Source organism: Chiloscyllium punctatum, chromosome 37, assembly GCF_047496795.1.
Source record: "Chiloscyllium punctatum isolate Juve2018m chromosome 37, sChiPun1.3, whole genome shotgun sequence".
In the NCBI taxonomy this organism is placed as follows: domain Eukaryota; kingdom Metazoa; phylum Chordata; class Chondrichthyes; order Orectolobiformes; family Hemiscylliidae; genus Chiloscyllium; species Chiloscyllium punctatum.
The window spans coordinates 40,804,302-40,948,480 of record NC_092775.1 but is presented as its reverse complement, the minus strand read 5'-3'; the positions used below and the strand labels follow the sequence as shown (position 1 = coordinate 40,948,480).

At 41.3% G+C, this 144,179-nt stretch overlaps 1 protein-coding gene across 2 annotated transcripts; it reads left to right on the top strand.

Moving 5' to 3' along the window:
• Positions 1-26,334: 26,334 nt before the first annotated feature.
• ptgis (prostaglandin I2 (prostacyclin) synthase) lies at positions 26,335-127,899 on the top strand. Of its 2 annotated transcripts, XM_072556641.1 has the most exons (11): positions 26,335-26,535; positions 31,173-31,309; positions 55,976-56,099; positions 63,534-63,712; positions 69,531-69,674; positions 71,421-71,575; positions 71,703-71,884; positions 105,978-106,131; positions 113,912-114,093; positions 119,165-119,316; positions 125,386-127,899. In XM_072556641.1, exons 1-11 carry the CDS (start codon positions 26,521-26,523, stop codon positions 125,531-125,533), a joined length of 1,572 nt encoding a protein of 523 aa, XP_072412742.1. In that variant the 5' UTR covers positions 26,335-26,520; the 3' UTR covers positions 125,534-127,899. The 2 variants fall into 2 exon arrangements, with proteins under 2 accessions (XP_072412742.1, XP_072412743.1); XM_072556642.1 differs by lacking the exon at positions 31,173-31,309.
• Positions 127,900-144,179: the final 16,280 nt, after the last annotated feature.

Here is a 144,179-nt window from a genome sequence, read left to right as displayed (position 1 = left end):
ATTCCCTCCAGGTAGGCTATTTTAAAAGTTGGTTGGGGGGGAGCGGCAAAGACAAACTGCAGCAAGAGGAAATAGAAGAAAGGAAAAAGAGCTGGCGAGCAGAGGGATTCCAGCTGGTGTGTCTTACTCTGCTGCCATCTTAACCAGAGGGTCATTTGTGGTCAGCTTGTCTCTCCATTCGGCACAGGCTACCTGAGCAGAAGAAATGCCTTTCTTTTCCATCAGGTTGCATGGACTCCATTTTAAAATCCCACACAGCCTGAATTATTGTCATGATGTTGAAGGCGTCTGGTTCAATGAGACTCCAGAGGCCTAAATCCGAAATTGGCACTCCTGAATCAGGCATTGTCATTTTGCACATCAGTGGATCATGGGGTTAGAACTGGTCATAGTTATAACAAGAAGAAGAAAAAAGTTTCTGCATGGTCAGTATGAGGAGCTATGCACCAGATTAAGAAGCAGAAACCCAAGGGTAATAATATTTGTATTATTACCTGAGCCATGGGCAAATTGGCATGGAATGAAGCCCTTAAGTAAATATTAAGGGACTCAATTTATTTCTTGGTTATACCTTCTCATCATAAATTTAATTATCTCCACCATCCGCCCTGCTGGTCCATTTAATGGACACCACAGCCTCTCAGGCCATCTCAGTGGGGTTATGTAGAAATTATTCTCAACATTTTCTCCTCACACAGTGTATTGTTTGGATCCCATTTTGAAACCTATGTTCAGTTTTGGGTTGTGTGATGCATGACAAAGGCTTTTGGAAAGATTTAAATGCTCAACAAGATTGAATACCAACTCCAATAAGTTTAGTTTCTTAGGCACAGTTTAAAAGTAATATTTCTTCACTTTAGATCTACGTAATCATTTTGTGATTTGTAACCAGTATATACAATCGATAAATAATAACCTGATGCTTCAAGCAAGTGATTATTTTAAATTGAAAGGCTGTGGAAGTCCGTGCATGGAAATTAAGTTCTATAAAAAAGTTGGAAACTGATATAGAATACATGTGTGACCGATGTGGTCTGCCGAAATAGGTTTTGATAATCTGAGGAAGATGGAAGGGGATTTTTCCATGGCTTATTACATTTGTTTCTCTGAGGAGAGTACGTGCCTGGGTGCTGGTTGGGGAGGGGCAATATCTAATCATAATGTTTGAGGCATCGTTTCACACCTGTGTGAAACAGGTTAAATGGATTCATAATGTCTCAAATACTCTTAAGCCAATTATGCACATTCCATGTAATCGTCTGAGTTTAGTTTTGCAATATGCTGAACAGGTTAGTTATTTAACACCCATCGACTGTGCCAATGAATAAGATGTTTCTTGTCGTAGTCGTTGCTATACATCAAGTATATTTCACAATGTTTCATCTTGATTCAAGATATTTTTACTGTGACCAAGCAGGAATTCAATTATCTAAAATGTTAGCACCAGCCACCATCATGATTTACAGCTCTCTTCTTTTCTCACCTCAAGGCAAAATTCAAGGAAGTACTTTAGCAGAAAATATCAAATCTGTGTCAAATAAAGCTTATAAATCTTTCACATTAATGACAGATCAAAACAAAGTTTAGAAGGCTCAGGATGCTTTTAAGGTTCTAATTATTTGTTCAGTGCTGTCAGTGTTCCTGATACTGCCTCAACCTGTCACTGAATTGAAATCCTTTCACACGCCACATCCCATCCCTCAGTTTCCCCCTCTTCTTGGTGCAAATCTTTCATGGAACATGGTGAGATGGTGAAAAGTATCAGAGCTAAGTCCAATTCTGTTATTGCATAACACCTGTACACACTTACTTCATGCATGTGGTTACTGCAGCCAGGAGTCAGATACTAGACTATTACCTCTCTCTAATCTTGACATTCTAGGGTCAATTGGCTTAGCTTGATTTGCCATTTCACAGAGATAAATTAATTCTGCACAGACCCTGAATAAAAACTGTAGCTGAATCTGATGGGTATTTTTTTCCAATTACAGAAATTGCTGGAGAAACTCAGCAAGTCTGGTTTCATCTGTGGAGAGCAGACAGAACTAAAGTTTTGAATCCTGTGACCCTTCTTCAGCGCCAAAGACCTGCTAAGTTTCTCCAGCAATTTCTGTTTTTATCTCAGGTCTTCAGTGTCCATAGTTCTTTATTTTATTTTCATGTTTTTTCAATGTTTCATTTTCAAGTTTCATGCAGTGTTTCTCTCTTTGAGGCCTTGCAAGGTTTCTTATGCTATCATGGCTTCATTAAGTAAGTACCACGCCCCCATGGTGCCCCTCTTCTCTAAAGCTTACCATGGCCAAAAACCTCTGGTACTTCAGGGATACCCTGGAAAAGATTGACATTCCTGGCACCATAGTTAAATGGCCTCTGGGTGCACAACAAACACTGGCAGTCCAGAGCTGCTTTTTTACAGTTTGTGGTATTTGCCCTGCACATGATAGACAAGGGGAAATTGGTACCTTGCTCTGCAGACAGGAACCTGGAGATGTTGGTTAGATGGTGTAAAAAGGAAGTGTCCATTACCATCATTTTTAGCAGTGGAGGGCACAAAGCTAGACCCTGCCAGTCTGACTTGTGGTAGGCACTCTGGTCAGTGTGGTCTTAGCTGCCTGGAGGTGGGCCCAGCTGCATAGCAAGCAGCTTAATGACCTTCTCCACACTGCCAAGGCAAGTGCCACCATTTCTTCTCTGCTACCTCACACTTATTATATCTCTGCCACTGCATGAACCTTCCTGCAAGGCTAATGCTCTACTACACTCACTAGTTCATGTGACATCTTCCTTCATTTGCTCTCTCCTACTCCCAAATCCTCAACACAACTTATCTTTCCAGTCCTTGGCACGGCCTACTCACTCGTTCGAGGGAGCTCGCCACAATTTCCCCACCTGTACCAGTGCTAATAGCTGCCAACCACTTTCATCTCACTCAATCTCTCTCTTTCTCTCAGTACAGGAATAAAATGGCTTGGTAAGAGATTAGAAAGAGCTGATAAGGTTTTGGGTTACCTGACATTCAGCTCCCATGACCACCTAACCTTGGCCCTAAATTTATATCAGAGACTGACCTTGAAATACTATGCTGTGACCTCCTTAAGGGTGTCTCCCTTGATGTGATCAAGTACTACACACCTTGAATATGTAATCATGCCATTGGTTGAAACATATGCAGTGTGTCTGCTGCATCAGCTTGCTGGTACACAGAACAGGTGTAACACTGACATAACATGGTAGTATGGAGTAACATGTCCGCCTTCTGGGACTGACTATTGCTAACAACCATGACAAGGTGTCTTATCTAGTGTCTGAGATAAAGTATGTACTAGGTCAGGCCAATGATGCTGAGATCTTCCAAATAGGCACAGGTGAGTGAGCACCAGGAGAGTGAACATGAAGCGTTGAGATACAGCCTGGTCCAATACATGAACCAGGTACCTGTCCCTGTAGGAAAAGGGTCCTTGCAGCATGTGTTATGGCCCAGCTGATGTTATTCCTGGACAAGTTAGATTCCAGACTGAAATCTGGCTTGATAGATCATATCTTGTCTTTTTTTTTTGTTTAACCAGGTGGTTATTCATTAAAACAAGGGCAGACGATGCTGCATATCTTTTAAGAATAAAACAGAAATGAATTACACAAAAGAAATTAAGATAAGAAATTAAGACGTGAAATCATTTAAACATAACACAACTTTAAAGATTTCAAAACACGTTGTAAAATACAATATTTCATCTATCCCAACAACACTTTTTTAATTACTAGATCACAAGAGGGAATCTATTCTTTGTCACTACCATTGGATTTGACGTAACTGTGGCTTTCCATTTACGATCTTGAGAATTTAATAGCCTCTTCCACAAGTATTCATGCAACTGGACTTAGAATTGCTCAGCTTTTTTAAAAAAAAACTCTTCAGGGTTCTAAGCAAAATATTCTGGTCTGGAACTTTCAAACTAAACACCTTACGCTAACATTTCTGAACTATCTCATTCTTCAAGAGAAACTGTTTCATACATCTGACTTCAGCCGGGACCTTTATGAAATGAAACCAAAAGGCATCATGAAATGAAACCAAAACTATGGATGCTTTTCTAAAGCATAAACAATTGGAATCTTTTAACTGGAAGCAGCTTAATTCACTTCACTCTTTACTGTGTCTCATGTAATACAAACCCAATGTAAATAAAACCTCAGCACCTTCCAGGAAGTTCTTCTCTCATGATGAGTGCCAGGATCAAGGATCTAAAGAAGTTCTGTAGAACAGTCATATCAGACATGAAATGATAATTTTGTCTCTCTGTCTCCACTAATATTGCTACATCTACTTGATTTCACCATTTTCTGTTTTTATTTCAGATTTCCAACATCCTTAGGATTATATGTTTCTACAAGGTGCAAGGTGTGGACATATTTCACTACTTTATATGAATAAGCACTATTGGCTAGTTCTTCAAGAAGAATAGCAGCAGTAACTCGACCCAAAGAATGTCCAATACACGACCCTATAGGCAAAGGGTCCTTGCAGCATGAGTTATGACCCAACTGATGTTATTCCTGGACAAGTTAGATCCCAGACTGAAATCTGGCTTGATAGATCACATCTTGTCAAGCAGGGGCGAGCTGTGGACATCTTTTACAACAATAGCAAAATTGACAATGTTACTTGTGGCTTGGGTGTGGAATTGATTCTGCTACACTGATATGAGAGGAAAAGCTTATGACGAGTTGTCTGGTTTGGGTATTCATTTGATGGACTCATGAGGAGCCACCGGAGAAATGCAATGCTTCTAATAAGGAACCAGTGTGGTCAGGTTGGTGTTATATGTTCCACAGTTTGGGACTCATGACCATTTTCACACTTTGTGCAGCAGGGAGCTACATCATCCATGTCATGTGCAGATGTAACTGAGTACCGTTCACTGCCTTCAGGGATGTGTATAAACACGAGTCTCTGTTTTTGGATCAGTGATGAGATTTTGGTTCTTAATACTGCAGGTATCACATAATTACATCAATCTGTATGGTGGGTTGATATTAATTATATCAATTAGCTTTAATTATGGGGTCCCAAGTGATGGTTTTATCTATGTTTTAAAGAGACCTATGATAGTCTTTCTACAACAGAGTTACAACTGTTGCCAAAGCAGCAAATTAAGCAAAGCAATAAATTATATAATTAACATGTGATAAAAATTACTTCATGCCTCATCGACATTACAGGTACAATAATAAGCTTGTTACATTCATTCATGGCACATGGACATCACTGACTTGGTCAGCATGAGTGGCATGGTGACCCAGTGGTTAGCATTTAATGTCCATCCTTGATTACCCAGAAGCTGGTTAAGCACCAACCACATTGTTGTGAGTCACCAGACCAGGTAAGGATGGCAACTCCCCTTCCTTAAAGGTATTTATGAATCAGATGGAGATTTACATCAATCATGATTATACAATCACCATAGGCCAAACTTTATTGCAACATTTTTACAATCTGTCATGGCTGGATATAAACCCATGTCATTCGGGCCATCACCACTTCACATAACTTTTTAATACCATGGGTATGAACATATTATAGAGTCATTGAGTCATAGATTCATTGCAGCACAAAAACAGACCCTTCAGTCTAACTTGTCCATGCCAACCATATTTCCCAAATTGCACTTGTCCCATTTGCCTGCTTATGGCCCACATTCCTCTAAACCTTTCATGCCCCCATCCAAATGTCTTTTAAATGTTGTAATTGCACCTGCTTCTACAACAAAACAAAAGTATATACAACAAATGGTAAAATCTGAAATTAAATAAAATTCTTATGGAAAATTCATTCAGCTTATTGGCAGGAGAAAGCTTAATTGATGTTTGAGCACAGATCATTGATTAGATTTCAATAAAAGAAGGAAAGCACACTCCTATTTGAGTTGCAACACATGTGGAGGAGGAATGAATAACAGCTGGCCCTATCTGTTTACAAGTGTTGCTCCTGATGCCAATCAGCAAGCCCCAGGTAACAGCAGAGTGGTGATGCAATGCAATATGTGGGAGTAAGTGTCAAGCATGGTGCAGACCTACTTTGGCAATATTTCATTGTTTTGTTTGCTGCAAAAGGGTATTGCAATACCAGTCACTGAGAGTAAGATCACAATTTGTCACAATTTTGAAACTGGAAGAAATTGATGCAGTTAACTAAGAGATTTCATATGCTCCAGAAAGAATAGGAGGAGTGAGGGGCACCTTAGAGGTAGCTGATGTGGAGATGTGTGGGCTGGCAGGTAGATGGAACATACTCCCTGATTGTCAGCTATATTGCATAAAGACTAACTTTTGTCATATAGCAGCTGTAGTTTATCAATGAAGTATAACTATTTGAATCACGGAATGATAACACACATTCCATCTAGTGAACCCAAATTGTTTGTTTTGCCACATACTATTAAGAGTATTTCAACCTACCCCATTGCTCATGGTAATAAATTCTGCTAAAAATGTTGGAAAAGCTGTAACAGACATCCAACATGTGTATGGTTAAAATCACTCAAGTGAGAAAAAGTGATGCATTCAATAAGTCCAGTTGAATGTTGGAATCATGGAGCCAGAGAGAACGACAGCACAGAATAAGGTCCTTCGTCCCATCTCTATAGGAAAGATGTTGTGAAACTTGAAAAGGTTCAGAAAAGATTTACAAGGGTATTGCCAGGGTTGGAAGGTTTGAGCTATAGGGAGAGGCTGAATAGGCTGGGGCTATTTTCCCAGAGTGTCAGAGGCTGAGGGGTGACCTTATAGAGGTTTATAAAATCATGACGGGCATGGATAGGGCAAATAGATATGATCTTTTCCCTAGGGTAGGGGAGTCCAGAACTAGAGTGCAAAGATTTAGGGTGAGAGGGAAAAGATTTAAAAGGGACCTAAATGGCAACGTTTTCACAGAGGTTAGTACATGTATGGAATAAGCTGCCAGAGGAAGTGGTGGATACTGGTACAATTACAACATTTAAAGGGCACCTGATGGTTATATGAATAGGAAGGGTTTAGAGGGATATGGGTCACATGTTGGCTAATGGAACTAGATTAATTTAGGATATCCAGTCAGCATGGACGAGTTGGATCAAAGGGTCTGCACATCTCTAAGACTATGACTCTAAATTTGCACCAATCAAAAACAACCATGTAACTATTCTAAACCTATTTTCCAGCACCTTGGCCCATAGCCTTGTATGCCATGGCATTGTTAAGTGTACAACCAAATACTACTTAAATGTTATGAGAGACTCTGCCTCCACATACAAACAGGCATTTAGTTCCAGATACCTATCACTATCTGGGTGAAAAATGTTTTCTTCACATTCCTTGAGACGCTCTGCCCCTTACTTTAATTCTACGCTCTCAGTCATTGATCTCTCGACCAAGGGGAAAAACTGTTTCTGATCTAACTTGTCTGTAACCCTCATAGTTTAGTACATCTCCATTATGTCCCTTCAGTCTCCTCAGCTCAAAGGGCCAACAAACGTTGTCTGTCCATTTTCTTCTCATAATTATATTCATTGGAATTTAGAAGAATGAGGGGGAACCTTATAGAAACATATAAAATTATGGAGGGAATATATAAGATCACAGTAGAGAGGATGTTTCCACTGGCAGTTAAAACTAAGACAAGAGGACATCGCCTCAAAATTAGGGCAGTAGATTTAGGACTAAATTGAGAAGGAACTTCTTCACCCAGAGTGTTGTGAATCCGTGGAATTCCCTGCTAAGTGAGGTTTTCTCAGTAAATATTTTTAAAGCTCAGATAAATAATATTTTGAACATAAAAGGAATTAAGGATTATGGTGAAAGGGCGGGTAAGTGGAGCTGAGGCCATGAAAAGATCAGCTATGATCTTATTGAATAGCAGAGCATGCTGGAAGGCCAGACAAGGTAAAAACAATGACTGCAGATGCTGAAAACCAAATACTGGATTAGTGGTGCTGGAAGAGCACAGCAGTTCAGGCAGCATCCAACGAGCAGCGAAATCGACGTTTCGGGCAAAAGCCCTTCATCAGGAATAAAGGCAGTGAGCCTGAAGCATGGAGAGATAAGCTAGAGGAGGGTGGGGGTGGGGAGAGAGTAGCATAGAGTACAATGGGTGAGTGGGGGAGGAGATGAAGGTGATAGGTCAAGGAGGAGAGGGTGGAGTGGATAGGTGGAAAAGAAGATAGGCAGGTCGGACAAGTCAAGGAGACAGTTACTGAGCTGAAAGTTTGAAACTAGGATGAGGTGGGGGAAGACCCCTCCAACCGTAACAAGGACAGAACGCCCCTGGTGCTCACCTTCCACCCTACCAACCTTCGCATCAACCAAATCATCCGCCGACATTTCCGCCACATCCAAAAAGACCCCACCACCAGGGATATATTTCCCTCCCCACCCCTTTCCGCCTTCCGCAAAGACCGTTCCCTCCGTGACTACCTGGTCAGGTCCACACCCACCTACGACCCACCCTCCCATTCTGGCACTTTCCCCTGCCACCGCAGGAACTGTAAAACCTGTGCCCACACCTCCTCCCTCACCTCTATCCAAGGCCCTAAAGGAGCCTTCCACATCCATCAAAGTTTCACCTGCACATCCTCCAATATCATTTATTGTATCCGTTGCTCCCGATGTGGTCTCCTCTACATTGGGGAGACTGGGCGCCTCCTAGCAGAGCGCTTTAGGGAACATCTCCGAGACACCCGCACCAATCAACCAAACCGCCCCGTGGCCCAACATTTCAACTCCCCCTCCCACTTTGCCGAGGACATGGAGGTCCTGGGCATCCTTCACCGCCGCTCCCTCACCACCAGATGCCTGGAGGAAGAACGCCTCATCTTCCGCCTCGGAACACTTCAACCCCAGGGCATCAATGTGGACTTCAATAGCTTCCTCATTTCCCCTTCCCCCACCTCATCCTAGTTTCAAACTTCCAGCTCAGTAACTGTCTCCTTGACTTGTCCGGACTTGTCCGACCTGCCTATCTTCTTTTCCACCTATCCACTCCACCCTCTCCTCCTTGACCTATCACCTTCATCTCCTCCCCCACTCACCCATTGTACTCTATGCTACTCTCTCCCCAACCCCACCCTCCTCTAGCTTATCTCTCCATGCTTCAGGCTCACTGCCTTTATTCCTGATGAAGGGCTTTTGCCCGAAACGTCGATTTCGCTGCTCGTTGAATGCTGCCTGAACTGCTGTGCTCTTCCAGCACCACTAATCCAGTATTTGGTTTTCAGCATCTGCAGTCATTGTTTTTACCTTGTTGATTTTAACCCTACTGCGAATCCTCTTGCAAGGATGCCTGCCTTGAAGAAGTTTTCCTCCTCTCTCTACAAGATTTCTCAGGGAGTCCCTCTCCCACTGCAACTCCCAGGTCATTTCCTCTGCTCTGAAGCTCTTCAACCATGTTGTGAAACAAACTCGGTACCACAGCCACATTTGCTTCCTCAGTGCATGCCTCCGTAACCAACTCATCCCACACGGACTCCAGACCACCTTTAAACCAGCAGAGTTTGGACCCGAACAGGACAAACAGTACAGACTACAGATTCAAAAACACCAGCAACAGTTCTCCTTCAAAATCCTCCACTCCACGCTTGCAGCAATGCGCCGGCACCTAACCTCTCTACAGTCAGTCCTGCCTCAGCTGAGGGCCACACTCTCTCAGAATTGCATAGGACCCACTCTGTACTACATCCTCAGGAGAATTCATACTCTCAACAAACAGTATTTCAATTCCATCTCAAACATCAAAAACTGTAAGTACAACAAACTTTTATCCACCCACCTCCACAACCAGCGCTCCTCAAACATTCCAGAAAATTCCCCTGGCCTCGGAAATGCCATTAGCCATGCGGCTGATGCAGCTACCACCCCCACGCTGAGTGATGATGTCACTTCCGCCCACATCATGGCCGCTCCCACAGCCACTTCCGGCCCTCACATCATCGCTGATGCCACACGCTCAGTGACTTCCGCCACCCCTACTGCCATGATCACCACCACTTCCGCCTCCACCAGCGCCACTCACCTACATTCTGCTGACACGCCCCCCACAGACCCCACTGTCACTATCCCCAGACCCCAGAACCCCGAGGGCAACATTACCCCAGCTCATGCCTCCACCCCCATTCCCCCCACCATCACACCCACTCCAGGTACTGGCTCCGACCCCACTCCCAGCTCCATACCCACACCAGATCCCAGCTCCCGGCCCTGCCGAGTTTTCACCATCCCTCCAGACCTCCCACTCACTGAGGACGAACGATCAGTCCTCAGCAAAGGACTCCCCTTCATCCCCCTCCGTCCACGCATCAATGAATTTAATACACGCCGTGACATCGAACAATTCTTCCGTCGCCTCCGCCTCCAAGCTTACTTTCACAATCAGGACTCCCGCCCACCTTCCGAGGACCCCTTCACCCACCTCCAACACACTGCATCTGCCTGGACACCCTGCGCCGGCCTATTACCTGCCCTCGACCTCTTCATTTCCAACTGCCGCCAGGACATTAACCGCCTCAACCTGTCTACCTCCCTCCCCCACTCCAACCTCTCACCCTCACAACGCGCAGCCCTCCAATCCCTCTGCTCCAATCCCAACCTCACCATTAAGCCAGCGGATAAAGGGGGCGCAGTGGTAGTCTGGCACACTGAACTCTACACCGCTGAAGCCAAACGCCAACTCAAGGACACCTCTTCCTACTGCTCCCTCGACCATGACCCCACCCTCCATCACCAAACCATCATCTCCCAGACCATACAGAACCTCATCACCTCAGGAGATCTCCCACCCACAGCTTCCAACCTCATAGTCCGGGAACCCCGCACTGCCCGGTTCTACCTCCTTCCCAAGATCCACAAGCCTGACCACCCTGGCCGACCCATTGTCTCAGCATGCTCCTGCCCCACTGAACTCATATCTACCTTCCTTGACACTGTCCTATCCCCCCTAGTCCAGGAACTCCCCACATACATTCGAGGCACCACCCACGCCCTCCACCTCCTCCAAGACTTCCGTTTCCCTCGCCTCCAACGCCTTATCTTCACCATGGATATCCAATCCCTCTACACCTCCATTCGCCATGACCACGGCCTCCAAGCCCTCCGTTTTTTCCTCTCCAGACGTCCCCAACAGTACCCTTCCACTGACACTCTCATTCGTTTGGCCGAACTGGTCCTCACCCTTAACAATTTCTCCTTTGAATCCTCCCACTTCCTCCAGACCAAAGGCATAGCCATGGGCACACATATGGGCCCCAGCTATGCCTGTCTCTTTGTTGGCTATGTAGAACAGTTGATCTTCCGTAATTACACCGGCACCACTCCCCACCTCTTCCTCCGCTACATTGATGACTGCATTGGCGCCACCTCGTGCTCCCGCGAGGAGGTTGAGCAATTCATCAACTTCACCAACACATTCCACCCTGACCTTAAATTCACCTGGACTATCTCTGACACCTCGCTCCCCTTCCTGGACCTCTCCATCTCCATTAGTGACGACCGACTTGACACTGACATTTTTTACAAACCCACCGACTCCCACAGCTACCTGGATTACACCTCTTCCCACCCTATCTCTTGCAAAAATGCCATCCCGTATTCCCAATTTCTCTGCCTCCGCCGTATCTGCTCCCAGGAGGACCAGTTCCACCATAGGACACACCAGATGGCCTCCTCCTTTAGAGACCACAATTTCCCTTCCCACGTGGTTAAAGATGCCCTCCAACGCATCTCGTCCACATCCTGCACCTCCGCCCTCAGACCCCACCCCTCCAATCGTAACAAGGACAGAACACCCCTGGTGCTCACCTTCCACCCTACCAACCTTCGCATCAACCAAGTCATCCGCCGACATTTCCGCCACCTCCAAAAAGACCCCACCACCAGGGATATATTTCCCTCCCCACCCCTTTCCGCCTTCCGCAAAGACCGTTCCCTCCGTGACTACCTGGTCAGGTCCACACCCACCTACGACCCACCCTCCCATTCTGGCACTTTCTCCTGCCACCGCAGGAACTGTAAAACCTGTGCCCACACCTCCTCCCTCACCTCTATCCAAGGCCCTAAAGGAGCCTTCCACATCCATCAAAGTTTCACCTGCACATCCACCAATATCATTTATTGTATCCATTGCTCCTCATGTGGTCTCCTCTACACTGGGGAGACTGGGCGCCTCCTAGCAGAGCGCTTTAGGGAACATCTCCGAGACACCCGCACCAATCAACCAAACCGCCCTGTGGCCCAACATTTCAACTCTCCCTCCCACTCTGCCGAAGACATGGAGGTCCTGGGCCTCCTTCACCACCGCTCCCTCACCACCAGACGCCTGGAGGAAGAACGCCTCATCTTCCGCCTCGGAACACTTCAACCCCAGGGCATCAATGTGGACTTCAACAGCTTCCTCATTTCCCCTTCCCCACCTCATCCTAGTTTCAAACTTCCAGCTCAGTAACTGTCTCCTTGACTTGTCCGGACTTGTCCGACCTGCCTATCTTCTTTTCCACCTATCCACTCCTCCCTCTCCTCCTTGACCTATCACCTTCATCTCCTCCCCCACTCACCCATTGTACTCTATGCTACTCTCTCCCCACCCCCACCCTCCTCTAGCTTATCTCTCTTTGCTTCAGGCTCACTGCCTTTATTCCTGATGAAGGGCTTTTGCCCGAAACGTCGATTTCACTGCTCGTTGGATGCTGCCTGAACTGCTGTGCTCTTCCAGCACCGCTAATCCGGTGGAAGGCCAGACAGCCTACTCCTGCTCCTAGCTCGTATACTCTTATGTCCTTATAATTAAAACCCTCTGGCCCAGGCAACATCCTGGCAAATTCCTTCTTCACATTCTTCAGTCTCATCTCAGCTCTCCCATAACGTGGAATCCCGAAGTCCACACATTAGTCTAGCCTAACTAATGTTTTACACTGTTCTGGCATCACTTCCTTGGTCTTAAACTTTGTGCCTTAGCTAGTAAAGGCAAGTATTTCATATGCCTTTCACATCCTCAGTGCTTCTCATGGGTTTTTAGTAAGGGGAGGTCATGCCTGACAAACCTGTTGGAATTGTTTGAAGAGGTGACAAGTAGGTTAGACCAGGGAAACCCAGTGGATGTGGTCCATCTAGACTTCCAAAAGGCTTTTGATAAGGTGCCACATGGGAGGCTGCTGAGTAAGGTGAGGGCACATGGTGTTCGAGGTGAGCTTCTGGTATGGATTGAGGATTGGCTGTCTGACAGAAGGCAGAGAGTTGAGATAAAAGGTTCTTTTTCGGAATGGCAGCCGGTGACAAGTGATGTCCCACAGCGTTCAGTGTTGGGGCCGCAGCTGTTCACGTTATATATTAATGATCTGGATGAAGGGACTGGGGCATTCAAGTGAAGTTTGGTGGACAGGCAGGTAGTACTGAGGAAGTTGAGAGGCTGCAGAAGGATCTAGACAGTTTGGGAGAGTGGTCCAGGAAATGGCTGATGGAATTCAATGTGAGCAAATGCGAGGTCTTGCACTTTGGAAAAAAAAATACAAGAATGGACTACTTTCTAAACGGTGAGAAAATTCATAAAGCCAAAGTACAAAGGGATCTGGGAGTGCTAGTTGAGGATTCTCTAAAGGTAAACATGCAGGTTGAGTCCATGATTAAGAAAGCGAATGCAATGTTGTCATTTATCTCAAGAGGGTTGGAATATAAAAGCACCGATGTGGTACTGAGACTTTATAAAGCTCTGGTTAGGCCCCATTTGGAGTACTGTGTCCAGTTTTGGTCCCCACACCTCAGGAAGGACATACTGGCACTGGAGCGTGTCCAGAGGAGATTCACATGGATGATACCTGGAATGGTAGGTCTAACACACGAGGAACGGCTGAGGATCCTGGGATTGTATTCATTGGAGTTTCGAAGATTAAGGGGAGATCTAATAGAAACTTACAAGATAATACATGGCTTGAAAAGGGTGGACGCTAGGAAATTGTTCCTGTTAGGTGAGGAGACTAGGACTCGTGGACACAGCCTTAGAATTAAAGGGGGTAAATTCAGAACAGAAATGCGGAGAGATTTCTTCAGCCAGAGAGTGGTGGGCCTGTGGAATTCATTGCCGCAGAGTGCAGTGGAGGCCGGGACACTAAATGTCTTCAAGGCAGAGATTGATAAATACTTGATGTCACAAGGAATTAAGGACTACGGGGACAATGTGGGTAAGTGGAGTTGAAATGCCCATCAGCCATGATTGAATGGCGGAGTGGACTCGATGGGCCAAATGGCCTTGCTTCCGCTCCTATGTCTTATGGTCTTATGGTTTTTCATTCATCATATATTCCCTTGCCCTGTTTGTTCTGTCCAAGTGCATCACCTCACATTTATTCAAATTGAATTCCATTTGCCACTGATCAGCCTATCTGACCAGCCCTTGTATATCCTCTTGTAATCAAAGACAATACTCCTCACTAGTTACCGCCCTATCAATTTCTGTATCATCTGCAAACCTACTGATCAGCCCCTATACATTCAAGTCTAAGTCATTTATATATACTACAAACAACAAAGATCCCAGCATTGATCCTTGCAGAACACCACTGGACACAGGCCTCCAGTCACAAATACACCCCTCAACCATCACCCTCTTCTTCCTGCCACTCATTCAAATCTGGGTTCAATTTGCCAAATTTCTTTGGATCCCATGGGCACTTACTTTCGCTATCAGTTTCCCATGTAGAACCTTATCAGACATCTTGCCGAAATCCAAGTAGACTACATGGGTTATAGGAGGTCTGAATTTGTAAGATAATCTTTTATAGTATTTCCTCATAGGGCAAAGGAGAGCAGATATGATCCTGAATTCCCTCAAGGAAATGGAACTTCTCCAACATCCTCTATCCATTCTTGAAAAGAAAATCTCCATAGGAGGTGAGCAGCCCAGTCCCCCTAGAATTCAAACAATAGTTAGATTGGTCCTTTCAAAAAATGGAATTATCTATGAAATTCTGTTTAGGGTTCAGTCTGACTGCCTGCCTTGCACCCACCAAACCACAGGGAGTGTTGGGGTTGGCTTGCTTCCACTTAATTGGCATGCTAACCACCACTATAATGTTCAATTCAGATTGAGTCAAACATCTCACAACATCAAGTTATAGACCAACAGGTTTCTTTGAAACAGCAGGCTTTCAGAGCCCCCTGTTCCTTCCTCAGGCTGAGCATTTTAATGGGAACTGTTGCTTTATTGGCTTCCATCTGGCGAGGATGCCAGTAGCTTTGTGGTGAATTCCCCTGATGGCTGGATGAGTGCCAATTGGCAGTGAGGTAGACTGTCATCCATGACATGTCTCCAGAAAACTAGCTGTCTTGCTTTTGTATCAAACTTTGCAAACTGGTTTTAGTTTATCTACAGATTTGCAGCTCCAGATATCATGAGCTTATCCAGGAGCAGAGTTTAGTCAGATCTCAAAACCCTTTTAAGGACACTATATCAATTTCAATTCAAAGAAATGTTTTAAGACATAACTGTATTGTAAACTCTTACATTTGCAATATACTCTACCAGGTAGTGATCCATTGAAGTCAATAACTCTCTTCTTTGTACTCTTTACTGGCTTTTGTCAATGATAACAATATAATTTTAAATCTATGCTTTACGGCTCATTCATTGGAGTTCAGCAGGGTCCAGTTGCTTTTCCCCAGTAATTCTTCTATTTTGCATATTTGAACTTGCTCATAATTAATGAGCATAGTTTTAGTATAACAGATATAAAAATGCACATGTCAGTCACTTCAATTCCACTACTCTGAGGTGCAAGTTATAGTTCTGGCTTGCCAGCATTTATTGCCCATCCCTGGCTGCCCTTGAGAAGGTGGTGAGCTGTCTTCTTGAATTGCTGCAGTCCACCTGTCGGTTGACCCACAATGCCATTAAGGAGGGAGTTCCAGGAATTTGACTCAGGGAGAGTGAAGGAACAGCAATATATTTCAATTAGGATAGTGAGTGGCTTGGAGGGGGACTTGCAGATGATGGTATTCCCATGTGCTTGCTGCCCTTGTCCTTTTTAGATGAAAGTGGTTGTGGGTTTGGAAAGTGCTGTCTGAGGTTCTTTGGTGAATTTCTGCAGTGCACCTTGTAAAAGTACACACTACTGCTACTGAGCATCTGTGGTGGAGGGAGTGGATACTTGTGGAAGTAGTGCCAATCAAGCAGACAGCTTTGTCCTGGATGGGGACAAGTTTCTTGAGTGTTTTTGGAGCTGCATCCATCCAGGCAAGTGGGCAGTATTCCATAAATGCCTGACTTGTGCCTGGTAGATGATGGACAGACTTTTGGGAGTCAGGAGGTGAATTACTCGTTGCTGTATTCCTAGCCTTTGACATGCGCTTGTAGCCACTGTATTTATGTGGCCAGTGCACTTGAGTTTCTGGTCAATGGTGACCACCTGGATGTTGATTGTGGGGTATTCAGTGATGGTAACACCATCGAATGTAAGGGGGCAGGTGTTAGATTGTCTCATTGGTGATGGTTATAACCTGGTATTTGTGTGGTGTGCATATTACTTGCCACTAGTCAACCCAAGTCGACAGATCAGTTTACCTTAAGGCTGGGAGGCATTTAAAATGAAGTGAGTGACTAGATCACCACCTTCCTGCCTACCTCCCACCGTCTCTTATATTACCGGGAAAGTGGGTGCAGATATGTTGGAATGAAAAGGAAGGGGGTCAGCCACAACTTTGCTGACTCAGACTAAAATCATGAGGAAAGTTGTGGTGTATCCTTTTGGATATTCCTCTGTATATTGGAGACTTAACTTGTTACCTGCTCTTGTCATTCAGGATATGACCACTGTGGGCAGCCAAGGAAGTCTAAAATGCTCAAGGCGCTGACTGACTTTCAACAAGGTGCGGGGAATGTTAGCACCAGGAAAATGTCCCCCTTCCCCATTACCTGTAAGCTTCACCCTTTGTTTCAAACATGAACAAAGGAGCTAAATTCTAGATGTAAGGTGAGAGTGACTGCCCTCGATATTAAGGCTGCAAGTGGGACTTCAAGGAGCCCTGGCAAAAGTCACACACAGGAAGATGGTTGTGGTTTTTGGAAGTTAGTCATCTCAGAAGCAGGACATCTCTGCAGGAATTACACTAGGTAGTGTCCTAGGCCCAACCATCTTCAGCTGCTTCATCAGTGACCATCCCTCCATCATAAGGTCAGAAGTAGGATCTTCTTAGATGAAGACTGTGTGCAATTCTGGTCGCACTGTTATCGAAAGAATATTATTATACTGGAGAACGTTCAGAAAAGATTTACCAGGATGTTGCCAGGAATGGGGGATTGAGTTATAAAAATAGGTTGGATAGATTGCGACTTTTTTCACTGGAGCATCAGAGACTGTGGTGTAATCTTATTGAAAACATTTATAAAATCATGAGAGGCATGGATAGGGTAAATAGCCAAGGTCTTTTACCTAGGAGGGAGGAGTCCGAAACTAGAGACATAGGTTTAAGGTGTGAGAGGAAAGTGTTAAAAAGGACCTGAAGGGTATCTTTCTACCCCACAGATAGTGGTGCATATATGGAATGAGCTCTTCGGAGGATTGGTATGGACTCAATGGGCTGAATGGCTTGCTTCCACACTGCAGGGATTCTCTTAATGTTAATGTCTGTTAAAGTAAGAGGGGAAAGTTTGAAAAAGGACCTGAGGGTAACCTTTTCACACAGATGGTGGTGCGTGTATGGAATGAGCTGCCAGTGGAAGTGGTGGAGCCATTGTTAACAACCATTTGGATCACCAAGTCGAACACTGAACAGGGTGATCCAGGGCTGACTACTCTAATGCAAGGAATGTTGTAACACATTTTCCACCTTCCTCCATTCCCCACCCGAAGACTTTGGCCTTAGAAAGTATTACAATTTACAATTAAAATGTTGATTTCCAATTCTAATTCAGAACTCTTATCACAAGATCTCAAGATGTGCAGATCTGACTCATTGGAACAATATCTGCTTGTTACAAAATATATAAGATGTGTCAGTTACAAAGAACAGACCTTCAGCTGGTTATGCAGAGAGGACTTGTATGCCTTGCATGAGCTGCTAAGTTGACAACTAAATCTGTGATATGAGGCTTTGCTGTTTAAATTGGTCAAATTCCCACAATGAACTACATTAAAATGTTAGAATACTGGTGGGCCTGTGTGAAAGGAATATTTCACCATTTGATCTTTTTCTGTCTCAAGCAGCAGACTGTCAAATGACACCCAAAAAATAGAAATCAATCAGGTTTCCCACGGATGCCATCTCCAGCAGGTGAATTGGTCAGTGCCAGTGACACCTACACAAGGTAAGCTTCACAATAACATTAACGGAAAAGGCTAACTACTTTTCTTTAGTTCTTACTGAAGAAGCTGACAAGAAATATTTCATTAGAAGATAACCTTGAAAGGATATTAAGATAGTTAGCATAAATAAGGGACATCAAACATTTCTGTAAATGTTTTTTGGTTATTCATGGAATACAAGTGTCTCTGGCCGGGCCAACTTTTATTATATATATTGCATTGTACATATTTGTAAATATATAAATAAAAGAAGAAATCAGGAGAATGTTTGTGAAAAGCACAAAATTCAGGAAATTGGAAATGAGCAAAGGTACAAGTAGACAGGTTTCCTATATAGTAATTAATCGACAAGAAAACATTTGGCAATTTACTTTCAAAGTTTAAAACAGAATTCAAATGTGACGCTGGTGCTCACATTCCACAACTAGCTGACCATTTGGAATGGGTCAAAGCAGGAGAGACCCTGCCATCTAAAATTAAATTGCAAGGTCCAGGTTGCATTGGTCTCCAAGTAACAACTCAAACCATCATCACACTCAACAACAAGGGATGAGAGATCAACAAGACTCTACATTTTACAAAATAAAAGGACATCAGTACTGAGCAGAAATGCATGTGGACAATCGGTTCTTCTCTTGAAATGTGGCAAAATCCAACAATAGTTTCATGGGACAGAATTCCACCAAAACTTCCCACCAATCTTTAAAACGGTTTGTAAGTCTAAAGAATGAATACTATTTTACATTTCTTCATAATGATAAACAAATAACCTCAATATTCTGATGACTCAATATCATTAGAGCAATATAGACTGGAGTTGCCTGTCATGATTACTTGGAATCCCAAAAATAGCAGAGTCCATGGGAATTGTCCGGAAATTGAAAATTCCAATGGCCAAATCAAAACTAACATAATCTTAACAGTTACCCAGGGACAGTTAGAGGATTAAAACCCTACTGTAAATGGTGAGCAACTATGAAAGACTCCATGATGCACTACTGACTGCCTCTCCCCCAAAAACACATTCGTCTGAGTCCTAATGTCCCCAAAATCCCCACTGGACATGAACTCTACACACTCACTGAGGCTGCCTGCAGGAGCTGACCCCATTCCCCACTGGCCCAACCCAATCCAACCCTGCTGGAGCTGATAACCCACACTGACCCAACCCAACTACCCAACTTACCCTTTGCACTTATCCATTTACCTGGCACACTACACCCTCTCACCAAGCTCGCACATAACCCACCTCCCTTACCTCACACACTTACCTTTCCTCAATATCTGTCAAACTGTATTTGGAACTTCTAATTCCTGAAATACAGCAGCAAGTGTAAAAAGAAGTGTATCTTAGTTCTCAACATGACTCTTGCACAGATTGGAATTGTCCTTGGTTTTCTCTGATGGACATATTTGAGACAGGCCAGAGTCACTATCTTGATCAGAAAAATCACTTACAGGTAAATGATTACTGCTAATCAAATCTGTTCTGAAAATAATCAGAATGGCTTGATAATGTCCACATTTATGTCTGTACATTCCCAGGAGGGGATCATACCCACTCCTGGAGAAAGTTAAAAAGAAACTGTGTTTTATCACATGTCATGGAGCTGAGTCTAGTTCTGTACAGAACTGACAAATTAAATAATGCAGTCTGGGAGAAATCCACCCTATGTCCTCAGCGAATGACAGCTTGACAAACCTTGCAAAACGATGTATTCTTTATTAAGCTTGAAGCTAATCATGGGTTTTGGCAAATACCCTTGTCAAGAAGTCTAGGGTGTTAACTTTTTCCATCTTCTCTTTGGTATGCCATCAGCTCCAGAAATCTACCAGCAGGTCATATGAAATATTATTAAAGGAAATAAAGGAATAGTTTGTTTTATGTTTAACATACTTATATACGGTACTGCAAAACGGAAACACAGAATCTGTATTGTTCTGAGGAAGCAAGTCTCACCTTAAATGAAAATTTTGAATCCACCAAAATTAGAATTAAATGTTTGGGAAACATATTTTAACAAAAATGCAAAATAGTTGATCTACAACTAATGGCTAGAGATTCCCCAAAACCTTCAGCTGAATTGAAAATCCATTCAGAACTTTGGCACAATCACTAAGCCTTTGAGAAAACCTTTGAATGAGCAAGCAGTGGTTTGGGGTATGGAGCAAATCAGAGCCTTGCAGGAAATATCGTCTACCCAAATGCTAGGTCATTATAAACCCAGATTGTTGACAGTTGTGACTGCCAAAGCATCACCATAAGGCTTTAGAACCACATGTATACAAGCCCAGGATGATGGTTTGAGAAAGACAGTCTGCTTCACTTTCAGAGCATTAACTGAAATAAAACAACGAAAAGCAATTATATAGAATGAGGCATTGGCAGTAATATAGGCATGTGAGGGATTCTATGATTATTTTGTGGGATGGAAATTTCAAGTTGAGACAGAATAAACTATTGGTCAAAGTGTCTTTATGCATTTATTGCTATTGACTCTAATGAATTATTTGACATTATAGAAATGAGTATATACCAGTGAAAACTCTATCAGAGTGGACACATTATCTAACTCTGCAGTTAATTAAGTGGAGCTCAAGACTTAGTGCTTATTTATGAGGTGGGAGATTCTCCATCAGCCCTAACAAAAGCTTTGCCAGCTTATGAGAAAACATTACAAGAAATCAGGAAAGTAAAATTCAAAGTGTGAAACGTACCAAGATTAGAAAACTTTGCCAAGATATTTGGCCAGGTTTGGTCCAAATGATGACTCTTGTGGAAGAACTACAAACAAAGAAGATGTAACAAAAGTGAACAACTATCTCGTCTTTAACAATAGATTGGTAGTTTCCAAGACTATGAGGTAGAAATGTTTTTTGTAGAACTCATGGTGGTCGCTTAGGTTCAGTGAGCTGTACGGAGCTTGTAGGCACCAATGGTTTCCAGGAATTTCCAAAGAAATTGAAGACTCCACGTTGTCCTGTCATTTCTTTGTAATAAACAACAACAGGACATCTACTAATGCCTAGTTTTCCAAACAAGATATGATAAAAATTGGGACTGTATTTCTTTCATTTTAGAGGAAAAGCTTACTTAGTTACAATAGATTATTATTTCAGGTGGTTAGAAGCTACCAGACTACTTAATACAGTAATTGAAACAGTGATTAAAAGTATTGAACGATATCTTTTCAATCCATTGAATTGCAAATGAAATTTTCTCAGGCAATAGATTACAGTTTATGAATACTTCAAGAAATTTGCAAAAGACTACGGAATCAATCACGTAACTAGTTCTCTTCACCCTCAGACCAATGGTGATCCCGGGAGCATGATGAAAACTACTAAAATGCTAATGCCGAAGAATGTTGCAGGGGATATAGTCTTGTTGAATTATAGAGTGACATGCTTAAGTAACTTATTCTCAATGGCAGACAATTGTTGAAGGATGGAAACACAAATTCATGCTGAAATAGAACTGAAGGTGAACTTGCAGTTAGAATCAGGTGAATTCATAATGGGCAACAGAGATGGCAAACTGGTTGAACAAATACTTTGGATCTGTCTTCATTAAGGAGGACACAAATAACATTTGGAAATGCTCAGGGACAGAAGGTTGAGCATGAAGGAGGAACTGAAGGAAAACCTTATTAGTCAGGAAATGGTATTAGGGAAATTAGGATTAAAACCTGATAATGATACTGTGCATCCCAGAGTACATAAGGAAGTGGACCTAGAAGTAATGGATGTATTAGTGATCATTTGCCAATATTCTGTAGACTCTGGAAGAGTTCCAATGCACTGGAGGGTAGCTAATGTAAATTTTTAAAAAGAGGAAAAGAGAGAATTGGGGATTATAGGCTAGTTAGCTTGGCATTGGTGCTGGGGAAAATGCTGGAGTCAATCATTAAGAATGCAATAACTGAGCATTTAGAAAGTGGTGACAGAATTGGTTCCAGTCAGCATGGATTCACTAAAAGGAAATCATGCTTGATAAATCTTTTGGAATTTTTGATGATGTTGATGTTTGACAAGGTTCTACACAAGAGATTAAAGCTTATGTTATCAGAGGCAATGTGTTGACAAGAATAGAGACTTGGTTGGAAGACAGGAAGCAGAGAGTTGGAATAAATGTGTCCTTTTCAAAGTGGCAGGCAGTGATGACTGGAGTGCCACACAGTTCAGTGCTGGGGACCTCAGCTGTTCACAATAAACTTTCATGAGTTGGATGAAGGAATTGAATGCAATATTTCAAAATTTGCAGATGACGCTAAGCTAGGTGGCAGTATGTGCTGTGAGGAGGGATGCTAAGTGACTGCAGGGTGACTTGGACAGAATGGCGGAGTGTACAAATACTTGGCAAATGCAATATAATGTGGATAAATGTAAGGTTATCCACTTTGGTTGCAAAAACAGGAAGGCAGATTATTATCTGAATGGTGGCAGTTTAGGAAAAGGTGAGGTGCAACGAGACCTGGGTGTCATGGTAGAATAGTCGCTGAAGGTTGGCATGCAGGTGCAGCAGGTGATGAGTAAAGCTAATGGCATGTTGGCCTTCATTGCGAGAGGATTTGAGTATAGGCCACACCTTGAGTATTGTGTGCAGTTTTGGTCTCCTTGTCTGAGGAAGTACACTCTTGCTATTGAGGAAGGTTCACCACACTGGCAGGACTGACATATGAAGAAAGATTGGATGGACTGGGCTTGCACTCACTGGAGTTTAGATATGTAGAAACATATAAAATTCTGATAGGACTGGATGTGGGAAGAATGTTCCTGATGTTGGGGAAATACAGAACTAGGGATCATAGTCTAAGAATAAGGAGTAAGCCTCTCAGGACTGAGATAAGGAAGAATTTCTTTATTCAGACAATTATGAACCTCTGAAATTCTCTCCCACAAAAAGCTGTAGGAAACAGTTCATTAGATATATTCACGAGGGAGCTGGACATGGCTTTTGTGGTTAAAGGGATTAAAGACTGTGGAGAGAAAGTGGGAATCGGATACTGAAATTGTATGATCATATTGAATGGTGGTGCAGGCTCCAAAGGGTTGAATGGCCTACTCCTGTACCTATTTTCTATGTTTCAATGTTAACTACCTCATGTGAGTATAAACAAGTAAGCTATATGGAAAAGGATCAATGAAAAAAATGTAGAAGAAATGGTAAAAATCCAGGCATAAAGATATTATTAACATTAATATGAAGTCAAAAAAGTATGATCAGAGACTGAAAATTTGAAGGTATCTTTAAACAAACAGTACTACTTCAGATGACACGCAAACTCAGCCCTGTAATGGATGGTGTAGAGGGTAGCTATAAGCTCCAAAATGATGTAGATGGATTGGTGGATTTGGTAGAAAAGTAGAAGATGAAGTTTAAGTTTGATACATATGAGGTCAAACAATAACTGAGAATACACAATAAATGGGAATACACTTCAAGGAATAGGTGAAGTAAGAGACCTTGGCTTGCAAATGTATATATCCCTAAATGTAGATAAGGATGTAAAGATGGAATCCTTTCCTTCATTGGCGGTGGTATAGAATACAAAAATAAGGACATAATAATGAAACCATACCAGACACTGGTAAGGACACAGCTGCAACATTGTGTGCAGTTCTGGTCACCACATTATAGGGAGAATGTAATTGCTGTGGAGAGAGTGCAGAGGAGATTTACTAAAATGTTGCCAGGGCTGGAGAATTGTAGCTACAAGGAGAGATTGGAGAGGTCGAGTTGCTTTCCTTGGAACAGAGAAGACTGAGGGGTGACATGATTGAGGTATGCAAAATCACTAACCACACCATAAAGGTTTGACCTGTGAAGTTCAGACTTTGGCATGGATACGGTGGGAATGTAATTGATTTAAGAAAGGATATTATGGAGAGATTTGCTATTATACTTTGGGGCAGTAGTAGAATGATGAAACAGGGATGTGACAATGCTATGAGCAGTCACGTACTAGGGATTGAGAATGAGCAGTCTGTATCAGAGAGAGATGCATTTACTTTACAGAAATGTATTACATCGTGTAAATTGGAGTTTTGCAGAATTTTATTAAAGTCAGACTATAGGCGCTCTTAGGTAAACATATGTCACAGATGGCACATCAAGACACCCAAATAGAATATAATAGTGGATCTAAACCATATTTCAACCTTTGCTATCAATTGGTAGAAGATTTTACCAGCACGTACAAGTTTACTGAAACAACAATAACCCAGCATAACTTGGATTTAATTAATTTCCCATGTTGGTCTTCTTGCAGAGGCATAGTGAGAAACAAAACGAATCAACTATGGATTTCAGGAGCATTCATTACAACTGTCTAGCACTTTTCACACCTAATGACTTTCATTTATGGTTGCATATTATAATAGCAACATAGATAGCCATCATATTTTATTATTGGAAATTTAGTTCTCCTTTTTCATTTCTCATGGGTTTCAAAATGCACATATTACAAAATTATAAGTGAACAAAGCTCTCCCAAACCTGACACAATCTCTGCTTGTCGTAAATTCACTTTCCTGTGGAATTTGTGCAACGTTAAGTGCATGAAAAATCCACTTACTCAGCCTGGAACATAAACAATTAATGATGACAGCATGGAGGAACTAGATCATCGAGGACTGAGATTGAGCCAACATTAGCAGAGTTTTATCTGAACTTTTATGTTTTGTTGAAGTATTTTACAGAAGTCAGTTATTTCATGTTTAAATATTTGATTCCTACTGACCTATAGTCCTGAGTTGTTTACTGTGTGTGTTATTCTGTTATTATAATTTGTAATAACAATACCTGCCTCAGTGAGTAGTGTGTAACCTTTTTGCATGTTATCTAATGAAGTTGTAGCTTGTACTCCATATTTCAAAATGTGAAGTGTGTGAACTTTGTATCATTAGATAACATGCAAAAAGGTTACACACTGCTCACTGTTCCCCTGAAGTTTCAGATATCTGTCAGATTCAGAAGATCTCAAAGTGCGTGACTGGTGCTCTCACCTGAGTTGGCTGGGAGGCTCATTTCAGGGTTTAAGGGATCTCAATGTTATTCCTGCATACCATGTAACCACAAAATGTGCTAAGTATACACCACCCACTGGTGCTGGTCACTGAGCATCCTAACAAGTAATCCTGAAAGGAAACGTTCCTCCTCTCCAACAAAACCACTATGGCTTTCTGCCAATCTCTTGATATTCCATATCCTTAACTCTCATCCCTACTCCTGACAGCCTGAGTAATTGATAAGCTGCAGTGCGTCATTATTCTAGATTATGGCACTAGAGTCTCTGATGAAAGATAATCTGATCTTGCTGATTCGACTGGGCAACTTAAAGACTTCCACTGCCATCTCCTGCCTGATAGAATCAGGCACACAAGGGTCTCCCATATCTGTGTACAGGACAACTTCACATGCTACAAACTTAAACTGAATCTTGTGTAATTCTGTGCTCTTTATCTCATTCACTGATGTTAATAATTTGAATAACTACTAATCTTGCTCAGTTTATTATTAAGTAAATAATTCTGATCTAAGTCTAATTTTACTTCCTCCCATGAAATTAGCAAATCTCATATTGTCTGAGTATTAAACACATTTTGATACAGTCACCCAAGTTTAACTATTTACCTTTTATTTATAATTTAATTAGCTGAATAGAGGCAAATTTAAAAATGAAGTATGATGGTGATAACTTCACTAACGCTCTCAGAGCTGGAGAAATCTGAACAAGATTTTGTATATCAGGAGTTGCGAGATATTTAACTATAAAGTACTCTATAGTTCATCTCTGTACTGCCTCTTCAGGGAATATCCAAATAACAGATTAAGTTCTGGTGAGATTTTTGGTATTTTAAAAGTAACTTGAATCCTACAGCATGAGTACAGCATGTCCACTTGAAAAAAGGGGTGGGTCCCAAGCAATGGAAAGGTGCCACATTCTGAATTCAGCATCTGATTTATAAAGGCCGATGTGGTTTGTACTGTGTCACTTTGACAGACAAAACATCACAGGGCAGGTCAAACCTGTTGTGACTGCAATTATAGAATTAAGTTTGTTCTTACAGCTGAGATTCAAAAGATCTGACTCAAAGCGCATAGCATCACCAAGAGAAGAAGGAAAGAAGGAATGTTTTCTGGGATAAGCATGTATACTTTGTCCTTCTTTGCACTTTTTCTGATCATCATACTTTTTCTTAAATGGCGGAGGATCAGGTAAGATGAATAACCAAGTAAATGTCTTAGGATGAAATTAAATATATTTGAAAGCAGATGAATGTTTGTATTGGAACTTAAATTCTGGGGCTTATTATTCATCTTTTCTTATGTAATTTATTTGTAAGCAAACCCACCAGTCTCTTTGCATTTGGTTTTTTGAATTAAAGAAAGTCATTAAATAGTTACAATTGCTGTGAAAATTAGAGTGGAATATAAAGAACTGCAGTAATCAGTAAAAGATTAATGGTGTTGTTGCAGTTTTCCTGATAATCAGGTATACATATAAAAAGATATATGGCATGGAGTTATTACATGCCAATAGATTTATAGTTGTCTATTTATTTCAAGACTAAATCCCTCAACAATTTTTAGGACTCAAACTGGCAAAAAGTAGAGTGAAGAGAGATATTCCTGCTATGTTATAGTCACTTAGTTCTACTTGAAATAAGCATGATTTGATATGATAACTATCACAGACATCTCTGTCTGTATTTCTTTATGAAACAAAACAAATCCTCTTACATAACATATTACAGAGACAATTTCTTGACTCTCCTTTCTACTAACGTTCCTGAAGAAACTCCTACTCTTAGGCTTCCTTACTAATTTACTGATTTTTATCTTGAAGGTGCTGATAAACTCAGCAAATAATTTTAGGAATTTCACAATAATTAGTCATGTGGTGCTTTCAAATGCACACGGCTGGGATTGCATGATAGTGTCTGGAATATTACTACAGTTGTATTAGAGTCAATAAAGTCATAGGGCTTTACAACATCGAGACAGACTCTTTGGTTCAACTCGGCCGAGCTGACCAGATATCCTAAATTAATCAACTCCCATTTGCCAGCACTTGGCCCATATCCCTCTAAACCTTTCCTATTTATATACTCATCCAAATGCCTTTTAAATGTTGTAATTATATTAGCCTCCACCACTTCCCCTGGCAGCTCATTCCACACACCCAGCACCCTCTATGGGTGGAAAAGGTTGCTTCTTAGGTCCTTTTTAAATCTTTCCTCTCTCACTTTAAAACTATGTCCTCTAGTTCTGGACAACCCTACCGGGGAAAAGACCTTGGCTATTCACCCTATCATGATGTTATGAACCTCTATAAGGTGACCCCTTAGCCTCCGACTCTCCAGGGAAAACAGCCCCAGCCTATTCAGCTTCTCCCTCAAACCCTCCAACCCTGGCAACATTTTTGTATATCTTTTCTGAACCCTTTCTATTCTTTGGGCTTTTGTCAGAAAAGAGGCATGATGTACATATATAGTAAAAAGATGGACAGAATCTCCCCTGCTGAAATGCAGTATGGAAGGCAGTGGAAGGGGAAGATAACTGGAGTGAGTTCGTATCAAGGAGCCCTCCACTGCTGTCTTACCGCCGCAGAAATTATTTTCTAGGCAGGGAGTCACAAGCTCATCTATCCTCTGCCACAGCCAATTAAGAACCTATGGTCAATCCATGACCACTGAATGGCCTTGTCCCACTTGGGCCGCAAGTACCATTTCTCCAATTGAGACATGATGGAGTCAGCCTACCGGACCAGTATTATAGTCTGTCAATTTAGGAGAAGGGATTGGAGTACTGTAATATAAAACAATTTCTGCAAGACCAAGGGAGTGAATTGAGGGCGAGGAGATGGCCACAGAGAGTCAATGTTATAGGTGAGGTACTGACATGGATACAGGCTTGGCTAACTGGCAGAAGGCAGAGAGTGGTGTTAAAGAGGTCTTTTTCAGGATGGCAGCCAGGGAGTAGTGCAGTTCTTCAGGGGTCAGTGTTGGGACCACAACTATTCATGTCATTCATGAATGACCTGATTGAGGAACTGATGACATCATTGCTGATGAAAAAAGATACATGGAGTGCCAGGTAGTATTGAGGAAGTGGGAAGTCTGCAGAAGGACTTGGACAGCCTAGGAGAATGGACAAAGAAGTGGCGATGGAATACAATATTGGAAATTGAGGTTCTGTACTTTGGTAGGTAGAAAGAGGCATAGACCATTTTTTAAACGGGGAATGGCTTCAGAAATCTGATGCACAAAGACATAAGATTTCAAGTTCTTGCTCCTCTTAAGGTTAACATGCAGATTCAGTTGGCAGTTAGGAAGGCAAATGTAATGTTAGCATCAATTTCAAGAGGGCTAGAATATAACAGCAGGGACATACTAGGCTCTGGTCAGAATGCATTTGAAATATTATGAGCAGTATTGGGCCCTGTATCAAAGGGAGGGAGTGCCAGCCTTGGGGGGGATCCCGAGGAGGTTTCCATCAATGATCCCTGGGATGAAGGGCTGGTCATCGAGTAATTGAGGAATCTGGGTTTGTACTTGATGGAATTTAGAAGGATGAGATGGATCTGATTGAATATTACAGAGTACTGAGAAACCTGGATAGAGTGGATGTGAGGCGATGTTTTCACTAGTAGAAGAGACTAGGACCCAAGGGCACAGCCTCAGAGTGAAGAGATGACACTTGAGAGTGAGATGAGGACGAATTTCTTCAGCCAGAGGGTGGTGAATCTGTGTAACTCATTGCCACAGAAGGATGTGGAGGTCAAGTTATTGAGTGATTTTAAGACAGAGGTAGATAGGTTCTTGATTCCCAAGGGTTATGGGGAGAAGACAGGAAAATGGGTTAAGAAACATACTGGCCATAAGTGAATGGTGGAACAGACTTGGTGAGTCGAATGGCCTAATTCTGTATCTTATGGTCTATTTTACATTTTGTTTTGAGACTGGTAGAATGGGTAATCATCCTGTACTTAACATACACTATTTTTCCCTTTGGCAAATAGTGAGGAATATTGGGCGGCACGGTGGCACAGTGGTTAGCACTGCTGCCTCACAGCGCCAGAGACCCGGGTTCAGTTCCTGCCTCAGGCGACTCTCTGTGTGGAGTTTGCACATTCTCCCCGTATCTGCGTGGGTTTCCTCCGGGTGCTCCGGTTTCCTCCCACACTCCAAAAAGATGTGCAGGTCAGGTGAATTGGCCATACTAAATTGCCTGTAGTGTTAGGTAAGGGGTAGATGTAAGGGTATGGGTGGGTTGCGCTTCGGCGGGGCGGTGTGGACTTGTTGGGCCGAAGGGCCTGTTTCCACACTGTAAGTAATCTAATCTAATCTAATCTAAAAAAATTGCAAGTTGACCTGCAGGCTGATTTTCAATCTGCTTGACGATATCTAGAATGCATCTTCCATGGACAGGTCCTGGACTAGGTTTGGTGCCCAGAGCTTTTAGCTCAGAGGCAGGGGCTGTACCTGCAGAGCAGCAATGCCTCCACCCTACAATGGGAGTGGAGGTAGCTGAGATCAGCTGTCTCATAGCGAATGAACAGCTGCTCAAGATTTTTTTTTAAATCAAAGATTGACAAAAAAAGCCAGTATTCAAGCCATCTGTGGGTGAGGCTTTTGACCGGCACCAACTCATTTCTGTGCTTGGGTGTGTCTAAGTTTTGTTCAGAACTGCTGTGATTAGACATTGCTCTTATTTGTGTTGACATGATCTCTCGGTTTTCTCTCCTTTGCTCTTAGATGGGCAGTGGGTGAATGCACACAACCTTTGCTAGAATGAGACTGAAAGTGGAACTTTTGCCAGGCTCCACTTCAAATTTCTCGATTTTTAAAAAATGCAGTTCTTATACTACCGTAACACATCAAAGAGAAGCAGGTGAGGTGAAAACATTGTGACAGGTAGTCAGCATTACCAAGAGGAGTAGACAAGATAAGAATCATCATAGCGAAGCACAGATTGGCAACAGGCCCAAATGGGATTGGAGCTATAAGCAAAAATAATATATTTCCGTGTTTGTACTTAGGTAGCATCAATGTAAAATAAAAGGATCTATATTCTATTTAATTAAGGCATGCCTGGGGAGTTCAGGCCCATTATTTTCTCACCCTACACTATGTGGGATATTCTAGATGTTCTTGGATGGCCGTGTGAACATGAAGTGTCTCTGGGTAAAAACAAGGGTTGCAGATACCAGAGTCTAGATTAGAATGGTGCTGGAAAAACACAGCAGGTCAGGCAGCATTCGAGGAGCAGGGAAATCAACGTTTTGGGCAAAAGCCTGCACCTCAGATGCTGCCTGACCTGCTGTACTTTTCCAGCACCACTCTGATCTAGACACATGAAGTGTCTCTGGTTAGAGCAATGTGAACTCCAGATATTGGAGTTTGAACAAAGGCCAGGGACATGATTGTGCATTCAAAAACTGAGAGGTTTGTGGATAGCATGCTTCAGGATGTGCTCATCCCAGCTTAAGGTGCAGACAGAGATGGAATGAGTGGCTGACTGCCAAGGAAGGGGACCAGACAGGTAGTGAGGGAATTGCCCAAGTGCATCTCACTTTCAAACCATTAAAATCTTGGAAAGCAAGAGTCTTGTTGCCTTTATGAAGGGCAGCCAGAGCAAAGGCACTGGCATTCTGTGTAGTCCAGCTGCTCAGGAAGGAGTGTGGAAAGACTATAGTGTTTGGGGATTTGTTAGCGAGAAAAGTAGATAGATGCTTCTATAGCTGTGGACATGACTCCAGAATTGTATGTTGCCAGGGTCAAGCGTGTCAAGCAGTTCAGAAGAGAAGTCATATTGGACTCAAAATGTTAACTCTCTTCCTCACTCTACAGATTCTGCCAGACCTACTGAGTTTTTCCAGATTCTGTCACAGAACAGCAGGGACAGACAGAGGTCATGGTCCATGTTGGGTCCAATCACATAGCAAGAAAGAGAAATCAGGTGCTGCAAGCAGACTTCAGGGAATGAGGTAGGAAATTGAAAAGTAGGACTTCAAAGGTAGTAATCTCCTGATTACTTCACATGCCAGGCAGTAGTGAATATAAGAAAAGATGGATGGGGACGCTTAATGTGTAGCTGGAGAGATGGTGAAAGAGTGAGGACTCTAAATTCCTGAGACTTTGGGATCGTTTCTAGGGAAATGGGCCATTTACAAATTGGATGGGTTACATCTGAACTGGAATGGGAGCAACATCTATGTGGGAAGGTTTGATAATGCAAAACTCAGTGCTGGATGCCTTGCTGTCTCTGGTGAACAATAATAATTTGAACTTAAATGTAGGGTTATGGTCAAGACATTCATGAATGACATGGAAATTGGTAGGGTGAAAAATCATGGGGTAGATAACCATAAACTGCAGCAGGATATAAAAAGGGACAGGTGGATACTAGCAAAGACATTTCAGCCTAGAAAGTTGTGAACTAATACATTTTGGGAAAACAAGCAAAGCAATGGATTACAGTCTGAATGGTAGGTTTCTGGAAAGTGTAGGAGATCAGAGCAATCTTGGTGTGTTCATCCACAAATTCCTAAAGGTTGTAGGGCAAGAAAGTAATTGAAATTGACTTTAATTAGCCAAGATATAGAATACAAGAGCAAGGAGCTTATAAAGTACTCTTTAGGCCACAACTGGAATACTGCATTGCAGTTCTGGTCACCACATTCTAGGAAGGCTGTGATTGCACTGGAGAGCAGTGTTCCCTCTAAATTTCCTACTGGCTGCATCGGCCTCTAAGGTCTGTGCATGGCAGCGACTTCAGGAACCAGAAGCCAATGCCATAATTGGCGTGCTGGCACTGATGGAACATTGCTCAAGAGGATGCAATGGAGATTTACCAGAATGCTGCCCGAGCTGGAGAGTCTGGGCTATGAAGGAAGATTAGATAAGCTAGTGCAGTTTCCCTTGGAGCAGCGAAGATTAAGAGGATACCTGATAACAGTGTATACAATTATGAAAGGTATAGTAGAGGGGTCAATAACAAATGGGGCATAGATTCAAGGCTGAGAGAATTGAGGACTTTTATTTATCACTCGGAGGTTGGTGGAAAATTCACCTTGCTAAAAGAATGGGTGAAACAGAAACTCTCGAATAATGCTTCTGGCCCGGGCCCCCAGCCATGTTCCTAGACACCAGTGTGAGCATAGTAGGCCCCTGGAGGCCCACACCCTGGTAATTTAGTCTAATTGTACCATCTTGACCCAGAACCTGGCCAAACCAAATTTAGTAATTGGCATTCACTGCTCAGAGAGTTTGGCCAATTTATGATGGGAGAATTGAGGGATGATGCTCATTGCTATGGAGTTGCTGCTCTGAAATCAGTGAGCTTGACTTGCCAGGATTTGGAGCCAAGATGGCAGCTGGAAGTGCAAATATGTCTGGCCGCAGCAGGAAGTGCAGTGACTTTCAGGGCCCAAACTTGAAGACAGGTGGCAATGGTTCTGAGGAATGAAACAGAGGTGAACCTCCAAAGGCAGATTCATTAACATCAAAATGATAGCAGGGATACCCTGACCCCATCCATTAATCCCTCCACTGATTGTTAACAGAGGAAGATTGTTGTAAAAGAGACAATAATTACTCCCTGGCAGCCTAAACAATATACCAATGAAAACCTGAAGTAAATCCTACTGCTATAAAATATAACTGAGATAAACCATATCAGATAAATCAAGTCAGGTATGAATTTTTCGCATCTTCCATTTACTAGCTGTAAACCTTAGCAGTGGTAATAATCAATGATAAACCATGTCAACAATAAACCCTAACAGCTATCAGCAAAAAAAACAGTACCAACCATAATCTTACTGGATGCCCAGGAAACACTTTCGTCAATAGTGATTAATGATATTGTCATTAGGGTAAAGGCATGCCTTAAATAGGATAAGTTTATACAGGAATAATATAAAAGCATTGGATATTTGTTAAATGTTGAGACATATATTGTAACAATAGTAAGCAACTTCTAATGTATGGACTTGCATCATTAAACAGCATAATTGTTTGGAGTGGTTTGAATGTGAGGAACTGCAAAGTATTCTCAACTAACAGTCAGCAGTTCTGCACTACAAAATGAACAGTAGATCTCTGAATTTTGAATGGAAGTCTCACTCTGCTACTATCTTTGGATGTGCAGCCATCTTACTGGAAAACATTCTTTGTCATCCAAGGATGCCATTCAAATATGAATCAGAGGTTTATACCTGTTTCAGAAGGCTACCACCAGTTTCAACACTTTTAGTTTTGGATTCACCCTTTTTAAAACATACTTTCTGATCCTGGTTTGAGAGAGCAGCTTTAGGACAGTTGTTTAAACAGAATAATTATGTGCTCCTAGCCAGGAGATTTGAAATATATTGTGCATACTGTAGGTATTTTTCACAAGTATAGAGCATTTACATAAGTTTTTTGTTAAAATTCTAAAATATCTAAGTGAGACCAAACATGCATTACCAGACCAGCCAGAAACTGATTGCTGCCTCGTTGGAGATGCAGACCTCAGTAGGCTTTTTTTAAAAAGATTAATTTGTTTACAGGACATGGGCACCACTGGTTCAGCCACCATTTATTGTTCATCCTTAACTCCCCTTGAGTCACCCAAGTGGTGAGTCACTTCTTTGGAAGTCCTTTGAAGTCTAGGTTCACCCAAAGTGCTGCTCAGAATGGAGTCTAATTGAGATGAGGCCTGAAGCTTAATTGTGATCACTCCCAGATTGAACTGTTTCATTATGGTGAATGTTCCATTCACACAATTGATGCAATGGATTACACTCTCTGCAACTAGATCCTCAGTTTCCTAAGCTACAAGCCACAATCAGTAAAGATGGGAACAATATTTCATCCTCACTAACACTGGAGCCTCCCAGGGATGTGGACTCAGCCCCCTACTGTACTCACTGTTTTCCCATGACGGCGTCGCCAAATACCAGACTAATGCCATTTACAAGTTCGCTGATGACACCGCCATAGTCGGTCGAATCTCAGATGGCAACAAAACAGACTACAGACTGGAGGTGAAAGACCTGGAAATATGGTGCACTGAGAACAACCTAACTCTCAATGCTGGCAAAACCAAGGAGCTCATTATTGACTTTCGACGGGATGTTACTCATGCCACCTCTACACATTAACAGCACAGAGGTGGAACAAGTGGAGAGTGTTAAGATCTTGGGAGTGGTCATCCACAACAAGTTTTCTTGGACTTTTCATGTGGACGCACTGGTTACAAAGGCCCAACAAATTCTCTTCTTCCTCAGACAGCTGAGAAAGTTTGGCATGATGGCAAATATCCTTGCCAACTTTTATGGGTGCGCCATCAAGAGCATTCTGTCTGGATGCATCACTACCTGGTATGGCAACTGTACCATTCAAGATCAGAGACTTTTACAGAAAGTGATGAACTCGGCCGGGACAATCATAAAGACCAACTTCCCATCTATAGAATCCATCTACCAGGCCCGCTGTCAAGGAAAGGTCACCAGTATTCTCAAAGATCCATCCCACCCTGGCAATGTTTTTCTACAACCTCAACCAGCGGGGAGAAGGTACAGAAGCCTGAGCACACACACCAGCCGGTTTTGAAGCAGTTTCTACCCTATTGTTTTAGAATACTGAATGGACTCGCAAACTCTTAACATTCGCCTGTATCTGTGTTTTTGCTTTTGCCACTGTTTACCTATTATTTACTTATCTATGCTACTTAACTCTGTGATCTGCCTGTATTGCTCGCAAGACAAAGCTTTTCACTGTGTCTCAGTACACGTGACAATAAATTCAATTCAATTCAATCTCTCTGAAGTAATTCTGGATTTATGCCACTACTTTTCCAAATGGTACATGAAGTGGAAATACGTGAAAGAGATGCAGAATCAATACGATAGCTGCATCATGACAAATGAGAATGTGTTTTCTTTAAAACTGGTCATTAAATCTGGTTGACAGACCTTCCCGAGTTCATATCATATGCAAGAGGAGTGGTACTTTCATCCAAATGGAGCTGCATGATGTCACATCAGGATGAACATGCCTTTATAATTTTAACCATGAAAAGTACAAAGTAACATTTTATGAGGGAGAAATTTTACATTCTTAGTGTAAACATGCACATCCTTGATGGCTAAAAATTGGCTCAAAACAAAATGTCCATTGTTCAGTTTGGGTTAGTCAGGGTTACAATAGTATGAGTGTTACCAGAGTTCTACTCCTTTCAGTGATTACAATTCTAAACTCAATCTGTTATAAGTTTGGAGGAGAATTCTTAGGGTTGTAGCAACTGCCAAAGCTGTTAAATATTAACACCAGGTACCAAGCTATGTTTAAAATATCCCTGACAGTGGAGCCTTAACTGTGTAAATCAGGCTGGCTAGTGATTTGAACGAAGCAATTGAGGCAGCAATGAAATGAAACCACATAAACTGGGATAGCAAAGGGCAGAATTAATGTTTATGGGAATAGGCAATCAGCCAACGCAAACAAGAATGTAAAAACAGAAGAGAAACAAAGAGCCTGAGAAAAGAAATTCAGAAAAGCCTCTGGTTAAAAACGTACAAAGGTCAACTAAAATATGGGATTCTGAAGAATGGATGTGCAGTTCTGTGGCTGCCCGAAATGACTTTGTCTGCCCTATCCCCACACTGGTAAACATCAGAGAAAAGAACACCAAATTATACCCACCTTGCAGGGGAGATATCAGGATCAAGAGTGGATCTTCGAGTCTTCAGAGCAAGTGGAGATCATCGCTGGATCGTGATTGGACATTGGAGGATCGTTTGGTTGTGCTGACCTGCTCTTGGTGGATCTTTATGCTGGCTTCGGCCGAACGCCAATTCAGGGACCAGCCGCCCGCAGCCCAGGCCAGGGCATTCGCAACACAGTCTGAGTGATTGTGAAGAAAGTGGAGGATCATACACCTGCTGATCGGACAGTGATCGTCAAGAAGGTTCTGCTGGTGTGCTGTGGGTTTGATGCAGCGGACGTGTACTGCCTGCAGGATTTCCCTGGGGCAGGCTACTTCGACGTGACCTTCAGGAGTGTGAAGCAGTGCGAGCAGCTGCTGAAGGTGTTCAAGGAGAAGGAAGGGGAGCCGCTGTTCTCCATCTTGTCAGTGGTCCCATTCTGTGTGCTTCCTGCACAGAGGAGTCGGGTGGTTACAATTCCTATGTACAACCCCCACATCCCAGCAGCTGATGTCCTGACCTTCTTGAGAAGGTATGTCCAGGTTGAGGGAGAAAGCACCGATGTGGTCGACCCTTTCAGGAGCTGGACCAGCAAGCGGCAGGTCAGGATAACTCTCAGGGTCGATGCCAGTGGGAACATCCTCCACCCACCCTCCAGCTTTGCTATTGGAGGGAGCAGAGGGTACCTGATGTACACAGGGCAGCCGAAAGTGTGCCAAACCTGTGGGAGGTCAGGCCACATGGCGGTGGACTGTAAGGCCAGCAACTGTTGGAGCTGCAAGAAGGAGGGTCACCTGACCAAGGAATGCAAAGAGGCCAAGAACTGCAACCTGTGCGGAGTGGCAGGCCACGTGTATAAAGCATGCCCCAGACAAGGGGCCGCCACCTACGCACAGATGGCCGGAGGTGGCAATGCGAGCCAAGGACTGCAAAAGGCCAGCAAGATACCACAAACCAGCAGGGGAACGGTGTCTGGGGGCACCCGGGAGGATGGAACGGAGCAGACGGCAGCCAGCAGGGAGGTGCAGCAGCTAATCCAAGCTTCCACAGGACAGACGGAGGAGATGGAGGAGGAGCAAACCAAGGAGGCAGGGGACTGGATTCTTGTAAAAACCAGGAAGAGGAAACATGGCCAGGCCCCCAAAGCCACCCAGCAAAGGGGGAAATGACACCTGCATGAGAAGGATACAGGCAGCTCTTCAGATGGTGAGGACGGGCGTAAGGAGGGTCATCACCAGAGGAAGAGACAGAGTGCTGTGGGGAGAAAGGAGGGCAGCACCCCCCAGACAGGAAATGATGAACCCTCTGAGGGGGCTGGCAAAGACCACACCCCCACCTGGTGAGAACCAGGAGGTACCCACCACCCCACAGCTCCAGGTAACTGGGAGCAGCGATCCTTGGACAGCCCCACTGAAAGACAGAGAATGGGACTGTGCGAACCCTGGTCCCGACCTGAAGATGCCAGAGCGGGGAAATGCTTGCAGCGTGGAGCTGGACAGCTACCTCAGCGCTGCGAGTGTCCAGCAGTTTGCGTTCACCACAGGAATGCAGATAGCTACCGCAGAGAGGCAGGGCCAACAGCAAATGGACACTGGTAACCTGATAAACTGTTGAAATAGGGATAAAGATTGCCAGTATTAATGTGCGTAGCATTAAATCTGCTATGCAATGTGTCTCTACGTTGGCCTTCCTGGCCAACGTTAAATTCGATGTCCTGTTTCTGCAGGAGTGTGGGAGATGGTCGAACTCTTGGGCCCGTGGGCCGTCAGTTTGATCAGGGGGCAACGATCGCCGCGCCTCCGGCCTGAGTATCCTGTTGCGAGGAGGTAACTTCACCATCTCTGAGGTTAAGGAGGTGGTGGGCGGGCGCCTCCTTGTCGCTGATGTCATGTATAGAAACACTCCCGTGAGACTAATCAACGTGTACGCCCCAGTGGGTCAGAGTGAATGGTTGGCCGTCCTGCAGCAACTTCCACTGTTGCTGGCTATGTCCAGTCCGGTCATTCTGGCCGGAGACTTCAACTGTATCATTGATGCAGATGGACAATCCAGTGGGGGTGGGGGACAGTAAACTGGACGCCACGTCCAGAGCCCTGATGGAAACGGTCAAAGATGCCAAGCTGCACGACGTCTTCAGCACCCTTACAGATGGAGCGCAGCGTAGATACACCTGGTCACGGGCAGACGGGTCTATCCGCTCAAGGATAGATTACCTGTTTATGTCCCGAACGCTCTCGGTCAGATCCACCGACGTCAAGCTGGTGTTCTTTTCTGACCACTGCCTCCTGCTGGCCGACTGTCACCTACAGGACGAGCAGTGGGCTGGTAAGGGAACGTGAAAGCTGAACACCAAGCTGTTGACTCTGGGAAACATCGAGGAGCTCAAGAGGCACTATGCAGTTTGGAGAATCGTGAAGCCCCTGTTTGAGTCTCCAACGGACTGGTGGGAAACCGTAAAAGGGAACATCAAGAGGTTCTTCATCCTCAAAGGTGTTCAGGAGGTGAGAGAGAGGTGGGGAAAACTGTCCCAACTCCAGGAAAGTATGCAGAACCTGCTCCTGCTGCAGACGATGGGGGCCGATGTCACGGACGACCTCCAGGAGGTGAAGGGCCAGCAAGTCTCGCTCTTTGCCTCGGAGGCCTCCAAGATAAGCTTCCAGTCCAGAGTCCGCTCCATGGAGCAGGACGAGACATGCTCATGTTTCTTCTTCCAGAAGGTGCACAAAGAGAGCTCTGTGCTCAGCAGCCTGAAGGAAGAAGATGGCTCGGTAATGTCATCTCAGGCTGACATCATGAGGATCAGCAAATCCTTCTATGCCAGTCTGTATGACCTGAAGCCAACCGACAGCGCGGCCTCCCAGTCGTTCCTGTCCTCTATCACAGAGGTCTTAGACGACAGAACACAGGAGAGGCTGGACCAGCCGCTATCTCTAGACAAGCTGACCAAGGCCCTTGAGTCCTTTGAAAAGAATAAAACTCCCGGAAGCAACGGCTTACCGGTCGAGCTCTATTCTGCACTGTGGGACTTAATTGGCCAGGACCTGCTAGAGGTGTATGTCAGTATGCTTCGGGCAGGTACCATGAATAAATCCATGAGGAAAGACATCATCACCCTCATCTACAAGCAGAAGGGGGAGAGAGGCAATCAGAAACTGGAGACCAATCTCACTATTAAATGCAGATTACAAAATCTTGGCAAAGGTCATCGCCAACCGGGTTAGGTCTGCTCTTGGATCGGTGATCCAACCTGACCAAACCTGTGCTGTACCAGCAAGGAAGATCGCTGAGAGTCTTGCACTCCTCAGGGATATGATCGCCCACGTGCAGGACAGGGGGCTGGACATCTGCCTCATCAGCCTGGACCAGGAGAAAGCCTTTGATAGGATATCACACACATATATGAGATGTTCTCTCCAAAATGGGCTTTGGGGAGGGAATCGGAAATTGGATCAGACTGCTCTACACCAACATTGTCAATGCAGTCTCAATCAATGGGTGGAAATCAGATAGCTTCCCAGTCAGATCTGGAGTCAGGCAGGGCTGCCCTCTCTCTCCTACCTTGTTTGTGTGCTGCATTGAGCCATTTGCCGAGTCCATCAGGAAGGATGCAAACCTGAGAGGGGTGACTATTCCTGTCAGCGGGGCCCTGCAGGTTAAGGCAGGGATGATGTCGCTGTTTTCTGCTCTGATCCGCTGGCTGTGCACAGACTCTTGTGCATATGTGACCAGTTCGAATGGGCCTCGGGGTCCAAGGTCAACCGAGGCAAGAGCGAGTCCATGCTCTTCGGGAACTGATTCAACCAATCCTCTATCCCCTTCACTGACAGGATTGAAGGTGCTGGGTGTTTTGATTCGGAGGGGCTGGGGCGTGCCAAGTCTTAGGGGGAGCGTGTCAAGAAAGTGAGGCAGAAACTGGGCAGATGGAAGCTACGATCGCTCTCCATCGTGGGTAAAAACCTGGTCATCAGGTGTGAGGCACTGTCAGTGTTGTTATATGTGGCCTATTCCCAGGACCTGTGCCGTCACAGTCACCCAGGCCATCTTCCATTTTATATGGAGACCAAAGATGACCAGGGTCTGAAGGGACTCTATGTACAAAGCTCCGGGCAACAGGGGAAAAAACACATCCAATGCCACACTCAGCCTGATGGCCACCTTTGTGTGTGGCTGCATCAAGCTGTGCGTGGATCCCCGGTACGCAAACACAAAGTGTCACTACGTACTGAGGTTCTACCTGTCCCCGGTGTTGCAAAGGATGGGCCTGGCCTCGCTGCCGTGGAACGCTCCAAGTAGTTGGACCGTTCCGTATCACCTGTCCTTTGTAGAGAAATTTATGAAGAAAAACACCTTCGACCACAAGTCCATCAGGAAGTGGTCAGCATGTAGTGTCCTTGAGACCCTTCGGGAAAAGGAGAGGGAGGATCCTGTCAAGCAGTTCCCTGAACAGACTGTCAAAGCCATTTGGCAGAATGCCTCATTGCCAGAACTTTCTAACAAGCACCAAGACATGGCTTGGATGGTGGTGAGAAGGGCTCTGCCTGTGAGATCCTTTATGCCCGCCCAGACTCTCTACCACACCTCACGCTGCCCTCAACGCAGCTGTGGAGGGGACAAGACGGTCACACACCTCCTTCTGGAATGTGCCTACACAAAGGAAGTCTGGAGAGGAATGCAGTGGTGTTTGGTCCAAGCAGCGCCGTGACGCAGGACACCGTGCTCTACGGTCTGTCCCCCGGGACGCACACCAAGACGAACATCAACTGTGCCTAGAGGATTATCAACTCAAAGAAAGACACTCTTTGGTCTGTCCGAAACCTGTTGATCTTCCAGCTGAAGGAGCTGACCCCGACTCAGTGTTGTGGACTGGCACATTCCAAGGTCCAGGACTACGTGTTGAGGGACGTGCTGAAGCTGCTGCCAATGCGCGGCAGGGAAAGACCACCGTGTAACGTCTGCCTGTCAAAGAACAGGGGGCCCATGCAGTAAGTGGGCTCCGCTGACACCTCAGCTAAATATATGGGGGGTCAATGTACAGATTTGTATATATGAATGATTACTCAATCTCTGTATGCAAAGAAATGGAATGTTTATGTAAGTATGGCATGACCAATTGCACAGATCATCAAAATATGTTTATGAATAAAGTATATTTTTGAAATAAAGAAAAGAACACCCAATTACATCACAAGTAACCATTATCAGCATTAGGTTCTCATCCAAAATTTGGCCCAGTGTCAAAATTAAAACCTTGGAACTGAATTTCAGTCCAATGTTTCAAATTAAGGAACTCTTACATGTTGCATTTACCTGGAGAGAGAAAGCTTACAGATTGTTATCTCCAGTTGCTCAGATTCAGGTCCCCATTATTTTGTAAATAAAATGGTGGTTTTATTTCACCTGCCTTATGCTGAGAAATGACTTGGGCAGTATTGCAAGGCAATCTTTTTCTCCCAATAAGGAGAGGAAGCTTTGTATTCTGCGATGAGATTGAAGGAGTGAATTTCCCAACTTCACTGTACTGAGTTACTAAATTCCAAAGATCTTCTCCTGCAGAAGTCATTGGGTGAATAAAGCATCCATTTCTAACATGCCTCCAGAATATCTGATGTTATAGTTGTGATAAGCAGGGCATTTACTCACTAGTGTCTGGTGGAGACAATATTCTGTAATGATTGAGATGTGATTTATTGTGAATAGATTAGTTGTGTAAGTTATTGCTGATCTTGGTTTGATCACTAACAACTGGAATTTTGGGTTGATCCTGAGACAGTGTATCATTCATGGACTAAGTATCAACGTATTTGGAGCAGGAGGAGGAGCAGAGAGTGTTGCCCTAGGGCATAGGCTTCATTCAAGCTGATTCGGCCCTAAGGGTGCATACCTTCCAGATGCATTCTACAAAATGTTAGTCCCAGAATTTCTGTTTAAAGTTTTCATCCCTCCATTTTATCCTGGTTCAGATCTGATACCTACTGGTGCATCCATCACCTTTACTTTAAATGGGATAATGGTCTGTGTCAGTCAAAACTATTTTCTCTCTTCAAATGGTTTTCTAACTGATTCAACATTTACATCATAAATTAGTTTCTACATTGGTCTACTCTGAATCTGATTGTTTTTATTAGATAAAACCTGATAATAAAAATGATAAATGTTGGAAATACTCTGCAGACCAGGCAGGACTTATGCACAGAAAAGGAGATCATAACTTTAGAGTCATACAGGTTGACATCACAGAGAAAGGCACTTTCACATGTCATGTCTGCACTTATCACAAACAAACACCTAACTATTCTAATCCCATTTTCCAACACTTAGCCCATGGCTTTGAATGCCTTGGCTTTTCATTTGAAAGGGAGGTGTACATGTGCCAGATTCCTGCTAATGGCTCTCCAGCTTGTCAGCGTATTCTCACCTTCAGCCAGACAGCGTGTTCCTACCTTCAGCCGATTTTTAGGGAGGCAGCTGCTTGGGATGTGACAGCTACGTATCTGCCTTTGGGCTGAGAGAGCCAATTTATTACTTAAAGTGCCAATTGAGAACACTCTTCACTTGCCATGTGGACTGCCAGAAGGTGGATGGGCTGCTTGAATGTAGCTGGAGCCTGTAATTGGAATGGTGATGGACTCCAAATGGCTAGTCAGAAAGCACAGAAGCACAAACTGCAAAGCAATTCACAGGCTGTCCTGTGAATAGACCTCCCTTCTGCTAAGGCAGGCAGGCAGCTGTGGCCAGTATTTATTTTGTACAAATCTTAAGAACATACCTCTATCTTAAATTATCCTTGCAGTTTCCCACCTACAGGAGTAACACCCATCACTCCCATTGTGTCTGCTGGCTACCCAGACCCTTATACACTCCAATTAACCTGGGTACTGATCCCACTGACTGTTTCATTGCCAAGGATTCCCAGAGTTAGCTCCTTAATTGGCTTTCTCAGAAATCCCTTTCAGTGTCCTAATACACGCACTTTCAAGTTTTCTGATGTGGAATTTAGCCCAAAGTCAAACTCACGAACTGGATCTCAACTCAGCCAATGTTTTGCTTCAGTAATTGTACATCACAGTGTATTTCTTATTCAATACATCTACAATATTTTTGTGTTCAAATGATAATGCTTTCTGATTTTCAGATATTAAACACATTTCAGTACTTTAAAAAATATCAATCTCAACTCCTCCCTCAATGCTGGGAAACTCCTGATTTAAACACTAGTCTTTCTGAAAAGCTCCATTGGAAACTGTTGTGTTGAAGAAATCCTTCACTGCTTGTATTGCTGTCTTACCTTGATATTTCATGGTCACTAACAGGATTACATCTCCTTCTTTTGAACTAGTCAACCGCTTAACAAGAAAATGCATTATCCTCATCTCCAAATGCCCTTTTCTCACCTCAGCTATGTTACCACTTGCTGTGGATGTACACACCTCTCAGGTTGCAGAAGGATTCAATAGTGTACAGAACGTACCTCAATGTTGCATGAATTAAAAACATGTAACATATTGGGAACACTTCAGGACCCCAATAATGATCTTATGTGTTTATAGTCTGGAATCAATCAAATGCAATGACATGATTGATTCAAACTGTGCAATGTGAATAGGTTTAACGCATTCACTGAGTCGAGTGGTTGTTTTTGCTAATCTGCTAATGACACTGGCTGAAAAGTAATTTGTAAGTCCCTTGAATTTTCATCAAGAAAGACTTAATACGTTGAAGACTAAGTCATTAAAGGATGCTGAATTGTTGCCATTACTTCATTCATTTTCACTCGTCGACCTGGGCTGTATTTAGAACATAGATTAGATATTATGCCCAGTTTCAAATGAGGATTCAAAAAGTCTTCCCTTTGCTGATTTTAAGGTTTTTCACTTAGTTGCTTTACATTGAAATGATCAAAGATAAGAATTTCAGTTTCTATCCACGTTCTAAATATAAATAGAAAAAATAAATAATTATTAATGTCAAGAGCAGGAAATATTGTAATTACATTCAAACATTTATTGCAAATATATTGGCAACCATCTCAATTCTGTGTACACAAGGGGTGCCAGGTGCAGTTAAGTGAAAGAATGCAGCTGCTGCAGATTCTAATAAATAACCGAGATACTACAAGTTCAAATTTTAAGTTATCTTGACATTACACATGCTTTCACTGACTGACATTGATTGATTAGCGATTCAATTGAGAACCATTAGCACTAGAGTGGAAAGATTAAGAGATAAGCAAAAGTTGTTGAAAATGCCAGCATTTAATTGTAACAGAATATTGTAATTATTAAAATTGTATCAAAATATTAGAATTAGACAACAAATTACTCTTACTGTGCCTGAGAGTATTCAATCGCCAGAACATAATGCACAGCAAAATTAGTTGAGGCGTGAAATTGTAGTGCACGAGTAAGGGCCTGCCCAATTTCAGTGTTAATATAATGGTATTGGGATTCTACAGTTTTTTTTTCGCTTTACAGTATGTCTAAGTGTTCCAATGACTCCAGGCATAGAAAGGCAAAATCTACTTCATGTTTTTATCTCATGTAAATCTGGTATTTTCTTCTGAAGAGAGAGTCAAACCTTTTGGTTCTGTGCTTATCAGGACAAACTCATGAATGCCAAATTCCAAATGATCACAACAAATTATACTGTAGGAGAAAGAGGTTTAGAATGGTTGGAAAGTCAAGTCTGATTGGCCAAGGTATTGCCATGGAAAATACAATAACAATGAACTATAGCCTCCCAAGTTCTCGTATTTGTCCTGATGAGCACAAAATGAAATCTTTCAGCAGAATGCCTCACTTTTCAATGCTTTAGAGATGCTGGTGTTGAACTGGGGTGTACAAAGTTAAAAGTCACACAATACTAGGTTATAGTCCAACAGGTTTATTTGGAAGCACTAGCTTTCAGAGCGCTGCTCCTTTATCAGGTGATTGGGAAGAATAAAACTGTAAGACACAGAATTTATAGCAAAAGTTTACAGTATGATGCAACTGAAATTATATATTGAAAGAGACCTGGATTTTTGTTATGCCTCTCAACTTTTAGAATGACTATGTTGGTTTCAGTTCTTTCATATGTAAATCACAAAACTTTTTTTTAAAAGTTACATTCTCAAGTGAAGTTATAAAAAAAGTTTTACGATTTATGTATGAAAGAACTGAAAACAACATGGTCATTCTAAAAGTTGAGAGACACAACAAACAGTCCAGATCTTTTTCAATATATAATTTCAGTTACATCACACTGTAAACCTGTGCTATTTCTTCTGTGTCCTACAGTCGTATTCTCTACAATCACCTGATGTAGGAGCAGCACTTCGAAAGCTAGTGCTTCCAAATAAACCTGTTGGACTATAACCTGGTGTTGTGTGATTTTTCTCTTTTCAATATTCAGGTTCTGTACTACCAAGTTTCTCTTTTGTTTTATTTACATTTCGTTTTCTCAAATTGAGACAACATCCAAATTTAATAACTTGGTTCCATTTTTTATCATCAGTTTAATATTTTTTCAGGCTAAATTCTGCTTTGCTAGATTTTGGGTTTAGGTTGCAGTCCAAGGCTTAAGCACAAAATTTAAGGCTGACACTCCAGCGCAGGGAGTGCTACAAAGTGGGAGGTGCTGTCTTTTGATTGAGACTAAGGACATAACTGACTATTTTGAAGAAGAGCAGGGAAGTTAACCCTGGGGCCTTTGCCAACATTTAACAGCATTAAGACTTATTATCTGGTCACTACCACATAGCTGTTTGTGCAAATTTGTTAAATGCAGATTAGCTGCCACTCTTTTGGCATTACAACAGTGACAACAATTCAAAAAGTATTTCATGAGTTGTAAAGTACTTTGAGGTATCCCATCGTTGTGAAAGTTGTACACAATACAAGTTTTTTTGTTTGCTAGACATAAGCTTCCCCCTGAGGCCAGTTCACTTGTCGAGTTGGATTGTCACAGAACATCCACCTGTTGCTGTGATTCAGATCTATTTTCAGAAGTCGTGCACATTAGGAATTTTATACTGATCCTTAAATGGATTTCTGTCTCTGAGGGTGCTCACCACTATTAGCCGGAGTATGCCATGGTGCTGCAGCATTACCTTAGGCACCAACGATGACGAAGAGAACTTCTCAAAGATTAGAAAGACAACTCCACAAAGATTAGTGCAACCATTTTATTTAAGGCAACAAATGAACTGAAGTGTTTATATGTTATTGACATGTGCAGAAGAGAAAGTGATGACAATTTTTTGACAATTCCCTCACAAAAGAGAGGCTTGTAATCATAAAATGGCTTTTACCACATCAAGGATTTTCTATTTACACACGGGATCTGGGCATTACTGGTAAGACCAGCATTTCTATTCCCATTTCTAATTAACCTTGAATTGAATGGCTTGCTGGGCTATTTCAGAGGGCAGTTAAAAGTCAACCACATTGCTGTGGATCCAGAGTCATTTCTAGAACAAGATCAGGTAAGGATAGCAGACTTCTTTCCCAAAAGTACATTAGTGAACCACGTGGGTTTTACAACTATCAGCAATGGTTATGTGGTCATCATTAGACCAACTTTCAATTTCAATTTTTTTTATTGAATTCAAACTTCACTCTCTGCCATAGTGGGATTCAAAGCTACATTTCCAGAATATTAGTCTGTGCTTCTGGGTTACGAGTTCAGTGACATTATTATCACGTTAGCTCTTCGCCATTTTCTCTTAAGTATACTGTTACACTTTTGAAATCCAGCCACTGCTGTAGCATAGAAAATATGGCAGCCAATCTGCAAAAAAAAACCTCCAAATAGGCAAGTGGCAGCCAGAAATTTAGTTTTTTTATATATTGATATTGATTGGGGATAAATATTGACCAGGACATTAGGGATAATGTCTGTACTGTTCTTTAAAATAGTACTATGGATTTCATTTTTTTTGTCCATGTAAGAGAGAAATTGAGGCTTGGTTTAAACATTTCAACCAAAAACAGGCCCTCTCAAAATTAGATCACTTAGATTAATTAAGTAGTCAGTCAGTATATCTTGAAACAATATAGTGGCCTATTTACATGCAGCCTATTTTGTTCTGATAAACTGCAAGTATTACCAAAATATTAATGTGGTATTTCCTGTCTCTGACTTGAACTTGAAAGTATAATGGAATCTGATGATTCATTAAATAATAAACATTCATAAATTTTCATCTGTATACAATTCACTTATAACAAATGAGATTTATTAATGATGCAATTAAGGGAGGGCTGCAATTTCCCTGTCCATATTAAAAGTTTATTGTATCCCTCAGTACAATCAGGCCCCTAAAATTAACAGAAGGAAATTGATTTTACAATCCCACAATATGTCACCATAATGAATGAACATTTCTCTCCCATGTGTGGCATCATTTTAGACATTCATCATTTACTGAGTAAATTAATCATCAGAAAATTCAATTACAGAACACAGGTTTTAATGTATTCAGTCTTATCGCAGTCTGGGGAGAACTTTGGTTTAATATGTATATTTGGAAGGAAAGGTCTTTACCCACCAATTCAGAGAATTACAGTGGTGAGCACTGACAGATTACCCATCATTCCTACATCAATAAACAGTTCATTAAGTGAGATCAATCAATATGTCAGCCAACACCGTGCCCCAACACCCACTCCCTCCCCCCACCACCACCGACCCCCTGCAAATCAATACCTGCCTACTGAGGAGGAGGGGCAAGTCTTATTAATTTATTCGTTTAAAGGTTGAAGTCGATGATCAACCATGATTTAGAATGGTGGAGCATGCTCAAGGTGTTGGACAGGCAAAAGTGAGAACTGCAGATGCTGGAAACCAGAGTTTAGATTAGTTAAAGAATATTGTGGGGATCCCTCTTGTCATTGCAGTGGTAATGTCTCTACCCCTGAAACAGGAAGCCCAGAATCAAGACCCACGTACTCCAGAGGTGTATAATAACAGATTGATTAGGAAAATAAGTTAATTTATCAAAAATAAAGAATATTGCTATCCATTACCCTTCAGGAGAGGAAACCGAGATCAATAATGCCTCAATGAGGCTGTCTCAAAGGTCAACAGTGAGTACATTTGCAAGACTATCAATCTACAAGATAGTAAGAGAACTTTGGACGTCTCTTTCTTTTCTGTATTTTGGGCATAACTGCATAGCTGCGAAAATTTTGACTATGTTGGTCAGGGTCTTGAGGCCTGGTGTAAGATCCCAATGTCAAATTTGTAAGATAAAGCCTGTGCTGCACATGCTCCATTAAGTTTTATTTTTTCTCTGGTGGAGAGCTTCATTAACTTTACAGAAATACCATGCTATCTCATTGTGCTTGCTGTTATACTAACAAACCCCTTACCACTGACACATTCTCCCATGCACTTCCCCGTGTCACCCCCACTTCATTGGATCTACTATTGACACAGCTCAGCATTAAAATGAACAATTTTGGCATGTTCTGAACTGATGAGCTGGGTATCCCATTGAAGTCCACTACCTATGAATATTGTAGGAATTAAACTGAAGGCCCAAATTCAATTAAGCCTCAGTCAGGAATGAAATATGTTGTTTTCATTTACATTGTAATATTGTAAACATCTCCAGTGCAAATCAATCTACCTCCACCATCAAATCCCAACAGACTGGTACACAGACCACCAAAGAGCTGCTGAGGAGCAAGGGAGTTGCTGATCTTTAGAAAGGTTGAGGTACAACATTGCTAAGGTAGCAGCATGTGACAAATGGTGAATTAATCAAAACAACATTCCTGAAACTTTGCTAACGAAGGCAACTGAGCTATGCAAAAACAATGCATTTATGTAGTAGCTTCGATGTACAAGAGTACTGGAAGGCATACATAAAAAGCAAATGCTAAGAAATTATTCTGGCTGCTTCAGTGAGAAAAGAGTTTCCAATTGTATTCCAGCCATTTCTTTCCATTACACTTTCTCTTGAATCAGATGGCATTACTCTCAGTGGAAAAATTCTGCAAGCTTATCAGCTCAATTGAAAAGGCAAATTGGAACAAACTGAAATAATTCTTTCAAAAATAATGATATAATGCAATAAAATGATTGATCTGTGAACTTGAAATGTTTCCCATTCATTTACATTCAAACTGTCTTAGAACATTTACCTTAAATGGAATGATCATTTTTAAAGCAGCCAAGATGGTTTCATACTCTTAACTGTTTGAGAACTTAATTATTTTTAATGTCAAGGAGTGAAACAATTTGATTTTATACAGCACAAATAATGTAATAAAAATGGGTTTCATTATTTCTTTTCCAATATGCATTCAACTTATTTCCATGAAGACATGTTTGTGCTGTAGAAAATGTAAGTCTTAATTTCATGTCCTACAATATGATATAAAAGCAGAAATTCAGTAAGTACACAGTAAATCAATTGAAAGCAAGATACAGTGGATGCTGGAAATCTAAATTAAAAATATAAAATTCTGGAGGAGCTCAGCAAGCCTGGTAGCATCTGTGAAGAGAGAAATAGAGCTTCTTCAGAATGCATCCTGAGCTCGTGAAGAGTTCAATTGACCCCTAAATTACCATTCTCACACCACTGCACAGTTAGCATGAGTGGGCAGGAATCAGCAGGCTGAATTTGAAAGGTTTTCAGGAATGTGGGAAAGAAACAGAGTACAGTCTTGGAGGATGCCCTGTGCACATAGGGGACAATGAATCAGAAGGAAATATCTTACTTTCCTTCCTCCCCAAATTTACTTAAAACTGATCCTTTTACTCACTACAGTATAACCTCAACAGAGTCTGTTTAAGTAAACACAAGCTTGTTTTACGTTCACATGGAACATGAACCCCTGCTGAGCTCTCATTACCTGTTCTGTCTGAGTTACAAGTTTACATCACTTTTATATGGTTACTCAGCCCACTTTTGCTGGACATTCTCACCTCATACACTGCCTATCACCCACTGGACACATACTACCCACAGCCAAATCCGCAGATACATGTGCATGATCAAATCATGCTCTTCTAACAGCTGAGCACTGTGATTTCAAGCTGCAGTTTTGTAGTATTCATGGGTGGCATGGTGGCACAGTGGTTTAGCACTGCTGCCTCACAGCGCCAGAGACCCAGGTTCAATTCCTGCCTCAGGCAACTGTCTGTGTGGAGTTTGCACATTCTCCCTGTATCTGCATGTGTTTCCTCCGGGTGCTCCGGTTTCCTCCCGCAAACACAAAAATGTGCAGGTTAGGTGAATTGGCCATGCTAAATTGCCCGTAGTGTTAGGTGAAGGGGTAAATGTAGGGAAGTGGGTCTGGGTGGGTTGCTTTTCGGAGGGTCGGTGTGGACTTGTTGGGCCTAAGGGCCTGTTTCCACACTGTAAGTAATCTAATCTGAGATTGCTTCTGAAACTCTCATTCTAACTACAGCAGTGAAAATTTGACCTTTACCATTGATTCAGGCAATCAAGCAGTCGCATAATGTTTTCTTAACGTGAATGCACTAAAGCTATCTTTTAACCCTTATGTTCCCAACTAATGGTGTGGCAGGTCTGGCCTACTTCACTCACCATTTCCCCATGCCCTCCTTACACAGTGCCCCTTACTTATTGGGATCCAATGGGGCCTTCATCCTGGGACTGGTGGTAGTCATAGCAGTACACACTATTAAGCTCAAGCACTGCTGGAGCTGTCAGCCAATCAGAGTAGCTGACAGAGGATGGCTGTTCCTACCACTGAGGGACTGAATTCCCACTAGTCATTAATTTAGCCCCCAAGGCATGTTATTGCTGTGAACCAGGGTTGTTCTGAGCCTGTTGAGTGGCTGCTTACTCTCCATCTGGGGATATAAACCCCGCCTCCACCCCCCCGGCCCACCACCATCACCACCACCCTGCCCATTATCTCTCCTGCTACCCCCCCCCAGAACCTCACCTCTGTTTCAAGCTCTCTACTCTCGTTTCTCCAGTTATATCTCCCCTAAAGTCCCTTGTCTCTGTTGCCTTCTCAAACGCCATTTCCAATTTGTCACTGAAATATATAGTCTTTAAATTTTCTCTGTCATTTTCTCCTTTCAATGTGACTTCAATTTACACCTCAACACCACCCAGCAAGATGGCAGCAGAGCAGATGCTCTTCCCAGAGCTCCTCTGCTCCGCCTGTTCTTCCTGTTCTTTTTGTTTCTTTTTTTTAAGCAGTCTTGGAACAGTGTTCAGGGGACCGTGTCCCTGAAAGGGGAAATGGGTCCTGAAGATCCATGAAAAGGAAAGCGAGACCCAGAGCAGCTCAGTTTACCTTGGTGCAGCTGAGTACTGGTGCAGAGCAGACTGGAGACTATTATTTTTCCTTTTACTTCTCTTTTGCGTTCAAGATTTGTACCTAGGTACTTGTAGCTAAAATGGTGCCACTAGAGGCAGCCATTATAAAAATGTTTCACTGTACACTGGAGTACATGTGACAATAAATGATATTCTATTCTAACTCTCCAACCCCACGTATTGCCACAGGTGCCAAGGACGAACCAGCAGGAAGTCTACTGTAGGATGTATTTTTAATAATGTCTTAATTTCCAAAAAATGTTTCCTATAGTTCCCGCAAGGCATATTGTACATTTTTAGCTGTAAATGGCAGGAAATAGGGAAACCAAATCAAAAGTGGAGATAAAATGAAACAATTGCCTGAGTCATCTTCAGAACACTGATGTCAGTTCAACTGAAAAAAATAGCAAGATGGAAAATCCATGATGCAACTTCCTCCAATTTTGCCTTTCCCCTCACTGGTTTTCATTATTAAATGATACAATGAATGGATTGATAGCTGACTGGGGCTGTTATGAGAGTGTGGTCGTGGTATCTTTGATGGTTAGAAGTTTTCCCTTAAAGGGATAACTTTCTGTCCAAATATCATTGAGATGATTGATGAAACTCAGAAATCTACCAAATTGCAGTTCAATTTCATTTTTCCATTTTCACAAACCTGTTTGCTACTGGTCCAACCAACTCATTAGGGTTTCAATGGCCATACAATTCTGTTTCCATTCATGTTTTAATTTATTATAATGAGATGAAGAGCCATGGAATGGCTCTATTTTCAATCTCTCTGCTTGGTTAAAATAAAAACTTATGTTTCTTTGAGCACAAAGTTGTACTTCACTCTAATACAAATGCAGTTAGTCAAATACAAATGTCTATTGTATCAGAAATTGACCAATTGCAAAGTTTCAGGGAGTGTAGCTGAACAAAGAGACCTTGGAGTGCAGGTTCATCGCTCCTTGAAAGTGGAGTTGCAGGTAGGTAGGATAGTGAAGAAGGCATTTGGTATACTTTCTTTTATTGGTCAGAGTATTGAGTACAGGAGTTGGTAGGTCATGTTGCAGCTGGTCAGGACATTGGTCAGGCCACTGTCAGAATATTGCATGCAATTCTGGTCTCCTTCCTATCGGAAAGATGTTGTGAAACTTGAAAGGGTTCAGAAAAGATTTACAAGGATGTTGCCAAGGTTGGAAGATTTGAGCTATGGGAAGAGGCTTAACAGGCTGGGGCTGTTTTCCCTGGAGCGTCGGAGGTTGAGGGGTGACCTTATAGAAATTTGCAAAATCATGAGGGGCTTGGATAGGATAAATAGACAAAGTCTTTTCCCTGGGGTCGGGGAGTCCAGAACTAGAGGGCATAGGTTTAGGGTGAGAGGGAAAAGATATAAAAAGGACCTAAGGGGCAATGTTTTCATGCAAAGGGTGGTACGTGTATGGAATGAGCTGCCAGAGGAAGTGGTGGAGGCTGGTACAATTGCAACATTTAAAAGGCATTTGGATGGGTATATGAATAGGAAGGGTTTGAAGGGATGTGGGCCGGGTGTTGGAAGGTGGGACTAGATTGGGTTGGGATATCTGGTCTGCATGGATGGGTTGGACCAAAGGTTCTGGTTCCATGCTGTACATCTCGATGACTCTATGACTCTAAGTAAAATAAAGAATATTTTTATGAACAATTAATATTAAGAGAAATATTAAAGATTAAGCATACACACAAACAGGTGCAAAATTAAAAAGAAATAGTGTCCTGTATGTAAAAAAGGAACAGAGAAATTAAAGCCTTTGGAGTGTCATTAAGGTGTTAAATTTTTAACCTGAGATCGTAGTACTTAATTGGTGTCTTAAATCACTAGCAGTATCAAACATTTCTATTGCTCTTTTGAGTTCTTGATGTTTTTGTTTTGATCAGTTCTGTCACCAGGCATTTTCCCTTCATCAAAGGCCAAGAGTACACTCCATTAAGCTGTTTCTAGTTCTGCAGTTAAAAATCATGCTGCAAGAAGTAGTTACTTGAAATAGAGGTTGGTGTGTGTTTTTCTGAGTTCACTGTTTCCAAGCTGGATGATTCAACTTGATGTCTTTCATCTGCCACATGTGAAACTTATCTTAAGGTGTAAATCAAAATAAGAGATGAAGAGAGCCTGATTGGGTATATTAGTTCTGGGATCTTTTGATGAAAAGTCACTTTCAGTGCAGATAATTTTGTTTATTCCATGTTGATTTCATGAAGCTTGGCTTACCAGTGTGGTCACATGATCGCTGTGACCATTTTATACACACTAAAGTAAAGGAAAAATGTTTATGTAAGACCCAGGTATTAAAACCAGATGGTGGAATTTGAAAATTAGTACTCCATATTTTATTAGTATCATGACTGTATTCCTTGAAATTTTAAGTCACTCGCACATCAGATTGTTTTTCACTTCCAATGCACATTAATTAGAGTTTATTTGAAGTGGTTACAGTTAAATTTATTAATGGAGGAAGTACTAAAAGGCAGTGCACTTCAAGTTTAGTTGAAATTGAGAAATTAAAATTTCCTCTTACAACTGAAGTTCAAGGCTTTACTTTGTGGCCAACTGCTTAAATTTCAGCCTTATACTGAAGTGATCAAAACTAAGTATTTAATGTCTGTTTGATCATTGTGATGCACAGTATAATCATGACTTTAACTGATTTGTACTGAAACCTTTTTAAATGCAATTTTGTTAAAAAACAGAATTATTAAATGTCAGTTGTAATATTAATCACAGAATCAGGGTTTTAATGAGCTGAGGATCTTGTGGGTGCAGACGTAGAGTCTCTGCATCTGGGTTCAAGACCCATCTTCGTTAGAGGTGTGTTATAGCATGTGTGATCAGGTTGAATAAACTTATTTTCAAATAAATAATCAAATGTGATTAAGTCAGGTAAATTATTCCATATGATTCCAATATGTTTACCTGATACTTTATTGAGATCACAGTAGAAGAACTCTGACCCATCATACCCAGAATCTAATACAACTGTACCATACAATGGTTTCTTCAAAATTCCTATACCAATTGTAATTTGATCTCTACATTTCTACAAAGTGACATGTTACCAATAAAATGTATTACATAAAAAGGTCCACAACATGGCATTGAATATATCAACATGGTACGAAGTAGACAGACTTGTTACATCTCAGGCTATGCTATAGGGAGAGGCTGAATGAGTTGGGGTTAATTTCCCTGGAGCATCAGAGGTTGAGGGGTGATCTTATAGAGGTTTATAAAATCATGAGGGGCATAGATAGGGTAAATAGGCAGGATCTTTTCCCTGGGGTGAGGGAATCCAAAATTAGAGGGCATAGGTTTAGGGTGAGAGGGGAAAGGTTTAAAAAGAACCTAAGGGGCAACTTTCTTCACACAGAGGGTGGTGTGTGTTTGGAGCGAGCTGCCAGAGGAAGTGGTGGAGGTTGGTAGAAATTACAACATTTAAAAGACATTCGGATGGATATATGAATTGGAAGGATTTAGAGGAATATGAGCCAAATGCTGGCAAATGGGACTAGATTTATTTAGGATATCTGGTCGGCATGGACGAGTTGGACTGAAGGGTCTGTTTCCATGCTGTACATCTCTATGGCACTATGACTCTATGCTAATCATCCTGTTTCCATGATTATATGGTTTACTTGAGCTTTTCACTCACTTCATTACTATAAAAACACTGACCAGAACAACTTTTCCCTGGATCCTGAAGATGTGAATGAGTGACCTTTATGCATTACTTCAGATCCTAATCTTTGGTTTATGCTAGTCCCACAATACCTCCCTGTTCAACAAAGCTGAAAATTATTCTAACTTATTGTGTGTTGATCCCACAAAGAGCCCAAGCCATTGTGGTATATGAGTAATGTAAGCTCAAATTTCCACAAGTTGTATTCTATTGTTTTGATTATGTAATTAAATGTTTGTTTACTTTGTGAAACACTTCTCTTTGATGGTTGAATTAGGCTTTGAGTCAATGAAGTCTGTTTCAACTTTGCCCGTAACTATATTAGCGCCATTTAAGTATATGTGTTGCTCTTGTAACCCATGCGCAATCATTGACACTTTGCAAAGCTCATTCTGATATTTTCTTCCCACTGCATGTTTGGCCAACTTTTTCACTTTTAATCGACCTCCTCTTAATCCATTGTCCCTTTTTTTTGTTTTGGTATCATCTGTAAATTTGACTAGTCTATGACAGAATTCTAAGTTCAAGTTGTTGATGTAAATTCAAAATGACAACATGCTTTGTGGCATCTCACTCAGCACCTAGCCATCATGACTGTCTCCCTGCCCATTCAATGCACACAATTCCTAATTTTATTTCTACCCTTTTTAGTCAATCCAATATAAATACCCAAGATTAACCTCAGAGTTTCCACATTGTTAAGTTTAGATAATAGTGTTGCATGCTATCTGGAAATATAGGTTGGTTGAATTTAAGATAATCTGCTTGAGGTGTCTCATTTGACAAAGAATTCAAGAAGGTCATCAGGCAGAATGTTCCCTATTTGAATACAATGTTACTGAATATGTCTTAATTTAGGTTTTAACATACCTGTGTTATTGCTTTGTTTAAGGTCTGCATTGTTTTGTAACTGTATTGGTATTGGGGATTGTAGCAATAATAGTGAGTTTGCAATTAAAATTCTAATTGTTCTTTTAGGTTACCAAATGAGCCACCATTAGATAAAGGTTTTCTTCCATGGCTAGGTCATGCCTTTGCATTCAGCAAGGATTGTGCCAAATTTTTATTAAAAATGAAGAAAAAGTATGGAGACATCTTTACGGTAAGATCTCTTTAATTTTGAGAATAAACTACATTGGCAATGTTTCAAATATGTTTGCTTCCATTTAGTTTTGCTCTTGAAACAGCTTAAAGTCAATTTTATTTTTATCATCCTCAGCTGGAGGTGGTGGTATAGTGTATTTTCACTAAGTGGTAATTCAGGCTAATGCTCTATGAACAAAGGGTTTGGTTCCCACTATGGCAGGTGTTGAAATTTTAATTTAATTAATAAATCTAGAACTAAATAAATCAGAATTAACAGTGAGCATGAAATCAGTAGCATGACCACCAAGCTGTCCCACCCCCATCTTGAGGATATGCTCCCACATACTGTGTGGCACGACCATCATTTTGAATTAAAAATCATACAACACCAGGTTTTAAGTCCCACAGGTTTATTTGGAAGCACTGGCTTTCGGAGCGCTGATGAAGGAGCAGTGCTCCGAAAGCTAGTGCTTTGAAATAAACTTGTTGGATTATAACCTGGTGTTGTGTGATACTTAACTTTTGTCCACCCCAGTCCAACACCAGCTCTTCCACATCATCATTTTGAATGGGATAGATTTCAAACAGATCGAGCAATTGGAGCAGCAGAATTATACACAACCACGATCTTTCATGTCTCTCATAAGCTCCAGTCTACCATTACAACCAAGCCAGGGGAACAGTGAAGAATGCAGAAGGACATATCATGAGCAGCAGCAGGCATATTTAAAAATATGGTGTTGATCCTGGGAAGCCACAACCCAGGACCACCTGCCTGCCAAATAGTGAAAGCAACATGCAACAAACAAGACTAAGCAATCCCAAAACTAACAGATTGGATCAAAACTGTTCAGCTTTGCCACATCACTCATGTGTGGGGTTGGACAATTAAGCATTCAACAGGAGAAGCAGACTCCACAACTGTTCCTGTCCTCAAAGATGGGGAAGTCCTGTGCATTGGTGATAAACACAAGGCTGAAGTATTTGCATCCATCTTCAGATAGAAGTGCTGAGTGGATGATCCAATGTGACCACCTCCTAAGATCCCCAAAATCACAGATACCAGTCTTCAACCTATTCAATTCTACTGATATCAACAAATGGCTGAAGATACTATGTAAGGGCCCTGACAGCATTTCAAAAACAATACTGAAGAATTGTTCTCCAGAACTAGCCCTGCCCAAGCCAAGCTGTTCCAGTGCAGTTACAACTCTGGCATTTACCCATCAACGCAGAAAATTGCTTTGATAATTCTTGTCCATAAAATGTAGGGCAAATCCAATGCCCTTTCAGTATACTCTCGATCATCAAAGTGATGGAAGGTGTCAACATTGCTATCAGGAGGTACTTACTCATCAAGCTCCTTTTGGGTTCTGCCAGACCTACTCAACTCCAGACCACATTACAGCCTAGGTCCAAGCACGGGCAAACAGTTGAACACAAGAGGGAAAATGAGAATGACAGTCCTTGTGATCAAGATTCTGAAGCAGTCTGTGTCCAAATGTGACAAAACCTGTTCAGCCTTCAGGCATGGGCTGATATGTGGCAAATGGTATTAGCACCATGAATGACAAGATATGGTCATCTTCAAGAGAGAATCTGATTATCACCTTTTGATATTCAATAGCATTACCATAGCTGAATCCTCATAATCAATATCCTCAGAGCCACAATTAACTTGAAACTGGATTGCACCAAGCAAGTAACTCCTCAAAGCTTGCCAACAAGGTGCAAGTCAGGAGCTTGATGGAATACTCCCCACTTGTTTGGATGAATCTGGCTGTACATCTCCTGGAAGCCTGCTTGATTGGGACCCCATTGAATATCTTCAAAATTCACTCCCTCTATTGCCAACACATTTTAGCAGCAGTGTGTACCATCCATAAGAAGCACTGCAACATCTCACCAAGGTTTCTTAAACAGCATATTCCAAAGCTGTTTGCCACCCAGAAAGAAAGGACACCAAATGCATCACCTGCGATTTCCATCAAAGCAACATACCATCCAGACTTGGAAATATATCATCATTTCTTCACTGTTGCTGGAACTCACTCCTTAACAGCACTGTGGGTTCACCTACCCAACGTGAATTGCACTGGAAAACAGGTGACCACCACCTTCTCAAGGGCAACTAGGAATGGGCAATAAATACTGCCCTTGCCCGCATCTCAAATGAATTGTATTAAAATGACTGCTATGCTAATAGAAGATTAGATTTGTCATTCAATTCCATCTTTTCTTCTTCCACATCCTTCACCAACATAGCAGTGTTATGTCATAGTACAAAGAATAATTCTGATAAAAATGTAAGCAGAAATACTATAATCTGTACCGGTCCAAAATGAAAAATATCATTATTAAGTGATCTGTTTGTGATAGAGTGAATCCAATTTGCATTGATATGAAAGTAAAGTGATGCTTGAAATATAATGTGCTGCCCAGCAAGTAGATAAATTGAAAAAGAATTTCTGCTATCCATTATCACGGCACGGTGGCACAGTGGTTAGCACTGCTGCCTCACAGCGTCGGAGACCCGGGTTCAATTCCCGCCTCAGGCGACTGACTGTGTGGAGTTTGCACGTTCTCCCCGTGTCTGCATGGGTTTCCTCCGGGTGCTCCGGTTTCCGCCCACAGTCCAAAAAAAATGTGCAGGTTAGGTGAATTGGCCATGCTAAATTGCCCGTAGTGTTAGGTAAGGGGTAGATGTAGATGTAGGGGTATGGGTGGGTTACACTTCGGCGGGGTGGTGTGGACTTGTTGGGCCGAAGGGCCTGTTTCCATACTGTAAGTAATCTAAAAAACAGTTCTTAAGTGTTGCTATGTGAAATACTGTTAAAGTCCAGTTTTACAGTTCATGAAAATTCTCAGCGAAAGCTAACTTCTACTGCCATCTGGTGTTACTAAAAGTTAATTCAGTAAAGTAACAAGAGTGGAGGAAAAATGGTCGAAAATGATTGGTGAGGTGATTGGTCAAAATAATGTTAAATAGTTTAAATAAAATATTTATTTCAAGCTGTTTTTTCATTGCTACAGATAAGTAAGATTATGTTTTAACAATCTTTGTTTTTAATGTCAGCAATAAAGGTAAAGTCACTGTAGTCCGACCAAACCATAAGTTGCTCTCTCATTAGAGAGATGACTGGTAGTGGTTTAACCTGAGGGTTACCACACCTCACTTTAACTCATTTATGTTGAAGGAGTTAACAACAATGTCAACACCAACTGGAAAGTCTGTAAATGGTCTCAAAAGTAGTGTTTATTTTTATGTCAGAATGGTATAGTTTCTCGAACAGTTTCTCTCGTTGTTACACTTACTGCATATACATTTTATCAATCACCAGCTGTTTAAAGAAGTGCAGTACACTTGTTGTTCTCCTGCTTGAGTTGGCATATATTGGGAGACCATTTAAAGATCTACCTCAAAGTTAATTCATCATTTGGAGGTGCCGGTGTTGTACTGGGGGTATACAAAGTTTAAAAAAAAGTCACACAACAGGTTATAGTCCAACAGGTTTATTTGGAAGCACTAGCTTTCAGAGTGCTCATCAGGTGGTTGTGGAGTATACGATTGTAGGACACAGAATTTATAGCAAAGGTTTACAGTGTGGTGCAACTGAAATTATATATTGAGAAAGAACCTGGATTGTTTGTTAAGTCTCTCATCTTTTAGAAAGGGCATGTCGCTTTCAGTTCTTCAGAATGTAATTTTAAGAAAGTTCTGGGATTTACACATGAATGAACTGAATCCAACATGCCCATTCTAAAAGATGAAAGATTTAACAAACAATCCAGGTTTTTTTCAATCTATAATTTCAGTTACATCACAATGTAAACTTTTGCTATAAATTCTGTGTCCTACGATGTTATACTCCACAACCACCTGATCAAGGAGCAGCGGTTTGAAAGCTAGTGCTTCCAAATAAACCTGTTGGACTACAACCAGGTGTTGTGTGATTTTTAACAAAGTTAATTCAAGCAGATAAGATTCCCATCCGACTTTCAATGTGTTAGTTTTTAATCAACAACTCAATAATTGGATACTGTGAAAGTTTCCTTCCACAGCTGATGAAGCAAATGAATTGGCCCTCAAAACTGGCGCTTTGTTGAGCCATCCAGTTTTCTCTTCCTCATTGAAGTTGGGTGGATCCCTAGAATTTCCGGCTTAAGTCAGTATCAAGTTCCCTGAGAGAGGAGCTACTTTATGGCTATTAATGAGATGCTAGTTTGTTCAGTATTGACATTGCTTCCTGCCTCTGCTTCCAAAAACATAAGAAGACTCTGAATATCCACTAATATGGCAAAGGCTGTGCCTAGAGTGCCTAACATGTGACTTTTCCTCAAATGTCGCTGAAACAAACACATAGAACACTATAGTACTGTTCAAAGAAGCTTCACCTGAGATTTCATCTACAGCACATCATTAATAACCTCCAAGATGTATTCTTTTAATGCAAAAACTGTGAACTTCACATTCTGTTTTGCTGGAGCTCAATAACTACTGGTCATCTAGCTAAAAATAGCCAACAGCAGCTCACCTTGTGCAGTCTGTTCAATCGGACTCCAACTCCCCCAGGGGGTACATATTTGAATGGTGCTTAGAATAACTAATGGTGCATGCTTAAAAGTGCTAATTGGTCTGTTGTTGTTCTGACTGGTTGTCTAGATAAGGAAAAGAGGAGAAGGAAATCTACAGCAGAAGAATTTTAAGATTTCATAACATAGTTAACAGATAATTACTGAAAGGTGAAAAGGAAAAAGAAAACTGTAACAATGAACCCTCAGTAGACATGCTATCCACTTATCCATATCCAGTTTCTTCAATAACCTCCAAGCCTAGAATGCACAACACTTCCGTTGCTAAGAAGATTAAGACCTTGATTTTGTGAACGAGCCACTTGAGAGGCTGATTTCTCCCTCCTGTTAATGACTATTTTGAACTGGGGAAAAATAAGTAAAAGGACCAAATTGGCCTTAATGACCATAACATACTGTAAAACCCAACGACAGTGTGCAGGTGATATCCATTGTGGTGACTAGTGCACACAACAAGCAATTACATGCCATGCATCATGTTTTGTAAGGTTAAAATAAGACAATCCTGGATAAAGAAATACTTTCAACTGGAAAAATGAGTATAAAATGCAGTCTGCTACCTTGACATTTGACGGCATTTATTTACAAGTTATGGTTGATTATTCCAATCTTGCGTGGTCTGATGAGTTTCTGTAACTTTCTTTTGGATTAAGTGGTGGTGTGTAGGCAATTGCATTTATTGTCCTTGTCGCTTTTACCTACGAGTCATGAGCCACTCCAGGGCTGAATTTTACAGCAAGGTGTACAGTTCATGCAACATCCAGCTTCTATAAATGTCAGACCCAAGCCAATCAGTATTAAACCAGGCCACTCTGCAGTAGAAATACTCTCTGGACCTGCTCAGGAGTTAACAACGACACTTCCAGCCCTCAGTGGGAACAGGTTCTGCTGTTTCGCTGCCAGTATTCAGATTACCAGTAACTCACATTCCCAGCAGCAGTGGGGAAATAGGCCAGGGTATGTAGGAAAGCATACTTTGCATGCCTCCCAGCAGAAATATACCTGGCAAGAGGGGAAAGCATCTAACCCAGCCGTTTATCTTAGACTTGTAGCACTCATTTAAATATAAGTAGCTATTTCATTTTCTCTCATCTAATGTTTTCCTTCCCAGTAGACCATATTTCTCTTAGTTTGGCTTGTTAAGTGCAGCTAGAAAATAGACAATAATAATCAGTGAGCTATGTACATTTCATTGTAGCATTATATCAAAACTAGGCAAACTATAGCCTGAATTCTTTTTCTGATACAACAAATATATTATTCAGAAAATTAAGTAAAAAGACTGAGTATCATCAAAAAAATCAGAGGAAAGAAGACTTTTAAACTGGAATATTAATATGACAAATGTCTAACATTTTATTTGAAATGCGATGGCATTTGAATTGCAATAGTTTCAGTGATATATCTCTCTTTTCAGCAATATTACAATCATGGGCAAAGTAATCTCAGAAAAACACATCAAGGTTTCATATGCTGACATCACAAGGAATCATTTCTCTGCTTATGCAATTGAAAAAAAAATTGTGCCTTAACCAATGGTTTAAGCATGTCAAACATTTACAGTTATGAGGAAATGCATGCCCAGTGTAACTACACTGCCTAATTACTTTGATGATTGTCACACTTTTATGGATATAAACTTCAAATAAAGCTTGCCCAATAGGAACAGAGCAGTCATTGACATAAAACTACCCACCAAAGACATGTTGCCTAATCAATTGCCATTTACTACCATCTTAAATGCTCCCTTCTTTAAATTGCTGAGTCACCCATCTGATGCAGATACGAATCTCATTGTTATATAAAAATTGGGGCCCGATTATGTCATTGGGACCAACTGGGATTTTTTGACAAAGTAATTGGATCTAATGCCAAGTATGCAAATCAGTTCTCATTTCAAACTCATGCAATCTGTCCCAATGTTGTGTAAATAGAGTTTTTGTTTTTTTAATATATTATTCATTTGAATAACTGTTCTAGTAGCTTGGAAAAAAGCTGAAATAGTGCCATTGAGTCATACAGCATAGAGTTGGATGGATAACCCATAGGAGTTTGACTATTGCACAGTCTGATTAGCATAGAGTTCCAGTGTCACTATCTATATGATTGTGTCAGTGCGCTGTGGCAAGTTTACAAAGGCATTTTCCATTGAACATATGCACAGGACTTCATAGTGAGAAGGTGACTCAAAAGTAAAACAAAAACATAGCAACAGGAAGAGAAACTTTAAAAACAGAAACTTTTGTGGTTAAAGTTAATTATCATAATATAATGAATGGGAGGTTTTATGGTGCAGTGAGTATCCCTCCCTCTGACCCATAAGCTCACGGTTCATGATTCAAAACTTAATTGGCCAAACAGTTGATTATCAACCTATAACCTTTCAGTACACCTCTGGCAGGTGTAAGAACATGAGAGTCCCCTGATCAGCCATCCTTGATGTAGAATGATGCCCCTCAAGCTATCGGCTTTGGCAGCAGGCTCGCAATCTTTTCAGGACAAACTAGCTATGAAAATAGAAATAAGCACATCTTCCTCATCACTGGAGACAGAACAGCCTATAGGTCTCGAAGCCAATATAAATTATAAATAATTGTCACAGATCTATAATTATTTTAAATGTTTCGCAAACAGTTTCAAATACATCTTGTTTCCCTCAGAAACAAAAGTCTGCATAATGGAAAGCAAATTTTAGAAGCATCCAGATATTTAATCTTATCTTTGCATTTTCAAGCCAACTGAATTAACTGACCTGTTACCTTAACAAACCATCGATTTGCAAGTGTGAGTTTCATCATAGAAGGAATTCTACAACTTGCATTTGGTAATGTAGTGTTTTTAATTTTTTTTCACTTAGGTCCAAGTAGCAGGACGATATGTAACTGTTTTACTAGATCCTCATTCATTCAAACCAGTTGTGACAGAATCCAATACAAAGCTGAACTTCACAAAGTATTCAGCAATTCTAATGGACAGAATCTTTAACCTTCAGTTTCCTGACTATGATCACAACAAAGAAAAAGCTTTGCTGAAAACGTAAGTATCACAGAATATTCATTATAAACATTTAAAGAAATAAGTCAATGGCATAATAATTAGAACATTCTAATTTCAACTGAACCGTGTATCAGTCTTAAATGACTTTATTGTATGTGTTATGGACCAGGCCTGACCCCCTCAAAACATTTCAAGAAAGTGGCACAGACCCTACCTTTGTTTTAAGCAGGTGTGCAGTGGATATTCCAGGAGTGATGTAGCTGGTCAAACCAATTAGTTTTAAACAAAACAGAATTTATCTACAATATTACTGAATGAAATACAAACAAAAGAGAACAGAATACTGAATAACTTAACCTATCCAAAAACCCACCAGATCATCCCAACTTAATGATGCTGTTCCAAATACTTGCAACAATCCCCATACATTCCTTGGTACAAAAGGTAAAATCAAACAGAGGGTCTTACAGGAGCAAAGTCAGAGAGGATCAGCATGGACTTGCTTCCTTGGGTCCAGTAGCTTCAAAACTGCTGACTGCTTTCAGTAAATAGCCAGACCAGAGAAAAGCTGAGCTGGGAAAATGCGCCACTCCCCTTTCATTGTACAAGTGTTCTTTTTAAAACTGAAAGCTTTCTGCCTGAGGCAATATCTGTTAGCTTTAATCAAATTGGCCTTAAACCCCTTCAACTTAGACTTTTCAGAGTCTGTGTCTTTTACGACCTCTGGGGAAAAAAAAATACCAAGGATAACATAACCTTGTGAAAGGAGTAGCATCATCACACATGGAATTGAGTTCCATTTAATTCAACTGAGTGAAAAATACAAAGAGGTTTACTATATAAATGATTATGTATAATTACATAGGAACATGCAGCTCATTAATATGTAAATCAGATTTGTCACTGAGATTGCAGGGAGAGATTAAGCAGCACTTTTGCAGTTTAATATTTGTTGTAGTTTCTCTACATCATACATAAAACTATTTCTTGACACGCTTGTAAATTAACTTCACCGATTTCATGACATTGATAAGACCTTGACACAACCACAAACGTAATTGTCAATTGCCATCATTGCAGGCATTCAAACTTTTGCTGGCCATGAGAGAGTTGATCATTGTGTAAATTCTACACATAAAGAAAACGTGTTCATTGGTTATCTGCTCCTCAAACAACAGGAATAAAAGTTTCAAAGACTTTACTGTAGCATGGAGTCTTAATCAGCAGGAGCACAGATCAAAAAAAACTGAGAACAGAAATCAGCTTGCCTGACTGTCAACTCCTGCAGTTACCTGGTCATTGATTTAAATGAATGCCAAATACAATGCCTTGGAAAAGCTGTATCAGAGATGCGGGAGACATAATCCCGTATATTTTAAATAGTTTCAGTCACATTTATTAAACATTCTTATGTTCATTCCTAATAATATCATTTGAAGATTAGAACAGAAAAAAAACATGAAATTGAATAAAGATATCTCGTGGATATGTTTACTTGTGGTGTTCTTTCGAATTCTGTTAGATGAATGATTAAAACATAGAGCTAAAGATTATCTTTTCTAAAATGATGTGATTATAAGATATATAGATATGTCAGGAAGCTCAGTGACTAGGATTACACAATGCTGTTGGCACAAATCAATATTTCTTAAATAAGATGATTTTGTGCTGCCAAGGCCATTGATGCGTTTTGCTTCACTATCCCTTTTTAGTCAAATGATGGAGTAAGTGAGCTATGGATTCACATGCCTTGTTTCCTTTGTTAACCAATGGGCTATTATTTGATTTTGATGTGTCTCTCCAAAAGTTGTACCAAAATGTAACACTCATTTTTATTCTATCGGGCAACGGCTATGACAAATGAGGGGAACTTTAGATCGCCATAATATCTAGAGTCTGTAGAAGATAAATGACATTCTCTGTAATACTGATACAAAGCATGGAACTTATATGATGATATGGAAGTTCAGAAGATCAAAAATATTCATTTGAAGTTACTAGAAAATCAATTAGCATTGACAGCCAGCATGTTAAACTGCTACAGAATGCAAAACCTTGAGGTGGACATTCAGTAATGCTTATTCTATCACTGGAGAAATTCTAACAGTATGTCCCTCCCAGTTTGTGAGGTGATTGTTAACAAAAATAGGGAGAATCATAATAATGGACAGGAGCATAATTAAAGTCAGGGAAAATGTTGTGTGTCCCAACAGCTGCTTCAATGTATCAATTTCCAGATTTCTCAACGCATGTATATTCCCTCATCCACCAGGTTTGTACTGCTAATAATATTTAAATACAACAGATTTAAAGTTAACATGACCTGCATATTTGGTCTTCCTGAAATTTACCATTGGAATGAAGGTTGGAAAACTATACTCAAGTTCATGGGACTAAGTAAATGTTGGGCTCAGAGAAACCAACAAATACATATGCAGTATTCATGGCTTTTAGTTGGCTTCAACTGGGAAAGGATTCATTGTACAGCACCTGGTGAGCAACCTATTTGTGCACCTTTGGAGGTAATGAGAGTCAAAATCAGGATAGGTGGTGCCAAGGCTGCTTTATCAGGCAAAAAACATGATGACCATTGTCAGCAGCAACATCCAATCATGGAGAAACTTGTTGGTTCACAAAGAGTGGTCGGTGCAGTGATAGTAGAGTCAGATAAATTAGGGACATTTAAAAACTCTTGGATAGGCACATTGGTGATAGTAAAATGAAGGGTATGTCAGTTAGTTGGATCTTCGAGTAGGATAAAAGATCGACACAACATCAAGGCCAAAGGACCTGTACTGTGCTGGACTGTTTTATGTTCTATGTTCAGTAAACCGAGGAAAGAAAGAGCATAAAGGTTGAAATTACAGATGTTTCTCAAGTACTTGGGTGCTCAGGCAGAGGCTCAACTTTCATGACTCGATGGAGAAACATTGGGTCCAGAGATTGAGATTGTCGTGCCAGGTTGTTGCAAATATCTGCCGTCTGCTGAAGAAGTCTTGCCGTCTGCTGAAGATCTGGTCACACATGTTCAGTGGCTGTGAAAGGCACCACTGCCCTCAGGTTCTTTTGTTCTGGATCCTTCTGAGATACTACTGAAGAGATAGCTCTGCTTTTCCAGTCTAATTGAAGGGACATGTGTCAGTACCTGAAGTGTATAGACAATATCTTTGTAATTTACTTTATTGTGGATTGTAGACCAAAACATGGAAAGGATTGCTTTAGATCAAAGACATCGAAAGGAGCTGTTGCACTTTTGAAAACAGGTAACTGGAAATCAGTATGTGCTGTATTTACACTGTTGCATTGTTCAAGTAATGAGAGAAGATGTTTGAGATTTAACACCACTCTTAATTTGTGTTTAGAGCAAGGTTTGCCTATAGACAAACTATTGACTGTTTTTTCAACCATGACCAGTTGTGTGGGCCAGTCTCATTAGTATGAGAACAACTCTTAATTTCTTCTTGAACAGCTGAGCAACCTCAGTGTCAACAACCCAGAGACAAAAAGCTCACAAACTGCAGATAGATAGCACCCCTTTCTCTCTTTCTAAGGAAGAAAAAGAATTAAACAATAACTAGCTATTCTCTTCCACCATTTGTGATTAGCTGTTGCCTATAACTCGAGACTGAGTACTTTGAGTATTCAATGCTCTGTGCCTTCAGTAAAGAACAGGATTTCATTGAATACTGTAGATGGGTGCTATTGATCTCTGTCCCCTAATACCTTTTTAATTCCACCTATAACATCTGTATTTGTTTGTTCATCTGTGTCTGCCTACATACGAGTGTAGGAGTTTAGAAGAAGTTAGACTTTTAAGTTGGTAGAGTTATATTTTTTGTTGTTCTGTGATTAGAATTGATTTATCTGTGAGAAATAGTTTTGTTTTATGTACAAAAACCTACTCAGTTTCATCAGACAGGAAAATTAGAGACAAAAACAGAAATTGCTGGAAAAGCTCAGCAGGTCTGGCAGCATCTGTGAAGAGAAATCGCTTAATATTTCAGCTTGACATCTCAGAATTCAGGAAGGGTCACTCTACCCAAAACGTTAACTCTGATTTCTCTCCACAAATGCTTCCAGATCAGCTGAGTGTTTCTGTTTTTGTTTCTGATTTACAGCATCTGCACTTTTTTCTGCTTTTTAGAAGAAATTTGAAGACTTTGAGTAAGTTGATTACATCTATAATATTTGTGATGCCCCTGGGAGTAGTGAGGTTCAGGAATTAGCACACTTTCTCAAGTGGATCATGACAATAATTGTGTCAATTTTGCCTGTGACAATTGATTGGGTTTCTATCTCTGGCTTCCCATGGGGACAGTGTAGTTAAAAATCTTGAATATTGTCTCTGGATGATTATTGTGGTGAATGTTTCTTTGCAATGTATGGATATGTGATCTGTTTCTTAAAGGAATTTATTACATTACTGAGAAATTTAGCATAAAGGGAAAATGATCACTTCTACTCACATATTAGCTCCTCATAAGGCCACTTAAAAGTGATTATTAGCATGATCAGTAAATTCAGACCTATCAAAATCGTTCTGGGAGTCTGAAAATCACTTTGCATAGCATCTGACCAAAAATCTGGTCAATCTGATTGGCAAAACCTATTATAAAATGATTTGCAAACTGTTTACCACAGCTTCATTGTTGGTTAAGATCACATTGTCCTTGTTCTGTCAGTAGATGCCAATGGCACAAAAATGAAACCTAAGAATGTTCTGTGATCTAAACAATGTAGCTTTAGACCATTTGACAGCCTAGTTAATTTCAGATGGAGTGTAATAAGCTTTTGAGTTCAAATTGGAGCAAATATCGATTGCTTCCTAAAGACACAATTATTCAATTAATGTTCTTTATTATATCCTATGAGAAAATATTAAGGTATAAAATAACAAATAAATCTAAGTAAAACTCATATAATTAAAAGTGCTTACCTTTGCTTACTATTGATTTTCAGATTTAATTTTCACAGATGTTTGAAGTGCATTCTGATTATCAGTACCACTAAAATGTTTACAGTATCTGTAGCTATTTTTAGCTTACTTTGAGGTTTGTGCACATTTCATTCTGTCGATTATTTAGCAGCACACAAATTTAGCCAATGCTTGTAAAAGGTAGTGCTGCTTCTCAAAGCTAGTTTTTAGACAAATTCTCACTCTCTATCTATGGAGGCAGAGGTATTCTGGAAGTTTGGCAAGGTTGCAAATTTTGTTCTTTACATGCTGAAAACAATTGTTTTCATCTCCTTTATATAGTGCTAAGATATCCAAAAAATGCCAAAATATCCACGGAGGTAAACAGGGATTTTTCATGTAAAGAATGGCAAACTAAGTTCTGAAGCAGTTTTGATTTTGCTCCAATTTTGACCATATGTAGTATACATTGGATATTAAGGAGATGTTCATATTAAATCAAATAAGATTAGTTCTCCAGAAGATATATCTCTCTCTTTGTTCTGGAGCTACTCAGTATGAAACAAAACCAGAGGGCTTACAGGTTTAGTATATAGTATCTTACAATAATAATTATGTATTGGCATTACAGTCACCAAGTTTTAATCAGCCAAAATATTGTTTTGTAAAGATTGAGAAGGATGATAGTTAGAAGATAAATAACAGAGGATCCAAAGTTTATTATTTAAATTCCTCTTGCATATTGGACGCCTTCTATCAATTTTTCCAATAAACTTTAAACAAAAAAAGTGTTCATTTATAGCATTTAATATGTATTAAATTCATAGAAATGTGTAGTTGATTTATTTATTTAGTGAGTTAATGCTTGTTCTGGAAACTGGAAATTATGTGTATAACCTGCATTTTATGTACACCAATGCCGATTATTTTTATTTATCTTAGGCAGTTACAAGGCAAAAGTCTTTCATCATTGACACAGGCATTTCTGTCTAATCTGAAAACAGTTTTACTGATTGATGAAAATGGAACAAAGAATGTCTGGAAGAAAGAAGGATTATTCAACTTCTGTTATGATGTTATGTTCAGGTAGTTGCTAAAATGAGATTTCTGTGCTTTGTAGATTTTAATCTAATATCTGTTGTATGAGTTTACTGTGTAAACTATTTTTCATGTTAAAATTATTTCTAGAAGAGTATATGCATGAACAAATTAGACTAGTCCTTTCTTCAAAAAAGTTTTTTTTTGACATAAGGCCTCGAGTAGGATACGTTTTACTGTTCAGCTGTAAATATCACTGTGCTCATATTGTGGCATTCAGAAACAAAAGAGAATATAAGATTATGTTGTAAAAATGTCAGTCAAATATACCAGCTAATGAGATATGGAGTATTATAGAATAAAATATATCTAATTAGAATCTTGAATCAAAGCAATTTTAAATGAATTAAGACAGGCACATTGAAGGATTATTGGTTCAAAACAACGGATAGTTATATCATAGACTCCAGGAGCATCCTAAAATTAATCTAGATCTACACTGAAATAATTAATAATGGATTTGCATTTAAAAGATACTACACAACCTTGGAACATCACAAGCACTGAATAACCAATTCAGTACTTCAAAATTTACAACACAGGGCCAGCTTAGTACCACAATAACCACTTGTGAGGGTATAGAAACACATCGTATCCAATTTAATATAAGGAGCATCACAGGCAATCTATAAGGAAAAGTTAATTAAAAATCATATTTCAGCATACACTGACATCATACTTAGTTGAGATGTTGCACTGTAGCTGCAGTTTTCTGGTTTCTGTGTTGGAGTCGAACAACGTTGGGGTCGAACAGGGCTCCCAACCCCAAACTATGTTGGAACTGAACTGAGTTCTGAAGAAGGGTCACTGGACTCAAATGTTAACTCTGCTTTTTCTTCTCATATGTTGCCAGCTCAGCCAGGTTTTTCCAGCATTTCTATTTGTGCTGTCGGTATCATTGTTTCTCAAATGACAGGCAAAATAGCTTTCCCCATAGATACCAAGGCAAATTTGGCTTCACCTTAGATATAAATTGCAATAGCAAAAGGCTGTCACAAATGTCAACTCAGATGCCTAATAACTCCTCTTTCTTCCTTCCCCAAATGATGCAGAATTAATGAGGTTCCCACTGCAGGTCCCTGTTGTAAATTATAAATGCTGAACTGAAAATAACTCTGCCAATACTGTTTTCAAATATCTAAAAGAAAATTGGATAATGATAAACCTTGTCCTAAAAACCATTACTAAACTGATAATGTCACATTGTAGTATTTGAAAAATCACAGATCTCCAATTAAATGTTGATTCCCTCGTTCCATTGAATGATGCTCTCCAAAAGACCTTTAATATAAATGAGGTTAAGACAGTGAAAATCATGGAAAACTGTGTTTGAGCTTATACACATATTATTAACAATGAGTTTAAAATTGCAATAATGTTTTTGCTCCTTTTCAGCGTCAGTTTAGATTTATATTACCCCTCGCCTATGGCACATGACGGACTGTGTTTCTAAACAATTTCCAAGTACCTGTGCTGTTAATGTCACTGATCAGAAAATAGGTCCTTTCATTATAGCTTGTGAAGATTATGAATTGCTTTCATGAATAACAAGAAATAAGTTATCTATTGTATATACATATGAGCAAAGTCATTTAAAATGAAATGCCCCTGATGAATTCTGAAGCAGATTTTAAATCATTTTGGAAAAATTGTTTATTTTCTATAATTCTATCAACAATCAGTCCCTGAAATTTCAACTACCAGATGTAATGTTGATTCCCATTGTTTAATTAGGGCAGGATATCTTACACTGTATGGAAATGAGGCTGCACAAACTAATCAGCAAGCATCGAGAGTTAAGGATAGAATTCATTCAGCTCAAGTCTACAAGATATATAAGAAACTAGACCAACTCTTGATAAAATTAGCTCGCTCCATGTTATCTGCTGGTGAGTGACCATTAACAAATCATCTATGTTGCTTCTAGTGTTTACTCTTTTATCTGTTTCATATTTTGAAAACACCTTTGGCAAATAAGCAGGTTGGCAAATAAATTACATATTTTAATTTTGATAGATGAAAAGAAGGAAGCTGCCTCAGTAAAGAAATACCTATGGCGGTTGTTGTCAGTGGAGAATCTAAAGACAAAAGTGAATAGAAGCAATTGGCTTGAAAGCTACTGTAATCATCTTCAGGAACTGGGCATACATCATGATATGCAGGAACGAGCAATGGTACTACAGCTCTGGGCAACACAGGTAGGGAAATGCTGTGACCTGCTAAAGGAAACTCCTTTCATTGCAGTAAATTTACACTTAGATTTGTGCAGTGTAATGTCTGCCCAGAATATTTCCATCTAGTTCATATACAGTAATAATATTTTAAAATGTTTGTAATCTGAATGCAAAACATTCTATGTCAGTGAATATGTCAACAGGTAAATTAATTGATAAACTATTGCTCTAGTATCCATGTGGCACTCATGAACATATTAAATTGTTTTTGTTGGGTTCTGTTGCCTGTATATTATCTGTTAAATACACAGACATTAAAACTTTCATGTGTTTTATTATTAAAACATGAGAAGAATGACATACAATTTTAATGAGCTATCAATTAATAACCATCGAATGCTCACAAAGCTCAATTTCAGCATTTTATCAACTATGTTTTTTTTAGATTAGATTACCTACAGTGTGGAAAACAGGCCCTTCAGCCCAACCAGTCCACATCAACCCTCAACAAAGTAACCCACCCAGACCCATTTCTATCTGACTAATGCACCTAACACTATGGGCAATTTAGCACGGCCAATTCACCTGACCTGCACATCTTTGGACTGTGGGAGGAAACCCACACAGACACGGGGAGAATGTGCAAACTCCACACAGACAGTCGTCTGAGGCTGAAATTGAACCTGGGGCCTTGGTGCTATGAAGCAGCAGTGCTAACCACTGAGCCACCATGTTGCCATTTTATCAAAACACAACTTTAATATTATTAGAAGGTTATCTTACAAGCAGTATATGAATGCTACATAAGTTTCCATTTTATTTTCTGAAATGCCATTTGGAAAGGTATTTACGTTTTACTCTAAATAAGCTAACACCAATCTGGAAAATGCACAGGGAGGAATGTTGTTGGAGTGCAGCTAAACATTTGTAATGTTTGGAAAGTATATTCCTTGATACCTAACATGTTTTACAACATTAAAACAAATCAAATATTAGTGAGTAGAAGTCAAGTATTTCATTCATATGAAAAGTTCTCACAAAAACTGAACAACAGTTGAATTAGCTGAGCAGCATAATATGGCAGATTAATACAATCTGTTTTCAGTAGCATATTTCCTTGACATATTCTCAATATCGAAAGATAAATTAGTACCATTGTATATTGCTTGTTGGAAAGGAATGATTGTGGAATAAAACTGGCTTAGTTTCTCTCTCATCTCTTCAATCAAACTTTTATGAGAATCCAGTGACTGTATTTGAACCATTCTTTCTATGAAGGCTATATGAAGATTCGTGATTGCATTTTATGGAAGTACAAAGTTTCTGGATGGTCTATCCCAGCTCAATGATCCAATTGTTGCCGATCTAGCAAATACTGAAACCTTGCATATTGCATGAGCAGTTACTATTATTGGTTTTATATTAAGAGTGCAGCAGTGGGACAGTCTGAGATGTCTAAAAAGGAATCATATTCCAAGAAATGATCTTCATGCTAAACTCAACAGTTTTCTGATATATAGCCACAATAAAACAATGTCATCACTGGTGGAGTATCCCACTGGCTGTCTTTCCTGGCAACATAAAAACACCATGTGAGATATTATGAGCAGTTCCTTGGCAGCATGTACTGCTTAGGATAGCACAGTTCAGACAGGAGCCAATGCTATTTTAACCATTGATTCATGATATTGTATCCTGTTACATTGTACTGTACTGTTACCCTGCTAGATTGTAAAATGATTCCAAACCATTTTTATCTTTAAAGATTTCCTTTTTATCCCTCTACTATTTCCTGACTATATTGCACGCAAATAATAGAAGAAAATAAGATACCTCGGTCAAAGATAATAAACCTATAGATGTGTTCATTAAAATAGTCTGGTGACAATTAGCTGAAATTTTACAGATAAATATTATTTTAAATTTTAAAACCGTTTTGCATAGTAGTATTATGCAATTGAAATTTTGCTTCCCATGTTTTCACTATGCTTCTTGGAAGATTTTGCCTTTTGGCTCTCACTGAAATGAAATTATTCGAACCTTGGAACAGATGCACAGTGCAATAAGACAGAATGCCAAAATGTTGTAGATTATGACAATTTCCCTGTGATTCCCCCTGCAGGTAGGCCTCTCAAAAAATGAATTGAGATACCAACAATCAGTCGAATGTGATTACCTAGGAGTGAAGAAAAGTCAAAGCGACCCTCAATAAAAATGTTAGCCTTTAGCTCAAGTGGGTGGAATAAAAAGCAGATGGACAATTCCCACTACAGAGGAACCTCGATTATCTGACATTCGATTATCCGAACTTCATTTTATCCGGACAAGATCGCAAGGCCCCAATGTTTGGCTAAACTGTGTTACCTGGCATTTGATTATCTAAACAAAATACTCCCTGCCTGAGGTGGTTTGGATAATCAAGGTTCCTCTGTATTGCTAAGAACCTTGGCTTGGAAAAATAGGCTTCAAGGCAAGGGCGTAATTGATATGTGGAGCTTGTTCAAGGAGCAACTATTGATTGTCCTTGATAAGTATGTACCTGTCAGGCAGGGAGGAAAGGGTCGTGTGAGGGAGCTGTGGTTTAATAAGGAATTGGAATCCCTTGTTAAATGGAAGAGGGCGGCCTATGTAAAGATGAGGCGTGAAGGTTCAATTGGGGCAATTGAGAGTTATAAGGAGCCAGGAAGGATCTGAAGAGAGAGCTAAGAGCAGCAAGGAGGGGACATGAAAAGTCCTTAGTTGGTAGGATTAGGGAAAACCCAAAGGCTTTCTATAGGTATGTCAGGAATAAAAGAATGACTAGGGTAGGAATGGGTCCAGTCAAGGATAGTAGTGGGAAGTTGCGTGTGGAGGCTGAAGAGATTGGGGAGACACTGAATGAATACTTTTCATCAATATTCACTCAGGAACAGGATATTGTTGCCGATGTGAATACTGAGTCACAATTAAGTAGAATGGATGGCTTTGAGGTATGTAGGGAAGAGGTGTTGGAAATTCTGGAAAGGGTGAAAATAGATAAGTCCCCTGGGCCTGATGGAATTTATCCTAGGATTCTCTGGGAAGCAAGGGAGGAGGTTGCAGAGCCATTGGCCTTGATTTTTATGTCCTCATTGTCTACAGGAATAGTGCCAGAAGACTGGAGGCTAGCAAATGTGATTCCCTTGTTCAAGAAGGGGAGTAGGGATAACCCTAGTAACTATAGGCCGGTGAGTCTCACTTCTGTTGTGGGCAAAGTCTTAGAGAGAATTGTAAGGGATAGGATTTATGAACATCTGGATAGGAATAATGTGATCAAGGATAGTCAGCATGGTTTTGTGAAGGGCAGATCGTGCCTCACCAACCTTATTGAATTCTTTGAGAAGGTGACTAAGGAGGTGGACGAGGGTAAAGCGGTAGATGTGGTGTATATGGATTTTAGTAAGGCATTTGATAAGGTTCCCCATGGTAGGCGACTGCAAAAAATACGGAGGTATGGTATTGAGGGTGAGTTGGAGATTTGGATTAGGAATTGGCTGGCTGGAAGAAGACAGAGGGTAGTAGTTAATGGTAAAGGTTCATCTTGGAGTGCAGTTACTAGCGGTGTTCCGCAAGGATTTGTTTTGGGACCATTGCTGTTTGTCATTTTTATAAATGACCTGGAGGAGGGGCTAGGATAGGTGAGCAAGTTTGCGGATGATACGAAAGTCGGTGGAGTTGTTGACAGTGAGGAAGGATGTGTCAGGTTACAGTGGGATATAGATAAGCTGCAGAGCTGGGCAGAAAGGTGGCAAATGGAGTTCAATGTGGGTAAGTGTGAGGTGATTCACTTTGGTATGAGTAACAAAAAGATGGGGTACTGGGCTAATGGTTGGATACTTGGTAGTGTGGATGAGCAGAGGGATCTTGGTGTCCATGTACACAGATCTCTGAAAGTTGCCACCCAGGTAAATAGTGCGGTGAAGAAGGCATGTGGTGTACTGACTTTTATTGGTAGAGGAATTGAGCTCCGGAGTCCTGAGGTCATGTTGCAGTTGTATAAGACTCTAGTGCGGCCGCATCTGGAGTATTGTGTGCAGTTTTGGTCGCCATACTATAGGAAGGATGTGGAGGCACTGGAACGGGTGCAGAGGAGGTTTACCAGGATGTTGCCTGGTATGGTAGGAAGATCGTATGAGGAAAGGCTGAGGCACTTGGGGCTGTTTTCATTGGAGAAAAGAAGGTTTAGGGGTGACTTGATAGAGGTGTACAAGATGATTAGGGGTTTAGAAAGGGTTGACCATGAGAACCTTTTTCCACGTATGGAGTCAGCTATTATGAGGGGGCATAGCTTTAAATTAAGGGGTGGTAGGTATAGGACAGATGTTAGGGGTAGGTTCTTTACTCAGCGAGTCGTGAGTTCATGGAATGCCCTGCCAGTAGCAGTGGTGGACTCTCCCTCTTTATGGGCATTTAAACGGGCATTGGATTGTCATATGGAGGATAGTGGGCTAGTGTAGGTTAGGTGGGCTTGGATCGGCGCAACATCGAGGGCCAAAGGGCCCTGTACTGCGCTGTATTTTTCTATGTTCTATGTTCTATGTAACCCTGCTGGGCCCAGCTGCACAGTGACTCAGTGGTTAGCACTGCTGCTTCAAAGCGCTAGGAACCTGAGTTCAGTTCCAATCTTGGGTGACTGTCTGCATGGAGTTTACACATTCTCCTCATGTCTGTGTGGATTTCCTCTGAGTGCTCTGGCTTCCTCCTGAAGTCCAAAGATATGCAGGCTTGATGGATTAACCATGGTAAATAAAGGGTTATGGGGATAGGGTAAGGGGCTGTGTCTGGGTGGGATGCTCTTCAGATGATCAGTGCAGACTCAATAGGCCAAGTCGTCTCTTTCTGCATTGTAGAGATTCTATGATTATAGTTGAATTGAATTTATTGTCATGTTTACTGAGGTCCAGTGAAAAGCTTTGTCTTGTGAGCACTTGTCTTGCAATACAGGCAGATTACATAGTTAAATAATATAGATAAGTAAATAATAGGTAAACAGCAGCAAAAACAAAAACATGGATATAGGCGAATGTTAAGAGTTTGTGAGTCCTTTCAATATTCTAACAACAGTAGGGTAGAAACTGTTGTTTCGAAAATGGCTGGTGTGTTTGTTCAGGCTTCTGTACCTTCCCTCCGATGGTAGAGGTTGTAGAAAAAGATTGCCAGGATGGGATGGATCTTTGAGAATTCTGGTGGCCTTTCCTTGACAGCGGGCTGCCAGAATTCTACAGATGGATTCTACAGATGGAAGGTTGGCCTTTGTGATTGTCCAGGCTGAGTTCACCACTCTCTGTAACAGTCTCCGATCTTGAATGGTACAGTTGCCATACCAGGTAGTTATACATTCAGATAGAATGCTCTCGATGGTGCAATTATAAAAGTTGGCAAGGGTATTCACTGTCATGCCAAACTTTCTCAGCTGCCTGAGGAAGAAGCGACCATGTTGGACCTTTGTAATATGTGCATTCACATGAAGAGTCCAAGAAAGTTTGTTGTGGATGATCACTCCCAGGAGGTACACACTCTCCACTTGTTCCACCTCTGTGCTGCTAATGTACAGGGGGGCATGAGTAACATCCCGCTGAGAGTCAATAATGAGTTCCTTGGTTTTGCTGGCATTGAGAGCTAGGTTGTTCTCAGTGCACCATTTTTCCAGTCTTCCACCTCCCGTCTGTAGACTGTTTCATCGCCATCTAAGATTCGACCGACTATGGTGCTGTCATCACGAACTTGTAAATTGCATTAGTTTAGCACTTGGCGACGCAGTTACGGGTATACAGTGAGTACACTGGGGGCTCCAGTGTGAAGTGTTGTGAGGATGAAATATTGTCCACAATCCTCACTGATTGTGGCCTGTGGGTCAGGAAATTGAGGATCCAGTTGCAGAGAGTGGGGCTTAGTCCGAGATCACTAAGTTTAGTAATCAGTCTCAAGAGGATAATAGTGTTAAAAGCTGAACTGTAGTTAATGAATAGGATTCTTACATAGCTGTTCTTGGTGTCAAGATGTTCTAGGGAGGAGTGAAGGGCAAATGATATGGCATCTGACGTGGATCTGTTAGTTCGATAGGCAAAATGGAGTGGGTCTCTTTCCTCAGCACTTGCCTACGGACACATCTCTTTCCTCAGCACCTGCCTACGGAACTGACTGACCTCGCATGGACTCCGGACTACATTCAAACCAACACAATTTGGACCCAACCACGACAACCTGTATCTGCAACAAATCCAAAGCCTCCAACAACAGACCTCCCTCCGGATCCTCCGCGCCACGCTTCAAGCCATGCGGTGCCACCTACACTCCCTGCAGTCAGCCCTGCCCCAGCTCAGGACAACACTCTCCCAGACCTGCAAAGGACCTTTGTTGTTCTTCATCCTCAGAAGGATTCATACACTGAACAAAAGTTTTTTCCTAGCCATATCGAACATCAAAGAAAGTAAATACAAAAAACGTTCATGTACTCACTCCCACACTCCAGATTCCTCAACCATTCCAGAACCTTCTCGCGACCTCCGGAACTGTTCAGGCGCTATTGCCCATGCAGCCACTGCAGCCACCACCGCCGCGCAGAACAGTGACGTCACTTCTGCCCCCACCGCCGCATGGACAATAGCCACCACTGACCATGCAGCCGTCGCGATCACCGCCCAGACAACTGCCTCCACAATTGCCAGGAAGACCATCACCAACAGATACATGGCCACCGCGGGATCCACAGGCACCGGAACAGCACCGTTTCTGCCCGGCGTGCCACTTCTGCCCCTGAAGTGGCCGTCGCGCAGCCACTTCTGCCCCCAGTGCTGTCACTCACCTGCTCAAGGACCACATCGCCCCCATGTCGATCTCCGCCCCCACGACCGACTCCGCCCCCACTCCCAGCTCCAGCCCCACACCAGGTCCTAGCTCCCAGCCCTGCCGTATTTTCACTATCCCTCCAGACCTCCCCCTTTCTGAGGATGAACAATCAGTCCTCAGCAGAGACCTCACCTTCATCCCTCTACGCTCCCGGATCAATGAGTTCGACACGTGGTGAGACATCGAACAATTCTTCCGCCCGTGCTGGCCTCTTACCTGCCCTCGATCTCTTCATATCCAACTGCTGCCACGACATTGACCGCCTGAACCTGTCCACCCCTCTCACCCACTCCAACCTCTCACCCTCACAGCCCTCCACTCCCTCCGCTCCAACCCCAACCTCACCATCAAACCGGCAGACAAGGGAGGCGCAGTGGTAGTTTGGCGCACCGAACTTTACACCGCTGAAGCTAGACGCCAACTCGTGGACACCTCCTCCTACTGCCCCCTTGACCATGACCCCACCTCACACCACCAAACCATCATCTCTCAGACCATCCATAACCTCATCACCTCAGGAGATCTCCCATCCACTGCTTCCAACCTCATAGTCCCACAACCCCACACTGCCCGTTTCTACCTCCTACCCAAAATCCACAAACCCAACTGCTCCGGCCAACCCAATGTCTCATCCTGCTCCTGCCCCACTGAACTCATCTCTGCATACCTTGACACTGTCCTGTCCCCCTTAGTCCAAGAACTCCCCACCTACTTTCGGGACACCATCCATGCCCTCCACCTCCTTCACGATTTTCGCTTTCCCGGCCCCCAATGCCTTATCTTCACCATGGACATCCAGTCCCTATACACCTCCATCCCCCATCACGAAGGCCTCCAAGCCCTCCGCTTCTTCCTCTTCCGCCGACCCAACCAGTACCCTTCCACTGACACCCTCCTTTGACTGACTGAACTGGTCCTCACTCTTAACAACTTCTCCTTCCAATCCTCCACTTCCTCCAAACCAAAGGAATGGCCATGGGCACGCACATGGGCCCCAGCTATGCCTGTCTCTTCATCGGATATGTGGAACAGTCCATCTTCCGCAGCTACACTGGCACCACCCCCCACCTTTTCCTCCGCTACATCGATGATTGTATTGGCGCTACCTCGTGCTCCCACGAGGAGGTTGAACAGTTCATCCACTTTACTAACACCTTCCACCCCGACCTCAAATTTACCTGGACCATCTCAGACTCTTCTCTCCCCTTTCTAGACCTCTCGATTTCTATCTCAGGCGACCGACTCAACACAGACATTTACTACAAACCGACCGACTCCCACAGCTACCTAGATTACACCTCCTCCTACCCTGCCCCCTGTAAAAAAGCCATCCCATATTCCCAATTCCTGCCCCTCTGCCGCATCTGCTCCCAGGAGGACCAATTCCACTACCGAACAACTCAAATGGCCTCCTTCTTCAAAGATCACAATTTCCCCTCCGACGTGTTCGACGACGCTCTCCACCGCATCTCCTCCACTTCCCGCACCTCTGTCCTTAAACCCACCCCTCCAATCGCCACCAGGACAGAACCCCACTGGTCCTCACCTTCTACCCCACCAACCTCCGGATACACCGTATCATCCTCCGTCATTTCCGCCACCTCCAGACAGACCCCACCACCATGGATATATTTCCCTCTCCACCCCTATCAGCATTCAGGAGAGACCACTCCTTCCGCGACTCCCTCGTCAGGTCCACACCCCCCACCAACCCAACCTCTACTCCTGGCACCTTCCCCTGCAACCACAAGAAGCGCAAAGCGTGCGCCTACACCTCCCCCCTCGTCTCCCTCCAAGGCCCCAATGGATCCTTCTATATCCGTCACAAATTCACCTGCACCTCCACACACATCATTTACATTATCCACTGCACCCGATGTGGCCTCCTCTATATTGGGGAGACAGGCCGCCTACTTGCGGAACGTTTCAGGGAGCACCTCTGGGACACCCGCACCAACCAACCCAACCGCCCCGTGGCTGAACGCTTTAGCTCCCCGTCCCACTCCGCCAATGGCATGCAGGTCCTTGGCCTCTTCCGTCGCCAGATCCTGACCACATGATGCCTGGAGGAAGAGCGCCTCATCTTCCACCTAGGAACCCTCCAACCACACGGGATGCATGTAGATTTCTCCAGTTTCCTCATTTCCACTCCCCCCCCACACTTATCTCAGTCCCAACCCTCGGATTCAGCACCGCCCTCTTGACCTGCAATCTTCTTCCTGACCTCTCCGGCCTATCACCCTCACCCTCACCTCCTTTCACCTATCGTATTCCCAGCGCCCCTCTCCCAGATTCCCTACCCCCTACCTTTTATCTCAGCCCGCTTGGCACACCAGCCTCATTCCTGAAGAAGGGCTTATGCCCGAAACGTCGATTCTCCTGCTTCTCGGATGCTGCCTTACCTGCTGTGTTTTTCCAGCACCACATTTTTCAACTGTGGGCCAGGAATAGTGGGGAGTTTGATTAATGCTATGAACAGCCTTTCAAAGCACTTCATAATCACCGAAGTTAGGGCCACTAGGCAGTATGAGCCTTCTTAGACACAGGGATGATGTTGGCCCTCTTGAAACAGGCAGGGACAGTGGCCTGCTGCAGGAAGAGGTTGAAGAAGACCTCTGCCAGTTGATCTGCACGTGCTCTGAGTGCATGGCCTGGTACTCTGTCCGGTCCCATCACTTTCCTTAGAATCACATGAAGAAAAAATTATCTGACCTCTGATGCAGTGACTGTTGCAATAGGTTCGTCAGAATTTGTTGGCATAGCTGTTAACTCTCCACCGAAATTTTGCTCAAAGCGAGCATAGACAGCGTTGAGACGATCTGGGAGGGATGTGTCATCGTCTGCTATCTTGCACTGTCTCTTTTTAGAAACTATGATGTCAATCAGTCCTTGCCATAGTCGCCAGGTATCTGTCTTGGATCGGTATTAGTCCTTGGCTGTCTTAATGGCTCTGAGAAGGTCATACTTGGATTCCTTTTATTTGAGTGGGTTTCCTGATGTGAAGGCCTCACACCTGGTTTTTAGCAGGTTCTGTATGTCGTGATTCATCCAGGGTTTCCTGCTGGGGAACACCCAGACTGACTTTCTCGGTATGCAGTCCTTCACACACTTGCAGATAAAGTCGGTGATGGTGGTGGTGTACTCGTCCAAGGTACCTGCGGTCTGTTTGAACACGACCCAATCAGCCGATTCCAGACAGCACCAGAGTTGATCCTCTGCTTCCTCCGACCAGCACTGGTCCTGTATCCATGAGGAGGTCTCTTGCTTGAGTTTTTTTCCTGTACGCTAGGAAAAGAAACACGGCATTGTGATTGGAGTTGCCAAAATGAGGGTGGGGGCTGGAGCAGTAGGCATCTTTCACAGTGGTGTAGCAGTGGTCTAAAATGTCAGGCCCCTGGATAGTATCCCAGCTGTAGTAAATAAGTCATGTAGTTCAGAACTAACCACATTGATCAATTGGAAACGTAGGTTATTTACTGATGCTGTTTAATAGATAGAAGAAATACCATGAGTGGGTTTGGTGATGGGTTTGGTGTACAAGAACACTACTGGGGATATTAAAAAATAATTATCCTCATCTGTAACCAGGTTTCCCCTGTGCAGCAACAACTCTTGCATCTATACATTAATATGGAAAATTCCTTGCGGAATCAAATTCAGCCAATGACTGCCCGATCAGTTTCCCTTCAATGCACAGCAAATGCTGAAAGGTGTCATTTATGGTGCTTGTTGGTGTTCATATGTAACTTGTCAGAACCTAATACCTCCAGACCCCATTACAGCCTGGGTCCCAATATGGACAGAAGAGATTAATTCCAGACGTGAAATGACAGTGACTACCTTGGCAGCAAGGCATCATTTGATTCTGTGTAGCATCAAGGAGCCTCAGAAAAATAGAAGTCAGTGGAAATTAGGGAAAACTCTTCACTGGTCTGAGCCATACTTATCACAAAGGAAGATGGTTGTAGTGTTACAGGCCAATCATCGCAGCTGCCACATATCAATACTAGTGATCCTAGTGTCCTAGGCTCAGGAATATTCAACTCCTTCATCAGCCGCCTTCCTTCCATCATAAGGTCAGAAGTGGGGATGTTCACTGATGATTGCACAGTGTTCCTTTATATTCCCAACTCCTCAAGTACTGAAGCTATGTACACCTGTAGCAAAATCTGTAAAACATTCAGGCTGGGACTGATATGTAGAAATAACATTTCCACCTCACAAGTACTGGGCCATGTCCATATCCGATGGGAAAACCTAATCACCTCCCCAGGATTTCCAATGGAGGTACTTCATTTTGCCACTTCATTGCTTATATTCATGCTCATTTTTTCTCCCAAGAGGAACAGTGCAATGGAATACTCTCCACCTGCCTGATGAGTGCACCTCAAACACCATCCAATTAGCTCTCTGCCATTGAGGGCAAATACCCCACTTGATTGGCACCTGATCAATTATCTTAACCATTCGCCCTCTCTGGCACCAGGACATAATGGCAGCAGTTTACCATTTACAAGGTACCCTGAAACAATTCACGAAGCCTCCTTAGATGATAGCTGCCAAAACCATGACCTCTATCGGCCAGAAGAAGGGTAGCAGACACATGGGAGCAGTAGCACCTGACTTAAGGGTTATTCCTTCACTGTCGCTCAGTCAAAAACATTCCTTTCCTAACAACACAATCGGTGTACCTTCAACAGAGGGACTGCAGCAGTTCAAGAACTTGACTACCACCTTCCCATTGGACAGACAACAAATGCTGTTCTTTCCATCAACACTGACATCTAATTAAAATAAAAATTCTTGCCCAAAATCCCGAAGAACTTGCACATGGAATTCAATGGTTTTGGTTGCAAAGAATCTATTGATCTTGTAGCAGGTGGAGTTCAGTGTCACTAAAATCAATATAAAATAAATTATGATGATAGTGTGCATAGGAAGTTTATATTCACTTGAGTAGAGAAGAATCTGATTGAGGTGCTTCTGGTAAGGGTGCAATTTTCCCCTCCCTGTTTGGGCATGAGCAATGGCAAGAAAGGTGGGAGAATGCAGACAGCATAATAAAAGCAGAATGCCGACATTGAGAAAAGGTTTTGTGATTTTTGCCTCAAGCCTTAAATGACTTTAGAAGGTTGCCTTTGAGCCGCAACTACCTCATGCCGATGTATCAGCAACTCATTTAAGCCCCAACTCACTTTATTTGTATGCCACTTCCAATTTTCCTTTCTTTCCCTGATAATCTCGACACTGCAAATTTCCAACATGTAAATCAGAGCAAGGTACTTGGTAATTGCATTTACTAAATGCTTGACCTGGCCATCACTCAACTATTTCTTAACAACAGTGTCCTTACATGCTTAGTGGTCACCACCTGCTTTACCCTTCATTCACTCAAGTAAGCATTGGCAAATGATCAACCTCACGACATCACCATGTCTGGTCTCAAATCAACTTACACACCACTTCAACCCTTCAACACTTTACTTTGGAGCTCAGGAACACCTATGAAAGGCATGATTCTGCTGAGTCACTTTGCACACAGGGATTCACAGGATGCACCTTATGGCTTTTTGCTTGCTTTCTTAGTCCTCACTCACTCTGCATTGAGTTTGAAGCCTGCAGTCTCTATCTATTTCGCAATGTTTTCTTGGCGGATATTCATTGACATCCGCACTGACTTTCAGATTATTAGCCTTTATGGCTTTCACTACTTTTTATCACAGAGGGAAAGGCACTGAACAGTGAAGGGATGGACATGTCACTGTACTGCACCCTGGTCACATCACAATGGCAGAATGCACCAGCAAACGCACTGCATGGACTTTAAGCAAGGGACATGTGCCAAAGGGGAACAGACCTTAGTGAGGTAAAGGAGAACTATGGTATTTTAAAGGATAACATGACAGCCAGAGGCCTGTCCAATTCCAGTTCAAGATTTTACAAATAGTCAGTCAGGAGTTCAGTCCTACCAGAGTCTAGGGATACATTTCCTTGCAATCCAGGGTTTGGGCCACAGTTAGTTCTGGGATTATGGGTAGCTCGGTCTGAGAGCTGTGGAGACAAGAGTGCAGTTGTGGTACATTTCTTCCTGCAATGAGACAAAGGGGGGGACTGAGTATAATGAAAGTGGATGAAAGAGTAGGTGGGAGATGAAGGATGAGCAGTATAAATCATAAGATTTCCCCATTGACTGAACTGGAAGTGCAGAGGACAGGGAGGGTTAGATGTTTGGGAGAATGAGGTAGGTGAGAACTATTGAGTGGCTATAACACGTGCAGTAATGTGATTCAGTTTGGATCCATGCAGTCTTAGTCTGGTGATGTGGCCTCCTTTGGCCGTCTGCAGGAAAAAAGACAACCCTCCTCTCCATCACTTTGTTACCAAGACCTCCAGGTCCCTGTCCATGTAGTGAGAATGCTCAAGCAGCAAATGCGAGGGGTTATGCTTGATGTGCAGCATTCGAAGTCGTGTGTACCTGGTCTTTAAATATGACATCAATGGCATGAACTCCAAAAGGTCTCAGCAGTGATGAGCACTTCCAGCTGCACAATTCCCCAAGAAGCAGGCCTAAGACCCCAGTTGCATACTTAATCAAGCAAAAGATGGAAGATTGCAATAAAGGAAATGTTGCTCCAAACCATGGCCATGACTTTCACTCAACAGAACATTTAAACTGAAAATGGGAAAATTCCTCCCTTTTGATATGATATGTGGAGGGAAATTATTTGTCCAATGGTGGAGTCCAGAATAAGAGAGATAATTTACACCCTTCAGGGTTGATGTTAGGAAAAATTTCTTCACACAAAGATTTTGAGACTTCTTCCTCAAAATCCTGTTGACATTAATTGAAAAATATGAAAAAATTGAATTCCCTTGAATTCCAAGCAGCAGTGCATTTTCAAATTACATTCAACAATTGTAGTAATCTTTTTTGGGCTGAGGAACTCTGGGAACTCTACATACAGTAATCAGTTTAGCAGTTCTCCTTCAATCAATAACAGCAAATATTAAAATCCGAACTAATCATTCAGCTCTGTTGTTTGGGGGATCTTCTGAAAAGGCTTCTAGAATAAGAGTCATTCCACTTCAAAATAACTCATTTTGTAAAGGTTTTTTGGAACATTTCTGAGGATCTGCAAGTGGTTATCTTATTGCAAGTCATTCTTGGCTCTTCACTCATGCTGTGATAAGTGCTATTATTCTCCCTTGAGTGGTATCTTATTAAAAAGTTATTTTTGTCGTGATCTGATCACTCAGGAGAAAAAATAGCAGTCTCTGATTCATCCTGTGCTTATTTAATGTATGAAAATTAGAGGACTTGCTTTTATATTGTCAGTACTATTTCATAACCACTCATTGAAGTTTTAAAATCTTGGAATAGATATATGTGTCCTTGACCATAGTGTTGCAATTTCAGAAGGTAAAACACTCAGTTAGTATTATGTATTGTACATGACAGTTTGTCTGTTATTATTAGCATTATGCATTCACATTTCCTCTGGGTGTAAGTTTTTTTGTGGTTTAAGTTGTAATTTCTATTTTAATGCATGAAGGTTAAAATTATAAAAGCCAAGGACAGAATTCATTGACTTTTTTTAGATACCGATTATATATATATTCTCTAGTATCTGCAGCAAATATATCCCTTTATAGATTGTGAGTATCCCACTATAGCGAAAAATAGAATGAAAACCAGACAACACAATAAAGACGAAATTGTCCTTTGTGCGCAGTTACATCTATAACAATACATTGTAGAATGCACCATGGGTTACAGTACTGCTGTATTGTTGCAAGTGGGTAAAGATGTTTATTCGGGATAGGAGCTTTTTTTTCATTTGTGTCACTGGAAGATTCCTGACATAAATTATTTCTGCTGATTCTCGCAAGCAGCTGTATCTAAAGAATGCAGTGAATGCTTGTGTATATAGAGCAATTTCAATATAATGTCACCTATTAATGTATGTTCCTGGAGTCTCATAACCTTCTGATATAAGTTAATTCAGTCATATCACCTAAAAGGTGTCGCTGTGACTCTGTGGTCACACTTTTACCTATGAGTTGTAAAGTTACAGGTTCAGCACAAGCAAACATGCCCCTGGAATTCTCCTAGCTTTAGGGAAGATTCCAATAGGCTGGAAAATAGGAGTGTAGCTATTCAAAAAGGGAAGGAGACAGATAGCAGGAAATGGCAAACCAGTTGACTTAACATCTGAAAAAGCAAAAATGTTAGAAGCTATTTCTAAAGACACTTAGAAAAATTCAAGGCACTCAAGCAAAATCAATATGGCTTTGTGAAAGGAAAATTGTGTTTAACCAATTTATTGGAGTTCCTTTATGTATTAACATGCTGTAGATAAGAGGGAAACATTGAATATATTGCCCTCACAATTTGAGATTACAAAGATGCTACATCAAAGGCTATTGTAGAAAATAAGAGCTCATGATCTAGATGGTAATGTATTAGTATGGATAAAGGTCTGGCTAAGCAAAAGGAGACAGAAAGAAGATATAAATGGGTCATTTTCTGGTTTGCAAGTTGTAATGACTGATATGCCATACAGATCAGCACAGAATCTTAAATTTATACCATTTAAATAAAAGAGTAAAATGAAAGGACCAAAGCTAGGGTTGCTAAATTTGCTGATTCACAAAAATATGAAGGAAATAAAGTTCTAAAGAGGCCATAAGGAAGGTACAAAGGAATGTAGATAGATTTAGTAAGTGGGCAACAATCTGACAAATGGGGTATTGAGGAACAATGTGAAATTGTCCATTTTGACAGGAAGAAAGTAAGAAGAGCATATTATCTAAATAGTGAATGCTTGCAGAGTACTGAGATGCAGTGGGATCTGGTTTCTTGGTGCATGAATCATAACGGTTCTTATGCAAGTATTGCAAGCAATTAAGAAAACAAAAAGAATATTATTGTTTATTGCAATTGTAATTGAATACAAAAATAAGGATGTTTCAATTATTTACAGAATTAATGAGACCACATCTGGATTACTCTCCTTATTTAAGGAAGGCTGTTAGTACATCAGAAATAGTTTAGAGAAAGTTTACTACACTAATACCTCTACCAAACAAATTCTCTTGTGAGGAAACACTGGACAGACTAGGCTTGTATTCACCAGAGTTTCGAAGAGTAAAGATGCAGCTTTACTGAACTATGTATGATCCTGATGGGTGTTGACAGAATGCACGTGGAAAGATGGTTCTTCATGTAGGAGAAGCCAGAACTGGAGGTCATTGTTTAAAAATAAAGTGTCATCCATTTAAAGCAGAAATCAGGAGACTTCTTTACTCACAAAGGGTCTTAAGTCTTTGAAACCTTTTCCACAAAGATCATGGAAGTAGAATTCTTAAATATTTTAATGGCAGGGATAGATTGATTTTTGATGATCAAGGGTGAGAAAGCTTATCAAATCAGCCATGTTCTTATTGAATGGGACAGTTGGCTTGAAGGGCCAAATGGCGTACTTCTGCTCCTGATGCATATCTATGTGATGCAGAGGAAGTCCCTTATTATTATGTGTTCTGTCCCTCAGATGAAATATTACTTGGAATTTCCGTCACAATTCAGGATTGCATGTAAATTAACTCAAGACATCATTGGAGGCAAGAGTAGGACAGTTTTATAAATAACATTCAGCCCTTAAATAACTTCATTAAATAGATTCATAGAGTCATCCAACCCATCCATGCAGACCAGATATCCTAACCCAATCTAGTCCCACCTGCCAGCACCCAGCCCATATCCCTCCAAACCCTTCCAATTCATATACCCATCCAAATGCCTCTGAAATGTTGCAATTGTACCAGTCTCCACCACATCCTCTGGCAGCTCATCCATACACGTATCACCTTCTGTGTGAAAATGTTGCCCCTTAGGTCTCTTTTATATCTTCCCCTCTCACCCTAAACCTATGCCCTCTAGTTCTGGACTCCCCCACCCCAGAGAAAAGACTTATTTACCCTATTTACCTATCCATGCCCCTCATAATTTTGTAAACCTCGATAAGGTCACCCCTCAGCCTCCGACACTCCAGGTAAAACAGTCCCAGCCTGTTCAGCCTCTCCCAATAGCTCAAATCCTCCAACCCTGGCAACATCCTTGTAAATCTTTTCTGAACCCTTTCAAGTTTCACAACATCTTTCCGATAGGTAGGAGACCAGAATTGCATGCAATATTCCAACAATGGCCAAACCAATGTCCTGTACAGCCACAACATGACCTCCCAACTCCTGTACTCAATACTCTGACCAATAAAGGAAAGCATTCCAAACACCTTCTTCACTATCCTATCTACCTGCGACTCCACTTTCAAGGAGCTATGAACCTGCACTCCAAGGCCTCTGTGTTGATCAACACTCCCTAGGACCTTACCATTAAGTGTATAAGTCCTGCTAAGATTTGCTTTCCCAAAATGCAGCACCTCGCATTTATCTGAATTAAATTCCATCTGCCATTTCTCAGCCCATTGGCCCATCTGGTCAAGATCTTGTTGTAATTTGAGGTAACCCTGTTCGCTGTCCACTACACCTCCAATTTTGGTGTCATCTACAAACTTACTAACTACACTTCTTATGCTCGCATCCAAGTCATTTACGTAAATGACAAAAATTAGAGGACACAGCACCGATCCTTGTGGCACTCCAATGGTCACAAGCCTCCAGTCTGAAAAACAACCCTCCACCACCACCCTCTGTCTTCTACCTTTGAGCCAGTTCTGTATCCAAATGGTTTGTTCTCCCTGTATTCCGTGAGATCTAACCTTGCTAATCTGTCTCCCATGGGGAACCTTACTGAAGTCCATATAGATCACATCTACTGCTCTGCCCTCATCAAACCTCTTTGTTACTTCTTCAAAAAACTCAATCAAGTTTGTGAGGCATGATTTTCCATACATAAAGCCATGTTGACTATCCCAAATCAGTCCTTGCCTTTCCAAATACATGTAAATCCTGTCCCTCAGGATTCCCTCCAACAGCTTTTCCATCACCGTCGTCAGGCTCACTGGTCTATAGTTCCCTGACTTGTTCTTACCACCCTTCTTAAATAGTGGCATCACGTTAGCCAACCTCCAGTCTTCCAACACCTCACCCGTGACTATCGATGATACAAATATCTCAGCAAGAGGCCCAGCAATCAGTTCTCTAGCTTTCCACAGAGTTCTAGGGTACACCTGATCAGGTCCTGGGGATTTATCCACCTTTATCCATATCAAGACATCCAGCACTTCCTCCTCTGTAATATGGACATTTTGCAAGATGTCACCATCTATTTCCCTACAGTCTATGTCTTCCATATCAGTAAATACTGATGCAAAATACTCATTTAGTATTTTCCTCCATTTTCTGCAGCTCCACACAAAGGCCACCTTGCTGATCTTTGAGGGGCCCTATTCTCTCCCTAGTTATCCTTTTGTCCTTTATGTATTTGTGAAAACTATTTGGATTCTCCTTAACTCTATTTGCCAAAGCTATCTCATGTCCCCTTTTTGCCCTCCTGATTTCCCTCTTAAGTATACTCCTACTTCCTTTATACTCTTCTAAGGATTCACTCGATCTATCCTCTCTATACCTGACATATGCTTCCTTCTTTTTCTTAACCAAACCCTCAATTTCTTTAGTCATCCAGCATTCCCTATACTTACCAGCCTTTCTTTTCACCCTGACAGGAATATACTTTCCCTGGATTCTTGTTAACTCATTTCTGAAGGCTTCCCATTTTCCCAATCCCTTTACCTGTAAACATCTGCCCCAAATCATCTTTTGAAAGTTCTTTCCTAATACCATCAAAATTGGCCTTTCTCCAATTTAGAACTTCAACTTTTAGATCTGGTCTATCCTTTTCCATTGTTATTTTAAATCTAATAGAATTATGATCACTGGCCCCAAAGTGCTCCCCCACTGACACCTCAGTCACCTGCCCTGCCTTATTTCCCAAGAGTAGGTCAAGTTTTGCACTTTTTCTCGTAGGTACATCCACATACTGAATCAGAAAATTGTCTTGTACACACTTAACAAATTCCTCTCCATCTAAACCTTTAACACTATGGCAGTCCCAGTCGATGTTTGGAAAGTTAAAATCCCCTACCATAGCTACCAAAGAAAGCTGAGGTCTCCTTACAAGTTTGTTTCTCAATTTCCATCTGACTATTAGGGTGTTTATAATACAATCCAATAAGGTTATCATCCCTTTCTTATTTCTCAGTTCCACCCAAATAACTTCCCTGGATGAATTTCCAGGAATATCCTCCCTCAGCACATTATCAAAAATGCCACTCCCCCTCCTCTCTTGTCTCCCTTTCTATCCTTCCTCTAGCATTTGTATCCTGGGACATTATGCTGCCAGTCCTGCCCACCCCGAGTCATGTTTCTGTAATTGGTACAATATCCCAGTACCATACTCGTAACCATGCCCTGAGTTCACATGCCTTCCTTGTTGGTCCCCTTGCATTGAAATAAATGCAGTTTAATTTATTAGTCCTACCTTGTCCCTGCCTGCCCTGACTGTTTGACTCACTTCTATCCTCAATGTTACAAGTCTCAGATTGATCTTTATCCTCACTAGCTCACTGGGTCCCAACTCCCCCCCACCCCCCACCTTACTAGTTTAAATCCTTCCAAGCAGCTCTCACAAATTTCCCTGCCAATATATTAGTCCCCTTCCAATTTAGGTGTAATCTGTCCTTCTTGTACAAACCCAAAAGAGATTCCAATGATCCAAAAATATGAATCTTTCTCCCATACACCAGCTCCTCAGCCATGCATTCACCTGCTCTATCCTCCTCTTCCTGCCCTCACTAGCTCGTAGCACCGGGAGTAACCCAGATATTACTAGTCTCAAGGACCTCCTTTTTAAATTTCTGCCTAACTCTCTGTAATCTCCCTTCAGAATCTCAACCTTTTCCCTTCCTATGTTGTTGTTTCCAATGTGGACAATGACCTCTTGCTGGGCCCTCTCCCCCATGAGAACATTCTGCACCCTCTCTGAGACATCCTTGATCCTGACACCAGGGAAGCACCATGCCATTCTACTTTTTTGCTGCTGGCCACAGAAACGTCTGTCTGTACCTTGGACTGGAGAATCCCCTAACACAATTGATCTCTTGGACCCCGATGTGCCCCTCTTTGCATTAGAGCCAGACTCCATACCAGAAACTTGGCTGTTTGCACTACATTTCCCTGAGAATCCATCACCCCCTACATTTTCCCAAACAACACACCTGTTTGAAATCGGTATATCCACAAAAGACTCCTGCACTAGCTGCCTACCTCTCTTACCTTTCCTGGAGTTAACCCATCTGAGTGACTGTCTTTGATATGAAGAAGTAATTGACTGAGTGTGGTATCAAGTGGACTTAACAAAGTTGAAGTCATTGGGAATCAGGATAAGATTCTCCAGTGGCTGGAATCGTGTATAATCCAAAGGTAGATGGTTGCGATTGTTAGACAGTCTGAGGATATCATTGCAGAGTTCCCAGGGGAACATCCCAGACCCAACCATTTTTAGTTGTTTCAGCACTGAGCATTCTTCATAAGATCAGAAATGGAGATTTTTATTGTTCAATGAACAATGTTCAGTATCATTCATGACTCCTCAGACATGGGGCCAGTCCTGGCAAGTATCATTCATGCCTCATAAGAACATAGGAGTGAGCAATCATTTTCAAGTAAAAAATTTCCTCTGGACTTTCACTGGCATCAGTGTTTCACAATCCTCCATCACCAACATCCTGGGGCTCACCATAAATTTATGTATATGTAATACCATCTATATGTATGTGGAGATGACCATCTATATATGTAGCACAATAAAAACTTAAGAGCATTTAATGCCTTCTGCCATTCTAAACCACGGCTGATCATCTACATCAACACCATATTCCACTTGTACGGTCATAGCTCTGTGGAATCATGTTCAAATAATGGTTGGAATCAGTGAGTGGCGAAAATAACCTCTTTTATTCAGCGATCACAGCACAGGTCCAAAGTGACAATAGAATCCCCAAATACAGGGAAACCTTGATCATCCAAACGACATGGGCAGGGAGTAGTTTGTCAGATCATTGAATACTGGACAACACACTTTAGCCACACATTGGGACCTTGCGACCTTGTTCGGATAACCCGAAATTTGGATAATCAACATTCGGATAATCAAAGTTCCTCTGTACAAGTGCCCCTTTATTCACAGTTCTCATATATATTAACATTCCATTACTATGGTGTTACATTCTTTTATCTACAGTATACAAAGGTTTGAAAGACTTCTGTCCTGGGAGACAGGAGATGGGTTAAAACGAGCGAAATGCTGGCTGCTACTTCTGATGGGATTAAGAGTGTCTGTCTGGTCTGTTTGCATAAGTAGGAGGTGTTTGTCTTTTAAGTTAGAAAATGTTAGTGAAAATGCTAGGCCTATAAGCTCTAAATAAGTTAGAAATTAACCTGTACTTAATATAACAATAAAGGATATTGAACTGATTACTGCAGCTGAATTGTGAAATTTATTTACTATTTGCTGGTATGAGTTTTACTTATTTGTGCAATTTCGTAGAAGTGCTGTTTTGTCAGTTAGTTTCTTAAAGGGATAATGGCCCAGCTAAAAGGTATTGAACAGGTACTTACTAATTGGATAATCTGTTCAGATCCAAGAAATGGTTGGTAAGGGCTGATTAATATTGTAATGTTTCATGGAGACTTAATGGGGATGGTATTGTCGTGTGTGTTACATTTATTCAGAGGTGGTTAGGCCTAAACATTGCTTGTAGCAAAGGCTGAAAATGCAGTAATGGGTTTGAAAGGGTTGTTCTGATTAGAAAGAGGTGCTTTAATTAGAAAAGGTTGTTTGAATTTGGTCTATCTTATGGTAGTAAAATAGACTACAAAACCACAGTATTATGAATGAATGACAAAATCCGTGTTATAGTAAATAATGTGTTGGTAAAGGGTTATGAATGATTAAACAGGAATCCAATATAAATGAATATAGTGAGCTGTTGAATGAGTTAGTAAAGATAATCTAAAACACAATATCTCACACTCTTGATGTCATTAGTAATTAGAAATCTGCAGTCTGTGTTTTGATTGAGCTTCAACAGCTCTTTGGCATTTTTGAGCAGGTTGGGAATTGTGTGGTGAGTTATAAATCTCCTAATTCATGAACGCCTGTGTTCTCCTGACAAGGCATAAATCAGGAGTGTGATTGGCCTAGTTGAGTGCAGCTCCAACAATGTTTAAGAAGTGTGATAGCAGATTGGAATAAAAGTAGACCCCTTGATTGGCACTATATCCACCACCTTAAAGATTCACTTCCTCCATTGCTGGTCCACAGAGACATTTACCACATGTAAAATACATTGCAGCATCTCATCAAGTCTCTATCTATCGTGCTTGCAACACCCAGTACCTCTATGCAGAGAAAAATCAAGGCAGCAGACGCAAAGGAACATCCCCACTTGCAAGCTCCCCTCCAAGTTGCACACCATGCTGACTGGAACTATCTCAATAGTTCCTTCATTCTCCCTAGAACTCTTTCCCTGTGTGTACCTACACCACATCGACTATAGCAGTTCAACAAAGCATCACCTTCTCAGGGGCTGTTAGAGATGGGCAATAAATGCTGGCAATACCAGCAAGGTTCACATACCATAAGTAGGTCATTAATTAAGACTAGAATAACTGGTCATTTAAATCAAGGCTATTGACCAAACCTGTCTCTTCATTATGTCAGCTACAAATATTGGATCAGAATCCCAAAGTACTTTGAAATATTTTGCAGTTTTAATTAAAAAATATGTTGTTTTTGGAAGAGAACTGCTCCAGTAAAAAAAACCTGCAGCTTTAAATTCAGTAACTGCTGGCTTGTGTGAAGCTCATAGAATGTCACACATGTAAATTGCCAGGGAAACTTCAAACAGGGAAAGACTTAGCAAGAAGAGATAATGAGGAAGCATGACTATTTTTCTTTCCTCGGCAGAAAACCACCTCTGTCAGATATGTTTCCTTGCCTCAAGGGAAACAATTTAAAAGGCGTTAAAAAGCCAGTTTAAGGTCCAGTAGACTGAATGCTGTCATACGTACTTGTTACGGTTGCTGTTAAGGTCACAATCAATGATGACTTATCCCCTAGTTATCCCTATGTTGTCAGTAAAAACTCTTTGTGTGTTGTAAACCTGCTAAAAAAAAAATCAGGACAAAGGAACTTTGATTCCTGATGAAGGGCTTATGCCTGAAACTTGGACTCTCCTGCTCCTCAGATGTTGCCTGACTGGCTGTGCTTTTCCAGCACCACACTCTTCGACAAAGGAACTGCACTCAGACCGTAAAACCAAGAATCTCAAAAAGTAACTGTCAACTACCTCTATCAATATAACTATTAACTTGCACTACAATGGATGCAAAAATTAGATTAGATTCCCTACAGTGTGGAAACAGGCCCACATCGACCCTCTGAAGAGTAACCCACCCAAACCCCTTTTCCCTCTGACTAATGCACCTAATTGACAATTTGAGCATGACCAATTCACCTAACTTGCACATCTTTGGACTGTGGGAGGAAACCCACACAGACATAAGGAGAACATGCAAATTCCACACAGACAGTCACCCAAGGTTAGAATCAAACCCAGGACCCTGGTGTTGTGAGGCAACAGTGCTAACCACTGAGCCACTGTGTCACCCTATAGAGTTAAATTCTCTTTTTTTTTCAAACTTCTTTTCCTGAACTCACTTCTTATTTCCAATCTGTGCATGTGTGTTGTGTTACTAATTCTTTAACATTCAGTAATTAATAAAGTCACTCTTTGTTAATTCAAGAGACCTGGTTAGATTGTTTCCTTTAAAAGTTGAAGTTCATTTGAGTCTGGGAGAAAGTTATCCCAAAGGAATGGATCCTTTTCTAATTAACCTTGTCGCAGACAACCAAGATGGTGGGTGAATAAAGAAGGGGAGTCAGTTCATCTCTCCTCAGCCAGAGGCTTCACAACTTGGAGTACCCTATCTGCAATAATGAAAAATTGTGTAATCTCACCCAGAATCTGATTATAACACGAATTATTGACTAGATTGTGAATGTTTTTAGTTAGATGCCTTATAGTGGTTAGCACTGCTGCCTCACAGTGCCAGAGTCCCAGGTTCGATTCCAGCCTCAGGCAACTGTCTGTGTGGAGTTTGCACATTCTCCCCGTGTCTGCGTGGGTTTTCTCCGGGTGCTCTGGTTTCCTCCTACAGTCCAAAGATGTGCAAGTCAGGTGAATTGATCATGCTAAATTGCCCCATAATGTTAGGTGCATTAGTCAGAGGGAAATGCGTCTAGGTGGGTTACTCTTTGGAGGGTTGGTGTGGACTGGTCAGGCCGAAGGGCCTGTTTCCACTCTGTAGGGAATCTAATCTAATCTAATCTAATCATATGAATATAAATTCTTTCTGTCAGAGCACAACTGGAATTTCTGCATGTGTTTCCCAATACCACCAATCTTGACAAACAGAACAGCATCAGAAACCTCTTGTGGTTTGTTTTTAAGCATCTCCACCGATCTCCTGCTAAAGTTACAATGAGAGATTCTGAGAAGCCATGAATATTCTTGACATCTGTTTTTCTGGAAAATCCGTATTGTTCTCTCACTTCTGAGAAGTTTTATGATGTTTAAATAGTAAGCATGCTGACGTTGATAGAGTATTTATATTGAGAACTTGAGTTAACACATAAGAAATGGGGAACAGGAATAAAATAGACAGAATTATTTGCATTTCATGGAAACAACATACAGGGAGTCCCCAATTTACAAACATTCAACTTACAAAATTGCTTATTATAAAGGCAATCTTGACAAGGGTGAAATTTTAAAGTGCCAACAAACACATCCTTGTACTTACAAATGGCTATTTTCTATTGCCTTGTATTGTGTTCCAACTTGTGTACAAATGGACTTTTGAACTGGCTCAAGAGCAGAATTGTTTGCAAGCCAGGGACTCCAGTAAGTGACTAAATGCAGCTGTTTAGTTAGACTCCTTGTGGCTTTCACAATTGTTCATCAATGTTCCGTGGTAGATTAGAAGAATGCATGGAAACTTTCCTATGTCCTATTTGCACAGGAAAAAAAACACCTTGGGTTTTACTAATGTAAAGATTATTATTCTGTGATAATTTGAGCTCCTAAATTATATTATTGCCTGTATAGCAAATATATAGAAACAATCCATAACATGTGGCAGGATAGAAAATGTGCAAGGATGCTGTAATTGATTCTTTGGAACGTGCTTAACTAATAATTGAGGTCCTGAGAGTGAGACTCCTTTCAGAATTCCTCAGGCTGAAATATAATTTGCTCTTACCATTGACAAACCATAAGGAAAAAACTTGAGCACTCTTGATCAGTAAGTTTTAAGCTTTAGCAATTTCAGATACATCTAATTGAATTGTGTATTGCTAGTCTCAAGGAAAGATAATTACAGGAAAATAGATTTGATGTTTTAATGAAACTTTCAATATATTGCCATTTCATTGTAAATATAGAACTGAATAAATGTATAGTCAAAAAGAAGAATAGTCTGGTTTGCTGGAAATCAAGAACAGTTACAGGGTTACTGTCATGGAAATTAAATCAACTCGACTCGACTGTTAGCAAGAGCAAAGAAAAGAGCTTTTATTCAGATTCAGCAGAAGCAACCCAATACATTCAGCCAGATGCCTCATGTAAGGGGTACTTGAGCTTAATTCAGATACTTTTGTTATACCATTCTTATCACACTCTCAAGGGCAAAGACTGGGAAAACTCAAGTTGTTATTTTCTCTTCACCTGGTCATGGGCATAACTGTTCTTATGCTTTCGCTGAATTCGACTGTCACAAGGTCAAGTTGAATTCAAACAAAGCCAAACTGTCTCCTGTCTGCAGAAATCAGCAAAGTATTGTTTGCAAAGCTCAGCACAGCGTTAAATTTAGAAAGGCATTCATTTTCAGATTTCACAGTAAATGTTAAATTTGTTAATTTTCCATTACATTTTCCCCCTTTTTTTCATTGTATGACAACAAGGACAACTACAGCAACAAAAAAATACAGAGCCAGAATAGCTATACATCAGAAAATGCTTAGGGAACACCAGGCCTTTCCTAAGATGCTACCTACCTATAATACAGCTTTGTTGTGGTATCGTCACTTGCTCTGGTGTGCCCTGTACACAGCCCATGTTCACACGTCACACTCGTTAACGTCATGATAGGGAGGGGTCCACACAATTGGATCTTCCTGCCTCGGGGCCACTGATAATTTTACCATTTGGTATCCTACTGTCCTCATTAGCAAGCAGCGTAGGCAGGTACACAAGCAGGGTCCTATACAAAGCACTATGTGTAAGACCAGTCCTGCAAATTGTAGGACGTGTAGGATCCAATACCCCCATCCTCCACAAAGGGAGGTGAGCCATTGGAATCAGGAGTCATCTGCTGGGGAAGGTGGTCATATCGCTGTCTTCATATAATTTATTCCACGAGTGATATTCTGGAACTCATCAGGAGTATTAAAACAGCATGAGGTACCTAACATTTTACAGACGCCCCTTCTCTCGGCTGTCAGTATGTCTAGCACTGATCGATTTTGTATCACTGCTTCCCTAACTGCCGTTAACTCAGTGTTAATGAGTGCTAGGCCTTCCTCCATCTCATTTGCTAACAGTAATACACTATATGCAAGACCATTAATCTTGTATATCGCCACCGTTTTCCCTGCTCCCAAGAAAATGGACCACCCAATGTTCACTCAGAAAAGATCTACAAGGATGTTGCCAGGGTTGGAGGATTTGACTATAAGGAGAGTTTGAATAGCCTGGGTCTGTTTTCCCTGGAGCATCGGAGGCTGAGGGGTGACCTTACAGAGGTTTATAAAATCAGGAGGGGCATGGAGAGGATAAATAGACAAAGTCTTTTCCTTGATTAGACTGGCGCTGGAAAAGCACAGCAGTTCAGGCAGCATCCGAGGAGCAGGAAAATCGACGTTTCGGGCAAAAGCCCTTCATCAGGAAACGTTGATTTTAGAACATAGAACATAGAACATAGAAGAATACAGTGCAGTACAGGCCCTTTGGCCCTCGATGTTGCACCGATCCAAGCCCACCTAACCTACACTAGCCCACTATCCTCCATATGCCTATCCAATGCCCGCTTAAATACCCATACCGAGGGAGAGTCCACCACTGCTACTGGCATTCCATGAACTCACAACTCGCTGAGTAAAGAACCTACCGCTAACATCTGTCCCATACCTACCACCCCTTAATTTAGAGCTTGCCCCCTCATAATAGCTGACTCCATACGTGGAAAAAGGTTCTCATGGCCAACCCTATCTAAACCCCTAATCATCTTGTACACCTCTATCAGGTCACCCCTAAACCTTCTTTTCTCCAATGAAAACAACCCCAAGTGCCTCAGCCTTTCCTCATACGATCTTCCTACCATACCAGGCAACATCCTGGTAAACCTCCTCTGCACCCGTTCCAGTGCCTCCACATCCTTCCTATAGTATGGCGACCAAAACTGCACACAATACTCCAGATGCGGCCGTACCAGAGTCGTATACAACTGCAACATGACCTCAGTACTCCGGAACTCAATTCCTCTACCAATAAAGCCCAGTACGCCACATGCCTTCTTCACCGCACTATTTACCTGGGTGGCAACTTTCAGAGATCTGTGTACATGGACACCAAGATGCCTCTGCTCATCCACACTACCAAGTATCTGATTATTAGCCCAGTACCCCATCTTTTTGTTACTCATACCAAAGTGAATCACCTCACACTTAGCTACATTGAACTCCATTTGCCACCTTTCTGCCCAGCTCTGCAGCTTAACTATATCCGCTGTAACCTGACACATCCTTCCTCACTGTCAACAATTCCTCCGACTTTTGTATCATCTGCAAACTTGCTCACCCAACCTTCTAACCCCTCCTCCAGGTCATTTTTAAAAATGACAAACAGCAATGGTCACAAAACAGATCCTTGCGGAACACCGCTAGTAACTGCACTCCAAGATGAACCTTTACCATCAACTACTACCCTCTGTCTTCTTCCAGCCAGCCAATTCCTAATCCAAACCTCAAACTCACCCTCAATGCCATACCTCCGTATTTTTTGCAATAGCCTACCATGGGGTACCTTATCAAACACCTTACTAAAATCCATATACACCACATCAACCGCTTTACCCTCGTCCACCTCCTTGATCACCTTCTCAAAGAATTTAATAAGGTTTGTGAGGCATGACCTGCCCTTCACAAAACCATGCTGACTATCCTTGATCACATTATTCCTATCCAGATGTTCATAAATCCTATCCCTTACAATTCTCTCTAAGACTTTGCCCACAACAGAAGTGAGTCTCACCTGCCTATAGTTACTAGGGTTATCCCTCCTCCCCTTCTTGAACAAGGGAACCACATTTGCTAGCCTCCAGTCTTCTGGCACTATTCCTGTAGACAACGAGGACATAAAAATCAAGGCCAATGGCTCTGCAATCTCCTCCCTTGCTTCCCAGAGAATCCTAGGATAAATGCCATCAGGCCCAGGGGACTTATCTTTTTTCACCCTTTCCAGAATTTCCAACACCTCTTCCCTACATACCTCAAAGCCATCCATTCTACTTAATTGTGACTCAGTATTCACATCAGCAACAATGTCCTGTTCCTGAGTGAATACTGACGAAAAGTATTCATTCAGTGTCTCCCCAATCTCTTCAGCCTCCACACGCAACTTCCCACTACTATCCTTAACTGGACCTATTCCTACCCTAGTCATTCTTTTATTCCTGACATACCTATAGAAAGCCTTAGGATTTTCCCTAATCCTACCAACTAAGGACTTTTCATGTCCCCTCCTTGCTGCTTTTCGCTCTCTCTTCAGGTCCTTCCTGGCTAACTTATAACTCTCAATCGCCCCAATTGAACCTTCACACCTCATCTTTACATAGGCTGCCCTCCTCCATTTAACAAGGGATTCCAATTCCTTATTAAACCATGGCACCCTCACGTGACCCTTTTCTCCCTGCCTGACAGGTACATACTTATCAAGGAAGCTCAATAGTTGCTCCTTGAAAAAGGTCCACATATCAATTACGCCCTTCCCTTGAAGCCTACTTTTCCAAGCCATGCATCCTAAGTCATGCCTCACCGCATCATAATTTCTCTGCCCCCACCAAAACTCTTACCCTGCAGTGCACACTTATCCCTCTCCATCACTAAAGTAAAAGTCCACGAATTGTGGTCACTGTCCCCAAAGTGCTCACCTACCTCTAATTCTAACACCTAGCCTGGTTCGTTACCCAGAACCAAATCCAGTATGGCCTCACCTCTTGTTGGCCCATCTACATATTGTGTCAGGAAACCTTCCTGCACACATTGGACAAACACCGACCCATCTAACGAACTTGAGCTATAGCTTTCCCAATCACAGATATAGATTTTCCTGCTCCTCGAATGCTGCTGTGCTTTTCCAACATCTCTCTAATCTAGAATCTGTTTTCCAGCATCTGCAGTCCTTGTTTTTACCTAAAGTCTTTTCCCTGGGGTCAGGGAGTCCAGAACTAGAGGGCATAGGTTTAGGTTGAGTGGGGAAAGATATAAAAGAGACCTAAGGGCAACCTTTTCACTCAGAGACTGGTACGCGTATGGAATGAGCTGCCAGAGGAAGTGGTGGAGGCTGATACAATTGCAATATTTAAAAGGCATCTGGATGTATATATGAGTAGGAAGGATTTGGAGGGATATGGGCCAGGTGCTGGCAAGTGGGACTAGATTGGGTTGGGATATCTGGTCAGCATGGTTGAGTTAACTGAAGGGTTTGTTTCTGTGCTGTACATCTCTATGACTCCATGACTCTATGAGTTTGTGAATAAATGAAACATGAATAATATGATTTAACTTACACTGCAATTTGAAAGGGAGAAGATTGAAGTTTACAACTGAATAAAGGCAAGTATAGAGGCATGAGTGAGGAACTGAGAAGAATAATCTGGGAAAGGAGCCTAGCAGGAAAGACAATGGAACAACAATGGCAGGAGTTTCTGGGAATAATTCAGGAGGTACAGAAGAGATTTATCCTGAGGAAAAAGAAACATAGTACAAGGAGGATATGGCAACCTTGGCAGACTAGCAAAGTTAGGGATAGCACGAAAGCATAAGAAAAAGCATATAATGTAGCAAAGGGCAGTTAGAAACCAGAGGATTGAGAAGTGTACAAGGACTAACAGAGGGCAATAAAAAAAAGAAATAAAGAGGGAGAAGATTAAATATGAGGGTAAACTAGCCAGTAATATAAAGGAAGACTGTAAGAGTTTCTTTAGATATACTGGAGAGAAGCAAAAGTGGATATTGGGCCGCTGAAAAATGACACTGGAGAGATAGTAGTGGGGAACAAGGAAATGGCTGAGGAACTGAATAATTACTTTGCATCAGTCTTCGCAGTGGAATTCATGAGTAATAGCCCAAGCATTCAAGAGAGATAGGGGGCAGAGCTGAGTATGGTGACCATCACCAAGGAGAAGGTGCTAGGAAAACTGAATGGCCTGAAGATGGATAATTCATCTGCATCAGATGGACCACACCCCCAGAGTTCTAAAGGAGATAGCTGAAGAGATAATTGAGGCACTAGTGGTGATCTTTCAAGAATCGCTAGAGTCAGGGAGGGTCGCAGAGGACTGGAAAATTGCTAACATGACACCCCTGTTTTAAAAGGAGGTCAGGCAGAAGATGGAAAATTACAGGCTGATTAACCTAACCTCAGTCATGGGTAAGATATTGGAATCCATTGTGGAGGATAAGATTTCTGAATACTTGGAAGTGTATGGTAAAATAGGAGAAAGTCAGCATGAGTCTATCAAGGGGAGGTCATGCCTGGCAAATCTTTTAGAATTCTTTGAGGAAGTAACGAGCAGGTTAGACCAAGGAGAGTCAATGGATGTTAACTACCTGCACTTTAAGAAGGCTTTTGACAAGGTATTGCACTGGAGGCTACGGAGTAGGATAAGCATCCATGGTGCTTGAGGCAAGGTGCTAGCATGGATAGAAACTTGGCTGCCTGGAAGAAAGCAGAGAGTGGGAAAAAAAGGGTCTTTCTCAGGATACAGCCAGTGACAAGTGATGTTCGGCAAGGCTCAGTGTTGGGACCACAACCTTTTACTTTATACATTAACGATCTAGATGGAGGAACTGGGCAGCATGGTGGCTCAGTGGTTAGCACTGCTGCCTCACAGCGCCAGGGACCTGGATTCAATTCCTGCCTCAGGTAACTGCCTGTGCAGAGTTTGCACATTCTCCGCGTGTCTGCGTGGATTTCCTCCAGGTGCTCAGGTTTCCTCCCACAGTCCAAAGATGTGCAGATAAGGTGAATTGGCCGTGCTAAATTCCCGTAGTGTTAGGGGTGCATTTGTCAGGGGTAAATGGGCCGAAGGGCTTGTTTCCACACTATGGGGAATCTGATCTAAACTGAGGACATTCTGGCAAAGTTTGCAGATGATACTAAGATACGCAGAGGGACAAGTAGTATTGAGGAGGCAGGGATACTGCAGAAGGATTTACAGGTGAGGTGAGTAAGCAAAGAAGTGGCAGATGGAGTACAACGTGGGAAAGTGCGAGGTCATGCACTTTGGTAGGAAGAATAGATGCATAGATTATTTTCTAAATGGGGAGAAAATTCAGAAATCTGAAATGCAAAGAGACTTGGGAGTTCTTGAGCAGGACTCTTTCAAGGTAAATTTGCAGGTTGAGTCAGTAGTCAGGAAGGCAAATGCAATGATAACATTTATTTTGAGAGGACTTGAATATAAAAGCAGGGACATACCTCTGAGACTCTGGTCCGACCAGATTTGGAGTATTGTGGGCAGTTTTGGGCCTCATATCCCGGGAAGAATGTATTGGCCCTGGAGGGTGTTCTGCGGAGGTTCACGGAAATGGTCCCAGGAATGAAAAGCTTAACATATGAGGAAGGTTTGATGATGCTGGGTTTATACTGGATGGAGTTTAGACGGATGAGGGAGAATCTAATTGATACTTACAGAATACTGAATGGCCCAGACAGAGCAGATATTGGGTAATGCTTCCATTTTCAGGACGAGGACCTGAGGACACAGCCTCAGAGTAAAGAGAAGTGCTTTTAGACCGGAGATAAGGAGAAATATCTTCAGCCAGAGAGTGGTGAATCTATGGAATTCTTTATCACAGAAAGCTGTGGAGACCAGATCGTTGAGTGTATTTAAGACTGAGATAGATAAGTTGTTGATTGTCCAAGGTTATGTGGAGAAACCTGGAGAATGATGTTGAGAAACTTATCAGCCATGATTGAATGGTGGAGCAGACTCGATAGGCTGAATGGCCTGATTTCTGTTCCTATGTCTTCTGATATGATGAAGTGAATGCAAATGCTGACATAACCAAATATGGCTGGACCTAAGATGTATTATGACAAATGCTTGCAGTGATGTTTTGAGGCTGAGGTGGAAGACCTCTAACAACCTCATTATCTTTCTTTGTGCGAAGTGGAAAGTTTTCATTGCTTTTGATTGACCTAAATTTTTCTTCAGGTTCTTTATACCATATTCAATCAAAAGTTTAACCCATGCTAGGCTTGCAATGTATATGAACCAATATAAAACAATGAAGTTTGATCCTAAGCAGCAGATCCGTAAAGGAAATGTTAGAAATGCTTAGAACAGCAGGATAATAGTTAAGGGGAAGAACAGATAAGAAGCTGAAAGTAAGAAGTTTAATATGCCATAGTGGCACAAAGAAAATTAATATATCAAATCATATCAAAGCCAGTGGGAGGATCAAAAGTACAAAAATAAATAAAAGTTGTGAGTACTAATGGAAGCTTAGCATCCTTACTAACAAAGTAACTATATGAACGGCATTGGGACTTACAACTTACACAGAAACACAAACCATAAAAGTTATTTGAAGTACTTGGACACCACACCTTAGGAACGACATATTGGCCTTACAGAGAGCACAACATAGGTTTACCAGAATGATACTTGATCTTCAGGGGTTTAAGTTATAAAGAGAAAGATTATATAAATTAGGCTCAATCACTTCAGAATTTATAAGGTAAAGGGGTGATCTGATTGATGTCTTCAAGATGTTGATGGGAAAAGACAGGGTAGCTAAGCTATTTCCACTGGCTGGAGGTTCCAGAACTGGGAGGTATAGTCTAAAAGAATTAGGGCCAGGTTGTTGAGGAGAGATGTTTGTAAGCAATTCTAAACACAAAAGGTGGTAAAGGTTTGGAATCTCCCACAAATGGCAGTTGATCCTGGATCAATTATTAATTTTAAATCTGAGAGTTTTTTTTGTTAAGCAAAAGTATTAGGGGGTAAGAGTCAAAGGCAAGTATGTATAATTAGGCCACATGATCTCCTTTAATGTCAAAAAAGGCTGTTTCTGTTCCTATGTTCTTATCACCAACTTCGGACACTATTTAAAAAAAAGTAAATTTGGCTGTTTTGTCAAGATGGACTGTTTCATTACCTACTTTTCAAATTAAAAAAAAACCCTGTAAACTGCATAAAAATTAAATCACAGGGATATACCTTATATACTCGAGTAATAGTCATTTTTTTGACAACCTTTAAAGGTTAAGTTTATGGTGTCCACTATTACATGGATACTACTTTTGAAGGGCTGAAATTCATGCCCGTCAAAATTCATACTCTACCATTAGCAGAAACTCAATTGATCTCTAAATGAATAAAGAAAAATAAATGAATTATGGTAATTCTGAAAACCTGGAGTGGAACACAACAGCTAGCGGACTGAAAGCGCAGCGGAACAACCGACATTCTGGAAAGCTGGAGCAGGATGTGAAGGCCAGCACATTGACTCAAAAACGGTGATCTGTTATCTGTGAAAAACTAGGGTAGACTTTTACACAAGATACATGGAAAACTCCAGGTTATTTGGCCAAAAATAGGGGTCGAATTTTACATGAGATCGACTGTCACTTGAGTGTATATGGTAGAAACGATGATGATAATATCCATTAGATTCTATGAATGATCCTTCAGTCAGAAAATGCATAGAATCTCCATCATTGTTTTGCATTGAATCCTTGACAGTTTTTTTCCAGAGGATCTGTCAACAAAGATTTCTACAAACTTCACTGTGCATATCTGTTTATCACCATTGGCAACCGACAATAAAACCTTTCCTGTCAAAAGATGTAACAACAAACTTCTTTTGATTTATTTTTAGGGTAATGTTGGGCCTGCAGCATTTTGGCTGTTATTGTTCCTGCTGAAACATCCTGAAGCTATGTCTGCAGTCCAAGAAGAAGTCAAGAAGATCTACTTCAATTGTGTCATGTCTACTATTAGTCAGGAAGTTCTTGATAATACTCCAATTTTTGGTAAATTGTTTACTTAAAAATATGGCTTGATATATTTCATAATTATAAAAAGTGAATAACCAATTATTGCTACAGTATTTGAAAATAATGTGATTAGCTCCTAACAAAATTGCAATTCTCGGATCCAATCATGTCAATTTTTATTTGAATATCTTGAATCTCTGATTTGGAATTAGCAGAATTTCGGTTTTGTTGTAGATTTATTTCCTGACATTATACGTATTTTTCCTGCATAAGTATATTGACTTTTCCATATTCCCTTATTGGAATATATTTTTATCAGTGTGCAATGTTAAGGATCTAGCAAGTCAACATCAGCTGTTACTGTTAGAACTGAAAATGTGTTACTGGAAAAGCGCAGCAGATCAGGCAGCATCCAAGGAGCAGGAGAATCGACGTTTCGGGCATGAGCCCTTCTTCAGGAATGAGGAAAGTGTGCCAAGCAGGCTAAGATAAAAGGTAGGGAGGAGGGACTTGGGGGAGGGGTGTTGGAAATGCGATAGGTGGAAGGAGGTTAAGGTGAGGGTGATAAGGTGAGGGTGATAGGCCGGAGTGGGGGTGGGGGTGGGGGTGGAGAGGTCAGGAAGAATATTGCAGGTTAGGAAGGTGGTGCTGAGTTCGAGGGTTGGGACTAAGACAAGGTGGGGGGAGGGGAAATGAGGAAACTGGAGAAATCTGAGTTCATCCCTTGTGGTTGGAGGGTTCCAAGGCGGAAGATGAGGCGCTCTTCCTCCAGCCGTCGTGTTGCTATGGTCTGGCGATGGAGGAGTCCAAGCACCTGCATGTCCTTGGTGGAGTGGGAGGGAGAGTTGAAGTGTTGAGCCACGGGGTGGTTGGTCCGGGTGTCCCAGAGGTGTTCTCTGAAACGTTCCGCAAGTAGGCGGCCTGTCTCCCCAATATAGAGGAGGCCACATCGGGTTCAGCGGATGCAGTAAGTTTTGCATTTCTTGCGATTGCAGGAGTGGAGGTTGGGTTGGTGGGGGGCCATGCCTGAAACATCGATTCTCCTGCTCCTTGGATGCTGCCTGACCTGCTGCGCTTTTCCAGCAACACATTTTCAGCTCTGATCTCCAGCATCTGCAGTCCTCACTTTCTCCCAGAAGATTTTAACCTACTGCGAATCCTCTTACAAGGATGCCTTCCTTGAAGAAGCTCTCTTCCTCCATCTACAAGGATTTCAGTGAGTCCCTCTCTCACTGCGCACCCCAGGTCATCTCCTGTGCCCTGAAGCTCTTCAGCCATGTTCTCAAACAGACTCGCTACCACAGCCACATCTCCTTCCTCAGCACCTATCTACGGAACTGACGAACCCTGCACGGACTCTGGACTACGTTCAGACCAACAAAATTTGGACCGAACCAGGACAACCAGTACCTACAACAAATCCAAAGCCTCCAGCAACAGACCTCCCTCCGGATCCTCCGCTCCACGCTTGCAGCCATGCACCGCTACCTACATTCCCTACAGTCAGCCCTACCCCAGCTCAGGACAACACTCTCACAGACTTGTAAAGGACCTCAATATTCTTCATCCTCAGAAGAATCCATACACTAAACAAGCCGTTCTTCCTAGCCATATCGGAAATTAAAGACAGTACCAAAACTTTCATGTACTTACCCCCACACTCTGGGTTCCTCAACTGTTCCAGAATCTTCCATCGGCCTCTGAAATCACTCGGGCACCATTAAGCACGCGGCTGCTGCAGCACCCACGGCAGCAACCACTGCCGACAACCATGACGTCACTTCCGCTCCCACCGACCATGCAGCCTCCACGATCGCCGCCCAGACAACCACCTCCACAATCACCAGGAAGACCATCGCCGACAGATTTGCGGCCTCCGCGGGGTCCACGGCTATAGGGAACAACATCATTTCTGCCATTGCCATTGCCACAGCCACTTCCTCCCCCAGTGACATCACTCACCTGCACAACGACCATGCCGCATGCGTCTCCGCCCCCTCGGTGATCTCCGTCACCATGCCTAACCCCACCCCCACACCGATCTCCATCCGCACACCTAACCCCGCCCCAACGCTGATCTCCATTCACACGTCTAACCCCGCCCCCACTCCCAGCTCCAGTCCCACACCAGGTCCTAGCTCCCAGCCCTGCCGTATTTTCACCATCCCTCCAGAACTACCCCTCCCTGAGGATGACAGATCAGTCCTCAGCAGAGGCCTCACCTTCAATCCCCTATGCTCTCGGATTAACGAGTTCAACACGCGGCGAGACATCGAACAATTCTTCCACTGCCTTCGCCTCCGCGCCTACTTCTTCAACCAGGATTCTTGCCCACCCTCTGACGACCCCTTCTCCCACCTCCAACACACCCCATCCACCTGGACACCCCGTGCTGGCCTCTTACCCGCCCTCGATCTCTTCATAACCAACTACCGCCACAACATTAACCGCCTCAACCTCTCCACCCCTCCCACCCACTCCAACCTCTCACCCTCGGAACGTGCAGCCCTCCACTCCCTCCGCTCCAACTCCAACCTTACCATCAAACCGACAGACAAGGGAGGCGCAGTGGTAGTTTGGCGCACCGATCTTTACATCGCTGAGGCTAAACGCCAGCTCGGGGACACCTTCTCCTACTGCCCCCTTGACCATGACCCCACCTCACACCACCAAACCATCATCTCCCAGACCATCCATAACCTCATCACCTCAGGGATCTCCCATTCACTGCCTCCAACCTCATTGTCCCACAACCCCGCACCACCCGTTTCTACCTCCTGCCCAAAATCCACAAACCTGACTGCCCCGGCCGACCCATTGTCTCAGCCTGCTCCTGCCCCACCGAACTCATCTCTGCATACCTCGGCACGGTCCTGTCCCCCTTAGTCCAAGAACTCCCCACCTATGTTCGGGACACCACCCACACCCTCCAACTCCTCCATGATTTTTGCTGCCCCGGTCCCCAACGCCTTATCTTCACCATGGACATCCAGTCCCTGTACACCTCCATCCACCATCATGAAGGACTCAAAGTCCTTTGCTTCTTCCTTTTCCACCGTACCAACCGGTACCCTTCCACTGACACCCTCCTTCGACTGACTGAATTGGTCCTCCTCACTGTGAACAACTTCTCTTTCCAATCGTCCCACTTCCTCCAAACCAAAGGAGTAGCCATGGGCACCCACATGGGCCCCAGCTAAGCCTGCCTCTTCGTCGGATATGTGGAACAGTCCATCTTCCGCAGCTACACTGGCACAATCCCCTACTTTTTCCTCCGCTACATCGATGACTGTATCGGTGCTGCCTCGTGCTCCCACGAGGAGGTTGAACAGTTCATCCACTTTACTAACACCTTCCACCCCGACCTCAAATTTACCTGGACCGACTCAGACTCCTCCTTCCCCTTCCTAGACCTCTCCATTTCTATCTCGGGCGACCGACTCAACACAGACATTTACTACAAACTGACCGACTCCCACAGCTACCTAGATACATCTCCTCCCACCCTGCCCCCTGTAAAAACGTCATCCCATATTTCCAATTCCTTCCTCTCCGCTGCATCTGCTCCCAGGAGGACCAGTTCCAATACCAAACAACCCAGATGGCCTCCTTCTTCAAAGACCGCAATTTCCCCCCAGACATGATCGATGATGCCCTCCACTGCATCCCCTCCACTTCCCGCTCCTCCGCCCTTGAGCCCTGCCCCTCCAATCGCCACCAGGACAGATCCCCACTGGTCCTCACCTACCAACCCACCAACCTCCATTTCCGCCACCTCCAAACGGACCCCACCACCAGGGATATATTTCCCTCCCCTCCCCTATCAGTGTTCCGAAAAGACCACTCCCTCCGTGACTCCCTCGTCAAGTCCACACCCTCCACCAACCCAACCTCCACTCCTGGCACCTTCCCCTGCAACCGTAAGAAATGCAAAACTTGCGCCCACACCTCCCCCCTTACTTCCCTCCAAGGCCCCAAGGGATCCTTCCATATCTGCCACAAACTCACCTGCACCTCCACACTCATCATTTACTGCATCCGCTGCACCCGATGTGGCCTCCTCTATATTGGGGAGACAGGCTGCCTATTTGCGGAACGTTTCAGAGAACACCTCTGGGACACCCGGACCAACGAACCCAACCACCCCATAGCTCAACACTTCAACTCCCCCTCCCACTCCACCAAGGACATGCAGGTGCTTGGACTCCTCCATCGCCAGACCATAGCAACACGACAGCTGGAGGAAGAGCGCCTCATCTTCCGCCTAGGATCCCTCCAACCACAAGGGATGAACTCAGATTTCTCCAGTTTCCTCATTTCCCCTCCCCCCACCTTGTCTTAGTCCCAACCCTCGAACTCAGCACCACCTTCCTTACCTGCAATCTTCTTCCTGACCTCTCCGCCCCCACCCCCTCCCCCACACCGGCCTATCACCCTCACCTTATCACCCTCACCTTAACCTCCTTCCACCTATCGCATTTCCAACGCCCCTCCCCCAAGTCCCTCCTTCCTACCTTTTATCTTAGCCTGCTTGGCACACTTTCCTCATTCCTGAAGAAGGGCTCACGCCCGAAACATTGATTCTCCTGCTCCTTGGATGCTGCCTGATCTGCTGCGCTTTTCCAGCAACACATTTTCAGCTCTAATCCTCAGCATCTGCAGTCCTCACTTTCTCCCTGTTACTGTTAGAAGCATTGGTACAAGTATTGTACATAGATCAACATAAAAGTGATTATTGTGTAAATAATGTCTGGCTAATAGTAATTAATTTTGATTATGTTGAGCTCCTCATTTAAAATCAATACACTCGAATTATATTGGGACCTGAGGACTGGGTGACTGAATGACCTCATTCACAATCCTTTCACTGTATCATTTGGTTTTGAAGCTTGTCATGATTGTTGGATGGAATAATTCTCTTTGTTTTAATTGAAAGGATCCTACTTAAACAGTTTAAGTGTATGAGCAACAAATGGCAGATGGATATAAAATGTTGAAATGTGAGGTGGTTTACAACTTAGTGAACAACTTTGGCAGTAAGAACAGAAAATCCAAATGTTCAAAACGTTTTCAAAAAAGGCTTGAACCTATGCCTTTTTTGCTCATTTATGCAAGGAAAGAAGGAAGTTAGAATTCAGGCACAGCAAGCAATTAGGAAGATAAATTACATGTAGGTCATTTTTGCAAGGAGATTGGAACGTAAAAATTCCAAAAGAATGCCTCAATTTTACATGGATTTCCATAAGACCACATCTGGAGTATTGTTGGTAGTTTTGGTTTCCCCAATCCAAGGAAGGATAAAGTTGCTTTGAAGACAGTGCAACTGAGGTTCACTTGGATGTCCCTGATATGAGAAGTTGTTCTATGATGATGGGCTGAGTGAAGTGCATCTGTATTCTCTGGACATCAGAAGAATAAGCATGATCTAACTAAAATATATAAGACTTTGAAAAGACTTGACAGGCAAAAACTAAAAGGTTGTTTCCCCTTGTTGGGAAATCTAGAACACAGAAGCACAGTTCTCAGGATAAGTTGTCAGTCATTTATAACTGAGATTAAGAGAAATCACATGATTCAGAGTGTTATGAATTGTTCTATTCTCAACCCCAGAAGATTTTGAATGCTTGATCACTGATTATATTAAAGACTGGGACAGATCTTTGGTCAGTCAGAGAATTAAAGGAATGTGCGGAGCAGACAGTTAAGTAGACTTTAAGCATGATCACATTGAATTGGGGAGCAGGCTCAAGGATCCATATATTCTACTCTTCCTGCTATTAAGCTGTCTTAAATTTACATTGAATATGTTCCAGCAGTCACTAGTCAACTACTTTCTGAGATCAACATAATTAATACAACGTGGAAAGTAAAGTTAGACAATTTTAAGGAGTCAGTAAAAGAGGAAAAAGTGTGGTAAAGACGGAGTAAGACAAAAGCCAGATAGCTAACATGAAAGGGAATCCAAATCTTTGTGAAGTTATACAAATGGTAAAAGAGAAATAAGAAGAGGGTGAATTAGAGAGATGCACATGGAGACAGAGCACTCGGCTAAGGTATTGAATGAATACTTTGACCAAAGGAAAAAGGTGCTACCAAAATCATAGTGAGTTGATTTATTGGGCAAGTTAATCATTAAGAAGTAGGATTTATGCGAAAGGTTGACTATACTTACGGTTGATAAGTCACCAAGACAGGATGGGTTGCATCTGAAGATGTGGAAGGAAGTGAGGTTCAGAAATAATATTCATAATCTTCCTTAAATTAATGGGTTGTGCAAAAAAAGGAGTAAATAGAAACCTAGAAGCTACAGGACCATCAATCTAACTTTGATGATGGATAGCTTCAGATAAAATTGTCCAGGACAAAATTAATAGTCATTTAGAGTCATGAAGATGTACAGCACAGAAACAGATCCTTCAGAGCAACCCATCTATGTTGACCAGGTTTCTAAATTAATTTCGTCCCATTTGCCAGCATTTGGCCCATATCTCTCTAAACCCTTCCTATTCATATACCCATCCAGATGCCTTTTAAATGTTAAAAATCACACAACACCAGGTTATAGTCTAACAGGTTTATTTGGAAGTGTTAACTTTCAGAGCTAATGCTTCCAAATAAACCTGTTGGGTTAAAATCTGATGTTGTGTGATTTTTAAACTTTGTCCACCCCAGTCCAACGCCAACACCTCCAAATCATGACTTTTAAATGTTGCAATTGTACTATTTCCTCTGGCAGCTCATTCCACACATACACCGACCTCTGCATGCGAGAGTTGCCTCTTAGGTCCTTTTTAATCTTTCCCCTCTAATCTTAAACCTATGCCTCTAATTTTGGACTCCCCCAGCAAAGGAGAAAGATCATGTCTACTTACCGTATCTATGCCTGTCATGATTTTATAACATCCATCAGGTCACCCCTCAGCCTCTGATGCTCCAAGGAAAATAGTCCCAGCCTATTCAGCTTTCTCTATAACTCTGACCATCCAACCCTGGCAATCTCCTTGTAAATCTTTTCTGAACTCTTTCACAACATGCTTCCTGAAGCAGGGAGACCAGGACTGCATGCAGCATCCCAAAAGTGGATTAACCAATGTCCTGTATAGCCACAACATGATCTCCCAACTCCTATACTCAATGAACTTTCCAAAAAAGGAAAGCCTACCAAATACCTTCTTCACTATCCTGTTTACCTGGGATTCCACTTTCAAGGAACTATGAACCTGCACTCCAAGGTCACTTCACTGTCTCCAAGAAAATAGGGAATGTCAGGATCACAGGCAGGACTTAGGATTTAGAACTTCCTCCAATATTTAAACCAGAAGGGCTCTGTATTGTGGCAAGAAATGGAGCTACAGAGTATAAAGCAAGGAAGCTACGATTAAAGTACATTCATCAACACTGGAATATTTAGCACAGCTCTTTGCATCACAACTGAGCAAGTTGCAAAAGTATTAGAGAGAGTCGAGAAAACATTTACAAGAGTACTCCCAGGGACAAGGAAATTCACTAGATGGGGGGAGGGTGGGGTCAGAGATTCTGGGATTGTTCTTTTAGAGGAGAGAAAGCTGAAAAAAGATTTAATAGAGATGTTCAAAACATTGAGAAGATTATGTAGATAGCAAATAACGGTCTAAATTTGTGAAATAATTGATATTTCATGATAGTGTAAAAATGACAAAAATGACACCCTTCTGTTTTACCAGCATCAAAATTATTTTCCACTGAAAAAATTTAACAGAAAAGTATGGGCAATCTAAATGGATTAATTAATTTAATTTCTGAAAATATGGTGACATTCCTTCTCTTTTCTTAACAGATAGTGTTTTAAATGAGACTCTGCGGCTGACCGCAGCACCATTTATTACTCGAGAAATTCTCCAGAATATGTCACTGCAGCTTGCAGATGGCAGAAAGTATCACCTCCGCAAGGGAGACAGACTCGTTCTCTTTCCTTATTTAAGTCCCCAGATGGACCCAGAAATCTATGAAGATTCTGAGGTAAGTTAGTTTCATTTGATGACATGTTTCATAAATAGTTGAGAAACTACTCAAAATTCAACATTCAAATTACATACTAAACTAAATTATATTTTTAAAACTTGTCTTGGGCTTTGCTTTTAAAGTATCATGTTGGTTCAGTTGTTACAGAAAGCCTTTGGTTCGAATTGCACTTCAGGAGTACTTCAAAATCTAGGCTAATATCCAATACAATACTGAGGTGATATTGCACTACAAAAGGTGATATGCTGTGGACAAGGTTTTTAGATTAATTTAGCTACTGGCTGGAAATCATAATGATCATCTTATTTGATCCAACTGGTGGCATCATGAGATGCATCAACTTTGACCTCACAATCATATCAGACTTTGTTCCCATGTTATTGGGGAAGCCTGCCGACCTTCAAAACATCAGGCTTCATGTAATGAAAAACGGGCACGGATCATGCAGGGACAGGAGATCCTATAATAATAAGAGGAAGCTGTTAACTCATGGTGGGGATGGTGGGACATGCCTAAATATTCCTTGTTTGATTTGACAATTATTCTTGATCACACAGAAGAAAGTAAAAAGTCCTTTTCTTTACATGTCTAACAGGCTTTGAATTGACAGGGAGATATAGCAGAAACCTCATTTAAAACTGTAGTTGACACTTGTGAAATCCATCTGCATTTTAATGAAGGGTTTTCCTGAGTTTAATGATTGCCTTTCATTTCTGCTCAAAGGAGCAGGTTAAAATAGGGTTGTTGGGAAAAGAGTTGAATAAGTCATCTGGTGTATTTTAATGATTTACCCACCTTGTTTCTGACAGAAGTGGATTTAAAAATCTTTCAGTTTGGGATTATTCTCCTGGGTTATTCTGATTTCAGATGGTATGACCAAGGAGAATACCAGTGGTTCAACATTTCTAAAGATTTGCTCCTGGGATTGACAATACTGGTAATGCCAGATATATTCCTCATCTGTAATTCCCATGAGAAAGAGGTGATGCTTTCTCCTTGAATTGCAGTAAACATTTTCATGATAGTGCATTCAATATGGTGGCAGGTGAGGAAGTCCAAGGTGATTGCTCCCCCCCCCCCCCCCCCCACCCCACTTTCCCTCTAAAAGTCCATTCATTCTCAGTGGTAAATATTCCAGACAGCACTGCCATAGGAAACCGTGCATCCTGAAGATCACAATATGTCCTTATTTTCTTTTACTGGCATATCAACTGAGAGCAAATCAGATTCAGACTTTACAAGGACAGCATCATATTCTCACTGAAATCATTCATGCTACTGTAATTAGTACGGCTATTTCTGGCATATTTACTGATGTCACTCCATCTCGGTGTCTCCTTTAGCTGTGAGGGCAGTCTCCTAACGAGCAATGGTCTCTTACAGCATTTGCTGACTAAAGAGATAGCCTTCAGGAAGAATGGCATTGCTTCAGAGTTTTTCTCTTAATTGCTTAATTTTTTGATTTATAACAAAGATGACAGGAACCCAACTCAGTGACAGCTGTGACTAAACTACTTAGCAAATAATACTAAATGATTAATGCCAAAAGTATTGCAGTATCCCAATTGTAGTGACTAAGATTAGAAATGTGATTGATGCCTCAGCATTAAAATGTATTACTGACCCTGTCAAACATTGCTAGTCAAACAGCGAAAACAAAAATGTAAAGATAGATGGGTATTGAGACAACAGCTTTAGCATGCTATGTGGCTTCATCTATAACCAAGAAGACCTTGGCTGAAAGAATTTTAAAGCCAGTTTAAATATAAATTTGTTGAATATTTGGTAAAAGCCATAACTGATTCTGCAACAGTATGTCTTATGAAAAATAGACAAGATTAAGATAGAGCTAAATCTATTAACCACCATGAGTTTCAAAAATGATAGAAATCATATTGCTGTAAAGAACATTGCATAAAATCAGAAGGTTACAGATCAGGAAATAATCGTTAACACTCTGTCAGGAATGTTCCAAAATTCAGAAAATAATATTTACATTTTTTTAGTTTCCAGAAAGTACTTTATTCATAAAAAAAGTTTGTATACATAGTAATTAAATAAGTTTGATTCTGTACACATTCCTTACTTTTGTAGAACAAACAAACCCAAAGCATTTCTTACTTATACCAGACTACACTTACATACATTTGAGGCACTGGGAGGGTCTGATAACTGAATGAATATACTTAGGCAGAAAGACCCACTGCTTACTATCTCTCTTGACTTTCAACCATTTCACTAATTAAATATTTAGTCAGTGCCTTCCTTACAAACACCAGCAGCCTTTGAAATAGGGAAACATTTAGGAGACCACGAGCTAGCCTGACTGAAGAGGTGGCCTATGAGAGGCAAGTGGCCTTAGAAAGCGAAGGCCTATGTGAGTTGGTGTGCATTCTTGAGCCATTAATGAATCTGGGTGTGTTCAAAGATATTGACATTTAAATGGATCAGTAATTAGCCAGTAATTTGCCAGCAAGCTGGTTCCCCATGTCCATCCATTCCATGTGTTGGTTAAATGTCTGCCAGGTTATTTATGGCGGCCCATTCTGACAGAGTCCATTAAATTCAGCCATGGCACTGGCAATACCATGGTTTTATTTATTGGACTAACCAAACACAACAGAAGTAAGTAAAATCTTTTTAAAAATTCATGACAGAAGTTTGGTTAGTTTATTAATTCTAGCTCCCAGTTTGACAGATCTCCCTAGTTTAAAGAACAAAACATGGCACCAATCAGTCATCCTCTGTTTCCTTGTGACTTTACTCCTCTTTTTATTGATTTACTTTCCACTTTTGAATACTATTGTAAGATGAATGCTTTTCATTGCTCATCATGTTGTACAAGCTATCTGGTATATTTGCTGCCATCATTATCTCTCCTGGTGGTGATCTAAAGGGTCCCTTTGATTTAACGTTGTAGAGGAAAACCACATGGTAGTTTAACAAGAGGCACTAATCTTAAACAAGATGTAGATAATAGCAATAGGTTTAAGTTACATCAATTTGATAGACATTATTATAGAGTCAATAACAAAGACCCAGTCGGTTATTCCTTCAAGACCTTAGGTTGTTGCACTTGTCCCAGTCCATGTTACATCTTCATGTTGGGTGCTACACATGGCATTCCACAGCATTAACTTTCCACAGCATTAACTGTTCAGATTGTTACACTTTTATACAACAAATGCAATGCTATTCTGGGCTCTGTTACTGCCACTACCACTACTACTTTACTGGTTATTTGTTTTCAGACATGGATTGCAGCTTTTACTTGAAGTGTCATCATCCACACATTAACCAACTTTTTCCATATCCAAAATTATATATCACTTTGTGCTTTGTTCTTATTCCCTAAAATCAACTAACCTTGATTTGTTGCCATCTACCAATTTAGACAGCTTTGCTTTTATGCATTTGGCTGCACAGTTGGTTTGTGATACAGAATCTTACACCAGCTGAGGTCACAATGTAGAACTCTCCTGCTCAACCTCTTTCCTCACTTCAGGTTAAACTATCACCAGTCATCTCTCTCTAATGAGAAAGCAGCCCGATAGAAGAATAGAATTCTGGAGAGTTTGCCTTTACCTTAGTTCATAATTTAATGTTTTCTGAAGCAAATTAGTTGCCATCCTTTACTGTTTAACTGACATTTCTCTAGTGTTGCCAATTTTCAGAGACACGTTTACTATTCCAAACCTCCCCAAATTCTGGACTATTTAATACTGTGTCAAGGTATTAGAATTATAAAATTTAAAATATGTCACATTCATAGCATTTTTTTTAATCAATGAGCTCAATAACACTCTCAAAATGGTGAAGAAAATTCGTTTGGCATTTGTTTTTCATATTATCCCTTCTAATGCTCACTAGCACATTTTGAAACCAGGGTACATAGGAAATAAGAACATAGATCAGGCAAAGGCCATTCAGCCCCTTAAGCCTGTTCCACCATTCAATGAGATCATGGTTGTTCTGTGACCTTCCTCCATGTACCTGCTTTTGGCTATTATCCCCTAATACCTTTGCTTAACAAAAAATTCTATATCTCAGATTTGAAATTAACAACTAATCCAGTATCCACTGTGGTTTGTGGAAGAAAATTCCAAACATCTACCACACTAGGTGTATAAGTGCTTCCCAACATCTCCCCTGAACAGTCTAGCCTTAATTCTGAGACAATGCCCCCGGTTCTAAAGTCTTCATGCAGTAGAAATAGTTTATCTTCATCTACCCTGTCTTTTCCTGTTAATATCTTGAAGACTTCAATCACATCGCCCCTTAATCTTCTAAATTCTAAAGAAAATATGGCTAATTTGTCTATTCTCTCTTCATAATTCAACCTTGAAGTCCAGGTTTCATTCTTGTAATATTACGTCGTACACCCTCCAAGGCCAATATATTCTTTCTCAGGTGAGGTGCCCAGATTGGCTCACAGTGCACCATGTTGGGTCTAACCAGGCCTTTGCATAACTGCATCCTTGTAATCCAGTCGTCTAAATATTAAGGCCAGCATTCCATTAGCTTTCTTGACTATTTTCAGCATTTCTTTGTGTCAGTTTAAAGATGTGTGCACCGGAACACCCACGTCTCTTTGGACATCCACTGCATTTAAATTCATACCATTTGGAATGTACCTTGGTTGCAAAATAGTCTAACAGGGGTCTTCTCTTTGTCGCTTTTTTGTTTTTCCAATCATCAGACGTTATTTCAAAATCTGGCAATTCATGGAAGACAGGAACTTGATCTTTTTGAGCGGCCATGTATAATGTTGCTTCAGGCCGAAGTCATGTTTACTTCTGCGTGCCCCTCGTGTCCCTGAGTGCAGTTCTTCAGTGCATATGCGTGACTTGGAAGTGGACAGAGGGGATAATAGCTAACAGTATCAAAACCAAAAGAGGGAACCTTTCATCACAGATGTGGAAAATGAAAGTTTTAGCTACCTTTATAACAGGGTCACTGATGCAATAGCTTTTAACCAACAGCCAATTCATCTTTGTGAGGGAATTATGTTACTCTGCAAGATACTGTATATGGATTTAATTACAACATTTTCTCTATGACCTTACAGAAATTTAAGTATGATCGATTTTTGAACCCAGATGGAACAAAGAAAACAGATTTCTTCAAGGGTGGAAAACAGTTGAAGTACTACAACATGCCTTGGGGTGCAGGAACCAATGTTTGTATTGGACAATCTTTAGCAACAAATAGCTTAAAAGTGTAAGTATCTTTTAGATTCATTGTCCATGGTATACAATATATTCCTGTAAACAGCAAGTATTTCCAGATATTATGTCTTACAATGTTGAAACAGCGTGAGCTCACAAAAAAATGAATGTATCTTGATGACAGGAAATCTAGCAAAGCCATCAAACTGGAATACACTGCTGCTGTCTTGTTATGTTGCCAAACTTGATGAATGCATGTCCATATTGCAGAACCCCTCTTATGGTTGTAGCATGACAGCTCACTCAGGGAGCTCAGTTGCTATGGTAATATGCATGTTTACATCGATGTTACAGTAGACAATAGACAATAGGTGCAGGAGTAAGCTATTCTGCCCTTCGAGCCTGCACTACCATTCATTATGATCATGGCTGATCATCCTCAATCAGTATCCTATTCCTGCCTTATCTCCATAACCCTTGATTCCACTATCCTTGAGAGCTCTATCCAACTCTTTCGTAAATGAATCCAGAGACTGGGCCTCCACTGCCCTCTGGGGCAGAGCATTCCACACAGGCGCCACTCTCTGGGTGAAGAAGTTTCTCCTCGTCTCTGTCTTAAATGGTCTACCCCGTATTTTTAAGCTGTGTCCTCTGGGTCGGCACTCACCCATCAGCGGAAACATGTTTCCTGCCACCAGAGTGTCCAATCCTTTCATAATCTTATATGTTTCAATCATATCCCCTCTCAGTCTTCTAAACTCAAGGTATACAAGCCCAATCGCTCCAGTCTTTCAGCGTAAGGTAGTCCCGCCATTCCAGGAATTGACCTCATGAACCTACGCTGCACTCCCTCAATAGCCAGAATGTCTTTCCTCAAATTTGGAGTTCAGAACTGCACACAGTACTCCAGATGTGGGTCTCACCAGGGCCCTGTACAGTTGCAGAAGAACCTTTTTGCTTCTATACTCAATCCCTCTTGTTATGAAGGCCAGCATGCTATTAGCCTTCTTCATTACCTGCTGTACCTGCATGCTTACCTTCATTGACTGGTGTACAAGCACACCCAGATCTCTCTGTACTGCCCCTTTACCTAAATGGATTCCATTTAGGAAGTAATCGGCCTTCCTGTTTTTGCCACCAAAGTGGATAGCCATACATTTATCCAAATTAAACTGCATCTGCCATGCACTTGATCACTCACCTAACTTGTCCAGGTCACCCTGTAATCTCCTAACATCCTCATCATATTTCACCCTGCCACCCAGCTTAGTATCATCAGCAAATTTGCTAATGTTATTGCTAATACTATCTTCTATATCATTAACATCATTGCAAAAAGCTGCGGTCCCAGTACTGATCCCTGCAGTACCCCACTGGTCACTGCCTGCCATTCTGAAATGGAGCCATTTATCACTATTCTTTGTTTCCTATCAGCCAACCAACTTTCAATCCAAGTTAGTACTTTGCCCCCAATACGATGCACCCTAATTTTGCTCACTAACCTCCTATGTGGGACTTTATCAAAAGCTTTCTGAAAGTACAGGTAGACTACATCTAATGGATCTCCCTCGTCCATCTTCAGAGTTACATCCTCAAAAAAATCCAGAAGATTAGTCAAGCCTGATTTCCCCTTCATAAATCCATGCTGACTCTGACCTATCCTGTTACTACTATCCAGATGTGTCTTAACTTCATCCTTTATAATAGACTCCAGCATCTTTCCCACCACTGAGGTCAGACTAACTAGTCTATAATTTCCTGTTTTCTCTCTCCCATTTTTCTTAAAAAGTGGTACAACATTAGCCACCCTCCAATCCGCAGGAACTGATCCTGAATCTATCGAACTCTGGAAAATAATCACCAACGCATCCACGATTTCTCGAGCCACCTCCTTCAGTACCCTGGGATGTAGACCATCAGGCCCTGGGGACTTGTCAACCTTCAGACCTAACAGTCTCTCCAACATCAATTCCTGGCAAATATAAATTCCCTTCAGTCCAGGTCCTTCAGCCACTGTTACCTCAGGGAGATTCCTTGTGTCTTCCTCAGTGAACACAGATCTGAAGTACCAATTCAATTCTTCTGCCGTTTCTTTGTTCCCCGTAATATATTCCCCTGTTTCTGTCTTCAAGGGCCCAATTTTAGTCTTAACCATTTTTTTGCCTTTCACATACCTAAAAAAGCTTTTACTATCCTCCTTTATATTATTGGCCAGTTTACCTTTGTACCTCATTTTTTCTCTGCGTACTTCCTTCTTAGTAATCCTCTGTTGTTCTTTAAAAGCTTCCCAGTCCTCCGTTTTCCCACAGTTTGCAGCTCTGAAAAATGATGGTGGAGGCATCAAATTTCTTTCCATTGCACGGTTGATTGGGAATCTCTTCTGCTCTTATTGACAGTCAATGACATATGATGGAAGGATTTGCAGGTTGTTAGTCCAGCTATTTGGCTGTGCTATGAATGCAACTTCCATGGCCATCAAGTTTAGATGTGGGATTTAAACATAGATTACCTGACTTTGGAATTGGGATGCTACCCACAGCATCAAGCACCTCCCAGATACCTCCATAGCCACCTGCAATGGCCGAGTGTCATATAGGTTTCATCACCTTCATCACATAAATAGAGTCATAGAGATGTACAAAACAGAAACAGACCCTTCAGTCCAACCCATCCATGCCGACTAGATATCGCAACCCAATCTAGTCCCACCTGCCAGCATCCGGCCCCTATCCCTCCAAACCCTTCCTATTCATATACCCATACAGATGCCTTTTAAATGTTGCAATTGTACCAGCCTCCACCACTTCCTCAGGCAGCTCATTCCATACACGTACCACCCTCTGCGTGAAAATGTTGCCCCTTAGGTCTCTTTTATATCTTTCCCCTCTCACCCTAAACCTAGGCCTTCTAGTTCTGGACTTTCCCATCCCAGGGAAAAGACCTTATCTAATTACCATATCCATGCCCCTCATGATTTTATAAGTCTCTATAAGTTCACCCCGAGCCTCCAACACTCCAGGAAAAACAGCCCCAGCCTGTTCCACCTCTCTCTATAGCTCAAATCTTTCAAACTGGTAGCATCCTTGTAAATCTTTTCTATACCATTTCAAGTTTCATAACATCTTTCCGATAGGAAGGAGACCAGAATTGCACACAATATATCAAAAGTGGCCTAACCAATGTCCTGTACAGCTGCAACATGGCGTCCCAACTCCTGTACTCAATACTCTGACCAATAAAGGAAAGCATACCAAAAGCCTTCTTCACAATCCTATCTACCTGCCACTCCATTTTTAAGGAGTTATGAACCTGCACTCCAAGATCTCTTTGTTCAGCAACACTCCCTAGGACCTTACCATTAAGTGTATAAGTCCTGCTAAGATTTGCTTTCTCAAAATGCACACCTTGCATTTATCTAAATTATCTACCACTTCTCAGCCCATTGGCCCATTTGATCAAGATTCCATTGTAATCTGAGGTAACCTTCTTCGCTGTCCACTACACTTCCAATTTTGGTGTCATCTGCAAACTTACTAACTGTACCTCTTACGCTCACATCCAAATCATTTATGTAAATGACGAAATGTAGTGGACCCACCACCAGTCCTTATGGCACTCCACTGGTCACAGGCCTCCAGTCTGAAAAGCAACCCTCCACCACCACCCTCTGTCTTCCACCTTTGTGCCAGTTCTGTATCCAAATGACTAGTTCTTCCTGTATTCCATGAGATCTAACCTTGTTAACCAGCCTCCCATGGGGAACCTTGTCAAACGCCTTACTGAAGTTCATATAGATCACGTCTACCATTCTGCTTTCATTAATCCTCTTTGTTACTTCTTCAAAAAACACAATCAAGTTTGTGAAACATGATTTTCCATGCACAAAGCCATGTTGACTATCCCTAAGCAGTCCTTGCCTTTCCAAATATATGTGCATCCTGTCCCTCAAGATTCTCTCCAACAACTTGCCCACCACTGACACCAGGCTCACTGGTCTGTAGTTCCCTGACTTGTTCTTACCACCTTTCATAAGCAGTAGCACCACATTAGCCAACCTCCAGTCTTCCTGCACCTCACCTGAGACTATTGAGGATACAAATATCTCAGTAAGAGGTCCAGCAATCACTTCCTTAGCTTCCCACAAAGTTCTAGGGTGCACCTGATCAGGTCCTGGAGATTTATCCACTTTTATGCGTTTCAAGACATCCTGCACTTCCTCCTTTGTAATAAGGCCATCTTTCAATGCATGTAAATGACAACTTATACAGTATGTCAATTTGAATTGCATTGTTGCCTGCCTCAGCTGAGGTAAGTTTGTCTTTTTTGGATGAGAGTGTTGTATGATGCAGACAAATGTCTGGAGCAACCTCACAAATAACTAAAACTGACTGTTCAGACTTTTTCCAGGATTTCCAGACTTCTGAATTTGTGGCAGGAAGTAAAGGTTGCATTTGATTGAAGTTAAAAACTTCTGTAACCCAACCCGTTCATTTTGAAGTGGTCACTTCCAGTTGTTTATTCAGTGTTCACATTTTTCTATCTACCCAGCTGAAACATAAATCATGCTGACTAAGAAGCCCAGGATTCTTACATCTGTTTCCATTTTGGGTAGCATTTACCAGTACAGCTTAAAGGTGTGAGTGGTCAGCCTGCACATAGCATTCCTACTGTTGCCAGGCCCATTATAGAACTGGGCAATTCAAATATACTCCACCTGCGTTTTGATGGAGCTGTGTCTGTTCTGTTAGGAGATGTGGTTCACAGCATCTCAGAGAATTCATGACCCATTGGGGAACTGAGGCATTGAGTGAAAACTCAAAACAAATACACTCAAATTCTTTTTGTAAAGTATTTCCTCTCTTACCATCTGATATTGCTATTGATCAATCACAGCCATTCGTATCATTAATGTGAAAATGCTTGAATTCACTTCACACCTCTCAATCTTGAATGAATAAACATATAGACATTGAACCTGCTTCAGCTGCTTCAATGATCTGTAAGGTTAGAAGTTGAGATATTCAGATTGTTGCAGTAAATTCAATAACTATTTACAACTCCTCAGATCCCAAAATATTCTATGTCCATATGCAGTAAGATCTGGACAACCTTAAGACTTGGGTTAAAAGCTGACATGAAATATTCATGCCATACAATGTCCACCTCCATCGAGATTTAAGAAAACAATGTCCCTTTGACATTCAATGGTGTTACTTGCACTGTTACCTCCCAGAGGTTGTTATTGACCAAAACCTGAACTGGACCAGCAGTATAAATACTGTAGTTACAATAGCAGGTTAGCAACTGAAAATTCTACAGCTAGTAATACGTCTCCTAATTCCCTTAATCTTTTCCACCATCTACAAGAAACATCTCAGGAGTATGATGGAATACTCTCCGTTTACCTGGATGAGTATGCTCCAACAGCTTTCAGGAAGCTTGGTGCCACTGAGAACAAGGTAACCTACTAGATCAGAACCCAACCCTTTACCCCTAACCTTCACTTCCACCACCAATGGCATAATGGCAGTAGTGTGTGCTGTGTACACAATGCATACACCAGATCAAGGACAGAAGACATATGGGAACACTCCACCTGTAAGTTATCCTCCAAGCCAGACGCCATCCTGATACAGAACTATAATCTCCATTCATTTACTGTCGCTGGATCAAAATCTTGCAATACCTTCCCAACTGTGCCTTGAGTGTACCTATATCAGATAGATTGCAGCAGTTCAAGAAGGTGGCTCACTAGTACATTCTCAAAGGCAGTTAGGGACGAACAAGAAAGCCCACATCCCATGCAAGAATATAAAGTGATAGGCTTTCCAGCTACCCAGCCTCGCCATCCACCCATGTCTGTCACCATATCAGATCTGCCAGCAGAAGCAGTGGACCTGACTCTTCCCCATTCCATCCTCCCTGAAATGAAATGATGGAGGGTAGCACCTTCCTTATGGAGATGTGATTCCCCGGTCAGGAATTCTCTCAACTCTCGATGCCCATCTCCTTCATGCAAATCCAGCTTTCTGTATCAGAGCAATACTTTAAACTATGTACACAGCAGCTTATCATTCACCTAACAAAGTAATTGAAATTATTTGTACATTTTGTTTTATAGGTTCGTTTCTGTAATGTTAATTTGTTTTGAATTTCAACTTACTGATCCAAAGACAGAAGTTCCAGCCTTTAACACAAGCAGATATGGATTTGGACTGATGCAGCCAGAAAGTGATATCATGTTTCAATATAAAGTGAAGGTTGAATAGCTCAAAGAACACAATGCAATAGATATCACAATCTACAAGTGTACACGGAGCTTTATCACATTCATTTTTGGAACTCTCATTTTTATTTACTTTATGAAAATATATCTTTCCTGCAATTGTTTTATTTTTAAGAAGAAAAGTTGATGGGTAGTGATATTTTTAAATGAAGCATTTCTTTAAAAGGTGTCATTAGAATTCAGAATGGAATTTTAGATGAGAATTGCATAACACAATGTTATGAAAATCTGTAAGGATAAGTAGCTGTAGTGTAGAACTAGAAACAGTTATAACAAAGCACTTCTAAACTTTTTAAATTATTTTTGTTTTGTAATATTTAACAAAAAAAAGTAAAACACAATATTGACAGTTTTGCTGTGAAATAACCTACAGAATTTCAAAGAACATGTACAATTCTACCTATCAGTTGTTGTTGACTAATGTCACATTTAAGTTAACAGACTATTTCAAAGAAGTTGTCCTCTTGTCAAAGTTTATATTTTATTTCAGTTTAGCTTGTAAATTTCTTGAAATATTGCCACTGAACCAGAAGGAACAAGTAAAACATGTGACAGATTGAAAAAAAAGATTGTATTTATATAGCACCTTTTACAACTGTGGAATTCTCCAAACTGGACTTTTCATCCAACAAAGTATTTTTGGAGTAATGTTGCCAAGGCTCCCTCTGAATTAATGTTTGGAAAGACAAAGACTTGTGTTGAGTAGGATCAAACACAGAAGTCAAACTGGATTGTTGGTTCAGAAGATGTATGACAACAGTAATGCCAATCCAATGGCTCATAAACCAAGAGGTAAACCCTTTAAAAGCAAGTGATTTTGTTTATAAATCTCATTTTTTCAAGAAAAAAATCAAAATAGATCGATATATGACTTGTAAACCTTAATAGAGAATTTTTTTGTAACAAGTATTAATTTAATAATTGCTTGCTTTGTAACAGAGCTATTTACAACAATTGTATTGAAGTTATCAGAAAACAGTTTACAGAATTAAAAAGATAGAATCAGAAGAGAAACCAATAAAATTTTCTCAAGAAAAAGTGGTGCTTAGCAAAAACAAAATTTCTTACACTAAACGCTTTTTCTGCATTTGCGACTCAATATATTTTTATGACCAAAAAGTTGGTTTTCATAGCATGTCTGTTGAGAGTGCATAATGGCAAGGCAAACCTTCATGTCTCGGAAAGTATCATTATTCTCACCCATCATTTAAACAAAAGAGCTTGTTTTGGTACAAGTTAAAACTGATTCAAATAGCAGTTGCCAAGAGCTTTTATTATTGTAGTGTTCTTTTTGTTTTCCCACAGGAAAGCTTTTCTGCAATGTTTGGATCAGGAAACATCAGCTTTATGAGTTTTGTGAACTGACCTGCAAATGCAATTGATAATCCATGTTCTGCAATGACTTGCCAAAATGTTAAGCAGTTGTAGCTTTCTGACCTAAAGTCTACTAATCTGAGCTAAAACAAACTATTATTGACTGTTGCATTTTTGAGGGCCACAGCATGGCTTACATACTTGTAAGTTTCCAGATATGTTTTGAGGTCATTTACTCTGGAATTTCCAGAGCCGGTGTCTTTAACACAAGTCAGCCAAAAATGCACATTCATCTGAAAGTCTGTTTTCTTTTAACTAGTAGAGACATATTAGTCCCCATTATATTTACATATGTAGTAGCCTGCTTAATTTGATTTCCCTTTATCAACATGACTAATAAAAAACTGCATGTGACTCATTTGAATAGAAAAGAATTCCCTGAAAATGCAATGCAGAATTGTCAAACAAAAACATAACTCCGTATAGTCTTCTGTGCTGAACTAATCACCTTATTTGTCTGTTGGAAAAAATACCATTGTAATGTATATATTGAGGCAATAATTAACAAATATCAAATGAAAAGAATTTTAAGAGCACACCAACCTTCTGTGTAAACTTGTGTCGTGATTTCAATATCAATTTAAAGAACAGAATTGCATTAGTAGATTGTGTAGGACACATACATAAAACCAGAATTAGGAATCAGAATATTTAACAATTATGGATGTTTCCATGAGATTTCCTGAAGCACTGTCTTTAGCAAAAAGAAAGCTGCAAAAATAGTAATGGGCAAGTTAGTACAATGACTTACAAGTTATGGATTACCCAAAGAAATATAGTCATATCAAGGTTCAAATATTATGTCATAAATATTTAAATAAATGATGACTAGTTTGGGAATAAAGTAATTTACATTTCCAGATCATCACTCACATTTCAAGGTGCATTGGAAAGCTAGGACAAAACTTTGAATACAATAATTAAAGCTAATTACCAAAGATGTTTGTATGACTGGAATAAAATCTATCTACAAATCAGATGCTCCTACTGAGTCTACAGGATTTGTCCTGTATACTGCGTTTCATCATTCATATAAATAATTTGGATATGAATATAGGAGGTACGGCTGGTAAGTTTTCAGATGACACCAAAATAGATGGTGTAGTGGACAATGAAGAAGATTATCTCAGACTACAATGGTTCCTTGATCAGATGGACCAATGAGCTGAGGAGTGGTAGATGGAGCTTAATTTAGATAAATGTGAGGTGGTTAAGGCAAACTAGGGCAGGACTAATACAGTTAATGGTAGGTCCCTAGAGAGTGTTGCCAAACAAAGAGATCTATAGCTGCAAGTGCATAGTTCCTTGAAGGTGAAGTCACAGGTAGACAGGGTGGTAATGAAGATGTTTGGCACACTTGCCTTCATTGGTCAGAACAATGAGTGTGGAAGTTGAGGCATCATAGTGCAGCCATTTTGATGCAATTCTGTTTGTATAGGATGAATTTTGTTAAATTTGAGAGGGTGCAGTAAAGACTTTCAAGGATGTTTCCAGGGCTGGAGGGTTTGAACTATCAGGAAATGCTGAATAGCCTAGGGGTTTCCCTGGAGTATCAGAAGCTGAGGGTGACCTTATAGAGGTTTATAAAATCATGAAGGGCATGTATAGCCAACATTTTTTTCTTAGGGTGGGAGAATCCAAAACTAGATTAGTGTAGGGTTAAGCTGAGAGTGGAAAGATTTAAAAAGGACCTGAAGGGCACCTTTTCCAACAGACGGTGTAGTGTGTATATGGAACGAGCTGACAGAGGAAGCGGTGGAATTACAACTATTAAAATCCATCTGGATGGGCATAAGAAGGGTTTAGATGGATGTGGGCCAAATGCTGGCAAATGGGACTCAGTCAGATTGGTATGTCTGGTTGGTGTGGATGAGTTGGAGTGAAAAGTCTGTTTCCCTGCTGTAGGAATCTCTGACTCTAAATAATATATGGACATGGGGTGAAAGGGCTACTTACAGTAATTAAAAGAAAAATTGATAAACTAAGGCCCAAAGGTAACATTTCAATGCTATGTTTTGAGTTTCTTAGAGAAACTGACCAATGTAAGTGACTAACAGTGTTTGAATGGTGCTCAACAAAGGATGAAAACTAGAGCAGGTGTAAAGTACAAAGTTTGAACGTTTATTGTCTGAGACAAGGTGTTAGTATTATTACCTGTCTCTGGAGTTCCATTAAAGGTTCACTGAACTTTATCAAATCAAAAAAAAACTCAATGCCCTAAATTATAGTGAGTACTCCAGAGAGAAGAAAGAATCAGTGAATGTGTCACATTAATAGTTTTTAAAAGATATCATGGCAGTCATGATAGTTTAGAGGAAAGTGTACTTAAAGTAGTGAAAGAAATAGGGAATGAAATGTCTGAAAGATTGGACAATCAAAGTTGAAACTTCAAAATTTACCTTCTAGCAAACAGGCTCAATCCAGAGAAAGTAGCTCATGTGAGGGAAGAAATTTAATTCATGATGGACAATAGTTTCACTGAACTAAATCATAGAAGGAGGAGTTTTAGCTGTTGTGATGGTGCTGAAATTAAGTGAGTCTCAAAGTCAAAGGTGTAATAATGGCAGCTTTGAGATTGGAGGACGGCAATGGACAAACTGGAAACACAATTTGTGGCAAAAATTGATTTGCTAAAAGAATATTGGCTTGTTCTATTTACTGATAGAGCCAAAGAAATAACAGCTTTAATAATGCAAAGTCTTGTTACTTACAATGAAAAATATGCCAGCAATGTTTCAAAGATTAGCCAATAAAGTAATTGAAGGCAGATGTTACTGTGTTGCTTATATTGGTGATTTGGTTGCTTTTAGCCAAATCTGGCCAGAACATTTCCATCACTTGACTGAACTGTTCGACTGAATATACCAAACCAGTTTGGTTCTAATCCTGGCCAAGATTGGCTTTGTTAAAGCAAAAAGGACTTGTTTGGGCCGTAATGTGGGGCGAGGCCTAAAAAAAGACTGAAACTAAGATAAATTTGGATTCTTGTGCCTGAAGCAAAATGTGAAATTTTGTGTAAGCGGGCATGAGTTGATTTTATTTGTCTCTAACATCAGGGCTGTTGATGCACCTTTCACAAATTTGTTGAAGAAAGGCAGAAACATTGAATGGATGCGGTATTGTCAGAATGACTTTTGAAATTTGAAAGCTGTGCTGACAACAGCACTTGTTTTAGCTAGTCCAAATAATAAGAAGCCATTCAAACTTGCTGTTAATGCAAGTGAAATCAGAGTACAAAGCCATGTAACTGCATGATGACTAAATGGGGATTGAACAGAATGTCAGTCATTATTCAAAGAAACGGATCACATGTCAGCAAAAATATGCAACTGTTGAAAAAAAGACATCAAGCCTTACGGTGGATGCATATCATTTTGAAATATACATCACCAACAGTGTGGAAGAAATTGTTATTTATATGGATCATTATCCTTTGATTTTTCTTGAAAAAGTTTGGGAAATTAGATTAATTACTATTTGTATGGAGCTTAATTCTCCAACCATATAATTTTAAAATCATTCATTTTCCTGAAAAAGAAGTTTTACAATGAATGCCCTAATGAGAGCACATACAAAGGACACTGAGTGCTGAGGTGCCCATGACTTATGTGAAATCTGGTTGCTATGTAACACATCGTATGTTTAATGTTCATATGTCACTACTGTTAACGTGACATAGAAAATGATTTTAAGATTTAAAGATACATTTTCATTCTTTTTTGGGGGGTATGCAAAGTGTGTTTTTTTCTATATGTACTAGCATCCTTTATTTTTAAGATTAAATTTGGAATTAGTGTCATATAGGTTGGTCTATGTGCATATAGGAGTTTAATGATCAACCTGTCAGTATTTCAAAAGCTGCATTTTTTTTTAAAAAGAGCATAATTGATGGATTTCCTCGATTGATAATGGATATTTGTTGGCATTGGGTGAGTTTTGCAAGTAACCAAAGTAAATATTGAAGATCATTACTTTTCTTTCCGTTTGAAAGACCAGGATTTGGTTTTGTGTTTTGCTTAGGGCAACACCTATAACTCAAAGTGTTTTGGCTGCAGTTAAGATTACTTTGAATTAGTTCTAAATAAAGTTAACTGTGTAAAATAGTTTCACCTGAAGAAAAGAAATAGCTTAGACCTATTACAAAACAGGTTACCTTAGTGTAAATATTTCAGTTTAAAAGTTCCAGACCAGAAGTGTTTGCTTAGGATGCTGAAAGGGTTATTTGAAGCTGAGAAAATCTAAACTCAGTCTGTGAACACTCAAAGAAGAGGCTATCAACATGCAAGACAGGAATTGAAAGGAACAGTTAAATTGGGCCTAGATGTGACAGAGAAAGTATTCTCTCTGGTGTTTGATTATTGTAAATAAAGTTGCTGTTGGGATAAAAAGGGTTATATTTTACTACATGTTTCAAAATCTTTAAAATTGTATGAGTGTTTTTATTGTATTTTATCTTCATTCTATTTTATTGTTAAACCAAAATCTACAGTTTTACCTGTTTTTGTTCCAGTGAAAGATCACCGAAATAAATAACAAAAAAATAAAATATGATCTATCCAGCCAGACTTACGTCTTGCATCCGAATTAGCCAGTAATAATATCAGCAGTAACAATATATATCAAGGAGAACAGGGAACCTAACACTAATCCCTGGGCAACTCTAGTATTAACCTGCCTCCAATCTAAAAAACAACCATTAATTACGACATTCCATTTCCTGTCACTCAGTCAATTTCATATTCGTGTTGTTATAATTCCTTTTATTAGATAAGGTCTAACTTTGCTGGCAAGTCTGTTGCATGGGAAGAAACAAAAGCAAATGGAGATGGAAAGTATTCTTAATAAATATGCACTTACTTGCTTTGTATTAATCTCTTCTGCAGGGCTAGTTCTCAATCCAATAAAGTATTCAGCATTTGCCCCTTATTATATAATCTAAATTGTACAAACTATAAGCCTTACAAACCATTTATTAACCTCCCACTGCACAATATGAACAATTTAAAGAAAGCGAAGAAACCTTGGTTGAAGCATCAAAATGTTTTAAAATCATGCTGACTTGTTCACTAGTAGACTGGTCAGGTTTGACTGTCTTTTAAAAGTGAACAATCACACTCAGTATGGGTGTAAAGTTGTAAAACTTCTGATAGGGTTAATCATTTTGTGTGAATTGTCCCTACTGTACAGTGAAAGATAATGTAATGTCCTGCATGTGGTCAGTTATCTCAGTTGGCCAGGTGGCTGGTTTGCAATGCAGTGTGATACCAACAGCATGAGTTAAATTCCCATACTGGTTGAAGTTACCATGAAAGACTTTCCTTCTTAACCTCTCCCCTTACCTGAGACGAGGTGAGCATCAGGTTAAACACCATCAGTCATGTCTCTCCAATGAGAGACCAGTCTGTAGTCTAGTAGGACTATGGTGACGTTATTGCCACCTTAACCGAGACTGGGCAGGGTGTCAATCTCACGTGGAGGCTGTTTTTAAGTTTGGTTTAATCTTCTTCCGGATGTGGAAGCTACTTTCAGATCATTGTCCCGAGACAGCTGTCCACTGACCGTGTAAATTTTGGAAAAGAATAGAAAACATAAGATTTGACTGTCCCAGTGTAAGATTGTGAGGAACAGTCAGAAATCACATTTCTTATAATAAATTTGTTGACATGGCTGCATATTAATGTTGTGATGGAATATTTTGACTTTTAACATTTCCAGAATTATTACTGTCTGTGGTACCTTATGCACAAATTGGCTGCTATGTTTCTTAATATCGAAAATTACCTATCCTCTAAAAGATTTAATTGGCTTTTGATATTCTGAGGTCATGAATGGTGCTTTATAAATTCAAGTCTTCCACTTAACAAAAACAATCATGTTCTCATTTTGTAAAACAATGGAATCATTTTCCGCAGTTTCAGTCGCCTGAATATATAAAAGGGAATGTCCCAGAACTAGTACCAGGAGGCTGCTGGGAAGGTACGTGTCCCATTTAAATAAATGAGTTCACCTCTATCCGCAGTTTCGGCCTTCCACAGTAGGTCTTGGAATGTATCCTCCATGGGTACAGGAATGTTACTGTACAGTGTTTTATTCAAAATATTTAAATGTCTATTTTATATTTGTAATTTTATTGATACACTTCAGAGAATTTAAAGAAATAAAGCAAAAATTTAAACAGTAAAAAGTGTATAGGCTTGGATTCAAGAGGGTCGCTAAAGTTAGTGGAAATGCTCCTGTATCTGAAGTCCAGCTCTTACATGCCGACCTCCAGATTTAACTCAAATGTTTTGCAATGGACATGTATATCTTCCTCTGGAGGGGCAGGTTACTGGATCCTGATATTAAAATGAAGGGTTTTGAACAAGGCTTTGAAATGGGATTTAATTTAAGTATGACATGCATGAGTTCTCAAGCTTCTGGAACCTCATCATTGAAATCGTGCAAGTGATTAAAAGTCAAGCATCAACAAATGCTGGACATCAACAAATATTTGGTGCTCACAGCAGCTTCCTTGAAATTTATTGGGAAAGGATTTTTTTCGAAGTACCTCTGTTAAGAAACTACTGCATACACTTTTAAGACATTGAGGCTTGAGATCAGGATAGATACTGTCATGGCTGACTCAGATTCGACCTTGGGTAATGTATAAAAATAGAGTTTATTGATTATGCAGATGAGCCTTAAAAGTGTGTTGTGATGTAACTGTGACTTCTAGGGTCATGTGGTAGAGCATGGAAAAGACTGGGGGAGAGGGGAGCTCTGCTGCTTTATCCTCATGCATAGAAGTTTGGCCTGAGTTTCTAGGAAGAAAGGAACCCATATTAAAACTCAAAGAGAAAACTACTATCAACAATAATAGCAATAATAGTCAGCTATTGATAAACCTGTGGGCAATGAGCAGAGAGGAGCAGCAGCAAAAAGGAGAACAGCAGCAGACAGAGGACCAGAGTCAAGAAATGTGGTGCTAGAAAAGCACAGCAGGTCAGGCAGCGTCTGAGGAGCAGGAAAATCAATATTTCGAGCATAAGTTCTTCATCAGGATGCTGCCTGACCTGCTGTGCTTTTCCAGCACCACACCTTTTGACTCTGATATCCAGCATCTGCAGTCCTCACTTTCTCTGAACAGACAGAGCATGAGCAGAGAGATCACAAACACGTTATAAGTTGTACAAGCAGATGGTCATCTTACTCGACATGTCTTAGAAGAGCAGTGCCTTCAGATCCTAAGTTTGCACTTCGTGTTATGTCAGACATCTACTTCCTTAGTGATGCTGGAATCATTGTTCAGTGAGAGAATAAAGATGGAGGTGGGGGTGTCATAATTATTGTATTTGAGAATTATTATGGTTGAATAACGTGGTGTGTATGAAAGGTGACATGGTTTTGGAACTGCGGATAATGTACATACTGTCAAGAGATACCATGATTACCATGAGTTGCCATTTGAAACAAATCATTTTGATGTAGGGAACAATCAACTTCGTAGAACTCTTTCAAAGGTGCAAAAGAAGAAAAGTGAGGAAAAGATTTAAAAGCCTTCACATTGCAGAAATAACTTATTTCTTTCATATAAAATCAAATTCTATTATCTTCACAATAGTGATTTATGTTTTACTAAAATTATTAATAAATACCTTGGAATTACAAAACTGGGTGTTTGTTTCATGACAGCTCTGAAAGTGATGCATCCCCTTCTTCTGATCACTGTGTAACAAATGTCCTGTTCTTCTCAATGGCCGATATGCTTATGTTTCAATGCTCTCAGTTAACTCACACATTACTTCATCAAGAGCTGTTCTGTCTGTTCTCCCTCTGATGTACAGAAACTAAACTACTATCCCTTGTTGTTCTGATCACTGGCCAAAATATAATCATCCAGTTTAATTTTCATTTCTTTAGCAATTGGTAACACAGATTCATTTCCCACAATTTTGATATCGCAGCCAGGAAATTAATTAAAACAGCACATCACCCAGAAACTGTACCTGACCTCTATTCCAGCTCAAGGCAAAATAAATATACACAGGCTTGGCAACCATTTTGTCCCACTGGGATATTGTTTGACCTTTATATATATTTGTCTCATCTATTATGTAAGAATCTCTGGGAGCAGATGACAATGGTTAGGAAGGGCATTGAGCAGGTGTGCTAGAGGAGTAGTTTCAGGGCCTCCAGAAGGAAGTGGTAACAATGATGTGGGGGAGGTGGAATCATCAAATGGACTCTCTCTAGTAAAAAGGGTATCTTTGAAAGGAGGGCTCATGGTGAGAAAAAGCAAAGAGATCAAGAATTGCTCAACCTATGCAAACTACAAGCTTTGTTCCATGCAAACATCATAAATACTTAATTGTTTAACTTTAATTTTCCTTCATGTTTATAATAACCTAATGTCAGTGGAATAAAGAATCCCTGCTTCATGATCTTTGGGTCACCCATGTGTTCAAAGCTCATGTCATGTTTTTGACATAGTTGGCAGGATTCTAAAACACAGGCATCAAGTCATGGCAAATTGGAATGAGAGGTGCCTGGCAGAAATGAACCTGATGATGTAGGGGTTTCACCTGGCAGTGTCCTTGAGAGATACTGAAGGTCTGAAATCATTGGTGGCTAAGGTACTGGCAGGGGCAACTGGATCTTTGGGCTAATCCCTGGCATGTGCATTCACTTGATGCTACAGAGAAAGGAAACAGTAGTCCTGGTCAGATATTCTGTTGCTGAACCATTAGCTGGAGGGATGGCTAAAAAATGCTTCAAAATGGCAGTCAATTGAAGCCTGCTAGATGATGTGGAAGCAAATAGCTCACTCAGACGTATAGCTGAATTTGAAGTATTGGTGCATGGTGACTTGAGTGAAGTGGAGTGGACATCAATGGAGTGACCTGTTATGTTGTGACCAGTTTGGGAAAGTTTACTTCCATCTCAGAAAATAGCCAGAAGGCAGCAACTGAAGCAACAAGTGTCATTGATTATGCGACTCCTGGAAATCTGATTGGCATAGATCCAAATACACTACAGAAGTTGGATTACTTGGAAGCCATCAGTCTAGGTAAGAGGCTGAAAAGTTCTCCTTGAGCAAATGGTGGATATCTCCCAACCCTTATTATTTTTTCATAATGATGATGCAAGAAGAGAATGCCTTCACTAACTGGTCTTGAATACTCTAGCCATCATGGTGCAAATGATCAGACTAATCATCCAACTATTAGCAAATGACCACTGCGTACTATGCAGAGCAGCAGGTTCCAAGCAGGGAAGCCTGTATTGGAATCTTCAGCAGCTGGTGGCAATAGTGAAGAAAGGCCTAAACAGGGGATATCAAGCAATCATGCTGAAACCTCATGTAGAAGGTGGTGACAGTGATGGAAGGCAGCTGGAGCAGTCAAGAGATATTCTGGAAAACAAAGAGGATGTCTTTAGATGAAGGAAAGCTCTTAGAATGAAAGTGCAGACAGACTAAGGATTCTTCAACTTAACTTAAACAACAGATTTCATTCCATGTAATTATGGAAAATTGTGTTAACCTCAATTTTGCTTCATGTTTATAATGAACTGATGCCAATGGAATAAGGAATCCTGGCTTTGTGAGCTTTGATCGGTCCGTGTGTTCCAATTTAATGTCACACTATGGTTACAGGTAAAATTGTGAATGGATATGTTCTTACAGGCATCAGTCTTTTCTCTTTCAATTAGTACAAAAATGAATTTGAAACTTCAACATTTGTTTAGTTTTTGACAACAGGACACAGCAGTAAAAAGAGGTCACTTTAAATCCATTTCATTTCACGGCACATTAATTGACATCTAATAGTTTTCACTTAATGAAAGAAGTACAGTTTAGTCTCTTAGGCTTACGAATTTGATTGTGGTGGGAGCACCCAAACATTCCGTATAGCAGCCAGGGAGCTCCCTCCATTTTAGAGCATGATCAAATTTCTAGATTTCTTGGCCCAACATCATGTTCATTTAGCAGGAAACTTTAGTTTGGATGTGGTAGATAACTGATAAAAACAGAAATGCTACAATATCCTATGCTTTATGTACACTCCAAGCCATATATATCCTACCCTAAATGAGGACCATATAGGCCATATATGGTCCTTTCCTTTTGTTCTTTTGTGGGATGTGCGCATCATTGGCAAGGCTGGTGTTTATTGCCAATTCCCAATAGCCCTTGAAAAATGTTCTTGCTCAAGCAGTCCCAATGATGTAGGTCCATCTGTAGTGCTCTTAGGAAGGAAGTTCCTGAATTTTCATTCAATGGTGCAGAATATAATGATAAAATATGACTTAACTGTTTTTGAATCATTGAAAATTAATAAATTTTAATATCTGGAAATTTAGTGGACTAGATCAGATTTCCTCCAGTGTGGAAACAGGCCCTTCAGCCCAACCAGTCCTCCTAAGAGTAACCCACCCAGACCTATTTCCCTCTGACTAATGCACCTAACACTATGGACAATTTAGCGTGACCTGCACATCTTTGGACTGTGGGAGGAAATCAGAGCACCTGGAGGAAGCCCATGCAGATACAGGGAGAATGTGCAAACTCCACACAGACAGTTCCCTGAGGCTGGATTCAAACCTGGGACCTTGGCACTGTAAGGCAGCAATGTTAACCACTGTGCCACCATGCTGCCCAGGCTAAATAATTTTAAAAAGGGGCAAAATCACTGACAGAAAATGGCCATAGCAATCATCTGCCCACACATCAAGAAAACAACATAGAATAAACAAACCAAACTAATAAATAAATAATAAATAAATAAATAGATAAAATAAATTAATACTTTATCCAAAGGCCTTGAAACCAATTAAGTCAGTCAGCTGTGAAAAGGCTCACATTTACTTTGACTTACACATCTATGAGAATTTTCATGTATTGAGAAATGAAAGACATTGCCAGCAACTATCAACCTTGGAAACAATGAATTCAGATGAAACTTTACATAGATCAGGTTGTATTTCAAGCAGTTGCTTTGAGCAGAGCGTCAGAGATGGATTTCTGATTACAAAATCGAAACAGCTAGAGAAATTGCTCCCTCAACGTTCAAATTCAGAAAATGTTCAGAGACAACACTTTGTTAAGAAGTCAGAATAACGAATGACTGAAAATAATTGCTATTGCTGATGTCTTAAGATATCAACATAACAACTGCACTTTTGGGTTAATATCCTATGCTTTATGTACACTCCAGGCCACATATACCTTTCATCTTCCTTTTGAACTAGACACCATCCTTGTATTTTTGTGTGTATATGCTTGACACTACATCATTATTATTTTTTCTCTGCGCTACCAGCTACTAATTTTTTTTTAACTCAAGTAAACTTTGTAATTGTTTCCTTACTTCTACAACAAGAAATAATGAGTCACAGTTTAATTGAAAAGAGTTTTAACCACACACTGCAAATAAATGTAAGTATTTATTGTGGTCAGCCATGGAAACTTAAAAAATGAGGGTAGTTGTTTCACCGCTCCTCACAGGATCAATAGTTCCACAATAGGATGGTTTGTGAATCAGTGAAGAATTGCAGGTGCTGGTGTTCCATATACTTGATGGCAATGGTTTGAATATCATAAGAGCCATTAGAATCCTATATAATCACCCCCTCTTACAATTACCAAAGTAACTAGGTCTTACTTGTGCATTATCTCCTAATAAGAAGTTACAAAGGTGACAGCATAAATCGATTAAAATGGCATGTGATTAATTACAGTCTGTCCTGCATATTCAAAGAAGCATCCTGTTAACTTCTGTTGGATGTTCCTTTCACCTGTTCTAACCTACAGGATTGGTATGTTTAAGCTCGGTAAGTAATTTTAACTTGCATTCCTGTTTCCAGTGGGTATGGTTATAAGATATCAGTGTTTAAAATAATAGTGTTACAACCAGGTGAGGAACAGTGAATTGGTTTCTCTCTTTCTTGTCTCCCCACTTGGACACAATAAACATTAAGTTACATTAATTTGGGGGTCGTAGCAGTATCAAATATTGCCATTATTCTTTATAAAACAAACCCAAAAGAAGTGTGGATGCGATAAATCAGAAACAAAAATAGAAGCTGCTGGAAAAGCTCAGCCAGTCAAGCAGCATCTGGAGAGAGAAATCAGAGTTAACGTTTCGGGTTGAGTGACCCTTCCTCTGAACCGATGGTAACTAGAACATGTTGGTTTATAAGAAGAAAGATAGCATTGGGGGAGGGGTAAGGAGTAAATGATAGTTGGGGATAGAGCCCAAAGAGAGAGAAGAGCAGTTAGACATACAAAGGAGTTGGGTCAACAAGTGTGGCATGGAGAAGCACAGCAGTTCAGGCAGCATCTGAGGAGAAGGAGTATCAACGTTTTGGGCATAAGCTCTCACATTCTTGATGAAGGGCTTATGCCCAAAACATCAATTCTCCTGCTCCTCGAATATTTCCTAACCTGTTGTGCTTTCCCAGCACCACACATTTCGACTCTGATCTCTAGCAACTGCAGTCCTCACTTTCTCCATACAAAGGAGTGGATAATGATCTGGCTGGGAGAGTGAATAGATGTTAATGGGGACTGTTTCTGGCTTACAATGGATGGTGTGAAATGGAAGGCTATATGATAACAACACATGGTTGTAGGGGTTGGGGTAAGGACATGGGAGAGCTCAAACCCTAAAGTTATTGAATTCAATGCTGAGTCCAGGGTCTACAGTGCTGAGCTTCACTGGAGCACTGCAGCAAGGCTGAGACAGAGAGGCTGGACGGGAAACAGGGTAGTGTGTTGAAGTGGCAGGTAATTGGAAGTTCAGGGTCTTTTTTTTACAAACAGAATGCAAGTATTCTGCGGAATAGTCACCCAGTCTATGCTTCATTTCCCCAGTGTAGGGGAGACCACATTGTGAGCAGCGGATGCTGTAGACTGGATTACGTAAGGTGCAGGGAAGTGCTGTTTCACCTGGAAGGTATGCTTCTGCCCTGAGGAGGGATGAAGTGAATGTACAGGTGCTACAACTTCTGCTGTTGCAGCAGAAGGTGCCAAGAGACTTTGGGGGCAATATATATATAATATATATATGATATATATACATTTCTTCAATTAAAATGTAGTTGTTTTCACTAGATATAAAAAGAATCTATTTTAAACTATTTTAATATATGAAAGTTCTAGGTGTTAAATCAGACAATGGAATTCAGAAATAAATGCTCCATATTTTGTGTCATCATGACAAGATGATTGTGTTGATTTTATAAAACATTCTTACGAGCACCATTTTTTTGGGTCTTGATGACAGCAACACTGTTTTATTTTAGCAACCTTAATAGAATTTAAAAATTCTAAACTTATTATTGAAAACTTTAGGGGATGGCACAGTGGTTAGCACTGCTACCTCACAGCACCAGGGACCCAGATTCAATTCCAGCCTCAGGCATTTGTCTGTGTGGAGTTTGCACATTCTCCTCATGTCTACTTGGGTTTGCTCCAGATGTCCTGGTTTCCTCCCACAGTCCAAAGCTGGGCAGGTTAGGTGAATTGGCTATGCGAAATTGCCCATAGTGTTCAGGGATGTGTAGGTTAAGTGCATTTGCTAGGGGGAATGGGTCTGGGTAAGTTACTCTTCAGAGGGTCGATGTGGACTAGTTAGGCCGGAGGGCCCATTTCCACACTGGAGGGATTCTTGAAGTTTGAACAATGTTTTAGGATTATAATCAGTATTACAAAATAAGTAGTATTGCATATAACCAATTTCACTGCTGTAAAAATGAATTCAGATTTCTATCAGAGATATGTGTTTTATAAAATTTTAATTAGTGGATGATACAATCAATTAAATCTCTATGTATCATCACAGTTTAAATAATCTTGGAATTAGAACAAAAGGTATTGTTTAACGGGTACCGAGTCAACAATACAGGTGAAATACCCTCTGTACTGTCTATCAAAACTGAGAAATACTCTTTGCCTTCTGTCATTACTCCATAAGCAACATAGCAATAGCAATTTATTTCAATGTGGTTCTCCATACAGATTGATTAACTACACCAGTTGTTGCAATGTTCCCAAAGCAATTATGATTACATATCACAACAGGAGGATAACCAGTGCTGACTTCATGTCCTTTAGCTACCATTCAGTATTCTTCTGATTGAGCTAATTAGTGCTGCTGTGTAATAAGGTCTTGCCATTGCTAATGAGTGTTGATGGTAGTTCAAGGACATCCCTAAGAACTCCACATTATTTAGATGTGATTCTTTAGTTAATGTTTCAGACTACAGCATAGTAAATGATAGCAATATATTGCTTAAAAATACCCTAACCCAGAGAAATGCAGAGCAAGTGCTTGACCACTATATCAATTTTCTGATACAGACTTGCATCTTTAATTTGCTGCAGTGTTTAGCTTCACTCTGTCACTCTCTTCAAGTTGCTCTGAAGTATGCAGAAACAGGTTCCAAATATAATATACTGTGTGCATCACTTCTGTTGTCAGTAACAATCAGAAACAGAACCTCTTTACAACACATTTATAGAGCAAACATCTTAACTGACATGACCCATAAGAAATTAGTTATTTAGGAAACTGGAGGGAACACACAATGCCCCCTACACTGCGTAGAGTTTTAACTCCACAGTCTATCCCTAATATTACAGGTCAGTTCCCATCACTATTCCCTTGTCCCCAGAGATCATACACTATTAACAGACAGCTTTCCAGTGGAATTCTGGTATGGGAGTCAGTCATTGAAGACCACAGCAACAATGAAATCCGCATTGGGAACAAAATTAAAAATCATACAACACCAGGTCATAGTCCCACAGATTTATTTGGAAGTACTAGATTTTGTTTGTTAAGTCGCTCATCTTTTAGGAATGAGCATATTGGTTTCAGTTCTTACATATGTAAATCCCAGAATTTTCTTAAAGTTACATTCTCAAGTGAACTTTAACAATAGGTGCCATGTTGGCCATGATAATGTGTAGAACATATGAGGTGCCCTGTGTGAGGTTGGCTGTACCCCAATGTTTCTAATCGAAACTGCTTCTAATCCAAAAAAACGGGATTTACAGAATCTTACATGGATTCATGCAGTATTTGAGCAAAATAAAATGTAATTCTGCAAGTACAAATTCACCCCACCAACTTGTGTGTGTGTGTGTGTAGTTGGCATCAACAGGGATCTTGCATTCATGTCACACTACAGGTGATCACACTGCACTACACACACACGCACGCACGCACGCACGCACACACACACACTCCTACAGACTCATACACTCACGCAGACCTTCTCTCATACACAAGCTCTTTCAAGTGCTCTGTGTGTTGGCATCATGTCGCCCCAATGTTGTTGTTCTCTGAAGCGCTCTCCGAGTAGACCTTCTGTCTCCCAATGTAGTCGTTGTACACAATGGCACGTCCAAATCATGACTACCATCGACACCACTAACTGCAGGCTCAAAGTGGCGAGGATCTCCAAGAAGATCGCACATATTGACACAGAAATCAAGTTTCTACAGAAATTCAGGAAAGCAGGAAAGATCCCAAAAGGATTACAGATTACCAACCCACTCAAGTCGACCTACAATACAGACTGCATGGAGAGACTTGAGTCTTGCAGCAGACACAGAGGAATTCATCAGACGAATGAGACTCTGGGAATTTTTTCCAGGTGCCAGCAGTGATCCCAATGAGCCCACCGAGGAACTGGAACAGTCATCACAAGGATCTGGAGAGGGGCGACCAAAGAAGGAGTCAACTAGGACCCCACTGGAGGGCTTGACATATATGCTCAAACCATCGGGAAATATATAAATGCTAGATTCATCAGCCCCACCAACAAGGGAGAGCAAAACATCACACGATCACAACGCAATGCCATCCATGTTCTCAAAACCAATCACAACATTGTTATCAAACCAGCAGATACAGAACGAGCCATCATCATTCAGAATAGAACAGATTACAGCAAGGAAGTGTACCGACAACTGAACAACCAGAAACACTACAGGCAACTACTGGCCGATCCAACCAAAGAGCACACCTGTGAACTAAACACAATGGTCAGGACTTTAGCTCCAGTCCTTCAGAGTTCCCTATGTGCCCTCATCCCACGTACTTCTTGCGTAGGTGATTTATACTGCCTTCCAAAGATACACAAAGCCAAAGTACCAGGACGTCCCATCATATCAGGCAATGGGACCCTGTGTGAGAACCTCTCTGGCTATGTCAAAGGCAACTTGAAACCCATTGTACAGGAGACCCTAGCTTCTGTCACGACATAACAACTTCTTACAGAAACTCAACACCCACGGACCTGTCGAACCTTGGAACATTTCTCATCGCAATGGACGTTTCTGCACTCTACACCAGCATCCCCCACAATGATGGCATTGCAGCAACAGCCTCAGGACTCAATACCAACAACTGCCAATCTCCGAGTACCATACTACAACTCATCCGCTTTATCCTCGACCACAACATTTTCACCTTTGAAAACTTCATCTAGACACATGGAACAGCCATGGAGACCAAATGTGCACCCCAATATGCCAACGTTTTCATGCACAGGTTTGAACAAGAGTTCTTCTTTACACAGGACCTCCAACCAACACTATATACCTGATATATTGATGACATTTTCTTCCTCTGGACCTATGGTGAGGAGTCACTGGAACAATTACACAGTGATATCAATGAGTTTCATCCCACCATCAAACTCACCATGGACTACTCTCTAGTATCTGTCTCATTCTTGGTCACATGCATCTCCACCAAGGATGTACACCTCAGAACCTCACTTTACCGCAAATCCACAGATAACCTCATGATACTACACTTCTCCAGCTTCCACCTGAAACATATTAAACAGCCATCCCCTATGGACAAGCCCTATACATTCACAGGACCTGTTCAGATGAGGAAGAACATGATGGGCACCTGGAAGCACTCAAGGATACCGTCATAACAACGGGGTATGATAGTCAGCTCATCGACTGCCAGTTCCAAAGTGCCACAGCGAGAAACCATAATGACCTGAGGAGACAGGCATGGGCTGCAACTAATAGGATACCCTTTGTTGTCCAGTACTTCAGAGGAGCTGAAAAACAATGTCATGTTCTTCACAGGCTGCAACACATTATCAATGAGGATGAGCATCTCGCCAACACCTTCCCCGCGCCTCCACTTCTCACCTTCAAACAACCACCAAACCTCAAACAGATCATTGTTCGCAGCAAACTGCCCAGCTTTCAGGACAATACCATACAACCGTGCCACGGTAGA

What these genes read in the sequence shown, in the direction of transcription:
- ptgis (XM_072556641.1), top strand. An exon ending in TGTTATGATGTTATGTTCAG is followed by an intron (nt 69,675 to 71,420) that starts GTAGTTGCTAAA and finishes TTGTTTAATTAG; the next exon opens with GGCAGGATATCTTACACTGT. An exon ending in TACAGCTCTGGGCAACACAG is followed by an intron (nt 71,885 to 105,977) that starts GTAGGGAAATGC and finishes ATTTATTTTTAG; the next exon opens with GGTAATGTTGGGCCTGCAGC.